The sequence below is a fragment of the Polypterus senegalus genome, chromosome 12 (genome assembly GCF_016835505.1).
Source record: "Polypterus senegalus isolate Bchr_013 chromosome 12, ASM1683550v1, whole genome shotgun sequence".
Taxonomy (NCBI): domain Eukaryota; kingdom Metazoa; phylum Chordata; class Cladistia; order Polypteriformes; family Polypteridae; genus Polypterus; species Polypterus senegalus.
The window spans coordinates 80,227,096-80,371,274 of NC_053165.1; the positions used below are offsets into that span (position 1 = coordinate 80,227,096).

The following is a 144,179-nucleotide window of genomic DNA, read 5'->3' on the forward strand; positions in this document are numbered from 1 at the left end:
CGACTTAACTCATTCTTTTAGAAAACAACTTAAAACTAATTTGTTCAGGAAGGCATTGAACTGACCTGACATTCTGACCTTTTCTTTCAGTTTAACGTCTCAGCCCGGGTGCTCAGGATGATTTGCGTTTGTTTCACAAATTATGTTATTTGTTTAGGGCTTTTTTGTTTGTAACATTTTGTATATTTATTCTGGTTTATTGTCTCTTAATCTTTTCAATGTTCTGGGTTTCCTGAAACTATCTTTTTTTTTCTGTTGTATGTGGATATTGTTTGTTTGCGATATTGTAGATTAGATTAAACAAACTTTATTAATCCCAAGGGAAAATTCAGATGCATACAGCAGCAGAAAGATGAAAACAAGGATAATGGCTCACGGGACAGATAATACAGCCAATTAATCCATTTCATAAACAAATAAACAAATAAAAAGTAGGATTTATACCTTGATGTTCGTTTTAAATTTCTGTGAAATGCTTTGAGCAACAGGAATAGAGCCATATAAATGGACTATTATGATTATTATTATATGTATAAATTGATTATTTGTATCCATTCTTCTATGCTACAAATCCTGAATGGTCCAACTTTAAGATCATGGAGGGCAGTAGCAATCTATGCACAATCAGGCATAACACTGAACTAATTCGGTATGGGCTGCCAGTCTGCTGAGAGGCACACTTAGCCCACTTTGAGATGCCACTTCACCAGCTGAAAACCTCACGTAAACACACGAAGCAGATTGAGAACGCCACACGGACGCTACTGACTGACCCAAAGTTCCATCTCTGTCACCCGGAAAGTGACACCCTTGACAACGCTAACTCAAAATGTAGCATCCCGGATTCACTCGCTCGGGTTAACTTGGAATGTGGACCGAGGTTTCCTCAACTTACCGTACATCTCTTCGCTTGCCATTAACTCCAGGTCGAGGCGGGCGCGGGCCGCCCAACGGGCGTACGGCGTCCTCACGTGCCGCCCAGTTAACCCCGCCCACCTGCCTTGCCCTGACTGGTGTGAAAGCGCACGCGCGCGCGCGGTGGGGTTGGACGGTGTCGCCCCACGTGGCCAGTGCAGTGGTGAGTGCGCGGGATGCGGGTTGTGGGTTGCGGGTTTGAAGGCGGGTGAGCCCAAATGTGGACGACACCGTCGTTTCTTTTTCTCGTGCCACTGCGGTATGAGCGTCGCATTCCTCATGCCCAAATAAAGCCTCCACATTCCTGCCGTTTTGGCTCCTTCGACTGTGTTTATAAGTGCATCTCCCTGCCTGTGTCTCATTTAAACTGGAACCTTTCCCAGGATCACGGCCGGGCCTGCAATAAAACAGAAATGGTACTCATGGCAGGCGAGCAGGACTTATAAGGCGTGGTGACGGCAGCTTCTTGGCCAGTTTCTTAAACCTGTTATTAAATTCGTATTCAGTTTTACTTAGTACACTGCAAGTTGCAACGTCACAAATATTTTAATTTTTTTGCAAAAAAGAAAGAAAAAAGATATGTTACAAAGTATTGTGTAAATGAATTTCTTGTAGAAGCCAAGGCTTCCAGGCTTCAAGGGTGTATGACGTTTAGAGATTTTATTTTGCTTCTGTACCAAATAGTCACGTTAATTTGTTTTAAATGTTATGTTTTTAAGGAAAGTCATGGTCGCTGCACACCTTATTCAGTTTAAGAAATTTGAGTAGTTTATCACACATTCAAGAAGAAAGATAAAGTGAATGTCAAGCTGATCAACATGTGCCCGTGTTTATCTTAGATCCAGTTGGCACAGCATTTCCTTTACTTTTGTTATAAAGTGTAGAATTAATATTTGCTGTAAAACAGGTATAGCATAGCAGCTGCCTTGTAGCTAGATGACTGATATTGATTTTTTTATTCTCCAGTTCCAAATTGGCCTGCGTTCTTGAGTTTGGCCTGTGGTGGACTGGCACCATGTCCAGAGTTGTCTCCTACTTTGTCCCTGATGCTTCCAAAGTAAGCTGTGAGCCATGGCAACAGTTTTATTTTAAAAAAAGCACAGTTAAATAAATGATTGATAAAGCTTTATGTTGTTTGCACAGTGTTCCTGCATCAAGAATTTTTTTTTTTTATTGCTGTATCTTCCACATCCTTAAGGTTAATTGGCCTTCTATGGAGGTGTGCCCTGCAATAGAATGGAAATCCGGGACAGAATCTGTTCATGCCCTGCACCAGGTGCCGCTCCGGAGCTCACTGCAGCCCTTAAATAGGTAAGGCAAGTCAAGGGGTTGGCTAATCTTCTTCTGTCAGCTTCTCCCATTAGGGGTTGCCACAGCGGAGCATCCAAAATTGTTGTCCGTATATTGATTTGGCAAAATTTTACACAGGATGCCCTTCCTGATGTAACCCTCCCCATTTATACGGGCTTGGGACCGGCGCAAAGAAACACACTGGTTTGTGCATCCCCTGTGGCTGGGTTAATGGGTTAGCTAATAAGCCATTCATTTTGTAAATGTGCTTTTCCACTGAAGGTCTTGGGGAGTCAGAAGTTATCCCACCAGCGCTTAGTACAAGGTAGTAACCAACCCAACGCACTGTGGAAGTACTTTAATGTTTAATACTACATATACGTACCATAGGGCCAAAAATACATTATTTGTTAACCCGCCATATTCATCTTTGGGTTGAATTTGTGGATTATGTACTATACATTTATGCAAACACGGGGCAAGCAGGCAGAAACCACACAAACTGTCCCTGGAACAGGTCATTGAACTCCTCCTTCTTCTTCTTCTTCTTCTACTCTCGGTTGCTCCCGTTAGGGGTTGCCACAGTGGATCATCTTCTTCCATATCTTCCTGTCCTCTACATCGTGCTCTGTCACACCCATCACCTGCATGTCCTCTCTCACCACAACCTTCTCTTAGGCCTTCCTCTTCTCATCTTGCCTGGCAGCTCTGTCCTTAGCATCCTTCTCCCAATATACTAAGCATCTCTCCTCTGCACATGTCCAAACCAGCACAATCTCGCCTCTCGGACTTTGTCTCCCAACCGTCCAACTTGAGCTGACCCTCTAATGTCCTCATTTCTTATCCTGTCCATCCTCGTCACACCCAATGCAAATCTTAGCATCTTTAACTCTGTCACCTCCAGCTCTGTCTCCTGTGCCACCGTCTCCAGCCCATATACCATAGCTGGTCTCACTGCCGTCCTGTAGACCTTCCCTTTCACTCTTGCTGATACCCGTCTGTCACAAATCACTGCTGACACTGTACTCCACCCATTCCACCCTGCTTGCACTCTCTTTTTCACCTCTGTTCCACAATCCCCATTACTCTGTACTGTTGAACCCAAGTATTTAAACTCATCCACTTTCGTCAACTCTACTCCCTTCATCCTCACCATTCCAATGACCTTCCTCTCATTCACACGCATGTATTCTGTCTTGTTCCTACTGTCCTTCATTCCTCTCCTCTCTAGAGCATATCTCCACCTCTCCAGGGTATCCTCAACCTGCTCCCTACACTTGCTATAGATCATAATGTCATCAGCAAACATCATAGTCCAAGGGGACTCCTGTCTAATCCCATTTGTCAACCTGTCCATCACCACTGCAAATAAGAAAGGGGCTCAGAGCCACTCCCTAATGTAATCCCACCTCCATGTTGAATGCATCCGTCACTCCTACTGCAGACCTCACCACTGTCACACTTCTCTCGTACATATCCTGTACAACTCTTACATACTTCTCTACCACTTCCGACTTCCTCATGCAATACCACAGCTCCTCTCAGTCACCCTGTCATATGCTTTCTCCTGGCCTTCTGTCTACTTCTCCATCAACATCCTCAGAGCAAACATTGCATCTGTGGTGCTCTTTCTTGGCCTGAAACCACACTGCTGCTCACTAAAAACCATTTCCCTTCTTAACCAAGCTTCCACTACTTTTTCCCATAACTTCATGCTGTGGCTCATCAATTGTATCCCCCTGTAGTTACTACAGCTCTGCACATCCCTCTTATTCTTAAAAATCAGCACCTTTACACTTCTTCTCCACTCCTCAGGCATCCTCTCACTTTCCAAGTTTCCATTAAACAATCCTGTTAAAAACTCCACTGCCATCTCTCCTAAACACCTCCATGCTTCCACAGGTATGTCATCTGGACCAACGGCCTTTCCATTCTTCTTCCTCTTCATAGCAGTCCTTACTTCCTCCTTGCTAATCTGTTGCATTTCCTGATTCACTATCTCCACATCATCCAACTTCTTCTCTCTCTCGTTCTCTTCATTCATCAGCCTCTCAAAGTACTCTTTAAATCTTCATAACACATCCTCCTATTCCTGGAATTATGGGTCAGTAGTTTCACAAACAAATGTGCCACCCTTACAACTGTACCTGGCAACAATTTTTCAGTAAAGCCTTCCATAACAATAAAATAATTTTTCTATTTTTGGCTTATCCTTTTATCTAATGTGACTTAAAAGGTAAGAATGAAGTACCATTTTTAATAGATTTTTTTAAAATGGAACACAAGTGGGTTAAGTGACTTGCTCAAAGAGTAGAAGGAAATAAATTACTTTATCAAAAAGAAAAATCTCCATATCAGTCATAATTACAAAAAGAATTGCAGACTCCCCAAAATGCATGGATGCCAGATTTATTGACACTGTTAGTATTATTTTATTTTATAAACTAGCCAAAGTACCCAGCGTCACTTGGGTATAAATGAAAGGGGAAAGCTGCCTGTTGGAAATTCAGCATGGCTAAACACAACCCACGATGAGACCAAATGACGCAGTCTTAACAGAAGATGTAATCCTGTGAGACAATGCTTATTAAATTTAAACTGTACATCTCTGTAATCGAACCTAAGAATTACAGATATCTCGATGTGCTCAAATTAATGCTATTTAATTAGAAAGTTTAGATATCTAATATATAATTATCAATATGTCTAATTCAGAGCTGTCCAGAAGTGAACAGGAAAAGTCGCTCAGTTTTGGCGTGTCAGAATGGTGTTACATGTAACTTTTGTTAAGTATTTCACTGTAGTCTGTACTTAAGATAATAAGATGACTTCTAATACGACATCGCAACTAAATAAATGTAGATATCTCAAATTCCAACTATGACACATCAACAAATATAATGTCAAAAATATGATTTTAGCTTTTCAGAATGTAATTATGACTAATCAAGAGAAGGCATGAAACGTTGAAGTGATAGGCTTATGTTTGTTATTCTTTGTCTGTTGTCTTTCTGCGCAGTTTCTGAGCAAATATACTGCCGTCCATAGGAAAGCGACTGTAGCATCATAACTCAGTTCTTTTTTTACTGGATGTTACAGTTGAAATATTATGTTCAATGTATAACATGCAAATGTATTTTTCACATATACGTCTTTGGTGATGTGTCAAATCAGAAATGAGTGATTATACATGATGTATATGCTTTTACTTGTCATACCATACCATACCATACCATTTTATTTGTTGAGCGCTTAAAAGCACAGCATTACAACTGACCGAAGCGCTGTACAGTTAAAAAAGAAGCAGGACTAAAAACAAAATATTAAAAACAAACATTAAGAGAGAATTAAAACAAAGATACTAAAAACAGGTCAGAGGACCCATTAAAATTGAGAAATAGGAAGAAGCAAGTGGAAATGAGACAGGTTAAGAATTAAAAGCCAATGTGAAGAAGTGCGTTTTTAGGCATGATTTAAATGTGGCGACTGAGGCGGCTTGCCTAACCACTAAGGGTAGAGAGTTCCAGAGCCTGGGTGCACAGACGGAAAAAGGCCTTTCACCACGAGCTTTAAAATGTGCCTTGGGAACGGCTAGGAGCAGCTGATCTGCAGATCTAAGAACACGAAGAGGATTGTGACGATGGAGCAAGACACTCAAATAGGCAGGGGCTAGACCAGTGTTTCCCAAACTCGGTCCTGGGGACCCCCTGTGGTTGCAGGTTTTTGATCCAACCAGCTTCTTTTTTTAATTGAACTCCTGGGCTAATTAAGTGAACTGAGATTTCCCAAGTTCTGTGTTTAGGGAACTAATATAGAAATTAGAAAACTAAGTTTGAGAAAAAAAAATATTAAAATGTACCAAGCAGTTATATAGGAATGTTTTTTGTTTTCTTTTTAACAGTATTTTCATCTTGATTTTCATTCTACTTTTCTAGGTGTTCTAATTGTTTAATTAATCCATTATTTACTAATTAGTGGGTCTGACTCTAAAGTAGCTGAAGCCTTTGATTATTCAGTGTTGTTTGCCTGGGTGTCTGATCTGCTTGTTTTAAATTGTCATTATTAAGATACAACGAATGGGGAAAAACTGCACAGAGAAAGGGCAAAGTATAATGAAATCAACAAAAGAGAGTTAAGCATTTAAATCTATAGCAAAAGCACAAATATTTATAAATGTCTTATAAATGTAAAAATCATGCTGCTGTGCTTTTCTCAATGTCGAATAAAAGAAAAAAAAAATACCAGCTAATTAAATGAAATCAGTGTTATCAGGTGTTGTCACTGATTAAGAATCCAGTTGGAACAAAAACCTGCAGCCACAGGGGGTCCCCAGGACCGAGTTTGGGAAACACTGGGCTAGACCGTTTAGTGCCTTATAGGTTAAGAGGAGTATCTTAAAATCGATTCTGAATCTAATCGGCAGCCAGTGTAGGGTTTTTAAAATTGGTGTAATGTGTTGGCTTCTGCTACTTCCAGTTAGAAGCCTTGCAGCCGCATTCTGAGCCAGTTGGAGTCTAGAAAGAGTGGCTTTACTGATACCATAAAGGCAGGAATTTGAGTAGTCGAGCCGGGACGTAATGAATGCATGGATTACTGATTCCAGGAGGTGGTTGGACAGAATAGGCTTGAGTTTGGCGATTCGCCTGAGATGGAAAAAGCAGGATTTTACTGTGCTGTTGACTTGAGCATCCATTTTCAGGACCGTATCCATTTTGATTCTAAGATTGGAGACAGACGAAGTTACTGGAGTGGGAAGAGAGTCGAGGCGAAGGGGTGGAGTCCGTTTGCAGTCGGGACTAAAAACAATGACCTCGGTTTTTGAATCGTTCAGGTTAAGAAAGTTTACAGCCAGCCAGTCCTTAATGTCAGATAGGCAGTTGAGGAGAGGTTTGGTGGAGTCAGTTGGCTTGAGGGAGAAATAAATTTGGCAGTCGTCAGCATATACAGTGGTGCGAAAAACTATTTTTTTGCATGTTTGTCACACAAATTGTTTCTGATCATCAAACACATTTAACCATTAGTCAAATATAACACAAGTAAACACAAAATGCAGTTTTTAAATGATGGTTTTTATTATTTAGGGAGAAAAAAAATCCAAACCTACATGGTCCTGTGTGAAAAAGTAATTGCCCCCTTGTTCAAAAATAACCTAACTGTGGTGTATCACACCTGAGTTCAATTTCCGTAGCCACCCCCAGGCCTGATTACTGCCACACCTGTTTCAATCAAGAAATCACTTCAATAGGAGCTGCCTGACACAGAGAAGTAGACCAAAAGCACCTCAAAAGCTAGACATCATGCCAAGATCCAAAGAAATTCAGGAACAAATGAGAACAGAAGTCATTGAGATCTATCAGTCTGGTAAAGGTTATAAAGCCATTTCTAAAGCTTTGGGACTCCAGCGAACCACAGTGAGAGCCATTATCCACAAATGGCAAAAACATGGAACAGTGGTGAACCTTCCCAGGAGTGGCCGGCCGACCAAAATTACCCCAAGAGCGCAGAGATGACTCATCCGAGAGGTCACAAAAGACCCCAGGACAACGTCTAAAGAACTGCAGGCCTCACTTGCCTCAATTAAGGTCAGTGTTCACGACTCCACCATAAGAAAGAGACTGGGCAAAAACGGCCTGCATGGCAGATTTCCAAGACGCAAACCACTGTTAAGCAAAAAGAACATTAGGGCTCGTCTCAATTTTGCTAAGAAACATCTCAATGATTGCCAAGACTTTTGGGAAAATACCTTGTGGACTGATGAGACAAAAGTTGAACTTTTGGAAGGCAAATGTCCCGTTACATCTGGCGTAAAAGGAACACAGCATTTCAGAAAAAGAACATCATACCAACAGTAAAATATGGTGGTGGTAGTGTGATGGTCTGGGGTTGTTTTGCTGCTTCAGGACCCGGAAGGCTTGCTGTGATAGATGGAACCATGAATTCTACTGTCTACCAAAAAATCCTAAAGGAGAATGTCCGGCCATCTGTTCGTCAACTCAAGCTGAAGCGATCTTGGGTGCTGCAACAGGACAATGACCCAAAACACACCAGCAAATCCACCTCTGAATGGCTGAAGAAAAACAAAATGAAGACTTTGGAGTGGCCTAGTCAAAGTCCTGACCTGAATCCAATTGAGATGCTATGGCATGACCTTAAAAAGGCGCTTCATGCTAGAAAACCCTCAAATAAAGCTGAATTACAACAATTCTGCAAAGATGAGTGGGCCAAAATTCCTCCAGAGCTGTAAAAGACTCATTGCAAGTTATCGCAAACGCTTGATTGCAGTTATTGCTGCTAAGGGTGGCCCGACCAGTTATTAGGTTCAGGGGGCAATTACTTTTTCACACAGGGCCATGTAGGTTTGGAATTTTTTTCTCCCTAAATAATAAAAACCATTATTTAAAAACTGCATTTTGTGTTTACTTGTGTTATATTTGACTAATGGTTAAATGTGTTTGATGATCATTTTGTGTGACAAACATGCAAAAGAATAAGAAATCAGGACGGGGGCAAATAGTTTTTCACACCACTGTAGGTGATATGAAATTGCATGTTTTCTAAAAATTGCACCTAATGGCAGGGTATAGATTGAAAAAAGTAGTGGCCCTTAAATGGAACCCTGGGGGACCCCACATGGGAGTGGGATTGATTCAGATGAAAAATCGTCTAGCATGACTCTGAGAGTCCTGTTACAGAAATATGACCTGAACCAGTCGAGGGCTAAGCCAGATACACCAGCCCAGGATTCGAGTCGGGAGATCAGGATATAATGATCGATTGTGTCGAAGGCGGCAGATAAGTCGAGAAGAACCATAATCACGTGGAGTCCCGAGTCCAATGCCAAAAGGGCATCATTTAGGACACGTAAATGCGCAGTTTCTGTGCTGTGTTGGGGCCTAAAGCCTGACTGAAAAAGGTCCATGCTTCAATAGACTCTTCAAAGTGGTAACATCCACAGTTCTTGTAAGCCATTAATTCTTTACATTTATTTGCAGATGGATATTTTCTATTTGTACAAGTTCTGTGATTCTTTGGTAATTATTACTTTGGGACAAGTTTGATTTGTTTGGTTTTGTTGCTTGCTTCCATAGACTATTGACCCATCAAAGTTCATCTTTTGACCACAGTATACAAAGAACTTTAATATCGGTACTCTTGAAACCAAAGAAGCATCCGTCCATCCATCCAATATCCATCCATCCATTTTCCAACCCGCTGAATCCGAACACAGGGTCACGGGGGTCTGCTGGAGCCAATCCCAGCCAACACAGGGCACAAGGCAGGAACCAATCCCGGGCAGGGTGTCAACCCACCGCAGGACACACACAAACACACCCACACACCAAGCACACACCAAGGCCAATTTAGAATCGCCATTGCACCTAACCTGCATGTCTTTGGACTGTGGGAGGACATGGGGAGAACATGCAAACTCCACACAGGGAGGACCCGGGAAGCGAACCCAGACGGGTCTCCTAACTGTGAGGCAGCAGCGCTACCCACTGCGCCACTGTGCCGCCCACCAAAGAAGCATAGAAAGTAAAAAGAGTAAAATGTTAAAAAAAAAATGTAAAAGGGGCTTTTATCAAAAACCTGAATAATGCATTTTTTTTCTTAAGAAATTAAACAAATATTAATCCAGGATGCATCAGTAATATTTAAATGGTTTTATCTTTTTGAAAAATATGCAGAATTATATTTGTACTTAAATGTACATCTAAATGATTTTAGTTTGACAAATACTCAAAGTTGTAATTATAGTACATCTGTGTGTCACTGTTCGTTTCATATGTTAGAATTTTATTACAAGTGGAAGATTCTTCCTAGCAGAAAAATGTATTCAGGGTAAGCATGGGTTTATTGTAGATGAGTAAAACTGAGGTCATTGTGTTTCAACAATTATAATTAATATGGCAGGGAAGGCATTGTAGTGAAATCAAGCTACGTCAGATCAAGAAAGCAGCCAATTTGTTTCCATGCAGCCTCAACTAGTTTTGTGGAAGAAAGTCATAAAAATACAAATAAAAATCTCAAACTTTAACTAGTACAACTGTGTTCAGCTTAGCCTTCTACAGTATTAGTGTAATTTATCATTTATAGCAATAAGGGAACCGTAGATTGCTGTCTATAGCAGATTGTAAAAATTAAAAATACCCTTCCATCACCTAAACCTTTCATGTTCTGGTCAATCTCCTGTATGAGTGTTGTTAATATAGTGTGTTTAATTGTGGAGTTAACAATTTACTGTAGTAGTTTCAACTAAGGCAGATGTTTCTGCTGCCTCGCACCTCCAAGAGAATGACTTCAGATTCCATGGTCATTATCTGTGTTGACTTTGCACTTCATGCTCCATGACAGAGACTCCTTTTTTCCACTTGCTTTAACTGCCTTTCACTTGGCAGGCCTCAGCATCTCTCGCTGACCACTGATGTGCCTTCTCCCAACTGTATTTCACATCTGTAACATCGTATGGAGCTGACTGGCTGGTTAATTCATCGGTGCTTTGTGATCCTGTATTTTGACTGGAATTATCTTCTGTTCTGCAACAGTTTATTAAAGTTAATTATGGCCCTGTTTAGGACTCTACTTATTTCTGGTTGCCAGTCAAAGGGGTAATTCATGATTTTTCTTTTAGTTTATGACTTTGTTCTAACACATTCTCATAGACAAAAGATTATTGGCCTGAAGTGCTATGTCACTGCTCTGAAGGGCACAAGCCCTATTGCGATCTTGATTATGAACTTTTATTTCTAATTTGAGGACAGAACTAAGCAAGATTTCTTGTAATTTTGTAATTTATCACATGCATGCTGGGGACTTTGTGGCCTGAGCTACTGCTTCTTACGCTGCACAAATATGCCAACATTTCATCCATTCAGAGTAAAGTAAGGCACCTCACTAATAACCTAAATTAAATTAATAAGAGCTTTGTGAATTCTATTCCAGATTATTTTCTAAACACCCCAAATCTCTCAAGATGAAATTAATTCAGTTGTATCTAAACTAACCCTCCTCAGACTTTCCAAAGATGAAGTCTCCACTTCAGATGTGACTATTACTGTGACTGAACTTTAGAAGGCTTTTGCATTTTGGAAACCACTGTTTCCATCCGCTTGGCAATCCCCATGTTAAACCGTCTAAGATCAAACAGGCTTTTATTTTGTTCTCCTCAAGGGGCAGATAATGTAAGATATTTCTTGCACAATTATTGCTCCTATTCTTTCTAGGGCTCCTGCTCTGCTTTCTTTAGATTGTGAAAATGCATTTGATAATGAATTGGACATTTCTCTGGCAGGTTTTGCATCAGGTTGGTGTCAATGCATGTACATTAATGAATCAGTCAAATTGATTGAATCAAAATTCATTCCCCTTGTATTCACCATTTTCATCTGTCTCCGCAGTCATCCTTACTTGTTACAAATCACAAATTGAGACAATAAGTATACCGTGCACATTTATGCACCTTCACGTTTATCACGCTAACGATTTTTGCTTTGCTTTTGTCCACTGGTTTCTAGTCCTAAGTATAAATTATAAAAGTTGAAATATATTGGTATGGTGACATGGTGGTGCAGTGGGTAGCGCTTCTGCCTCGCAGTTAGGAGACCCATCTGGGTTCTCTTCCCGGGTCCTCCCTGCGTGGACTTTGCATGTTCTCCCCGTGTCTGCGTGGGTTTCCTCCCACAGTCCAAAGACATGCAGGTTGGGTGCATTGGCGATCCTGAATTGTCCCTTGCGTGTGCTTGGTGGGTGTGTGTGCCCTGCGGTGGGCTGGCGCCCTGCCCGGGGTTTGTTTCCAGCCTTGTGCCCTGTGTTGGCTGGGATTGGCTCCGGCAGACCCCCGTGACCCTGTAGTTAGGATACAGCGGGTTGGATAATGGATGGACGGATGGAAATATATTGGTACATTTTCAGGTACTCCAGTGCCTTACTCACTAGTGGGGCGTGCCATCTATTATTATTGTAATTGTTGTTGTTTATTCATATATTTAGACTTGTGTCTTCTGCAGGGTTGCCACCTCCTTTGTGCCCATTTCCCTTCTCACAACCCTGTACTGTGAAAATCAATTGAGAGATTTTTATGACTGTGAGCTCAGACATTGAATGGTAAGTAAAATTATTTGATGTTATTTACATTAATGAAAGATTTGCTGAAAGTGACTTAAAAATAACATTACAATTACTTCTGTAGTTCTCAGGCAGACGTATTGACTTACTCGAGGTTAGAAATTAGTACTTATTAAGGATTTATAATTGAACATTTTAGCAAGAAAGGGAGTCGCATCACCTGTTATTACCCATCCTTCATGTTCTGAACCAACTGTGCCCGTTACCAATGGAGATTAGTATTATACTCATTTTTGTAACTGACATCCAGTCCTAAGCTGGACCCTGCAATCAGATTTCATCTGCGTTGGTTTAGCTATTAGGCTATGCTAGTTATTATTATCATGTGCTATTCATGGATTGCTCCGTTCTTTGATTATCTATCCATCCATCCATCCATCCATTTTCCAACCCGTTGAATCCGAACACAGGGTCACGGGGGTCTGCTGGAGCCAATCCCAGCCAACACAGGGCGCAAGGCAGGAAACAAACCCCAGGCAGGGTGGCAGCCCACCACAGGGCACACACACACACACCTCAAGCACACACTAGGTACAATTTAGGATCGCCAATGCACCTAACCTGCATGTCTTTGGACTATAGGAGGGAACCCACACAGACACGGGGAGAACATGCAAACTCCACGCAGGGAGGATTTGGGAATCGAAGCTCTTTGATTTTTTTTTGCTAAAATAGTCCCTGGCTCTGTGCATCCTTCTACTTGAGCATGGCGGAGGAGTATGGAGGTATTAATGTTTGAACTGATGTTGCATTTAGGACTGGATCCTGGATTTTCCCCATCAAGCCTGAAAATGCAGTGTATGTGTACATATATTATTACAATTATTTGGTAAGTCTGAAATGCCTTCCAGCAGCTGTCCTGTATTGTTCTTGGGATAGTACAGGCCGACTACAAACCTCTATGGGATCAGGAGTATTGTGGAAATTGATGCATTGTTATTAATATCATGTTTGAAAAGCATGGCAGATATATCACAGACTGAATATGGTGCGTTCAAAAAGTACTAAAAGCAATTAAAGTAAGTTCACATCGTTCTTTTTCGTAATGCTGACTTTAATCAGATGCAACAGACACTAACTAGCCTTATTCCTGTCTCCTCCAAAATAATCGTCAGTTCAAAAAAAGTTAAATGTTTTAGAATGTCCAAAATGCAGATTACAAGCAGATCTTATGCAAGTCAGGAAGTCTAAAAATCACATAAAGATGTTTGTTCTAGCAGATAATTTCTGATGTTGATGTCTTGCCAGCTTAGATAACTAAACACATTTGAGGGGAAAGGCAGGAGAGAAACTGATTTGTAGGTACACTGTAACTTGGCACGATGTTCTTCTTCAGAGTAAAGGTTCTTGTGCTTGGGTTTGTTGCCATCACAAATGGTTGCCTGGTACAGTACATTCCAGATTGTTAGACAGATGCCATATTAATGCTCAGTGGTGCGTATATCACACTTTAAAATGTATTTAACCTGAAATATTCCTTTTGCCTCCCTGAAACAACAATTTCAATTGATTAATTTAAACACACATCTTAGAGTGCAACATCCATCCATTATCCAACCCGCTATATCCTAACTACAGGGTCACGGGGGTCTGCTGGAGCCAATCCCAGCCAACACAGGGCGCAAGGCAGGAAACAAACCCCAGGCAGGGCGCCAGCCACCGCAGTAGAGTGCAACAGTAAATCAGATTTAGACTGTCTTTTCTCTTTTAGCATATCACAGCAATGCCATTCACTCTTTGACAGCAGCTTGCACAACATTCTTTAATAGCAATAGACACACAGTTGTCCTACAAATAACAGGACAATAGAGAACACTTTAACTCCAACGTGATATCACTTACCTTAAATGTTATGTTGACTCTTGCATTAGGCTGGAGAGGAGAAGCACAATCCTAAAAATAACACATGTACTAAAAGGTAAAAAGATGAATGACTCAGTTTGTCCAACAAAAATGCCTGTGTGCCACCCCTTTAATCTCAAAGTCATGCCAGTGTAAATTCAGTAGGCATGCGAAAGTTGCGATGTATAAAGCCCTCAAGTATAATGTATGATGTACCTCTCTTGCTTATTTGCCAATATACATGAGTCACATGATGTACTGAGAGTGAGGAAAGTATTTCTTGAATTCTAAATATAGAAATATAACAGAATAATTGCACCAATTGTTAAGGCTTGTAACTGCAATAAAGCCACTACTTGACCCTTTCCGGTATCTATGCATAATATATCTTATCTGTATGTAAAAAATCATCATTTGATGTCCTAATCAAACTTTTAGGTTGTTGATTGTAGTTTATCAGGCTGCTTGTTTTCTGCTTGTTTGGATTTTCAATCACAAAGAGGCCCAGTGAAAGTCCCAACCCCTCCATGTTCCTAACTTGCTTCATTTAATTACAGAGTCACGGGAGTCAGAACACATCAGACACAAGGCAGAAACCAATCCAGGCATTTAAATACTAATATTAAAATTCAGTGTGATTCAATGTATTTTATTATAATGCCTCCCGGCAGATTCATTATACACAATACAAATAAGACCAACACTTATACAGAAAGGAACCTCATAAGCTAATGTTAAAGGTATAAAAACATTAATCCATGCAGTTCATGCAGTTTATTTTTTACTGAGCCTTTCAATGTAAATTAGTGGTATTATTTAAAGTTCTTTGGATGAATCGGACAGAAAGCAGCTCAATAAACCGATTTCAATAATTCTCTAGAAAGCTAATAGCTTTTTGGAGTGCTAGAAAGCTTGAGGAAACCATCATAATATACTGTACCTATACATGATAAATGTAAGATTGTAAAATAAATTGTATGATAACAGGTAACAAATAATCTTCCATTCTTTGCTTAAACCTTTGCCTTTCTGTGTGTCAGATATACAATAATAAACCTTCTTATGCATTCTAACAAAGAAGACCTCCTGCATAAATCTGTGGATCACCGAAAGTAATTAGTTGTTGAGCAGGGCCTAACGGATTGTACTGTAGAGTAATATTTTCATCATCCTTATACATACACTGCTCACAAAAATTTAAGAAACACATTAGATACATCAGATCTCAATATGAAGTTGGATATCTATACAAATAACGACAGGGCAATGTCTTAGGAACAAAAGGATGCCAAGTCTTTTAATGGAAATAAAAATTTTCTGCCTACAGAGGGCTCAATTGTGTAGACACCCTAAAATCAGAGTGAAATGAAGATGTGGCAGGCTAGTCCATTTTTTCAAAAACTTAATTTCTGCTACTCAAAATGCTTTTCAGTATCTTGTGTGGCCCCCACGAGCTTGTATGCATGCTTGCCAACGTCGGGGCATGCTCCTAATGAGACGACGGATAGTGTCTTGTGGCATTTCCTCCCAGATCTGTATGAGGGCATCCCTGAGCTGTTGTACAGTCTGAGGAGCAACCTGGCGGCGCCTAATGGACCGAAACATAATGTCCCACAGATGTTCTATTGGGTTTAAGTCAGGGGATCGTGAAGGCCATTCAATTGTTTCAATTCCTTCATCCTCCAGGTACTGCCTACATACTCTTGCCACATGAGGCCCGGCATTGTCGTGCATTAGGAGGAAACCAGGACCTACTGCACCAGCGTAGGGTCTGACAATGGGTCCAAGGATTTCATCCTGATACCTAATGGCAGTCAAGTTGCCGTTGTCTAGCCTGTAGAGGTCTGTGAGTCGCTCCATGGACATGCCTCCAAGATCATCACTGACCCACCACCAAACCAGTCATGCTAAACGATGTTACAGGCAGCATAATATTCTCCACAGCTTCTCCTGACCCTTTCACGTCTTTCACATATACTCAGGGTGAACCTGCTCTCATCTGTGAAAAGCACAGGACGCCAGTGGTGGACCTGCCAATTCTGGTATTCTATGGCAAATGCCAATTGAGCTCCCGGTGCTGTGCAGTGAGCACAGGGCGCAGTAGACATTTGGGCCCTCAGGCAACCCTCATGAAGTCTGTTTCTGATTGTTTGGTCAGAGACATTCACACCAGTGGCCTGCTGGAGGTCATTTTGTAGGGCTCTGGCAGTGCTCATCCTGTTCCTCCTTGCCCAAAGGAGCAGATACTGGTCCTGCTGATGGGTTATGGACCTTCTATGGCCCTCTCCAGCTCTCCTAGAGTAACTGCTTGTCTCCTAGAATCTCCTCCATGCCCTTGAGACTGTGCAGGAGACACAGCAAACCTTCTGGCAATGACACGTATTGATGTGCCATCCTGGAGAAGTTGGACTACCTGTGCAACCTCTGTAGGGTCCAGGTATCGCCTCATGCTACCAGTAGTGACACTGACTGTAGCCAAATGCAAAACTAGTGAAGAAACAGTCAGAAAAGATGAGAAGGGAAAAATGTCAGTGGCCTCCACCTGTTAAACCATTCCTGTTTTGGGGGTCATCTCATTGGTGCCCCTCTAGTGCATCTGTTGTTAATTTCATTAACATCACAGCAGCTGAAACTGATTAACAACCCCCTCTGCTACTTAACTGACCAGATTAATATCCCATAAGTTTCATTGACTTTATGCTATACTCCGATTAAAAAGTGTTCCTTTAATTCTTTTGAGCAGTATATTAAGCCACAACTATCAATTATAGTTAAACTTTAGTTGTTAGTCGTGTAGTGCAACTACTGTTAAATTGAAATGTCAGCATCACACTCATTTGAAATACAGTATGTCTTCTTTATGGTTAAATAACAGGCATTTCTGCTTAATACTTTAGCAACTCAGTATACTACTACTACTACTAATAATAATAATAATAATAATGTACTACAATTACTATAAACTGCAGTGGGCTGGCGCCCTGTCCAGGGTTTGTTTCCTGCCTTGCGCTCTGTGTTGGCTGGGATTGGCTCCAGCAGACCCCCGTGACCCTGTAGTTAGGATATAGTGGGTTGGATAATGGATGGATGGAATTACCATATAAAACACTTTTCTAACCTACTAAAGATATTTATGTAGACAGTGGGGAACCACTTCAGCCACCACCAATGTGTAGCATCCCCCTGGATGATGCAATGGCAGCCGTTCTTGCACCAGTGCACTCACCACTCATTAGCTGTTAGATGGTGAAGAAATGTGGGAGATAATTAGCCTGTAAGGGACAGAGAATGATTAATAAGTTGTAGGCATGACTAGGCCATTGTGGGCAATTATCCAGGACATCGGGGACCATCCTATACAGCCCAGGCTTTTCTTCGGTAGTCTCCTATTCGAGTACTGGCCGAGCCCAAACATGTTCAGCTTCAGTTGGATTACCTGTTCTGAAGTGCAGGTGGTACGGCTGCTGGCCATAATGTCCTTCCGATATATGTGAGCCTACTTGTTTCAATTTCCAAACTAAATGAGTTATATTTTCACTTAATTGTTAACTCTAAGGGGTTAATGAAATTTTTAATACCCTAATCAACCAATACAACATCCGTAAAATCTGACCCTTCCTTACTAATTATGCCAGTAAACGTCTTGCTTAGGCTCATCTTTCCTACAGGCTGGACTATTACAAGCAGCTTGAACCAGGCCTTTCCAACTCATCCCACTGTTATAGTCACCCATACTACTCCTCTGCTTCACTTACTAAGCTGGCCTAGAGCTACTACTAGAGTCCAGGTAAAAACTTTCCTCCTGACCTACAAGTTTCTGGATGGAACTTTGAATTCTCTTCAGTGTCTGGTCTGGCCATCTCTTTCTTGTGTTTGCTGTTCTTCCCTCAACCTGAGAGCTAACTGTGTCTGTTCTGGCCAGTCAAGCAAAAATGTGTGGTTCCTCAGTTCTGTCTGCCCAGCTCTATGCAACAGCGTCAAGTCTAATGATGTTGTGGCAATTTTTGAAAGTGCAGCTGTTCACCACACATTTTGGAACTTCTTAGGTTTTCCACATTTCCCCTTTCTTCTCATCCTGGATATTAAAAGTCGTACTGACCGTACCAATTGTGAGCAGTCTGTGATTTTATTTTACTGTTAGTTTAGGTGCGTTGGCAATCCTAAAGTGTCCCTAGTGTGTGTGTGTGTGCGTGTGTGTGTGCACCCTGTGGCTTTGTTTCCTGCCTTGCGCCCTGTGTTGGCTGCGATTGGCTCCAGCAGACCCCCGTGACCCTGTGGTTAGGATATAGCAGGTTGGATAATGGATGGATGTTAGTTTTGGTCTATACTTGAAACTAACATTAACATTAGGATTTTTGTGTGCTACTTTAAAATATTGAACTCTGTCACTTGTTATTTTTTTTTTACTTTTAGCTATTCACCCAAATAGACTGTGTGTATATTAATTATTTATAGAACATTAGGGTAATGGCATGTACTAAATAAATAATAATTTTAAAAAGGCCACACATATAAAACCACTTATCTTGATTTGAATGGTAATGATTTTAAAGAAATGCACATCTCTCACATACTGAGCCTTAGTTCATCTATCTTGAATTCATTCGATAATGTGTAGATTTGTACATGGACTTCTGTTGATGGGCTGTAGAAGTGTAGCCCACGGGGAAATAACACCAGGCCATCAAAGCAGCATTGCAAGCAAATGGTATTGATTATGAGAAAAATACAAACATTATAGACAAGCACTCTTTTTGTTAAGTTTCAACTTTAGTGTGATATTTTGACAGACTTATCATTTAAAGAGAGTGGAAAAATTTAAATTACAGACCAAAATGAAATGCCACCAGCAGTAAGGTAAGTAGGGCCTCCTGAAATATGTTGGGTTAAATGTCCTATTGTCATCTAAAATGTTCTTATGTGTTAGGATAGCAACGGAGACCAACCCATTTAAGTTGTGAGTAGCGTAACTTGACTTTGTATTTATAGACCCTTCACAGTAGTTTGGCTCAAGACACACTCAGTGATGTCAACATAAACTAGCCTGGTAAGCTGATCTCGCTAGCTAAATCATCCCACTAATGTAATGTTTTAATCATGAGTGTTTCTAGATAGGCCCTGGGTGCTGGACATTGAAGTATTTTGTTGTACTTAATTTTCAAATGATTTTGATGATGCTAATGGTATACATTTTGGAACGTTGGCCAGCTAATTGCATTGATACATTTACAAATAAGGGGATCATATGAAACAAATGGTAATCTTCATGACTGAGAGGAAAAAAACGTCAATTTTTTAAAAAGATGTCGTTAGTAATTAGGTTACATTAGACCAGAAAGGGGCGGCAAGTTGGCGCAGTGGGTAGTGCTGCCGCTTCACAGTAAGGAGACCTGAGTTAGCTTCCCGGGTCCTCCCTGTGTGGAGTTTGCATGTTCTCCCCATGTCTACGTGGGTTTCCTCCCACAGTCCAAAGACATGCAGGTTAGGTGCAATGGCGATTCTAAATTGGTCCTGGTGTGTGCTTGGTGTGTGGGTGTGTTTGTGTGTGTCCTGCGGTGGGTTGGCACCCTGCCTGGGATTGGTTCCTGCCTTGTGCCCTGTGTTGGCTGGGATTGGCTCCAGCAGACCCCTGTGACCCTGTGTTCGGATTCAGCGGGTTGGAAAATGGATGGATGGATAATGGATGGATGGACGGATGCTTCTTTGGTTTCAAGAGTACCGATATTAAAGTTCTTTGTATACTGCGGTCAAAAGATGAACTTTGATGGGTCAATAGTCTATGGAAGCAAGCAACAAAACCAAACAAATCAAACTTGTCCCAAAGTAATAATTACCAAAGAATCACAGAACTTGTACAGAACTTGAGGTGCATTGGCGATCCAAAATTGTCCCTGGTGTGTGGGTGTTGGCTGGATTGGCTCCAACAGACCCCCGTGACCCTGTATTTAGGATATAGTGGGTTTGATAATGGATAGATGGATGGCTTTACCAGAAAGCAGGAGACAGAGCTGGAGGTAGCAGAGTTAAAGATATTAAAATTTGCATTGGGTGTGACGAGGATGGACAGGATTAGAAATGAGGACATTAGAGGGTCAGCTCAGGTGGGACGGTTGGGAGACAAAGTCAGAGAGGCGAGATTGTGTTGGTTTGGAGAGATGCTGGGTATACTGAAAGAAGGGTGCTAAGGATAGAGGAAGAGGAAAAGAGGAAGGCCTAAGAGAGAAGGTTTATGTGGTGAGTGTGGACATGCAGGTGATGGGTGTTAAAGAACATGATGAAGAGGAGAGGAAGATATGAAAGAAGATGATCCGATGTGGCAACCTCTAACGGGAGCAGCCGAAAGAAGAAGAAGAAGATACATTTTATTAATCCTAAGGGGAAATTCAGAATAATAAGTTGTATGAAAGAAAAATCTAGAGAAAACCAGTGAAGTTATTTATTTATTTGTAACCTGCAGGAGTATTATGAATACAGTTCATGTGACCTTTTTCATTCAGCAATCAAAAAGATGAAAACTGCTATACTGATAGCCAAATTTTGATAAGAGGGAGCATTACACTAATTTTAGTTTTCTTTTTGGAGGTTTGTCATGAACAAGATGGACATCAGTCTTTTCATAGACTTCTTTCTTGCTAGATGTTTTGTTTGTTCCAACAATACTCCAAAAAAGAAAAATGAAAATAAGATCAGGCTATTGGAATAAATTGTCTTTTTTCTGACAGTTGTGCCTCCAAAGCAATACATGAACATATAATAATTATTTTTTCTCAAAGTGGATTAATGAAAATCTAAATCCATCCACTAACTCCTTAATGAGTAGATTGCTGTTTGCTGTCAGCATCTGGTTGATTTCTTAACCAGTGGTTTATTAAACTGACAGAGCAGTAAAAATATTCAAAGGAAGTCCCTGTCTGGGAGCCTGCGATTGCTTCGGGACGCTCCTCCGCGTGTCATCCCGTTGGGTGGAACCCCACAAGAGTTAGGAAACTCACTCACACGCAGCCATGATTCGTTTCAAAGGTAAAGTGCAGGTTAATTTGTTTTATGTATTTTTACTTTATATTTTGTATCAATCGTTTTTATATGAATAGGTTTGGGTTGTGGAACGAATCATCTGAGTTTCCATTATTTCTTATGGGGAAATTCGCTTTGATATACGAGTGCTTTGGATTGCGAGCACATTTCCGGAACGAATTATGCTCGCAAACCGAGGTTCCACTGGTATTTGGAAAACGTAGTTACAAGAATGTGGTCAGGGAACATATCAATGGAAGGAATGTAAAGGTATGCTAAAGTGAATTCCTGACAACATCAAAATCATTGGCCATTTTTACATACAGAAGATTAAGTATGCATTTGAAGAATAAAAAAATAAAGGCTACAGAAAACTGTGCGTGGTTTGTCTGGAAGTGAACGTTGTGTGGACTGAAGATCATTTTTATATACCATAGATTGTCTGAAACTGCTTGGTCCATTACAGGGTTGCAGGGCAGCAATGACATATTGTGATGGCACAGGTGCAAAGCAGTAAGCAGCCATAAGTGGTAGAATGGTTCATTGCAGGATACAGAAATACACAAATCTATATCAGTGCACGATTAGACTAATAGTTACCAAACAAAATAACGTGCAAACGTATCAAAAGCCAGAGTGCCTGAAGGAAACTTCTTCATATATGAAATGTACCAAATCCATGCAGATAGAACACACATCAAAAACGGAAACAGCTAACGCAGTCAATACTAGTTCATTGGAAAAAATACCCTTTCATTCTTTTTTTATTTTTTTTTAGAAAATACATACCTTTTATGTGTCTAGTGCTTTCAGAGTTAACATAATTACCAGAATAATAGAATTATTCCTACATTTTTACCTGGTTTAATTAGTGTTTGTATATAGCACCTTTCATTGTGAACATCTCCTCAAGATACTCTGCAGGTACAATACGTTTGTTTCCATATTTCTGCATTATGTTCATTGCCATTGTTATGTGACTCAGTCGTGGTTGTGCAGTGAGTCAGCCATGGAGGTTGAGTCTTAAATCATCCAACCCGCTATATTGTAAGTACTGGATCACAGGGGTCTGCTGGAGCCAATCCCAGGGCAAAAGGCAGGGGACGCGCGCACACACAATGCACCTAACCTGCATGTCCTTGGACTGTGGGAGTAAACCCACGCAGACACGTGGAGAACAATAAAACTCCACGCAGGGAGGACCCGGCAAGCGAACCCAGGTCTCCTTACTGCGAGGGAGCAGCGCTACCACTGCGCCACCGTGCCGCACGAGTCTTAAATTATGTCATCCTTAATGGCGCTTTTTACAATGAACAGCGTCTCAAGATTCCAGGACTTATTTCAATCATTTATTTTGTAAATAGAAATTTTTAAGCCATAACTCTATTAAAAATAAGTACTCGAAGTGTCATATAATAATAATTCATTAGAATGTAGTTATAATATTCGTTCTTAATATTGATAGTACTTTGACGCAGAATATAACAAAGCAAAAGCAATACTGCAGAAGACAGTTTTGCCCACATGCTGTGGTTGTTTGATGTATATATTTAAGTGATTTTAATCATTTTCCAGTGTTGTGGATCATCTCCCCATATAATTGAAGTCTTTTGTGTAAATGTTGGCAGTGCTTGATTTCCTTACTCCTTCGCAATATAAAACTGATTCAGAAACTATATTTGTATAAGTCACAACAGCAGTGCTGTACTGTGATGTTATAAAGTGAAGATTGATGAGTCAACCACTTTTTGCTATATAAGAAGTCCGGAGCAGTTTTAAAATATGTAGTCATTAAAAACATTTTTATTATTATTCCCTGAGTAGTAATACTAGTAATGCACCATGTTGTTATTATTTCTTCAATATCATTTGAAAAGGTGGAAAAAATGACACATTGCAATGTAATGCCTTCGGAATGACATCACTGCGCAGCAGTCGCGCCGCGATTGGACGCTGCTTTAACCAATCGGGAGTCTTTCGGAGCACACACAAATAGGACACTTTTAAAAAGAAAAGGAACTTTTAAAGAGTGCCCTACAACGTCTGCAAGAGCGTGAGCGGGGGGGAAAGGCAGCTCGAGTCCCGCATACTTCATCACCTCAGCCTCTGCACTAGAGGATTTTCTATCTCGTCTCATCCTTGCGAGAGACTCCGAGAAAGCAAATCATGTCTGTCCATTTCAACAGAGGGCCCGCCTACGGACTGTCCGCCGAAGTCAAGAGTAAAGTAAGTGGTTGTGGTTGCACTGCTGCTGTGGCACCTTCGATGAGCCGTTACGAGAATGTCCACATTTTCAGCAACTGTGAAGTCAAGAAAAGAAAATATTGCTAGGCAGACATCAAATGGGCAAGTAAATGGAATACAGTTAAGTGTGAAGATGGTTAGCTTTAGCTGATCGTGACGTGCGGGTCCAAAAGTATTTCAGTATTTCTCTTTTGTGTATGACTACAGTACCTCAAGTCAATCCATTTTTAAAAATCTGCAAACAAAATTGGTCATTTTTATTTTCCCTTTTTATCAATTTTCAGAAACTGACAGTTTGCGCGTTACAGGCACACCCATCAATTAGTAACCGTCTCTTTCTCTATGTTATCATTACTGTATCTTTATCTTTCACAGGTGTCATTATTGAAGGGTATGTACAATATTTAAGATACGTGACAAGGCAGTGCAAAGTTAAGATCATCGGATAACGGTTTAAATAAAGTGACAGCTTATTACTCTTGTTAACAGTTGATTGGCAAAACAAGCTTTTCAGTCTGGGATGTAGACAAAAATTAGCATAAAACAATTTGGAAATTGGCCGTAGTGAGTAAACGATACTTTCTATACAAGGTGAAGTAAAACGACTCTCTCAATACATATGTGCAGATTCTGAACATCATTTAAGAATTTCCTTTTCATCTTTGAGTTATAAATATTTAACTGATGAACTTGAATACAGTACTGCCCCAAACCTAAACACCCCATGTGTATACATGCTATGTGCAAGGTTCATTTGTGATAATAAATTAAGATCTAGATTTTAAAAACTGAATAGCCAGATAAATGTCATTGTTAACTTAAAGTTCATCGCTGGTAAACCTCTTCTCGGTACCACATGCAGTATATTGCAAAGAGAGTTGCTGCGTTTGGCATTTTGTAATAATCCGTAACAAACATTTACAGATAGGTGTTTACAGTGAATAAGAAGAGTGGGCTTATGTCAATTAATCATTATAATTATCTGTACATTAGTGTTTTGTTTTTGCTATTACGTTTTGGATGGTATGGCAGAACAGAGATTAGTGATGCTACCTCACAATTCAAGGGAGCTGCTTTGATTTGAACATGGGACGTTGTCATTGTGGAGTTGGCGTATTCTCTTTTATCCTCACGGGTTTTCTCCAGATATTCCCTCCACCAAAGATACAGATTAGGACCACTGCCAGCCATACCTGACACTCTGTGAGGGTGTGTTTGTGAGCCTGGATAAAATGTTTAACATGTGTCTGCTATCAAGATTAAAGATCTAGTTTGATTGTGTGTTTGTTGGTAATTGGTGTCAAGAATGTAATTTAAAATACATTACAAAGCAGCAGGGCCAAATCCCATTTTAAAGCTATTGTGCCACAGAGGCGTTTACTTAACCATTTGTCCTGTCTGTGCTATATATAATGTAGACGTGCATCTAAAATGTAAAACTACTTTTGGGATAGAGTTCATCATGAACAAATATGTATAATATGAATTTTTCTCTTTGTTTGTATATTCAAGTCCAGGTTGACAATTTCTTATATAATAACCTTAGTGGTACATCCTATAATACATTCATTTTATATCCAAGCAATAATGTAAACCGAGATTTTATTAAATGGTTCATGTAAAAAGAAATGAATGCCAATGGAAAACCTCATTGTTCATTCTTTCTCATGTATAACACTTAGCTTTATTGTTACCATTGGGAGACAATCAGCTTATTTCATATGTTTGAGGTGCTCAGCTTAGGCTCCAGATAAGATGGAGTAGACAGGTTGGGAAAATGGAAGGACAGAAAAAATCACAAATAGCTAAAAGCAAAATATTGTGTGCAACAAAAAGAGTATAGGACGGACAGAATCATACTTAATATGCCATTCAGTGATGTTCTGTACAGTGTCACATTACAGTGAATACACCTTTGATTGGCAGCTTATTGAAAGCTCTACAGGAAGATCAAATACAGAACAAGAACCCACTGAGGCCCTCGGTCTGCACCCCCCCTCATGGTCATTTTCTAAACTTTGTGACTTTTCACACTTCACCATTAAATGAGATGCTGTGCCTCTAGGATGTCAGGGCTAGATTAGAACAGAGCAGGGTACTTTTTAAAAATATAATAAAATAATAAGAATGGTAAATTCAGTAGGGCGGCACGGTGGCGCAGTGGGTAGCACTTCTGCCTCGCAGTTAGGAGACCCATCTGGGTTCGCTTCCTGGGTCCTCCCTGCGTGGAGTTTGCATGTTCTCCCCGTGTCTGCGTGGGTTTCCTCCCACAGTCCAAAGACATGCAGATTAGGTGTGTGTGTGTGCCCTGCAGTGGGCTGGCACCCTGCCCGGGATTTGTTCCTGCCTTGTGCCCTATGCTGGCTGGGATTGGCCCCAGCAGACCCCCTGTGACCCTGTAGTTAGGATATAGTGGGTTGGATAATGGATGGATAATGAATACTGTTAATATTTACACACATGGGGGTGACGCAGTGGCAGAGAAGTAGAGTCACATACTCATACATGGAGTTTTCCTGCTGGGTTTCCACAGTGGAGTTTGCATGTTCTCCCCATGTCTGCGTGGGTTTCCTCCCACAGTCCAAAGACCTGCAGATTAGGTTCAATGGCGATCCTAAATTGTACCTAGTGTGTGCGTGTGTGTGTGTGTGCCCTGCGCTGGGCTTGCGGCCTGCCCAGGATTTATTTCCTGCCTTCTGTCCTGTGTTGGCTGGAATTGGCTCCGGCAGACCCTGTGACCCTGTAGTTAGGATATAGCGAGTTGCATAATGGATGGATGGTAAATTCAGTAACTTATGACTGTATTTCAGATATGTTAAATAAATTACAGATATAAGGTGACACCTGAAGTATGCCAGCTATATACGTTTCGAAGTCAAGCATACATCTTAGGGCACCTTTAATTTGAATGAACACCTGAGTATTTATTTATCGCCCGAGTTATGTCACTGGTAAATTGTTTGCCATACTTTTGCCGCAGTGGGTAGTGCTTCTGCCTCACAGTTAGGAGACCCGCGTTCACTTCCGGGGTCCTCCCATGTTCTCCCACAGACATGCAGGTTAGGTGCATTGGTGGTCTTAAATTGTCCCTAGTGTGTGCTTGGTGTGTGTGTGTGTGTGTGCCCTGTGGTGGACTGGCGCCCTGCCCAGGATTTATTTCCTGCCTTCTGTCCTGTTTTGGCTGGAATTGGCTCCAGCAGACCCCCGTGACCCTATAGTTAGGATATAGCAGGATGGATGGATGGACTTTTGACACAGTATAGCCACACTGATTGTTATTTCCGAGGTTTACCAGGACGTCTTAATGCTCAAATTTCTGTACACTGTAATGTATACATTGAGTGCTTCAAGGTGCTCTTCACCATTAAAGGTGCACAGTTTAAACTCTGGGTCTTTAGTGTCATGTCGTTACCTTGTCTGTCTTTGCTGTTTCCTACCTGGCATCATCCGCTGCTGTATAACTAATCGCCCCTTTTCTCGTTTAGCACTCCCAATGTCCATTTAGATTCTCAGTTAAAATGATTTTTTTTTTTTTTTGCATACTATAGAGTTCAAACGTTTTTTTCCAAGTTTGGCAATATAGTGATTTTTTTGGCAGCAAAATCCAACCCTTAGTGAATCGAGTCCCAAGTGAGGAAACCATTTTATGCTTTTCTTGACAGCAGGGAATAAATGTCCATTTTTATGCCACTGTGTTATTTCTCACATTCATACTGGAGATTTGGTGGGAATATTAGTAGACTGGAGTGGAATATGTACTGGGAGCTAGAGATTAGTGTGGCCTGGTAGTTAAGAAGAAGAAGAAGAAGAAGGAGTAGTTTAGTCTGCCACTGCCTCACTGTGTGACACTACACATGTATACATCTCTGTAATTTGGAGGTGCTGTACGTGTAAAACCCTATGAGATGATATTCACTATAAAAGAAGCCTATTGAATGTTTAATCATTTATATATTTTATTTAGTAATGAAGCTTCCTTTTTCTGCAATCCAACATGTTGTTTTAGAAGAGCAAATTCGGTAAGTCTGGTAACTGTCTACACTTTCAAAGCTCACATAATTACTGTACATTGAGATTCTACACTTGATAAATGCCACCAGAACCTGCTGAGCCTGGCAAGGAGCATCTGAGGCATTCCTTACACGTCTTTAGGTTTTCATATCAAATTAGGACATTCTAGGAAAAAACTAACCAATCAGAAATGAGGGGGTCACCTAGCTATGTCCAGATTCAGTTTTAATCATCAAACAAAATTAGGACAACAATAAATCAAGATTCACGATGCTACTACAGGGAGCCAGTAGGGAGTAACAGCGGACATCTTGTCCAGACTGAACATGAACATGTGTTCACTTCCAGGGTGTTCTGCCAAGTTCAAAAATAGATATACCTCAAAGTTACAAAATGCCATTGACAGCCAGCAGTACAGCCCTCAGCTGAATCAGTTTCTAGATATTTATTTGTTTATTTTTTTGCTTCCTTTCATTCCTTTAATTGAGCTGTGCAGGTCTTTGCAGGAGCATTAGCTAGAATTCAACTTCTCAGAGGGACAACATTGACTTTCAAACAGACGTTCTGGGATGCCAAGTCCAGAAAGTGACCTATGGGAGGACATCCATCCATCCATTATCCAACCTGCTATATCCTAACTACAGGGTCACGGGGGTCTGCTGGAGCCAACACAGGGCGCAAGGCAGGAAACAAACCCCGGGCACGGTGCCAGACCACTGCAGGGCATACACACACACACACACACACACACGGGACAATTTAGGATCACCAATGCACCTAACCTGCATGTCTTTGGACTGTGGGAGGAAACCCACGCAGACACGGGGAGAACATGCAGACTCCACGCAGGGAGGACCCAGGAAGCGAACCCAGGTACGCTAACTGCTACTACTGTGCCACCGTGCCGCCCTATGGGAGGACAGAGTGTCCCAAATGAGATGGCTGCGGTGGGAGGAGGAGGTCAGTGAAGGCAAAGCCTTGCGTTTGCTTGTGACATTCTGCAGTGATCGTTTGACGGTCAGGTCATTGTTTTACTGCAGTTGACTAAATTTCACACCCCTCAACTAGAGTGGTCCTCAAAGGCCAAACCACAAAATATCAGCATTGGACGCTATTGACAGAATATATTCCCAGCTGCTAAAATGATGTCTTCATGCCTGCTTCGTGTATACTGGGCTTGGCATTATTATCCATCCATATGTTATCCAACCTGCTATATCCTAACTACAGGGTCACGGGGGGTCTGCTGGAGCCAATCCCAGCCAACACAGGGCACAAGGGAGGAATCAAACCCCCGGGCAGGGTGCCAGCCCACCGCAGGGCACACACACACACACCAAGAACACATTATTATCCATCCATATATTTGTTTTTCAAATCTGTTTTCTCTATTACAGGTTCATGAGGTGTCAGAGCCTACCTAAAGTAATAACCATCCCCAGATGGGACACCAGCTCATTGTAGGGTCAATATAATATTATCCATTTTGTATAGAAGCTTACAGGAGCTGGAGTTTATTATGTTTTCTTCAAAGGCAAGAAGCGACCCTAGATAGGATTATCAGTATACTACCCTCTATACCCACAATGATTCCATTTACACTTGTCAATAAACTTTATATTCAAATGTTTAAGATGTGGGGTGGCACAGTGGCGCAGTGGGTAGCACTGCTGCCTCGCAGTTAGGAGACCCGGGTTCGCTTCCCAGGTCCTCCCTGCATGTGTGGGTTTCTTCCCACAGTCCAAAGACATGCAGGTTAGGTGGACTGGCGATCCTAAAATGTCCCTAATGTGGGCTTGGGGTGTGTGTGTGTGTGTGTGTGTGTGCGCCCTGTGTTGGCTGAGATTGGCTCCAGCAGACCCCCATGACCCTGTAGTTAGGATATAGCGGATTGGATGGATGGATGTTTAAGATGTAAGAAGAAATCAAAGAACTTGGATAAAACTGACAGAGCCATAGGTAGAAGGACCTGAGAGCTGAAATCCGGGCCTAAAGATGTTATTAGAACAGTAATGGACTCCAGTCTCGTAAGGCATTTATTATTAATTTTGATTTATTTCAGGTTTACAGTAACACTCATAATGTGCTTGGGGCTACTGACTATGGACTTACCAGTTACCTAAAGGCAGTGGTGGGTTAGTGCTAAGCTACAAGTCAACGTGGGGTAACTTGATGAAGTCAACAGATGTTTCCCTTATTAATTCTGCCATTATATTCTGGCATATTATATTCTAAAAGATGTAGCTGTAGAGGCCTCACCGAAACAGATGTACTGTATGCACAAATGCCTGTTGTGTGTAGTCTCTTCATTTTCAGCGCTCGACGTCTGGCATAATGAAGCAGAAGGTAAGAGTGCAGTCCATCAACATGGAATGATGTGTGGGAGAATTTTAAACGTGACTGAATAAGACCCCCGTGACCCCGTAGTTAGGATAGAGCGGGTTGGACGATGGATGGATAGATGGATGGATAGGACACTACTGTGCTACTCTTGTGAGTCTGAATCTTTGCTTTATTAAGTTGCTGCTGCTTCAGTCTTCAGCATTTCCCCTTGAGATTAATAAAGTTTATCTCATATAATCTGAAGATGATCTTATAAATTCTAATAGTATGTAAAATCAGTTTAGGGCACGGATATAGTAACCCTGGTAATCGTTGTAAGAAGCAAGTATCCCCAGAAAGCTTGTTTTTTTATTTCATTATTAATGCTTATTAATGAATCGTTTTCACTAAGTCCAGTAACGTACGTCTTAAACCATCTCCGTGTCCCAGTCTTTTGTGCTGGAAAGGTGAGCCACTAGTTTAGGACTATTCATAAATGTTCAGCATTTCTTTAACTGTTCAATTGTGCTGCCCCTTTAAACCAAATCTGCCAAAGTCAATAATATTTAACAATACATTTTCTCAAACGATTTGCCCGCACCTCTGTTTCATCGAGGACTGAGATGATTTTACTGTGTTTTAAAATGATCTAACATTATTCACTTTTCCATTTGATTTGATTCTTTGCTTTATACATCCAAGCTATTGTGACTTCCCCGGCACACGTGTGGAAGTCGTATGTAGCTGGTGAATTACTGAGCGATGTACATTAATCCGTATCTTAGTCTTACCTGCCATCTTCTGAAGTGGCGTTTACTCAGGCAACTACTGATGATTTTTCAACTCCCAAAAGTCAAACTTCACAGTTTAAGATCTACTTTAAACAATGATGCATATATGTATTAAACACATATTAGATTACATAACCTTTATTAATACCAATGGGATTAGCAAAGAATACATGCAGGTACACTCACTTGCTGAAAGGCAATGTCCTGTTCTGCCTGAGAACATTTCACTTTATCGGTCAGTCGTCAGTTGGTGTCCAACCATAAAGACTGGGAAACACAAGAGTAAGGCAAGTGGTGTGGGCTGAATACCTGAGAATTAGCCACCTGGGGCAGCCCTGCCCAAAATAAACGTAAAAGGGGCCTCCAACAGTCAGAAACCATACGAGACCCCGTGAAATAAAAACAAGAATAACAAAGGATTTATTACTACGGCTGGCTTTGCCACTTTCTACAACGTTGGTAGTCTGTTGTTTTTCTATGGCCCACAGCCAGAAGTACAAATCGCCTCCACTTCATTCTCCCCAACCTGCTATATCCTAACAGAGGGTCACGGGGGGTCTGCTGGAGCCAATCCCAGCCAGCACAGGGCGCAAGACAGGAAACAAACCCCGGGCAGGGTGCCAGCCCACCGCAGGGCATACACCAAGCACAATTTAGGATCACCAATGCACCTAACCTGCGTGTCTTTGGACTGTGGGAGGAAACCCATGCAGACACGCAGGGAGAACATGAAAACTCCACACAGGGAGGACCCGGGAAGCGAATCCAGACGGGTCTCCTTACTGCGAGGCAGCAGCGCTACCCACTGTGCCACCCTTTTATTTTATTATGAAAAACAGTTTTACTGCAGGGGCATACAAAAGACTCCGCCGTTCAAATGATGTACCCTGCTGTTCTTTGGTGTTCTTTCCTGGAGATGGACTTTCATACTGTCAAGATACCTAAGCCTGCCTGCCTGCCTGCCTGCTGCCACTTTTAGGAGAACCTCTCTCACTCCCACTTTGATGTGTTTGTTTTTATTCATTAAAACATATTACAGCATTAGACGATCGATCAGCCAATAAGCTTGTTTATCCCACTCACCCCTGCTGTCTAAAATATCACCCGGTCAACTTTTGAAGGTCCCCAGAGTCCTCCTGTCCACCACGCTACTTGGTAATTTACTCCTTGGGTCTCTGGTACTTTACGTGAAGACAACTTTCTAACATTTGTGCGTAATCCACCCTTGACAAGTCTCCAACTGCGTTCTTGCATGAAAACTCATTTTAAAGTAACAGCTGGGACCCACTGGACTAACTCCCTTCATAATTTAAACACTTCCCTCATGTTCCTTCTTTATCTCTGTTTCAGCTCCTTCAATCTCGTCTCATAGCTCACTCCTATAAATGACTAAGAAAGAAACACGTCATTGTATACTAGTAGTTCAAATGTCGATTTACAAGGATTATGTACAACACGCTTACACAGGAGAAAGACAGACTGACTTGGAGGTCAGCAGGAATTTCAGTAGTTGATGCCCACCCTCATTAGCACTTAAAGACATCCTGCTGGAGTTACAGCATCAGATCACCTGGCTATCCACAAAGCAACAACCAACAACAACCACCTGATTTATTTCTGTCGCACATTTTCATACAAATAATGGAGCTCAAAGTGCTTTACATGATGAAGAAAAGAGAAATAAAAGACAGAGTAAGAATTAAAATAAGAGAACACTAATTAACATAGGGTAAGAGTAAGGTGGTCCGATGGCCAGGGGGGGACAGAAAAAACAAAAGAAACTCCAGACGGCTGGAGAAAAAAATAAAATCTGCAGGCTACGAGACCACCCAGCCCCCTCTAGGCATTCTTCCTGACATAAATGATCTCAATCAGTCCTCATGGTATTCAAGGTTCTCATGGAAGGACGTGATGATGATGATGATGATGATGAAGCACAGCAAGATGTCACAAGACGGGAGATACGCTTGAGTTTGTGACATCAGAACCATACCTGATGATCTGACAGCCTTGGTACAAGCAATGCCCCATACCCTGGAAAGGAGCACTGTGGGCAAGAGCAGACAAAGGTAAAAGCTTCAAGAAACTGATGTGTCACCATCTCTAGTCCCCTTTCCACTAAATGGCACCAGGGAGTCTTATTGGAAGGTTACTGATAACACATACAGGGTGGTCCAGATCGAATTACGCAGGTCCAGATCGTCTGGGAGACTTTGATTTATGCGGGGACCATTCCAGTTTGGCGTGAAGAAGATACTTCATGTCGTCAGTTCGCACACTTCTCAATGGTCCGGGATTCTTCGGGTGATTTTCTATGTGATAAACGTAATAAGTTTTATAGCATAATGAAAATTGCATAATTAGATCTGGACCACTCTATACTGCACATTATGGTCACCTAAAGCCAAGACGGGGTGGTGGCGTGAAACCAGGAACAAACTGGGGGCACAGACATACAGCGCTGGCACTTTGTTGGGCAGCTTCTGACCCTGAAAGTTTTTTTTATAATTCTTTATTTGCCACATCCATAGTTATACAGGACAACATGCAGTGAAATGCCTCTTTTCGCATACCCCCTGGGGTCAGAGCGCAGGGTCAGCCATTTTACAGCGAGCGCCCCTAGAGCAGTTGAAGGTTAGGGGTCTCGCTCAAGGGCCCAGCAGAGTAGCATCTCTTTTGGCAGTGACGGAAATTAACAGCGGCGGTTGCTCCCGGCCGGTCCGCTTTGAGGCTGGATTTAGGACTTGGGTCTGGGAATCTAACTGCGTTATCTGGAGAATTCCTGAGGGCACTTTTTATCACTTAATTCCCGGTTGGCGTGAAGTGCCGTAGTATCAGATGGCACTGAAGCCTCTCAGGATAAGTAAACACTCCTGATCAACTGAAGCCACTCGAGTTGGACTGGTTATTTCTTTTTCTTCCTTCATGAAGGGGCTGTGAATCATAAATGTGTTGTTTTAGTTTAAGAGAAGAGTGAACTGTGGAAGGGACAGAGAGCAACTATTACAGTATTGCTTAAATAATCAGACCCTATGAATTAATGGATCTGTTTGATTACTGATTAGTTAATTATTAAATTTGCACTCAAAAGAGGAACTAGCTGATCCATTGAATCCATTCATTTGAATAAGTTACTTGCTATAATAATAATAATACATTTTATTTATATAGCGCCTTTCCCATGCTCAAGGCACTTACAGAATATAAGAAAGAACAGCAGGGTATACCGTATATAGCATAGTACAAACCAAATAAAGAAGATTAAGACAGTAAATTCAGAGAAGAGCCTAACAGACAACATAATTGACGGTCTGCACACACACACACAGGTTACATGAGCATCTTGACATGGAGGTAAACTGAGAGAAGGGGAATGAAGTCAAGTTGAGCTGAAAGACTTCCTGAACAGATGAGTTTGGAGTTGTTTTTTAAAAGAATTCATGGAGTCAACTGATCTGATTAATTTCGGGATGTCATTCCAGAGTCTGGGCGCTCGCCATACAGCTGAAGGCCCTGCTGTCACCCATGGAGTGCAGATTAGTGTGGGGCACAACAAGATTGGCAGAATCAGAGGACCTTAGTGGGCGGGCGGGCACATAGTGATGGAGAAGGTCACTGGTGTAGTTTGGCGTGAGTTATTTAAGGCTTTGTAGGTTATTGGTAGGATTTTATATAAGACACAGGGAGCCAGTGAAGACGGAGCAGGATGGTGTGATGTGCTCGCTGCTGCTGGTTCAAGTCAGGACTCTTACAGCTGAGCTTTGAATAAGCTGGAGCTGTGATATAAGATTAGAAGGGTCACCTGCCAGCAGGGAGTTACAATAATCGATGCGGGATGTGATAAAAGCAGGGACACGTTTCTCAGCATTAGAAAAGGAGAGGAAGGAGCGAACACGGGATATGTTACGGAGGTGGAAGTAAGAAAGTTTCTTAATGTGATTTATGTGGGCTGAATAAGAAAGGGAGGAATCAAAAATGACACCGAGATTCTTAGCAGTAGAGGCAGGTCTGATGAGATCACCGCCAAGATGGACTGGGAAGGAGCTCATTTTATTAAGTAGCACTTTAGTCCCAATTTGCAGGAGTTCAGTTTTGTTGCAATGGTGCATAACCTGAAATCTGCAAACCGTGATTTCCAAATTTAGCAGCGAGGAGTGGATCTGACAGAAGCCCAGACAGCCTCCCCTCGGCAAAGGAGTCTCTTTCTTTTTTGTTTCGCCAGTAATGTGATTACGAGTGGCATGTTGATCAGCGTGCTCTTCCATTTAAGGTGATCCCGCTTGAGGAATAAAAGCGAAGAGCGAGGGGGTTGGGGGCAGCCACTGTTTACTGGAGGTGCATTTCACGCCGCGGCTGAGCGCGATATCCGCGCCAGATACAGCTATTGTGTCCTGATTTGAAATAGTCACTTGATCTTTAGGGATTTGAAAGAGGAAATGCACAGGGCTGGCCTCGCCATAGCATGGAGGTCCACGCTCCCCTTTTTATTCTTTGCTGTGCAGCTCTTTCTAGGTAGGCAAGATGATGAAACCCACCCATGTGGTATCGGGTGTCTGAACTGGAGCTGTGGAAAATTGGGCTTTGTGCTGATTTTTTTTTTTTCCTCCCCAGTGAGCTACTGCCTTCTTTTTCTGCTTTCTTACTTTTCTGCCGTCGGAGACACCGGGACTGCTCTGAGCTTTAGAAAAATAAAAGAGCCTCTAATATAAATTTTTTTTATTTTTGACAGGCATTTCCCATCATTATTTTACACAGAGCGGTAACGTAACATAAATGTCATGGCAGGAACAGTAACGACAATTGTTCAGAGCCCCCCGGGTGGAAGTCTCGTCGTTACGTCCTGAGTGACGCCGTCCCTGGCCGCTCCATTGTATCGCACACAAGTGCTATTTACTTCATCTTTCTGTTCATTTGTCTCTTTTCAAGTATCAAATTGCATACCTGTGTCACTCATATGTCGTAACTTCACCATTCTTGATTTTTATTATTACCCTCATTTACCGCTGACACATCATTAAACTGTCCAAATGTGCCCCTCAGATACTTCAGATGAACTTGTGCTCCTCTTTATTGTTCAAAGATGCTGTTATGTTTAGAGACAAATTCATGACAATTAACTGAAGCCTCCTTGAATTACTGGTTCATTGCCATACTAAGTCATATTTCTCTCTGTTCTTTTAAGTGCTACTCACAAGTATTGCTTAAAAAAATGAGTCAAGGTGAAAGAGTAAATGGTTAATAATTCAAAAAAGGAATCGCATTGCTATATTAATCAAAACTGTGCTGCAATTAAACAATTCAAAATAGTGCCAGCCAGGCCATTACTGTTCTGCCATCTCAAGGCCCGGACTGTCTTATTGGTTGGACGCAAATCAATTCTGTTGTTATTAGCATCCTGAGAAAGAGTAATTGTACGAACTTTATGAAACAATGCCATCTGTCTTACAATGAAAAAGTATAACTTCAAATAATTAGGGTAATGAGTCCCACTTGATTGGCGATTCTAAATTGGCCCTGGTGTGTGCTTGTGTGTGTCCTGCGGTGGGTTGGCACCCTGCCCGGGATTGGATTCCTGCCTTGTGCCCTGTGTTGGCTGGGATTGGCTCCAGCAGACCCCCGTGACCCTGTGTTTGGATTCAGCGTGTTGGAAAATGGATGGATGGATGAGTCACACTTAATATTTTTCAATCTGAACCAATATCATTCTTTTTATCTTACTGAAGCCACAATTTTTTAAGTTGAGGCAAATCATTGAGAGTGATTGGGTGTAATTCACTTGTTTTTTCCATCCATCCAATCCGCTAGATCCTAACTACAGGGTCACAGGGGTCTGCTGGGGCCAATCCCAGCCAACACAGGGCGCGAGGCAGGAAACAAACCCCGGGCAGGGCGCCAGCCCACCGCAGGGCACACACACACAAGGGGCAATTTAGAATCGGCAGAAGTGAATTTATTTTTTAAGTTGTTACAATTTAAAATGGTTTATTGGTCGTAACCTGTTTTGATGCTATTAGAAATACAGGGTGGTCCAGATCTAATTACGCAGACCCAGATCGTCTGAATGACTTTGATTTATGCGGGGACGATTCCAGTTCTTCATGTCGTCCGTTTGCACACTTCTCGATGGTCCAGGATTTTTCGGGTGATTTTCTATGTAATAAGTTATAGCGTAATGAAAACTGCATAATTAGATCTGGACCACCCTACATTATGAACAGAAGACATTCCAATGCTGTACTTTTTACATTTATTTCAAAATCTAGTGCAAATACACACGCATTGTGCAGTGTAACTCTTAAATATACAACAAAAAATGATTAAACGTTTCTACGGCTTTCTTGAAAGTATGTTTTATTACGAGTTCTTAAGAGTAACAGTTGAGAAACAGGGTTACTTACCAGAAATCCTCCGTTATAAAAGTCAGCTGCTGAAAATGACCAGACCTGCACAGCCACGTCCACTCCAGTTGGAAAGCCAGCACACTGGAAAGGTCGACTGGGAGAAAATACAAAGGGCCCCCCCACACACACCCACCGCACGGACAGCCTGAAATATTAGGTTCACTGAAATAGGATTTTTATGTTTATTCCCTCCACCATAACTTACTTTGGTATGAATACATTTTGTTTACTTTGATTGAGATCTGAAACCAAATATTTCAAGCTACAACACTAAATGACTAATCTTAAGTTGCTTGAAAGAGAGAATTTACGTTGAATGGACAACATCAATGTTATACGTTTTTCAGTGAAAGATATGGAGGCAGATGATCTGCTGTGGTGACCCCTAACGGGAGCAGCCGAAAGATTTCTGATATAATGCTCAAGAATAAGTGGCGCAGTGGGCAGCACGGTGCCTGGCAGTTAGGAGACCCGTCTGGGTTCGCTTCCCGGGTCCTCCCTGCGTGGAGTTTGCATGTTGTCCCCGTGTCTGCAGGTTAGGTGCATTGACGATTCTAGATTGTCCCTTGTGTGTGTGTGTGTGTGTGCCCTGTGGTGGGCTGGCACTCTGCCCGGGGTTTGTTTCCTGCCTTGTGCCCTGTGTTGGCTGGGATTGGCTCCAGCAGACCCCCATGACCCTGTAGTTAGCGGGCTGGATAATGTCCCCAATAGCATTCTGTAAAATTCAAAGTCTTTATGATGTTAGTACCTTTGTTACATAATCAATAATCATTACAATAGCCAAATGACTACATCAACATAGCGTTATATTCAAGAACTAGCAGACCTCCATCCTCGTCGTCCTTCCATTCTGTTCCCCGCACTCGATGCCATGATGCAGTCCGTCACAGTATGATTGGTTGTACACACCATTTATTTGTAATTAACTGTTAATAAATAGTGCCCAATTTTTTAATGGCCTCTTGGACAAAACTGTCTCGGCGGTGCCTCCAGTGGCCGCACGCCCCCCATACAGGCGTCTGCTGCAGGTCGTGTCTGTCTGACCAGCCTGGAGGACTTACAACAGGTAACTTTTTGCAAGCCATATTGTCCTTTTTTCATCAGTGTGTACATAAAAATACAAAACTAGTCTCAGAACTTACACACCATTTGTGCGTCTCCATGCTTGTGGAACCTTAGAACACCCTGCGGCCCTGAGCATCTAGTAGTTCATAAACGAAATGAAATCCAGCAGTGAGTGAGTGAGTCACACACGCACATACACTTGAAAGAGGTGCAAATAAACTGACCATTTATTGAAGTAAAGTGCCAAAACAACAATCAAAAATGAGCCATTCAATTTCTGGCAACGACACACAAAAATATATACATTTTTAAATGGGATTTAGCAGATGGTGTTCTTCTTCTTCCTCTTGTATTCTTCTTTGTCGCTTCATCGGCCGCTGCAATTTGCTTGACGCTCAGCAGCTGTGGTTGGTCTTCTTTTTTTCTGTCACTTTGTTTGCCTATCACTTCACAAGCACAAGTTAGTTTACCGAGTTTGCCAGTACCTCGAATTTTTGAATTACCAGAATGTGTCGGGTCGTAAACTTTTGATCAAGAGCAGGCTCAAGGTTGTTGCAACAGTAGCTTGTGAGTAATCACATTACAGGCGCCCAGAATATCGGGTCTGTGTATCTGTCTGTCCATCTGTTTGCTAAGGTTAGGAAGAAAAATTCAAAAATAAGCAAAACATGTTAAAGAAGGTAAAAAAAATGATAGTACAAATACCAAATAAGGGTTTAAAAATAGGAAAATTGGTCTTATTGGCCTATTCTGTTGTCCGACATTATACACCGGCAACAGGAGGCTGGCACTGACTTTCCTGCAATTCTTCCGGCCATAGCTGTGATGCTAATGACTGATAACCTCAGATGGTGGGCGACAAACGATAACTCAAAGTGCAGGTCGGGGCGCCTCAGGCCTGACATGACTAAGCCGGAGCTGCTAAGCCAGGCCAATGGAGTCGCAGGTGAATTCCCAGCAAAACACTTCGACTGTACGAGTGGTCAGTTCAATGAGCATCACCGAGATGAAGCAGTGCCAACGGGCAGCTCTGTTCTAAAAAGAAAAAGCTGCCGTGAGACAATGGGTTTGGGTGCGGATACCACAGAAAATGGACAACCCACGTATCTGATAAAAAAACACGAGCACTACTAGGATTACCTGCATGGCTGTGTCACAGTCGCCTTCTCCTTAGACAGGCAGCACAGGCCAGCTTTATACAAATATGTTATCATTGTGACATCGTATTGAAAACAAGGATGTCATCAGATAGATGGATAGACAGATAGATACTTTATTAATCCCAAAGGGAAATTCACACACTCCAGCAGCAGCATACTGATAAAAAACAATATTAAATTAAAGAGTGATAACAATGCTGGTATAACAGACAATAACTTTGTGTAATGTTAACGTTTACCCCCTCGGGTGGAATTGAAGAGTCTCATAGTGCGGGGTCTCCTCAGTCTGTCACTGAAGCTGCTCCTCTGTCTGGAGATGATCCTGTTCAGTGGATGCAGTGGATTCTCCATGACTGACAGGAGTCTGCTCAGCGCCCGTCGCTCTGCCACGGATGTCAAACTGTCCAGCTCTGTGCCTACAATAGAGCCTGCCTTCCTCACCATTTTGTCCAGGCGTGAGGCGTCCCTCTTCTTTATGTTGTCTCCCTAGCACACCACCGCATAGAAGAGGGCGCTCGCCACAACCATCTGGTAGAACATCTGCAGTATCTTATTACAGATGTTGAAGGACGCCAGCCTTCTAATGAAGTATAGTCGGCTCTGTCCTCTCTTACACAGGGCATCAGTATTGGCAGTCCAGTCCAGTTTATCATTCAGCTGCACTCCCAGGTATTTATAGGTCTGCACAGTCACCTCTGATGATCACGGGGTCCGTGAGGGGCCTGGTCCTCCTAAAATCCACCACCAGCTCCTTGGTCTTGCTGGTGTTCAGGTGTAGGTGGTTTGAGTCGCACCATTTAACAAAGTCCTTGATTAGCTTGCTGTACTCCTCCTCCTGCCCACTCCTGATGCAGCCCACCATAGCAGTGTCGTCAGTGAACTTTTACACGTGGCAGGACTCCGAGTCGTATTGGAAGTCCGATGTATGTATGAAAGTCCAGTCCCCTGCGGCTCTCCTGTGCTGCTGACCACAATGTCAGACCTGCAGTTCCCGAGCCGCACGTACTGAGGTCTGTCTGTCAGACAGTCATATTCAAGATGTAATACTAAAGTTAGTGACGTCGTGAGTACATGAGAGAATTTCATCCCAGATGTGTTGATCTAATACACAAGAGGACCAGGCTCATCGGAACAGGAAATGCCGCCATCCAGTTGTAGTCTTCAAGGGTGATAATGGCATTTTTATATAACAAAGAAATTAAAGTGTGATGTTGTCAGCATTATACCATTTTAAAGAATTATATATTTCTTTAAAAGAAATTCCTAAGAGTGATTTTGGAAATGACTGCAGTGTCTACATTTTTTTTTTTTTTTAAATATCCTTTAAGTGGCCCGTCTGTGAAGGAGCAACAGCCACGCTGTCCACTATTCAGCCAATCCAGTAGCTGTCAATATGCACCAGTGAGGCAGCAGCCAAACACCACACCACCCAAGCAGTGAGAGTGCCAGCCCGCCCGCCCGCCTGCCTGCCCGCCTGCCTGCCAGTCTACTCCAGTAATATGTCACTCAGCCCTTGGCAGGTACAGTAGGCTACTGACATAATTTCTCTTTGGGAACATGCAGGCTAGTTGAACTTGACACTTAATAGCAAGCTGTTATCGGCTCATCCAGCTCGCACTTCAGCGCTAAATTTCTCGAGTCATCACGTCATTCCCTAGACATTCCCACCTGATAGTGAATTTGACTGATTATCTCGCATCGCAGCTCCCACGGGCCAAACGTGACATTGTGGTGTTTTCGATGTGATGTATTTGTTGATCCCCAGCCAGTAGTGGCTGTTCGTGAACCCTGGCCCGACAACGGCTGAATTGTAGCCCCCTAAAGGACGCGGTCCTAATTTAACTGGGGTCTGATAGACCCGGGCCATGTTTTTAAGAGAACTCTGCTTACGTTTTAAGGGTGTTGTGCTCGTGTGTTGGGCGGCGAGGAGGCAGCAGCAGCTACTGGAGATGTTCAACGTGAATGTGCAGTGCGCCCCCTACAGGAGCCTAGTGAGGGCAACGGGTTATATTTTAGAATTGTGTGGGATGGGAGGGGGGCTGGTGGGCTAGTAAACCTCCTCGACATACAGACCGATAGAAGAAGCACTGTATACATTCTGGTGGCACAGTGGGTAGCGCTGCTGCCTTGTAGTAAGGAGACCCGTCTGGGTTCGCTTCCCGGGTCCTCCCTGCGTGGAGTCTGCATGTTCTCCCCGTGTCTGCGTGGGTTTCCTCCCACAGTCCAAAGATATGCAGGTCAGATGCATTGGGGATCCTAAATTGTCCCAAGTGTGTGCTTGGTGTGTGTGTGCCCTGCGGTGTGCTGGCACCCTGGCCAGGGTTTGTTTCCTGCCTTGCGCCCTGTGTTGACTGGGACTGGCTCCAGCAGACCCTGTAGTTAGGATATAGCATAATGGATGGATGGATGGATGGATACATTCTAGATGGCTGAAGTGTGCGTAGTAAACCTCGGCAGGTTGATTGTTTTTGTGAGTTTCCCCTTGGGATTAATAAAGTATCTATCTATCTCTCTATCTATCTCTCTATCTATCTATCTGTTATATAGTGCCTTTCATTTCTATCTATCTATCTATCTATCTATCTATCTATCTGTTATATAGTGCCTTTCATTTCTTTCTATCTATCTATCTATCTATTATATAGTGCCTTTCATTTCTATCTATCTATCTATCTATCTGTTATATAGTGCCTTTCACATGTATCTATCTATCTATCTATCTATCTTTTACTTTAACTAGCCAGCAGCTCCGCGTGTGCTTGTGCTTGAGCCACACAGAGTAAAAAGGAAAGGCTTTATGTTGAGAGCCTCGGCCCCTACAAGAAGCTGTCTGCCTGCGATTCTCTTTCATCCGTCCCGGACGCAGCCCATCTCACATTTACATTTTTGTTCAGTTTTTGGAGCTTGTGGTCTTCTTGTTTGTGTTGGCTCATGTTGCATACTGTCAGAAAGAAGTTCTCTGGGCTGGGATACAGGAATGTGGATCATGAAAGAGGAGCCAGGGAGAAGCAAAGGGGGGGATACGACTGAGAGGTAGAAGGAGTCAGGCAGGCGAGGAAAAGCAACTGTGTGGCTGATCATTCGCGTCATTTGCTCTCCTCTTAAAGTCACATTCACTTCAGCGAGGTTCTCGGACAGTAAGAAGCGAATGTAAAGACCCAGTGCTGAGGTGAGAGTTTCTATAGGAGAGGAGTTTGAGAAAGTGCGTAACCAAACAATATTTACATAGAAATCCTTGTGATTTCAACACCCACCTTTGAAACTGACCAGGGGTGCTCGGCTCCTGTCCAGGACGTCTGCAGTGGCTGCAGGTTTTCAAGTCGGGCCTAGCAGATAGTGAAACTTGCTATTGACCCGTACGGCTTATCTGTAAGTTCATTCTTCCGAGACAAATCCTTTCTCACATAGCAGTGTTTTTGTCTTCTGATTATTAATACGCTTTGTGGTCCACAACAGATTTGTACCTCTTGGTCCCTCCCTGGTCTCTCATTTATATCCAGACATTTTACTAACGGAGTCACTTCATGATGAACATACACAGGTTTAAATGGAGGCAAGTTAGCTGGAGCGCTGCTAGTTCTTTTGTCATTTGCACCTCATTATTACCTGATGACGAGGCAATAAATAAAACCCAAATGTAGTTATTTAAACTAAAATAGGCAATGAAGGGTTCTGAATTGTAACAAAAACCTGCAGTCACTGCAGAACTCCAGGACCGTAAATGGGGACCCCTGTGGGGAAATAACGTCAAGCATTCTGACCCGTCTTAAACAACTATTAGTATACGCTGACCATTTCTCTATTATCTGTATCTATTATTTATTATATTACATATCTAGTCACTATATGTATCTGGGTGGCACGGTGGCGCAGTGGGTAGTGCTACTGCCTCGCAGTTAGGTTCGCTTCCAGGGTCCTCCCTGCGTGGAGTTTGCATGTTCTCCTCGTGTCTGCGTGGGTTTCCTCCCACAGTCCAAAGACATGCAGGTTTGGTGCATTGGTGGTCCTAAATTGTCCCCAGTGTGTGTGTGTGTGTGTGTGTGTGTGTGTTTGTGTGTGTGTGTGTGCCCGCCCTGCCTTGCACCCTCTGTTGGCTGGGATTTGCTCCAGCAGGCCCCCGTGACCCTGTAGTTAGGATATAGCAGGTTGGATAATGGATGGATATTATTTACTTATTATATTACATATCTATTGACTATATTTATGTATCAAGATTGTAAATACCATACATTGCACCAATGTTCATATTGCTAACTACACGTCACTATCGCTGCTACTTCTTTGTCTTGTCTTGTTTGTGTTTTCATTTTAAATTTAAATTCTATTTTTAATTTATTATTTGCACGTCGTGTTGTTACTCTTTGGACCCTGAGCTTCGCAATTTCGTCTCTCTGTATACTTGTATGTGGTTGAGATAACAATAAAGTTCACTTTGACTTTGACTTGACGAGACGGGCCGTGACGATACACAATGAAAGATGGCTAAACTTGCTTTACCTTGTAGGTGCAGCGGCCCGGCCCTGCTTTTTACTTGCTTGTTTAAACACCGATATGATGGGAAGAAAAGCCGAGGACGGGGTGGACGACGACAAATGCCAAGCGGGCCCCTTGATTTTGAAATGCGGCATCTTAACACTTGAGCCTTGAGCGTACGCGTCATTGGAGCGGCCCGGTGTCTCATGTGTGGGTCCTGCTGGCTTTGAGCGTCGATGACGTTTCAGACTCCTGCACAGGATTTGACGTAATGATGGCAAGTTTCGGACAAGTGATGGACATTAGGTAATAATAATAATAATACATTTTATTTATATAGCGCCTTTCCTACGCTCAAGGCACTTGACAGAGTTTAAGAAAGAACGGCAGGGTATGCAGTACATAGCATTGTACAAACCAGATAAATAAAGAAGAGGAAGACAGCAAATTCAGAGCAAAGCCTAACGGACAACATAACTGATGGCCCATCGCACACTCACACACACACACACACACACACACACACACAGGTGACGTGAGCGTCTTGACATGGAGGTAAACTGAGAGAAGGGTAGTAAAGTCCGGATGAGCTGAGAGCTTCCTGAACAGATGAGGTTTGAGTTGTTATTTTAAAGGAGTTCATGGAGTCAGCTGAGGTCTGGGCGCTAAACAGCTGAAGGCCCTGCTGTCACCCATGGAGTGTAGATTAGGGTGGGGCACAGAACCAGAGGACCTTAGTGGGCGGACGGGCACATAGTGATGGAGAAGGGCACTGATGAGGTTTGGCGCAGTTCATTTAAGGCCTTGTAGGTTATTAGTAGGATTTGATATTCGATTCTGTAAGACACGGGGAGCCAGTGAAGGTGGAGCAGGATGGTGGAGCAGGATGGTGTGATGTGCTCGCTGCTGTTGGTTCGAGTCAGGACTCTTACAGCCGAGTTTTAAATAAGCTGGAGCTGTGATGTAAGATTAGAAGGGGCGCCTGCCAGCAGCGAGTTACAATAATCGATGTGGGATGTGATAAAAGAGAGACAAGCGAAAAGGAGAGGAAGGAGCGAACACGGGATACGTGACGGAGGTGAAAGTAAGAAAGTTTCTTAATGTGATTTATGTCGGCGGAATAAGAAAGGGAGGAATCAAAGATGACACCGAGATTCTTTACAGTAGAGGCAGGTCTGATGAGATCACCGCCACGATGGACTGGGAAGGAGCTCATTTTATTAAGTTGCACTTAGTGAGTTCAGTTTTGTTGCAGTTTCATTTTTAAAGAGTTTTGCTCCATCCAGGTTTTAATTTCACTGAGGCAGGTTGTGAGCTGAGAGAGTTCTGATGAAGTTGCACTTTTAACATTGAAGTAGAGTTGAGTGTCATCTGCATAAAAATGATAACCCAGTCCATAGCTACGAAGAATATGGCAGAGGGGACGCATATAAATACAGAAGAGAAGAGAAGAGGGCCGAGGACAGAGCCCTGAGGAGCTCCTTGTGTGACTGGCGCTGAGCTGGACCTGCTGTTGCCTATCAGTCAGATAGGACTTGAACCACAGGAGGGCAGTGCCAGAGATACCCAGCATGTTCTCCATTCTGGACAGTGGAATGTCATGTCTGACCCGAGTGTCAAATGCTGCACTGAGGCCTAACAGAATTAATATGCTGGTCTGTCCAGAGTCTGCTGCCATAAGCAAGTCATTGGTCACCCGCAGCAGAGCAGTTTCACAGGGTGTGCTGCGCCCTGACACCCGACCGAAAGGGTGCCATCAAATTATTAGAGGTTAAGTGGTTAGGTGAGCTGGGAAGCTACAACACGTTCAAGAAGTTTTGACAGAAAAGGTAAGTGGGAATCGGCCAAAAATGGTTAAGATCATCAGCATCAAGAGCATTGGGGTTACAGAAGTGATTTTAAAAGTGAGCGGCACAGAGCGAGTGTCGAGGGATGAGTTCATTATTGTAGTAATGGTCAGGATTATGGCATGAAGGCAGGATTGAAGAGGTGTGCTGGGCATGGAGGTCCAGTATACATGGTCATTAACAAAAGCAGATGTGACTGGTGAGAACTTAGAGAAGGAGCTGGATGGAGTGGGAAGACAGGGAAAGTATCTATTATTTATTTATTATATTACATATCTATTGACTATATTTATGTATCTAGATTGCAAATACGGGCGGCACGGTGGCGCAGTGGTAGCACTGCTGCCTCACAGTTAGGAGACCCGTCTGGGTTCGCTTTCCGGGTCCTCCCTGCGTGGAGTTTGCCTGTTCTCCCCGTGTCTGCGTGGGTTTCCTCCCACAGTTCAAAGACTTGCAGGTCAGGTGGATTGGCGATTTTAAATTGTTTGTGTGTGTCCTGCGGTGGGTTGGCACCCTGCCCAGGATTGGTTCCTGCCTTGTGCCCTGTGTTGGCTGGGATTGGCACCAGCAGACCCCCCGTGACCCTGTATTCGGATTCAGCGGGTTGGGAAATGGATGGATGGATTGCAAATACAGTAGAACCTCTGGTCACAAACGTTTCCGAACACGTACAAATCGGGTTACGTCCAAAAAGTCTGCCAAAAGTTTGCATCTGTTGACGACCACGCGCTCTGGTGGCGAACAAAAACACTGGCGGCCAGTTTCCCTACGCGCCAGTGATCTCCCACTCTCCGTTTCCCATTTTCTTTTGTTTGCATATACAGGGCCTAACAAAGCAGCCGATGTTAACCAAGCAGAGGCCTCAAGTGCTGGAAGAGGTGGAGAAACTGCTGCTAGGCTGGCACAACGAGAAGCAACTTGCAGGGGGGGATAGCGTAAGCGAGAAAGCCAGGAAGAGTCATGGCAATGTGCTGGAGCAAAAAAAAAAAAAAAAATCCTTCTTTGAGTGGCGAAGGTGAGGAATTGAAAGCCAGAGAGGTTGGTTTGAAGTGTTTCGTAAGACAAGCGGCATTTCATTTTATCTTCCCTGTAATTGAAAATGAAAAAAGTGTTCACAGCGAGTGGTTCGTAAAGATCTCACGCAAACTCTTACAATGTTAGTTTTCTCCATCATTCAATGTTTTTACATTTAGTTTACTATTAAATTGTGCATCCTATGGTATAATTAACTATTTTTGTACTTAAAAAATACATATTTACATACAGTTCATATGGTCTGGAATGGATTCATTGTATTTATATACAATCTTATGAGGAAAATTAGTTCAGGTTGTGCCCAGAAAGTTGAAACGAATTAACAGTCGTAACCCGCAGTACTTCTGTACCATACAGGGGTCCTCAATCACGGTGGTCCTGGAGAGCCGCAGTGGCTGCAGGTTTTTGGTCCAACCCAGTTGCTTAATAAAAAGCACTTATTGCTAAAGTAACACTTCTGCTTCACTTTAGTGATTTTGAGCCCTTATTGCTTCATTTGGTCTTAAACAGCTATTTGAATTGCTCCTTATTATCAATAACATGCCAATGACAAGAGAGAGCAGCATTTCTCCATTTAGCTTCTTTACATTTACACCTGTGTGTATTTATCTGTACTATTGGGTTTAATTAAATACTTGGAAGAAAAATGAAGAGAAAAAAGTGAAGGACTGAGAATTACTCGTCCATTTTAGCCTTCAAATCATTTGCATGATAGAAAGGGAAAGAAAATCTCGGATATGAGAATGAGCTGACATAGCAGAGTTAATTTAATTTCATAGCTTGTTAGTGCTTTATTGGCAAGAATTGCTTTCTAATTAAGCAACCAGGTCAGAACACAAACCTGCAGCCACTGCGGCTCTCCAGGACTGGGATTGAGGACCCCTGGTAGGTAGATAGATAGATAGAGAGATGTGAAAGGCACTATATGATAGATAGATCTTGTATTTTATTTAACCTTCATCACAGAAGTGGCTTCATTTATGACGTATTTTATTATTTGCTCTTTCAGTAGCCTGTACCTCCTCCTCCTCCTCCTCCTCCCCACCAGTGCCAAGTGTCACCCTGACCCACAACCCATGGCATTAAATTTCTGCAGTGTGAGCCTTTCTCAAGTAGCTCTGGGGCGTCATGTGGCGAGGTGATAAAACCCACTTTTATTGGGGTTCTTGCTCGGTCTGCAGAGAATAATTTGTACTTTTGTCTTCTCAATGAGCGTATTCATTAAAGTGCATTTTTTCCCCTCAAACTAAAATCCACTTGGAGCTCCCAGGAGGTTCTACTTTACATGGCCGACTAATTCAGGTACTGAGGTAATGTCATGCCAGCCTGCCTTTGTCGTTCTGATTTATTGACCTAGCAACTCATTGCAGGCAACCACCAAATTAAATATGCGAATGGTGAGCCCCCCAGAGTGGTGCTACAGATTGGTCTGTGCATGCAGTGGCCATCTAAAATATACCAGCCTGACTACACAGACTCGAGTCTGATAGGAAATGTACAGCTCAGCTCAGAGGAAGAATCACAAACAAGCAAACAATCCACCCACCCATCATCCAACCCGCTATATCCTAACACAGGGTCACGGGGGTCTGCTGGAGCCAACATGAACCCCGGGCAGGGCGCCAACCCAAACATTATAATACACTTTCTATAAATTCCATCCCATTACACTTAACACACACTGGGTAGAACTGGAATTCCTTCATGCATGTTAGATGGATTGGCATCACTAAATGGGCCCATGTTTGTGTTCACCCACCGATGGACTGCGGCCAGTCCGGGGTTTTTTTTCCTGCCTTATGCCCAATGCTTACTCAGATGAGCAGGTTTCAAAATGGATGGATGGATAAAACAGTTTAGAATTTCAGATTGCACCACAGCCGTACGGCTCTTCATCATCGACAGCACTCGGAGTCTTCCTCTGTTCTCCCCACCTCCCTAAAGAGCTACTCGAAATTGTGGGGGACTGGAACCGCTGGTAGACTGGCACCCTGGGCTGTGGGGTTGACTCCTCTATTCGTAACTGGACTAAAGTATTTACCTGAAAGCACACGTCACGCGAGGTCCACTGCCAGGCTCAGCGTTAGACACTTGAGGACGAGAACGCTAAAGGAGTCTCTTGAACTGCCATGTTCTTCTTGCCAGTGCAGTAAAACTACTGATGTCTGCATCACGAACGCCTTTCACCGCCATCTTCTACGATGAGCTGGCACAGGTAAGATTTGCTGCCTGCTGTGATTGTGACAAATTTGTTAAAGCTCTTTCTGCCATTGGGAATTCGTGAGTGAGGTTTAAACTTCTATAAATGTGTAATGTTGTGAATTAAAATGTGTCCTGAATAAAATCAGTGCAGGAGAAATTGAACATTTACACACATTAGAACATACATTAGAATACATTATGTATCGAGATGGCAAATACCATACATTGCATTAATGTTCATATTGCTAACTACACGTCAATACTGCTGCTACTTCTTTGTGTTGTCTTGTTTGTATTTTAATTTTAAATTTAAATTCTATTTTTAATTTATTATTTGCACTTCATGTTGTTACTCTGTGGACCCTGAGCTTCACAATTCCAGCTCTCTGTATACTTGTATGTGGTTGAGATGACAATAAAGTTCACTTTGACTTTGATTATATTACAACTCGCCATCCCCTGCGGCTTCGCCCGCGTTGTAGTGAATCCGGACAGCGAGGAGGGTCCTGTCCGGCCCCCCAATCGTGACGTCACTCTACAAGCCCGTAGCCTCCCTCTCTCTCGGATTAGCGCAAATAAATCGCTCCTGCAAGTGAACTCTGATTCTTAGCGCACTGAGAGAAGCCGCAAAATCAACAGAATGTTCACGCAAATTCTAGAAAGCAACTCGATGGAAATCCGTGAAGTAGTCCTCACGCTCGCTAGCTAAGTGGAGTGAAGGTTACGCCCTGAGGATGGCGTGTGAGTGAGGAGGACCCCGTAGCCCGATGAGGCTCTCTCGGCTTCGCACTAATAAATCGGTACCGTAAGAGAACTCTGATACTTGGTGCAATGAGAGAAGTCACAAAATCAACAGAATGTTCAAGCAAATTCTAGAAAGCAACCCGATCTAAATCATCCGTGAAGTAGCTCTCTCGTGAAGAGCAGACAGACAGACAGACAGAACATGCTTGGACCACGACATTTTTAAAACCATTTCTTAGCGAGCGCCGACGGGCCGAGGGTCACCTACATGCCAAATTTCAAGTCCCAAGTCCTCGTGGTCCGGGAGTCAGTGGGATTTGACTTTTATAGAGTAGGGGGGCTTCGCTCGCCAACCCCCCCCGTGTTTGGTTTTCTGGATACACACTTTTAACATTTTTTTTCTTTGAATTGTTGCTATTTCATTAGTTTTCACTTTTATTTCAAAACTTCTGTAAAAACAACATTTGGAATCGTTGGAGTCCCAATATGCTGAATCGTTTAAATGAGGTCCGTGAGACGCGTGTTGAATGACTTTGTACCCTAATTCAGGATCGGTTTCTCTGTTTGGACTTTCAGCACAGACCAGCGATCTTCATCATCAGCAGTTCATCATTTTATTTTGCAAAATAACCAATAAGTGCATGTGAGGTAAACTCCGTTGTTGAAATTCTCTGACTTAAACTTCAAAGCATTTCCATACTTCTGACATATCACCTGTGTCCATATATTCGACCTCTGTTCACCTTTTCGTTATTTCTCCGAGTAATAATTTCTCTTTCTTTGCGCTAATGCGACCTTTACTTTCTTTTTTTGTCACTTTTTGTCTGCTTTCATGTATCTTGCTCTTCATGTGTTTCGCGCCTACGTTTCTTTCGAGTCTTTTGAATTCCAGTTTTCATTTTCTCTAACCTGCTCTGCATGCCCCGTTGTTCTTTAATCTCTTGATGACGTTTTACTTTGTTTTCTACTCTTTGTCTTTTATTTCTGACCCCGCTTTGTCCTGCTTTTTTTCTGTGACACCCTGGTCCGTGGCGATTATTTCCCCTTTTTTTCGAGTAATAATTTCCTTTTGTTTGTGCTAATGCGATCTTTACTTTCTTTTTTTTTGATACTGTAGCAACCTCTGCTTCCGTCCCTCGATCAAGAAAAAGAACGGTGACTTCGTAACCCCAAACACCCGTCCCGGGACCCCCCACCCCTTACCAGCTCAATCAATACCCCGCTGCCAATCTTCTGTGCTGAACTGCGCCCTCCAGTCACTCAAAAACAAATAAAGGCCTCAGCCGGGCGCGGACGCTGCAATACTTTCATATTCTTTAACTTTCTCCTCGTGTATCGCAATGTGGTTTTTTTTTGAGCCTTTCGAATTCCACTGCTGTCATAATTTCTTACCTGCTCTGCATGTGTTTACCGCCAACGTTTGTGAACGTCTTTATGAAGTTCTACTTTGTCTTCTCATTCCGAGCCTGACTGGACCTGCTTTGTTTCATTTCCACTTACTCTGGGCTGATTTATTACTTTCCTTATTTTCTGAATTTCCATCCATCCATTTTCCAACCTGCTGAATCCAAACACAGGGTCACGGGGGTCTGCTGGAGCCAATCGCAGCCAACACAGGGCACAAGGCAGGAACCAATCCCGGGCAGGGTGCCAACCCACCACAGATTTTCTGAATTTGCACCTCGATTATTCTTTTTCTTTTTTGCATTTTGTTTCTCTCCAACGCTTTTGAGTCTCTTTTCTCCACGCTGCCTTTCTTCTTCACTTAGTCGTCGACGTTTCATTTGTAACGTATCGTCCTTATACGCTTTATATCTGTGTGTGCTCAAAACCAAAACACGACTGAGTGTGTTGATCGGCTGCCGTGCTCTTATTTGATATTTGGTTGTAAGTCGGGGGTGTCTTGCAAGAATCTCATGTTCTACGTCGTCGCGAGGCGGCCCTCGGTCAGTCTCATGGCACAAAGTCTCATGTTTAAGGTCCCCGCGAGACGCTCCGTGGCCAATCTCTTTAGTCTCGCGGGTCTGAAGATCACATCTCGTCTCCCTAGTCTTCCTCTCCCAGGATTTTTTTTTTTATACTAGAGAGATAAAGATTTACATTAAGTTGGAGTCAACTGTGACAGCCCTGTGTAGGCCCAGTGCTTCAGCCCCCCATGACCCACAATTGGATTATTTAGGTTGATTGCGTTCTCTGCGCCCCTTCAATCCAGACTGTGTAACTATTGGCTGAAATGTGTGCTCTGGCGAAGTCCTGGAGTGGGAAGTCCTCAGTGTTTTGAGTGCAGACTGTAATATTTCCTCAAAAGAACAGACTTTAATTACAGGCACTGCATGAATCCTTCCTTGCACATCCGTCCCGTGTTATACCAGTAATTTATTAATCTGCTCCAGTCGCTTTCTTTTTCAATTAGTTTATGACCTGTAAATGGGAAGTAAGTGCTGACACCGCAGAACCTCTTTGAATGAATTTAAAATCTGGAAACGGAGGGACGCTGTAGGGGTAGGAATTACAGGATTAGATTAGATAGATAGATACTTTATTAATCCCAAAGGGAAATTCACATAATCCAGCAGCAGTATACTGATACAAAGAAACAATATTAAATTAAATAGTAATAAAAATGAAAAAAATTAAAATTAATGTTAGCATTTACTCCCCCGGGTCGAATTGAAGAGTCGCATAGTGTGGTGGAGGAATGATCTCCTCAGTCTGTCAGTGGAGCAGGACGGTGTCACTGAAGCTACTCCTCTGTCTGGAGATGACACTGTTCAGTGGATGCAGTGGATTCTTCATGATTGACAGGAGTTTGCTCAGTGCCCGTCGCTCTGCTACAGATGTTAAACTGTCCAACTTTAATCCTACAATGGAGCCTGCCTTCTTAACAAGTTTGTCCAGGCCTGAGGCGTCTTTCATCTTTATGCTGCCACCCCAGCACACCACCGCGTAGAAGAGGGCACTCGCCACAACCGTCTGGTAGAACATCTGCAGCATCTTACTGCAGATGTTGAAGGATGCCAACCTTCTCAGAAAGTATAGTCAGCTCTGTCCTCTCTTACACAGATCATCAGTATTGGCAGTCCAGTCCAGTTTATCATTCAGCTGCACTCCCAGGTATTTCTAGGTCTGCACCCTCTGCACAGTCACCTCTGATGATCATGGGGTCCGTGAGGGGCCTGGTCCTCCTAAAATCCATCACCAGCTCCTTGGTCTTGCTGATGTTCAGGTGTAGGTGGTTTGAGTCGCACCATTTAACAGAGTCCTAGATTAGCTTCCTGTACTCCTCCTCCTGCCCACTCCTGATGCAGCCCACCATAGCAGTGTCGTCAGTGAACTTTTGCACGTGGCAGGACTCTGAGTTGTATTGGAAGTCTGATGTATGTATGAAAGTCCAGTCCCCTGCGGCGCCCCGTAGTGCTGAACACAATGATTAGATTAGAGCCTGAGAAAGGAAGGCTCATCAGGACAAGACAGCCAATCAGATGTGCCCAACGTCGTGTGTTGCGACACCCCTTATATAGCGCAGAGATGGAGGCACGTGTGGCCATTTGGTCAGGCGGTCAGAGAGCGTAACCTGTGGACAATGCGGCTCGCTAAATCAAAAGCTGCCAGGACAACTTTCACACTCTTGACATTTCATTAAGCTTTTCTAAGACTGTTTATATCCTGACTTTGCTGTCTGTTTTATTTTTATTATCACATCTTCTTGTTATACGTTAATGCGGTGGGCTGGCACCCTGCCCGGGTTTGTTTCCTGCCTTGCGCCCTGTGTTGGCTGGGATTGGCTCCAGCAGACCTCGTGACCCTGTGTTCAGGTTCAGCGAATTGAAAAATGGATGGATGTTACAATTCATATTATTTTAATGGTAAAAACAATTTCTAATTAGAAAAACCCAAGCCGCTTGTAAAATCATAAATTAAAGGGTTCTTCACCACCCCCTCTATGATTACATAAATATATCAATGTCTCTGTAAAAAATAAAAAATAAAAAATAATAATTTTTAACTGAAATTCTGTTTGTTCATTTTATAAATTGTGTAACGTACTTAAATTCTCAAATTGCCCCCCCAGTGGGGCGTGCGCCCCAAGTAATAATAATCCATCCATCCATTATATCCTAACTACAGGGTCACGGGGTCTGCTGGAGCCAATCACAGCCAGCACAGGGCACAAGGCAGGAAACAAACCCCGGGCAGGACGCCAGCCCACCGCAGGGCACACACACACCAGGGTCAATTTAGGACCGCCAATCCACCAAACCTGCATGTCTTTGGACTGTGGGAGGAAACCACGCAGACACGGGGAGAACATGCAGACTCCACACAGGGAGGACCTGGGGAGTGAACCCGGGTCTCCTAACTGCAAGGCAGCAGCGCTACCCACTGCGCCACCGTGCCGCCTGAGTAATAATAATAATTAATGAAATAATAAAAGGGCAAAGGATCTCTCAATTAATATATCAGAAAAGGAGTGGAAAGTAGCAATGCAGAGAATTCACTCGATCTCCATATGCGCAAAGCATACAATTATACAACTCCAAATTATATATCGAGCACATCTGTCTCGACTAAAACTCTCAAATGTTTCCAGGGCCTGATCCAACCTGCGAACGTTGCAACCAAGTCCCAGCCTCACTGGGTCACATGTTCTGGGCCGCGAACACCAAATTAACATTATTCTGGACAAACATTTTTAATTACCTTTCAGACCGCCTTGGTCTCACAATCCCTCCTAACCCACTAACCGCTGTGTTTGGTGGTCCTCCAGATGGGTTTAAAGTGGAGAAAGACAAACAAATTGTGATTGCATTCACTACACTTTTGGCACACAGACTTCTTCTGATAAACTGGAAGAACCCAAGCTCTCCTCTTTCAGGTCAGTGGGAAACCGATGTGTTTTACTATTTGAAATTGGAAAAAATCAAATACTCAGAGGATCATACAGACCTTTTTCAAAACATGGCAGTATCTAATCGGTAATATTTTAAAATAAGCTCATAAAGCACAGGGAATTTATTAATTTAGGTATGTTTACAAGCCTTAAATTTCACACCGTTTGGCTTGCTGTCTCTCTCAGGGGTGGGGATCAATCTGTTCTTAACATAATTCTTTCTTTTGTAAAAACTTGATTGCTATGTATGGATTGTAATAAAATTAATAAAATAAAAAAAAAAAAAAAAAGAAATAATAAAAGGGCACCAAGTGTTGGCAAAAATGCCACTTTCATACCCACAGGGTTTATCACAGCAGTGGAGGTTGCTTCTCAATACTTTGAACAACTTCAGTAACCGTAGGGCATATTTTGGGTAGTAAGTTGGCATATCAGCAGACGAGTTGTGCTTCTTTATGTGTCGTCATGACACCTGCATGTTTATTGGTGCTGCTGGCAGTGGATCGCTATGTGGAGAATTCAATGCATACTTTGGTGGAGCGACTGGCAGTTGGCACCACTCAAGACTTTGTCAGGCTAGGACTGCTGAATGTGTGTGTGTGTGTGTGTGTGTGTGTGTGTGTGTAAGTCTCCCAATGTAACTGTAATACAAAGAGAAATAAGATTTAGGGCTACAAGAGGCGGGCAGCATAGCATGGTGGGTGAGGTCCTCTGGGCAAACTGATGAGAACAGAATGAATGGTGGAGAGAGAAGCGCCAACACTCTGATGACGGCCAGTGGGGCACCCAGGTAATCACTCATCGAATGTACAATTCTGTGGGATGCATAGGAAGCACATATCTGTATGAACATCTCCTTCATGTGGACCATCTTTTACAGCAAAGGTAAACTTGCCTGGAGGTCTCGTGAGACGTGTGAACGTAAGGAGGATTTCTTTCACCTGGTCAGGGTTGTGCAGCGATAACAGAATTCAAACGCTGCACAAATCTCCGAGGTTGGTGCTTCGTACGTGAAGGTCTGTTTCGTTGAGCGTCCACACTAAACTCTGTTCCTCTCTCTGCTCTTTAGCTGGCCCAAAAGTACGACCCACATAAGGAAGAAGAGCTGCGCTTCTGGATAGAGGAGATCACTGGGAAAAAAATGGGAGACAGTTTCATGGAGGCCCTCAAGGACGGGGTCATACTGTGCGAGTGAGTACGACACGTCCTGGTCACACCGCCGATGCTACGGGCAGACGGCTTGGGGGGGACAGAAAACAATTAAAAAAAAAAAAAAAAACTTCTGTTGGGGTTTTCAGGCCAAAAGACCACCCAGTCCCGCTGGGCATTCTGCCTGACCGAAATGTGGCGTACAATGATAGGAGTTCACCATCATGCCACTGTTCGTGCCCAGGCTGTGCCCCATGCAGTACTCGTGCTCGACTCGGCGTTCATTCAGCAAACCGCCTTGTGCTGTGGTGTGTGTGTGTGTGTGGAGTCTCATATTCGGTCCCGGGTCCTCCCTGCGTGCCATGTCCTCCCCGTGTCTGCGTGGTTTCCTCCCACAGTCCAAAGACATGCAGGTTAGGTGGATTGGCGATCCTAAATTGACCCTGGTGTGTGTGTGCCCTGCGGTGGGCTGGCACCCTGCCCGGGGTTTGTTTCCTGCCTTGCGCCCTGTGCTGGCTGTGATTGGCACCAGCAGACCCCCGTGACCCTGTGTTAGGATATAGCGGGTTGGATGATGGGTGGATGAAGTCATATTTGGCCAATAAATGTCATTCTAACTCCAATTCTCTCCGAGGTCAGAGTGGCTTTACTTGTATGAAAATAAAATCAAAGAGCAGAAACAAACACTAAAACCATTGCTTGTCTTTATGTGTTGCAGACTAGTCAATAAGTTGCAGCCTGGCTCCATTAAGAAGATCAACAACTCCTCTCAAAACTGGCACCAGGTACAGTGCACGGCTGAACCCTGTGGGCTTTATGGGCCGTCCTGCTGCAGAATGGGTGGGCTTCACTTTACACTAAACTTTAAATTGGGCCTGCCACACTCAAATCGGGGCCGGTGCTCAAAAGTGAGATGTAAAGTGTGGACGAAAACGGGGCGTTCGCCCAAATGTGCCCCTCTGAATTGCTGAAAGTGTTGAGGGCGCTGCTTTCATATACACCAGCAGGCACAGTATGTCTCCATCTTCATTATAAAGTAAGAGCTGGCATGAGACATCTGTGCCCAGCGTTCAGTCCTACCCGCCACCCTCCTCTGGCTCTCCTTGTAATACACAAAACAGCGCGGCACCCGGCAATGTGGCCGCCTTACTAAGACACAATAAAGGTCCGAGTTCGTAATAACTGAGCGTGATGGACTCAGCGCGGTTTAGTAAATTCCTGTTCATTCATTCCTGATTTACAGATGACGATTCTTTTCTTCGTGGCATGTTTGTTGTGAACAAGCACTGCCTTTGCCAACAGGAATTCCCAAATAGATCTCAAAATACCCGCTAGACTAGGGGTGGGATGCACAGTAAAACCCTGGCCAGTCACAAAAAGGGCAAACATGGACTCTTTATCAATGCAGTCACACACAGAATTTACCGAAGTCAAGATGAGGCGATTCGTACTTCAGGGTCTGTGCCCAAAGAAAAACAACCGGCTACCAACCTTCTAGAAAGTGGCAGAGCCAGCCGTAGCAGTAAACCCTTCGTTATTCTTGTTCTTGTTTCACGGGGTCTCGGATGCTTTCTGACTGTTGGAGGGCCCTTTTAGGTTTGCAGTGGTGCCTCGGTTTGCGAGTGTAATTCGTTCCTTACACGTGCCCACAATCCAAAGCCCTCGTATATCAAAGCGAATTTCCCCATAAAAATAACTCGGGACGATTCGTTCCACAACCCAAAACTATTCATATAAAAATGATTAATACAAAATATAAAGTAAAAATCCATAAAACAAGTTAACCTGCACTTTACCTTTGAAGCGAATCATGGCCGGAGTGAGCGAGTCTCTAAACTCCTGTGGGATTCCGGCCAACGGGACGACACGCGGAGGAGGAGCGTCCCGAAGCAATCGCAGGCGCCCAGCGCTGAAACAGTCCGCCGTAAAAGGGAATCCGAAAAGATCGCGGACTGTAAGGGCTGTAAGCGCCTGCCATTGATGGGCGATACAAGGAACGTTATAAATGCGCAGGGCACAGGATTACTTGGCCACTAACCTGGGCACCAGCCTGCCCGACTGCTGTGTCTGTGTACAGGGGAGCGGCAGATCCGCTACAACAAATAACCGCGCTGGTCCTGTTTCAAGCTGAATCAACGCTGGTGTCGCTAAAGTGCTGAGACGCAGCTTCGTGTTTTGTGGTGCAAGACGGGGACTCGCACGTTACACACACACACACACACACACACACACACACACGCGGCGTACGCCCGTACGGATGTGGACTACACGAGTGACGCACGCCGACTGACGATTACCCACAAGCCCAGTTGTGACGTCACGTGACGCTCGGCAGACAATGCGTGGACGGACTACTCGTATTACAAGACTTCGCTCGTCTGTCAAGTCAAAACGGATTCCAAATTTTAGCTCGTCTTGCAACGCACTCGCCATCCAAGGTCCCACTGTGTTTTGGTCAGGGCTGCCCCAGGTGGCTGATTCTCAGGTCTCCAGCCCACACCAGTTGCCTTAACGCTCGTGTTTCCCAGTCTTTATGGTGCCACAGCCCAGTTTCACTTTGGTAAACTCATTGATGACCCACTAGTAGCCCACTTAGAGATGTGGACAGTGGAAATAAATCCTAAGCTGATCGCTCAGGCGGCCCACTCGTCAACCAGCAACCCGCCGGCTGAGGAACACGGGCTTACGTGAGCCACCGGTGGCGAGTCCTCCGAGATGCTTCTCTGTACCAGCAGCACCCCGGTGACCCACACTTTGTGCCCGGCGTGTGGTCCCAAATGGCGCCATAAGTGGGCACACGTCTGTAAAAGATTTATTATAAAAAATTCTCTGGAACAAGAAGCTCAGATGAGCACGAAACACGCAGAAGGCAATGCCCTTAAAATAGGAAATCCCAAAAGGAGACGATCTAAGGGGCACAAGTCCCAAAAATCCGTAAAATTGATCAAAATAACAAACAGAAAATGAGCAGAGCTCACCGCCCACCTGGCGCCTTCAATGAACCACAAGGGACTGTGGGTGTTCCTCGGTGCCTTGAGGGTGGCGGGCAGCACATGACTCACACGCCATGCTGTAACTGGCTAAGGAGGCCCATTTGGTTTTCTGAAGTGACAAACTCTGAACTGCTGGCCACGAGTCCCCCGCTTTGGAGTTCGATTTTCTGAACCTCGAGCACAACGTGCAGCTGTACTGGGAGGATTTAGAGGACACGTTATGGGATTATCTTGTAATTCTCTTTATTTTTTCTTGTCAGCTTGAAAACATTGGCAACTTCATCAAAGCCATCACGGACTACGGGATGAAGCCGGTGGATATTTTTGAGGCCAACGACCTTTTTGAAAACTTCAATCACACTCAAGTGCAGAGCACGCTGATCGCACTCGCTGGACTGGTGAGCTGCCTTTTCACTTTCTCCGCTGTGCAGGGCGGGCGTCAAGTCGGTCCTGAAGGAAGGCCTCAAACCGATTTCAAAATGTTAACAAAGCGTCTCGGCTCAGTAAGCAGGTTGGTCTTCAGTCCAACTTCTAAAGTAATCAAATGAAAATAACGAGTAACTAAATAGCACACGCCGGGGACCAACGTGATCCGACAGTCACACCTCACGGCACGCGACCCCCAGCATGCCCCCTGTGGACTCTGGTCAACTCCTAACACCACGTGGTCAGTGCCCGCTCCACCCTGCCTCAGATCACATGTACTCTGAAGTGCCCGATGGCCCCCACGGAGGAATAAAGACTTTTAAAGTACAAGCCTGAAATGCAATGGGTGGGCTGCTGTCGAAACAAACCTCCTCGCCCGTCGCTCCAGAGTACTGCACAATAGCCTCCATCATCTAACCCGCTATATCCTAACTACAGGGTCACGGGGGGCTGCAACAGGGCGCAAGGCAGGGTGCCAGCCCACCACAGGGCACACACACACCAAGCACAATTTAGAGTCGCCAGTCCACCTAACCTGCGTGTCTTTGGACTGCGAGAGGAAACCCAGGCAGACACGGGCAGCTGGGAAGTGAACCCAGACGGGTCTCCATACTGCTAGGCAACAGCGCTACCCACTGTGCCACCCACTGTGCCACCGTGCACAATAGTTTATCAACTGAAAACATTAACTTAAATACATCAGAGAGCAGGCGTCTCACAAAGTAGAATAAAACAAAGTATTTCACCCCCATTTAGCGCAGATTTTAAAGCCTTCTGGATCAACGGCTAGAATTCACTCACAGCCTCGGGATACGACGAGGTGGGCACAGAAAGGTTTTAAGAGAGGGTGGCTGGGCATCAAACTAAAAGAAGTGGCAGTTCAGGGTGTAGATGAGTGCAGAATCGGCACAGACACAGGAAGCAGAGGGTGAATTGGCCGAGCAGCAGGGGGGCAGTGCGGGGGGCCGCTGCTACTTTTAATATCTAGAAATGATTTAGATAGGAATATGAGGAGCAGCTGGTGAAGTGAGCAGAGGACACCAAGGGAGGTGGATTAGCAGATCATTTGGAGTCCACCACATCATCACAGTAGGACTTGGAGAGATGAAATTTAAGGGCAGTAAATGTAAAGAATTACAAGTAGGAAGTAAAAATGTGAGGTTTGAATACACAATGGACGGTCAGGAAATCGAGAGTCCACCTCGTGAGAAGATTTAGGAGTCGACTTCCAGACAGTGTTCAGAAGCCATGAAGAGGCTAACAGGTTATATAGCGCCTTGACAAGTGGATTACAAGTCACAGGAGGGTCTGCTCAGCTTCATAACACACTGGTGAGGCCTCATCTGGAGTCCTGGGTGATGTTTTGGGCCCACCAGACATTGCAGCACAAGAGAAGGTCCAGAGAAGAGCGACGAGGCTGATTCAGGGCTACAGGGGATGAGTTCTGAGGGAAGATTAAAAGAGCTGAGTCTTAAGAAGATGAAGAGGAGACCTGAGTGAAGTGTTTAAAATGATGAAGGGCGTCAGTCCAGTGGATCGAGATGGTGACTTTAAAATGAGTTCATCGAGAACACGGGGACACAGTTGGAAACTTGTGAAGGGGAAATTTCACACAAACATTAGGAAGTTTTTCTTTACACAAAGAACAACAGACACTTGGACTAAGAGATCAAGTAGTGTGGTGGACAGTCAGACTTTAGGGACTTTCAAAACTCGACTTGATGTTAATAAGTGGACAGGACTGGTGGGCTTTGTTGGGCTCAATGGCCTGCGCTCATCCAGATTGTTCTAATCTTCTAAAGTCTCCTCTGCTCGGTTTTCCAGGCCTGATTTTTCCATCATTTTTATCCGGAGGTGGGCACGGACCTCAACATACGGACTTGCACTCAGCCCCATCATCTCACACCAGGCCACGCAGTCTCTGGCACCGCAGGTGGAACAACACCTCTGAGAAACAGACCTACGGACCGTGAGGCACAAATGGAAAGGCTCTGCCATCACCGAGTACGAGAGGAGAACGTGCAAAAAGAGCCGTTTAACCAGAAGCTGTCACTGAAGCACAAAGAGGACACAAGTCAGCTGTGAAGTTTAACGGAGAAGCGAAGGAGCTGTGATGAGAGGATTATTCAGGTAGAAGGCACAGCCTTTGAAGCCCCACAAAGTGGCAGAGTACAGAAAACTGTTTAAAACGTAAGAAGAGACCCTCGTAGCACAGAGATGGAGGAGCAGAGGTTCTTCATTTATAAAGCACTTAGTGCTGATGTTATGTAAAGATTCTCAACACAGCGTCTAACTGCTCGGCGTGTACTTTTATGCGATGGACCACCGTAGCACCAACAGAGTCAGTCGGGCGTAGATTTGCCTCAAACATTCCTTTCAGCAGATGATGGGAAAGGATTCAATGGGGTGAAAAATGCAGCAAAATGAACATCAGGGAATATAATCAGGTGCTTACAGCTTCAAGTCTTCCTTTACGCACCCAATTCTCAACAAAAAAAAAAATCTGTGTGTCCCGTGAGGGGGCCTTTTATTCCAAAATCAGGGCAATGTAAGCAGATCCGCCGTTTAGGAGAATAAAACGTGGCAAAAAAAAAAACTAAAAACGGCCGTCAAAAGGCGTCAAAGTGCGCCCTCTGCTGGCCGACACTGCAGTTGTGCCGCAAGCCTGAATTAACTCGAGCGCTTTCGCTGTTTTTCAGTCACAGCTTTGAAGGGACAGACGGCACTGTTTGGTGTCACGACTGGGGACTTCCACGGATATCTGCTCATTTTCTACGCGCACCTTCTCCATTATGTAGGCACAGAGAGTATCCGGACATGAACAGCGTGGCATTCACTTTAATTGACTTCTCTTAAGGTTTCTTTCCTTAAATGGCACCCAAACAGAAGTGAAGTGTGAAGTGAGGGAGCCGACAGAAGCCCAGCTAAGTGAGGGTCTCAAACTCCAAGCAGCTCCCTAATGAGGCGCCGAGTCTCGTCGGTAATGAAAGTCGCTCTTCATCTCCGTGGCGCGTCGCTGCTCTCTCTCGTGTGTCATGGCAGACGCTTACAGAATTGCTGACCTTCTCTTTTCTAAGGGCACTGGGGACCCGAGCAGATCAAACTTCACCTTTCTTCATTTTCAGGTATTGTGTGATGGACTCCAGTTGTTTTTGGCTCATTTTGTATCTCGCTATTGTTTGGCTGCTAATTAAGGGGGTCCGAGTCTTCAAGAGCAGGTCACTGATTAAGAAAAGGGTGAGAATGAAAACCTGCAGCCACTGCGGCCCTCCAGGCCCAGAGCTGGGGACGCCTGTTCTGGAACATTCGTCACTCAGATGTGGTATGAAACTAGGGGGCCACAACATGGCCTGGGGGGCTCATTTTCTGCCAATCCTCTTTATTTTCTCAGGCAAAGACAAAAGGCTTTCACACCAAATCCGACGTGGGAGTGAAATACGCAGAGAAGCAACAGCGGCGCTTCAACCCGGAGAAACTGAAGGAGGGACGAAACATCATCGGCTTACAGGTGGGGGTCAACTGCTCAGAACGTTCTGTTTAGGGGGGCGTATCACCTTAGGAGGGGGTCCCTAAATCGCAGGCCTGAGCTGCCTGGCGCCATTCACACTTGGCGTTTTACAGGTGGGTCTGGTCTACGATTTTCATGCGAGTCACAGCCCGTCTGCACCAACTGAAGAAGAAAGCTTGTGATTTATCGACTCCTTGTCTGAGATATTTCTTATGGGGGTCTTTGTGCCAGCACTGCTGAAGGGGGTCTAACACTCACTCTTAATATTTGATGCAATCGGAAAGTCTTCTCCTTACTAGTTAAAATCTCTCAGGGGCAGAATAGGCAGACGTGTGCCCGTTTTATGCCATGTCGCTGTCTTCAGCTGAGGAGCTGGCATACAGAAGGCCTAAGGCCGTCCCTTCCAGGGTATTTAGTGTCATTGCCACCTTTACTGCCCTGTTCTATGCCCACATCTCAATAACCTGTCTGTGTGTGACATGCTTACCAGTGAAATAAAATACAATTTATATTACAGATGGGTACAAACAAGTATGCCAGCCAGAAGGGTATGACATCTTATGGCACCCGGCGCCACCTTTATGACCCCAAGACTGGCGTAGACAAACCTGTGGACCAGTCCACGATCAGCCTTCAGATGGGCACCAACAAGGGAGCCACACAGGTAAGCAGTGTGTAACTGGCAGCGTCCGCAGTGCCCCCCGCTGGGCACCATTCTTACTCCCTGCCTGCTGCGTGGGCCTTCTGACTGGTTTAGTGGTTGGTGTGTCCGTCGTAAAGGATGCGTCACCCAAAAACACAGATCATCGTTTAGCCCACGTCGAGTGTAGTGATGGGCATGCAGAACAGCGACGTGTGGCACAACAGGCGTCTGCGGTGACCCCTGCTGGACATTAATGAACAATACCAACCCCCCATCACCAGTGTCACATAATCCACATGTCACGTCAACCGGCCGCGTGCCAAACACAACAACTTTTACTAAAATACCGTTAAATAAAATCACTTCTGGAAAACACCCTCGCCATCCGAAACGGGACCCACCGGTCACATGACCAGTCCAGTAGCTGCTTATTCATTGGCTGACGCAGACACACCAGTCACATGACCAGCACAGTAGCTGCTTATTCATTGGCTGACGCACACACCAGTCACATGACCAGTCCAGTAGCTGCTTATTCATTGGCTGACGCAGACACACCGGTTACATGACCAGCCCAGTAGCTGCTTATTCATTGGCTGACGCAGACCCACCGGTCACATGACCAGCACAGTAGCTGCTTATTCATTGGCTGACGCACACACCAGTCACATGACCAGTCCAGTAGCTGCTTATTCATTGGCTGACGCTGCGGGTCACATGATGTCAACATTGCAGTGTCGACGAGTACAACTGAAGATTGCAACTTAAAGAGAAGTGAGGGACACGACCCACCCGAGGAGGTCACCCCTGTGGTGTCACAGAGGGTCACTAAATCATCTGGGGGTACATCAGGTGGCTATGAACAGAAATGTAACGGTGGGAGGGGGTCTTTGATTCAAATGCCACGTCATCATGAATATACTGTCGCCATACAATTAGCCGCCATGACACGAGCAAAGCGACATTTCTTAAGGGACGTTTTGATGTCGTTTGCCGTTGTCCAGCATTGGTCACCACAGACTAAATGTTTCTTTACGGCCGTCACGACAAACTAAATAAGGTGACATTAAAACAAAATAGAAAATCTTTGGCTGGCGTGCCCTTCTAACGACCAAGATGGCACACGTGAGCCGAGCCCCCTGCAGGTCATTTTGTCGTGCCCTGCGCTCTTCCTCATCCGTTTAACGTCTTCCTCTCTCTCTCTCTCACACACAAACAGGCTGGCATGACAGCACCTGGCACCAAAAGACAGATTTATGACCAGAAGCTTGGCACGGAGAAGTGCGACACTACAAACGTGTCCCTGCAAATGGGCACCAACAAGATGGCATCCCAGCAGGGGATGACGGTGTATGGGCTGGCGCGGCAGGTGTACGACCCCAAGTACTGTGTGAGCGAATGCGACAGCTGGGGAGAGCAATACTTCAACGAGCACGGCTTCCAGGACCAGAACTACGACAACTACGCAGAATAACTCGGGCCGCAGCATCCCATCCTCGCCGCCACGGACTGAAACCGCAAGGACGGTCTGAAAAGCATCGAGACGCGCCCTGCCAACCAGACCAGGGGGCCTGCAGCACTGCAAGTGACATGATTACAGAAGATTGTGTCTTCTCCCCCATGAGCTAGTTACACGCGATAACTTTTTCAAATAATATATATGTATGTATGTATTTAAGAGTTATTTTTATGTTTAGAGTTCTTAACAGAATGGTACTGCCAAGTAAAACTTAAGCCATGGCACAGAGCGTGCCTTCCTGATTGCCACCCGCTTCCACACGCCCTGCTGACTTGAGTCGCCTTTTCATCTTGTGCCCACGTGCCACACAACCACGCAAGTGAAGTCCGATAGAAAGCTTCTGTGCAGCAGCCGAGGAGCACACCGGCCCCCCGATTAGACTGTGCAGGTGGCATCACGGGATGAAGAGCCTCGCCGAGCGGCGCGTAAAGACACAATGTTCTGTATGGTTTGAAATCAAGCGAATAAAACTTTTGGAGAAAATAATAAAATAAATATTTGCTACAAGTGCTTTTTGGTTGCAATTCTTGATTTGCTGCTCCAGCGATGGCCGCACCCAAAGCAATTCATTTAGAGGGTGGGATTCATAAAGAATTGAGACCCCCCGCACTTCAGAGTTGCAGGTTTAAATTTAAAATGGAAACACGGGACATTTCTGCCATTCAATCCATTTTAGAAATCTCCCCCTCCTACAAGTAGTCGGACCCTCTGCTGGCTCCTCGGGGGGCTCCCATTTGCTTGGACTCCTCTTGAGAGACCACCTGTGACACACTGAATTGACTGGGCGTGACACAGAAAGGCACACGTGGATCTGTGGAGAGAGGGTCCCACAATTCACAATGCATGTCGGGAGAAAACGCAAGCCCCTCTGTAGACCCCCATGGTGCAACTGTGGTGAGACACACATTGGGGGCAAGAGGACCAAAGCCCACCTAACGGCCCGAGTGTTCCCAGGAGCTCAGGGGCTGCAAGGCTGGAAGCACCAGGACCCTCCCCAGTCTCAGCCATCAGGAAGGTGACAAAGAGGCAGAGAGCCACTCCAGCAGAACTTCAGATGGCATCCGCCGTGATGGGAAAACCAGCTGGAAGGACGACCTCTCCACAGAAGTCCATCAATTAAATGCATCTGACGGCCCACTTGGAGTTCATCAAACGGCAGATGAGGAGGAACAAGACCCTCTAGTCTGGTGACACCAACACAGGACTTGAACACTTCGGGCAGAACCTTAACGCCTGCCTCACGCCATCCCTGCAGTGAAGCCTGGTGGGGACCGCATCGGGGACAGGAGGCCTGGTGGGGACCGCATCGGGGACAGCAGGCCAGTCACAATTGAGGTAAAGATGAAGGCAGCCAGACGCAGAGCAGTCCCTGAAGTAAACCTGCTCGAGCGCACGCACACCACCTCACACTGGGGCGACGGGTCAATGACCTGAAGCACACGGCCGAGACAACACTGGGGTGGCTTTGGGACGAGTCATCGGGTGTCCTTAAGGGGCCCAGACTAACAAGCGAGGGTGTAGACCTGAAGATGGCACCTTCCAGACACTGGCAGAGCTTCCAAGGAGCTTCACAAATCCAGGTGTGGAAAGCCTGTAGAGACCCAACAAGAAAACAAAGCTGGAATTGAGGGGCTCCACCAAAGTACTCAAGCAGGGGTCTGCATACTTTTATGAATGAGAAATTTTAGTTTGTAATTTTAAATAAATTCAGATTTGCACATGCGAGTCCAGGTTTACTGGAGGAGCTCTGGAAGTCCATTTTTCAGTTCATTCTTTCCATCAAACAAGGCCCCTGTCATTTCCGCCATTTTCTTAATTGGGTTACAAGGAGATGGCGGCCAATCTCAGCAGCGTCAGCCTCTGGATGGGACCCTTTAGAATCGCCACTCAGGCTAAATCAGACGCACAGTCTCCAGAGACCACTCCTGCCTTGGTGCCGATGCAGTCAGGACAGGCTCCGGACCCTCACTATCCCAAAATGGAGCAAGTCGAGCTCAAACTCGGTTTTCGAATGAGGGAGGAAACGGGAATACATTGAGACACAAGAAACACACGCAGAACGAATAAAGCCAACTACAAGGCCAAAGTGTCAAACCCAAATGTCACAAAAAACTAATTTTAAAAGAATAAATAGATACGGTAGGGGAAGAAATGAATACGAGTGGCTTATTTTAGCTATCAAACTAAAAAGAAATGGACGGCTGCGTTTCTCTATACGACGACCACCTGGCTACAAGACAGTCAATACGTAAAACTGAGCAGAAAAACGAAAATAAAAACGCCCTGCAGGCCGAAGCACCCAGCGAAGGACCGGCGCCCACTCCGGGGATTGTTCCTGCCTCACACCCAGTGGTTACTGGGATGGCCGCCGTCCTTCTCACGTCTCTACCCAAGTGGGCTTAGTAAATGAACGGACAGACCGCGTCAGACACAGAGAAAGGCAACACGACAGGCAGAATAAAATCAAATGTCAATCATAACCCTTTATTAGAACTATAATAATCAAACAAATACAAAGCTGAAAACACAAAAATTCACATTTCAACAATAAGGAATCGTTCGAGGGGGGCACCGAGACCCCCCATCCTCGGGTGCGACTTCTCCATCCACATAAAGAACACCCACCCACCGAACACGGAGCGGGCTACTGGTTGGCGGCCTCGCAGGCGTCTATCCAATCACTGTACACATCCACCGGCTCCGAGAGATCTGTGGGAGGAGTCAAGGAAGCGTGCAAAAGCAAAACACAAACAAGAAAAAAAAAAAAAGTCTTCAGATGATCCAGCAGAGGGCGCTCAACGGCGTCACCTCACCGCTATGAACTCCAGGGCTGGTCGGAGCCTCACGAGCCGAAACACCTTCGGGGATCCGCAAATACAGTATCAGGAATACTCGGTTAACACATTGAAAAACACGATTTTGAATTTCTTGATTCACACAGTAAAATGGAAACTGCAAATTTTCAAATTACAATGAAAGCGGAGTACTCGTGAGGAGGAATGCCCGCTAATCTAGTACACAAAGTAGCGCACTGTAAGGGGAGATCAATGGGCTGCAGCAGTGCTGGAGACCGCGTACGACCACCCACCCCACCACTCCCCCCATTTTAACCTGAAAAGGATACAAGTTATGGGTGTCTGGAATTCTTCTAAGCACACGCTACAGGAGATAACCCCCGTGTTTCTTGAGCGTTCCCTGTAAAACAAAATGGCGAAGTTCGACCCAAATGGGTTAAAATAATAAAACACCATTGCCACAGAAAATGTATGGAGACCAACTACAGACAAAACATACAGAAATGAGGCCCAGGTGGGACCCCCCGACCCTTACATTTTGACGTCGCAGGACTTCTCGTGGTTACAGAAGGGGCAGGTAAACTGGGTGTCCAGATTGCCGGTCATCTTCTTCTTTGGTGGTGGCTTCCTTTTCGACTTCCTGCGGGCCATTGCAAAGGAGCAGAACTACAGAGAGGAAAGAGCAGGAGGGTCAGAGAGACACGAGACGAGTGTCACACAGCCGAACGCTTGCTGGGACGTCCGCTTTAAAACTTACTTTGAAATACAAAGGCCCGCACCTCACTGGGGAGGATAAAAAGAAAACCCGAGGCACCCCTCGGCCTCCACATTCACAAGGCCACGGGACGGCAACATCACCGAAGTATTGGCTTCCTATTTTAGCGAACGTAGAAGGCAGGTGTGTGGTTTTTGTGCTACAGAAAATATGAAAGGTTTAAACTGACAATGTTTAGCCTCAATCCGCTCAATTTAAGGATTCCGTTCAACTCTCCGATATCGTATTCCTTCCTTTAGAGCCAATTCACGCCAGTGTATCGTAGCACCGCGTGATGTACCGACAAGCCCCCATTTTAAACCGTTTACGTTATCGGCAAGTAGAGAAGCGGGCGTCAGCTCAGCTCTCCTCGGCACACTGCGCCATTTTCGGAGTATGACAGATTTGTGCAGAGGCACAGGACCGCTTTGAACGCCGCACTCCATCTTTGCTAAGCAGGCTCCGTTGATTTAATGCTGGGTAAACTTAATTGAGCCAACAACAACCAATCGATAAGCGAACACGGCGCAAAATGGCGAAACCGAGCCTGCTAAACTGCTACGTGGCGCTTAGACTTGAAAAATGACGCCAATAAAATAAAATGTGCGGTCAACTTGTCGGCTCCTCGCGTGTGTACGAACCGCTAAGGCCTGACACGTACACACAAACCTCCTATTCAGCTTATACACAAATGTATCATTCATTTACAACGGCTTGCTTTTTACACTTCGCCCTACTTAAAGAAGGCACAAAACGCATCCAGAATCGTACAACAAACAATAAAAACAGATGTAAATGTTACAGTACCTTCAAACTCGTACAGCAATTCCCTTTGACGACAGTTGAGTGACAGGAACACGGTACAATCGCAGCGCGCGGTGCAAAAACGGATATCCTGTCGAGGCACCGCCCACTTCCGCAGAGCCGACAGACGCTGTGGTTGTGTAACTACTTTGAATTTATATTCTTGTCGTTTTCATTACGGTGATACGAGGAACTTTTTATTCTCTCACTCTTAGATTGTTGCTTGTATAGATCGTAACTATAGGTATGTGACACTTTTTTAGATGAAAATCATTCTACCGAATCAACTCGATTCACTTTTAATTCTGACGTTTAACGTTTGTGACTGCGGCGTCTTGACTATGTCTCGTCTATCTGTCATAGTTTATTTGTCCCCACGGGGCAATTAAAATTTTACTGACAGAGAGAGAGAAAGAGAGAGGTTGGGAGCCTGCACTGATACACCGCGTTGCCACAGATTAGGACCCGAGCACAGCCGCACCACACTAGTTCATTGGTTTTAAAATTAAATATCGCTGCCACAGGCGTCTGGATAACCTATACTGTTAGCATTTGAGCCCAGTGACGGACTGGTGTCATCACAGGACCCTCTTCTACAAAAGTTGGTTCTGAGAGTGACGGGGTGGGTGCGTCGGCTTTAAAACAATGGGTCTGATTTTGAGCCGCGCAGACTCGTGATTCACAATTGTAATCGATGAGAGAGGGTCGCCTACAGGCTGCGGAGTGTCATTCGATGGTTAGTTTGAGCAAACGACTGTGCTCCGCTGTGACCTGCGTCGGCGATTGTCCTCCCCACCCCAGTGATGACTATCAACTACGATTCTGGGTCTCGAAAACACACGAAATGCAAATTTGGGTCCCGAAAAAAAAAAGTTTAGGAATCACTGGGTGGAGGGCAATTATTATAAACTAACTGTGGTGCCCATCTAAGAGCGGTAGAAATCAAAGTAATCAAAACAGACCACGATGTTAACATTTGCAGTGGACCATCTATCGGAACATACTTTGAAATGCATATAATAGACTATTGTTCTTTGTTGTATTAGTTAACACCTCAGTCAAGCATAGTTTAAGTAATTGTATCACGTCACGGGCTTGCGGGTCCCTTAATGGCTTCCGTATGCAGTTGTGGGTGGAAACCCTTACGCAATATTTGGATTTTTTATTGTCAGTTTCTGCAAAAGTCGTGCAGCGTATAAAATTGTTTTCTCGAAAACGATTGGTCGAATGCTGCCAGTGGGCGGGGTTTCGTCGAAGCCGGAGGAAGTTTGTTTTGGTAGACGCGGTCACGTTTAAGTTCACTGGGGACTGACCGAAGGGACGTGAAGAGGCTGAAGCGCAGCAGTCGAGGTGACACATAACGTGAGGTAATCTAATAGTGGGTGCACAAAGAGCGATATGCAAAAATAGCAAAGAGTAATAACAATTCTTTCGAAATAGGTATAGTTTCATAAATGCCCTACGCTGCGTCAATCAGTGGACGGTTTCATTTCTAAAATAAGAGCACAATGGTTATTTAAGGCTGCCGCTGTGCCGAAGCTCCAGAAACCTGCGTTCTCGGCGCGATCTTCTCACAGCCTTTCTCTTTTCTTATTCACAAAACGTGCGTGTTGGGTGAACTCGTGACGTCAGATTGTGCCGGTTTGATAATGAGATGGTATGAGTGCCGCCCGGCCAAGATAAGCGGCGTAGGCTTCGCGCCCAGTGCTGCATGGGTCACCTCCCATTAGGTAAACCTTAACGGTTTCAAACTCATTAATGCATATTTCGTAATAATTATCGGTGCTGACAGCTAATAAACTGACCTCCAAAAGCAGGACGCACTTGGTAACCCGCTCCATTCTTGGCTGGACTGTTTGCCGCGTTAATACAAAAGAGAAAATAGGTTTTTCTTCTCCGTTATTCAAGCCATGCTGTTTAGTAAGCTGTCGACTTTCAATTGGCATGGCACAAACTTATATTCTCAAAATAGTAAACGATAAAGGTCGTAAAAAAGTCAAGTCGCTAAGTATTCAGACCCCTTCTCTTTATGCAAACTTTATTGTGTACTGCAATTCATTTTAAATGGATACACTTGCCATTTCATCGATAAATCTACCCTCAATACCCCATAATGGCAAAGTGACGTTTTCAGAAAGGTTTGTACGTGTATTTAAAATCACAAAGTGGAATTTCTCTGTTGTAAAAGTTTTTCGACCGTTTGCTGTAGCACTCCTAATGGTGCTCAGGTGCTTTACTTCTCTGCGAGTTCACCTGTGGCAGACTGAACTGACTGGGCAGCATTTAGAAAGTCACACACACTGTGCACAGAAGGCCACACAATTCACACTGTTTGTCAGGGCAAAAACCAAACCATGAACTTCAAGGAATTTTCTGTAGAATTTCACACTCAAAAATTGAGGTGAGACGGAGATCAAGCCGTTTGTACAGCTTTGACAATTCATTCCCATGAGCGCCGTGGCCTCAGTGTTTGCGAAATGGATTACGCTTGCAACCATCAGGACTCCTCCTAGAAGAGTAGGCCATCCGGCCAAACTGCACAACCAGAGAGGAAGTGCCTGGTCAGGAAGGTGACTTGAACAAACAGCAGTCACTCGCACAGAAGACGAGCATCTCAGTACAGAAATTCACTTACTTCAAATTATAAAAAGGAAAGTTCACACATTACAGAATCAAGCAGCTGTAAAATGAGTATACATTAAAAAAAGAGTCACACAAAATATCACTAAAGGCAAAATAAGTCAGATTGTGACTTTATTTAGCGAGATGTTTCATTTAGTTTTATTTGTAATCGATTTATATCCCTACAGGTATAGAGATTTTAAATTTTTAGAAAGCTGGTAAAATCACAGGAACGCAGTTCAAATCCTGTTAAGAGGAGATTCTGCACAAATGTCAAAGTTTTCCTTCCACAGACGCACCAAGTAAAACGGCCAAGTGCTGAGGTGGAGAACACCAGTTTGCGGACGTTCAAATCTCAATGGGATGTTATTTTGGAGAATTTAAGGGAACGGGATGGATGAGCTCAAAGGCTGAATGGCTGTTCTCATTAGTCTTGAATGAGTTCTTTGCAGCAGAAGTGCCATCCCTACCCTGTTACAGATATGCTGTGTGTGTGGGCAGGTGTGCCTTTGATACTCCTAATTTGCATTAACACTTAAATAAATGCCTTGTAGTTGTAATCGTCTTGTCCATTTTCTGACCTGTAAGTGCGTTTCCAGCTGCAGAAATCCATGGCCTATCCTGCCACCAATTGATGTGAGGTGGTGACCAACTCTGGACCGGGTGCCACTACATTAGAAACCAGGCTCACTGATACCGCGCCAGCATCACATCTTCAAGTTGGTATTTCTTGCACAATTATATTCTAGTTCATCCTATAAATTAACCACATAGAAAGTTAGTATAATGTGAAATATTGACCTTAAAACAGAAAAGTCATCTCTCTCTTGGACAGGCAGTCAAATGTCATTAAATATTAATGAATTAATTAAAAGGCAGAAACTAAGCGATTGATATATGCTGACCCCCAAATAACGTCTTTGACAGATGCATCTTTGGCAACTGTTGGGCAACAAATTCTACACCTCCTACCATCTTGCTAATCGAGTCCTTTTATGTGAAGTGGTTAGTAACGGGGTGTTGTACCACGTTAGCCATCATGAATGTAGCGAGAAGTCAAGCAAAATGACCCTTGAAGAAGGGGCCTGGGTTGCCTCAAAAGCTTGCATATTGTAATCTTTTCTGTTAGCCAATAAACGGTGTCATTTTGCTTGACTTTCCCGAGTGTGAGGCACATTTTCAGAGTTGCTCCTCAAGTACCTCCATCATTTCTATTTGCAGATCTTCAGAATGCCAACTGAAGGGCAGCCCACAGACTTGGTGAAAGTTGCACACCTGCTGATCCTGTCGGCCTGCTGGGGAATGCAGCTGTGGGTCACATTTGTAGCAGGTAATGTTAAAACTGAGAAGTGGCGCAAAGGAGCATAACTGTATGACACTAGTGTGTCTAGTAGAGGGCACCCTAACTCCAAGAACCCATCACAGCCCTGCAAGAGCAGCACTTCTCCTATTACAATCTGGCATGTGCCCGGTACAGTTGGCTACACGTAAAATGACTGTTCAGTCAGGTTTAGAGAAGGCAGTGCAGAAAGGCCACGTGAGTGATGTATCAATAGATTTTACAAAATGAGTACCTTTTTTTTTTTACTTTCTTTTTAAGAAACTACATCACCTTTAAAGAAGTATCACTTCCCTGTTCACCATAATCTTTTTTCTAAATGAGCAACAAACTTAAACCCTTAGGGCTGCCGTCACTGACAGAATACTTCAGAAAAGCGTAAAGTGCCATCATACTTTAAGGGTGATGCCTTTTCACATTCTGCTGTTACGCACTTTTAATGAAAGACGTCAAGGTAAACAGCTAGTGCCACGTGTTCTGCTACCACAGCCTTCATTCAATTGGCTCTGAAGCCTCTTTACAAGAAAAATGCTTCTGTGGTGATGGGGCAGATAAACGCAAAACGAAATTGTGGACAAAGACGTTCCTTTTTGAACATGTTGAATGTTTTCTTTAATCCCGATAAGACTTCCAAGTCAGTGCGATCTGAAAGGTGTGGAGTGTTAATTTGCCCCATGCATTCTGTTTAACATTTAGGTTAACAAGTTCAACTTTAACTTGAGTTAACCAACAGCCTCGAGCAGGTGAAGTGTTACAAATCTGTACCCTGGTTCCACAGAAAATGAACGGAAGGATCAAATTGTGTCTACAGACAGAGAGACAGAGAGCGATGCATCTCACTTTGTGTTTGCTTGAGACCCACAGGTTTTGTGATGGCGGCTGGTGTGTCCCGCCATACCTTTGGTCAGGTCCAGAGCAAGCTGTTCCCGTTTTATTTCTATGGCGTGCTGGGCTCGTCCTTCCTTAACTTGGCCATCTATGCTGTGTATCATCCCAGAGAACTTCTGGACACCCATGAGTCAGTGCAGGTAACGTAAACTGCAAAACACACCTTTTTGTTAAAATCCCCACCGGGTTGCTGCTGGACTGTTTTGTGGTTGATGACCAACAAGTCTGGAGCTGTTGATGCAACTTGGAAAGGAAGAATAGCAAAAGAAATGTAAGACTAAATAACAACTGAATGAAATGATTCTGTTATTTGTCTATATAAAAATAGTATCTGTTAATTCTGCAATTACATTCATCAGTGCTACTAAATACGTAAATATGTTTGAGATTATTAGTTTTAATAATTCTTTATAGTTAAAATTGGCATCATAAACTTTGAAGGTGACACCATAGCAACTTCATTTTGTGCTTCTGTCGGAGATCAGCTTTGGGTTATCGTTGTGCTCTGAACTTCCAAGAGTGCCTGAATTGTGTGTTTGATGTCCCTTGTGCAGATTGGCCTGTTTTTTGCGTCTGTGGTCCTTGCAGGCCTCAATGCCCAGTGGTTTGGTCAGACGGTGACAGACACAATGATGCAGATGCAGGAAATTGAGAAGGAGCACCGCCTCGGAGATGAAGTGGGAATGAAGGCCAAGAAAGAAGCCTACAAGACCCTCCAGGAGAAGGACCCCAAATACAAGAGTCTGCGCAGCACCTTCTTCCGCTACCACGGCCTCTCGTCCCTCTGTAACTTGCTGTGTGTGTTGTGTACGGGTGCTAACCTCTGTTACACAGCTCTTAACCTTCAGACCATTTGAGGGGCTTTCCTTAGGTGCGCATATAGTCTTGATCATCTTACCTACTGACTAAAAACTGAGGCAGTGCGGCGATTCAATCCACTCTCTAACACTACAGTTCAGATTCTCAAATTATAAATATAAGTTGTTTCATTTGCTGACTTTGAAGTTGAAATTTCAAAAGCCGGGATACACTACTTAGGAAATGTTTTCTATGACTTCATCTATTCACTAGATTGCAGCAAGTTAATTGGGGGGAAAAGAACATAGTAAATATTAGCCTATTGCAGTATCATATACTATTTTTCATCTACAGGTTGTATGTACTAACATAGAAACATCTTTTTAGAGACACTCATTTGTGGTTCAGGCCCAGTCTACTGAATACAGAATGCTAATCTTGGGATTTGGTAAGACGCCCCCCAACACAAGACGAATGACAGATGCAGTAGGAGTGTGCCATTACCTTAAAACCGCGCCACACGTCACAGAATTGTTGGGATGTAGTTGTCCATTTCTTGACTGAACCAATTTTTTCCATTTCAGAATCAAAAGGCCCCAGAAAGTAACTTGGGGGCCAAAAAAAAAAACCCAAAGTGGCCCAGCATGAAGTGTCCTGGTTAGACTGGTGATTGTCGGCATGGAGTCTGTATGTTCTCCTGTGTCTTCTGGGCTTTCCTTCCACATCTTAACGATGGTTCTGTTCTAGCAGAGACTGCGCCATGTAAAGGACTTGCCTGTCGTTCAGGTTTGGTTCAACAGTGTGGTCAACATTGGATTTCACTCTCTCTGAAGCTATACTGCTTGAGGAACTTGACAAATCTTCAAATGAAACATTAAAATGACCGCTAAACATAAGAGATCAATTTTTGCATTCAGAGATATGAGAGAACAATCTAAATTTTCAAATAATGTCCATATCTTCTTTTATGTCATAAAATTAAAGATCTGTAGACAACCATCACAGACCATAAATGGTGGGGGACATTCAGCTGAAGAACTGCTAGTGTCGTTTTGGCCTGGATAACAGACAAGACCATCAAACCTGCTCCTTTTAGGCCCAAATCGGCCCCTGTGTCCGGGGAGCAGCTGTCATGGTGGTAGTGGTGGTGAGGTTAGAGCATCCACTCACCTGTAACGGTGAAACTTAAAGATCAATGGGTTGTCGTCCCACTGAGCTAACGTCGTTCTGTATTTAAATGCTGTGAGGGAGGCCGCACTGCTGTCGTACAACATGTCAGCCATAGCTGACGATGCCTCTGCTGTGGCGCTGCCAGGCCTCTCTATGTTCACATGGAGTTCCTACAACATTCCAGCCATGTGCTGCCAGGTCAGGTGAAGGACTAAAATGCAAACCCATCAACTTCATTAAAGTATCTGTGGAAGAGGTTTTAATATGTGCAGCACTCCTAATCTGAATTTTTGAAATAAGAGAAAATATTTTTTGATGCAAAACTAAAGCAGTAACATTATGTACGTGGTAAAGATTATCTAGCCAGGGAGTGGCAAGTCCCATTTAATTTAAATGTAGACAAATGAATTTCAAAACCAAGCCATCAATCAATGGGTCACCATTTACTGGACTGTTGTGAATGAGCGTGCGTTTATGGGAGCTCCCACTGACTAACACAACTGCGTTATTTAACGTATTGGGTAATCTAAAGCCAGTTCTTGGTTTGTATGGCTCTAGCAGACTCCTCTAGGCTCCAAACAGGTCTCTGGGATGTAGAAACCCCCATGACCAAGGAGAGGGTGTGCAAACCACAAATACAAGTCAGACAGTTTAATTCATAATACAGAAAGGTGCTTTTTTATAAACACACATTGTTTAATGATTATTTTGAGAGACCATTTCATTAGCGCGTCGGGTTTACTCACAAGGCCCATTAAAAAACTAAAGCCTCTTGACGGCTTGCTGCAAGCTGGTCCATAAATTAGGCCTTTTGGGTCTGCTCTCCTAAGCGAGTGGATATATAAAGGTAGTGCCTGCCTGTAAACTGGGCCATTGACTTAAAGCTGCAGAAATTAAATGCTGTGAAACACATTAGCTTTTTTTTCCTGGTGTGGTATTGTTTATTTTTCAGATATTTCTTTAAAGCAGGCGTGTCAAACTCCAGGAGAGCCGCAGTGGCCGTAGGTTTTCATTTTAACCCTTTTCCTAATCAGTGCCCAGTTTTCACTGCTAATTAACTCCTTTTCCCTTCATTTCACTAGCTCTGTTTTTAAGGACTCAGTCCGCTGAATTGATTGCTTCCTTCTTTAAAGGACAGCCAAACAGAAATAAGACGTGAAACGAGCCAACAGATGAGCGGCTAAACTGGGGCTTCAAACTCCAACCAATCTCTTAATGAGAAGCTGATTCTTTCTGTTAATTAAACCCGTTATTTAATTCCATGACTTGTTGCTGCTCTCATTCTGCCACAGCAGACATTTCCAAAACTGTTGATTTTTCTGAGAACACCGTCAAGATGTTTTGGTGAGCTGAGCTGACCAACCATACTGAAACCCTTACCCTTCTTTATTTTCAGATATTGTGTGATGGGCACAGGTTAGCTGGTCTTGTTTTGTGTCTTATTATTGTTTGGCTGTAAATTAAGGAATAAACAACTAAGGGGTGTGAGTCAAGTTAATTCAAACTAAGGCAAAGGAAGTGAATTAGCAGCAAAAATTGGTCACTAATGAAGAAGATGATTAGAATGGAGTGGCGCAGTGGCAGTGCTGCTGCCTCGCAGTAAGGAGACCTGGGTTCCCTCCCTGCGTGGAGTTTTCATGTTCTCCCCGTGTCTGCATGGGTTTCCTCCCACAGTCCAAAGACATGCAGGTTAGGTGGATTGGCGATCTCAAATTGTGCCTAGTGTGTGCTGTGTGTGCCCTGCAGTGGGCTGGCGCCCTGCCCAGGTTTGTTCCTGCCTTGCACCCTGTGTTGGCTGGGATTGGCTCCAGCAGACCCCTGTGACCCGGTGTTAAGATATAGTGGGTTAGGTAATGGATGGATGGATGATGAGAATGAAAACCTGCAGCAGCCACTGTGGCCTTCCAGGACCAGAGTTCGATACCCGTACTTTAAAGCATTCCTTATTTATTACAAGGTTTGCTTTCTTTCAATTATGAAAATGCCATCCCATTAAGTGTAACTATAATAATGTGCTTAAAATGATTATGCATAAACCAATTGATAACTCTGTTCCTTTTGTCTTTATAAAGCATATTTGTAAAGCAATTATGAATGCTGATTAAATAAACATTGAAAAGAAAAAAAATACATACTTGGTGTACTTCTTCTGTGAAGGAGTTAAAAGCCACGTCTCCTCACTGAAAGTCAACCTGGACAGTGGGCACAGGACTTAAGGAAATAAAAAAAAAATAAAAGTAGACATAGTACTTTAGCAAACTTCAAATTAATATAACTGACAAGTACATAAAATATAAATCACAAAGGAACAAAGGCATATTTATATAGCATTCTTCAAAAGAGTTGGGCAGGCAACCACCAAGAAGACAAAGGGCCTGGCAAAGTCACCCACCAGAATATTAAGAGACAGAAATCTGCACGGGCTGGAGGAAAGATCTGCAAATGCCAAGGTGTGAGCAATGGGACCCCTAGGGAGCAATAGTGCCTGCGTGTGTGCCCAGGAAAGCCATTGGGTAGGGAAGTCATCAGCACAAATGTGAAAAAGAGGGAAAGATGGGTTCTGTAGAAACATGCAGTGTTCACCCAGCAGGTGGCAGGAATGCCAAAGCATCTAACTAAAATGAAAGCAAGAGCTAAGAGGAAATGCCAGCGGTGGCAACCCCACTTAGCTGCTGCAGACTGCATGTTTCCACAATGACATGAATGGCGCTGTGCTGTGTGGTGTGTTGCGATGCTAGGATTTGCCTTTTAATGGCAGACGGCACAGGTGTTGAGGGACCACAGGGAGTTCCAGCTTTGTTCACCAGTGACTCCCAATTTACCAACACCATACAGATGTGGAAAATCCCATAAGTAGGTAGGCACCGCAAAGGAGATGTGCCATGGTTTGGTTTGTCTCCTGCGATACCCGCTGTCTTGCTGGGACAGACTCTGCTCACCCATTAAGCGAATGTGAGAATTTCAAGTTTGTTTGAACTGTAATTTTGTGAAACGTTTGAGGAAATTCACCAGAATTCCAACAAGAAAATTACCCACCTTCATTCCTTCCAAGATGCAACTGTTTTCCTCGAAAATATTAAAAACATCTACATATAAAATTGGTAGAAGGAGTGACAACGCTTCTGATTCAAAGACACATTTAGTGTTTTACCACTAATATTTTTTTGTGAATTCCAGGTGGTTTTCTGAGGCACCCAAGTGAAAGGTAGTGGCAACATCCTTAAGTTTAAATACAAAGAGTCCGACATGAAATTCATGTAAAGTTTTAAAATTCTGACTGGTTATTTACAGGGGAATAAAAACAAACAGATAGATAGGTACTTTATTAATCCCAAGGGGAAATTCCCGTACTCCAGCAGCAGCATACTGATAATAAACAATATTAAATTAAAGAGTGATAACAATGCAGGTATAACAGACAATAACTTTGTATAACGTTAACGTTTACACCACCAGGTGGAATTGAAGAGTTGCAGAGTGTGGGGTCTCCTCAGTCTGTCAGTGGAGCAGGATGGTGACAGCAGTCTGTCACTGAAGCTGCTCCTCTGTCTGGAGATGATCCTGTTCAGTGGATGCAGTGGATTCTCCATGACTGACAGGAGTCTGCTTGGCGCCCGTCGCTCTGCCACGGATGTCAAACTGTCCATCTCCGTGCCTACAATAGAGCCTGCCTTCCTCACCAGTTTGTCCAGGCGTGAGGCGTCCTTCTTCTTTATGCTGCCTCCCCAGCACACCACCGCGTAGAAGAGGGCACTCACCACAACCGCCTGATAAGAACATCTGCAGCATCTTATTGCAGATGTTGAAGGACGCCAGCCTTCTAGTGAAGTATAGTCGGCTCTGTCCTTTCTTACACAGAGCATCAGTATTGGCAGTCCAGTCCAGTTTATCATCAAGCTGCACTCCCAGGTATTTAAAGGTCTGTACCCTCTGCACAGTCACCTCTGAATTGTAATTGTATATTTCTATTAAAATATCCTTAGGATAAATCAATAAAGAGTTTGGTGCTTGTGATTTGAATGAAACTTTAGATTATGTTATTTCTACGCAGCCATAAACATATGCAGGAAGAAAGAGAAGAAAAAAAAAATATTCAATTACTGAAGTTGCAATTTTAAAAAAGCTGAGCAGCCTTCTGGCACTTGTTCCTGTACAGGACAATTTGAGCGTAACATTCAGTACCACCCTGTGAAGTGGTGCTGGTGGCATGAGCCTATGTTGAGATGCAAATTTGGGTGAGCAGAAGGTTTCAGTTTAGTAGTGAAAGGTACAATGAACTGCACTCAAATGGCAGACATGAACATGAGGCAGCCAAAGAAAGGCAGAGAAGTGTCCAGATCACTGGATAAAAGCCACAAATCTGAAAAAGCAAATAAAGACACAAATCACAAGAAACGATAAAATATGAACCATTAGGTGACCTCCAGAATTGTGGCTTTTACGGAGATAGATGTGGCCCTCAGAGCCCTCATTTTTCATTTAACTGCCTGTGTCCCCCACATACTTAAGTGTCACAGAACAATATGCCATGTGACCCTAACTACAGTGTGTGTGTGTGTATATATATATATATATATATATATATATATATATATATATATATATATATATATCTGCGGTGGGTTGGCACCCTGCCCAGGATTGGTTCCTGCCTTGTGCCCTGTGTTGGCTGGGATTGGCTCCAGCAGACCCCTGTGACCCTATTCGATTCAGCGGGTTAGAAAATGGATGGATGGATGGAGATATATATATATATATATATATATATATAGAAAGAGAGAGAGTAGATACATAATCAAAAACAAATTATTAAAACCTTGTTTTATTGCATTAAATATAATAAAACTGTATTACGCCAAATGCCTGCCTTGTAAAGATATTTTCAGTTCCTGTGTGAAGGTTTCCTTGACGGAGCAACGCTCACCAGGAAGTTTTAAAATGACAGTCTCCACTGAGGAATGGGCAGACGATGTTAACGGAGATTACATTCACACTTGTTTATGCTCTCAGTGCAGGGAACAAAGCCTCACCCTGCAGGAGTGCACATACTGACGGTGCTCAAAAAATGGATGAACACGTGTCATGAATGCAGAGGCTAAGGAATGTCTTCAATATCAACCACTGATGACAAAAGGGATGAAACGGGGCTCCCATTCTCACTGACGCAAGAGTAACCATAACATGCCATCTTCATCCAGCTTCTGTTAAATTAACTGCCTTTTGCACACGTATGCAGCATTCAAACTACGCAAAACACAATTTAGTTGCATACACTTAAGTGACTCAACAAGCGCCACAGAAAGCAACCCTTCTGTGTCCACTATGTTGGATTGGGCTTTCTTCAGGGAAGGGTCGACCAATCAGGGAATGAGGCGTCATAATGTGCACGGTCCAATCAGGGAAGGGCTACATAATAAGCACGAACAAATCAGTGCACAATCAGAGTCCACATTATCAAAACTGTTCACACCCATTCACACTCCTACACTGAGTCTGCGTTTTTAGGGGCTCAAATGTCTGCATTTTTAAATGAAAATGTAGCCTAAGACAAAAATGACTGATAAAGGGTTCTGAATCTTAACATCCGAGTTATCTAAAACAGTGTTTCTGGGGAATCCTAGAGTTTGGCGAAACCTTACAGCAGTCGTAATGCTTTATATCAGCTGTAGCTACTGATAAAACTGGTAGAATCTGACAGGGCAGCGAGCTAAGCCCACCCAAACCAGAACGCAGAGGCTCCACTGCCTGTCATGAGAGTTTCTAAACATCTGTGTTGTTTGATGCATGCAGGGTTGGATTTGTCACAGCGCTAAAATGAACATATTACTATTACTGTGGTTATTTTTTTACCCAATTTAAGTAAACAAGTCAAGTCAGAGTTCTTCTTTTCAACTGTCATTACATGTGGATGGACGTTCATTGGTTTTAGCAAGGTCATCTTTTTAAAAAGACTGTGATGATCTGAGAGTAGAAACAGTTATATTCAATAAAAAAAACTGTGACCTTGTGCAGTTCTTTGGACACACAAATCTAAACATAATAGGAAGCACAAAAGAACTTTTTTGGCAATTCTAATAAAATACAAGGCCCAAAGAAGGAAATTAAACTTTGGCTACAAAGAACTGAAACCAATTTCTCTGATAACTTCAACACTTAACTGACCAAATGATTGTGGCAGAAAAGAGAAATGAAGATTCATATTTTAGAACCGATCTAAAATAAAGCACAGAAATGTTTCTTGAGCAATGATTGCTAAAGCAGCAATAACTGGATTCTAATTATAACTTGGGCTGAAACAAAAAACCTGCAGCCACTGTGGCCCCCCAGGACTTGACGACCCCTGTTCTTTGTTGATCTGTCTGCAAGTAATCTTAGGCTCTGTTTAAAAAAAAAAAAAAAAATCAGGTCAAGTGACACTGCCATCAAACATAACATGAAGAGCCCAAATAAGAAAATACAATTTCAGTTTTCTTTACAAAACAAATCATTCTCAAATGGGTGGCAGAGGGCTGGCACAATGCGGCCCATCACCCGGCCCACTCATGCCAGGCGTCAGTGTCCCCCCAACCATGTTTTGTCTGTTTTTCTCTTCCTGTCTATGTTTCTGTTTTCTTCATCACAATCGTGTATTTCATTTAGCAGAATTCTTGAAGTACAGTACATAAATGTGTTGTTTCGGACATCTTAACAAAAACTCATCAACTCTGCCATCTCTAAAATGTAATTCCTAGTCTGTGCAGAGCCAAATTTGCGATTGGTGGCCTGTGCCATGACGTCACATCCTGCATAGCGCACATGCCTTAAAGTCAGTCAGTCGTGCTGATAGCAAAAGAGGTCATTAAATAATCAACTGTTACACTTGGAAAATCTGTCATCAAGGACGTTACCATAAACGATGTCGATAGAAATTGAAAAAGTACAAACAGGAAACTTGAAAGTTGTTGATCAGAGCGAGTCCTGTTTAATGTTCTACTCCCAAGCTTGACTTTTGACATTTCCTACTTGTCAGGAATACGAGTCATGTGCTACTGTTGTATTTAATTAGAAAATTCCTTGTACACTTTATTAAAAGTGGCTATGTTTTTGCTTGAAGTTAAGAGCGGCAACACTGCCGGGCCTGCACGTCTTGGGAGATGTGGACGGGCGGAGTGCCCACGCGATCGCTCGAGACCGGGCTGCTGGGCCCATGAAGGAGTTGCACCGCCTAGTTTAAGAGCGCCCCAAATGTCAACGTGGCTGCTCGGGTCGACTGCGCTCCAGCCTACAAACAGAAAGAAAGAAAGAAGCGAGCGTTTACTCTTGAAACTTTAGCTTGTTTTTCTTTGACCTTATAAAGTACTCCACGTTAAGTCCCGGTGTCGTCTAGCGGGCCTAACCGCTAAACAAACTTTTTAAGACGGCGTTTCTGGGTAAACGTGAAAGCAAACTTGGCAACCTTGCAGCTTGTGAAGACTCACACTTCCAGCTTACCTTTATTCGCTACTGCAGGTGTTGCATATCACAGGTATGTATCATTGTATCACATTTTAGTTCGGCAGGAAAATAAACAATTGCCTTTCAGCGTCTCCGTAATGCGTGGTTTGTCACCAGCAATGGCGAACGTCGCTCCGTGAGTGCGGTGACTTGGCGCTCATAACTGCTTTACTGCACGCAATTCGTATTTTTATTCCCGCTCAAGTCAACGTAAGTGAAGGACTGCGCGCAGTGCGCCTCCCTCCGCCACGGGCCTCTCGCCGTCTGCCCGCCTTTTTTTTTTTCGTGTTTCCGCACAACGTGAATGGCGGGCCGCGAGGTCCCCGATGGCTGTGACGCTCCCGCCGTTTAGTCGGATAGAAAGCCACGAAATGCAACGCGAGTGAAGTCGCCGGTCAGGAGGTACTCCGCTTCATCCTTGAGTCGCTTATTATTCTGCGGGGCCGTCCTGGTTTTCTTTTTAAACGTGTTTGTCGTACTGGTGTGTGCCCATCGCGGATCGACGTTACGTTTGAGTCGCCTTTTTTGGTAGTAAAAGTAGTAAAAATGAGGTTTTCATTGCAGTTCGATGTACATTTTAAATTACTGTTAGTATTGCGCTTCCTACTTTATATGTTTCGTGCAATTTCAAATAAACCGAAAAGCCCGAATTAGCGTAAGCTGCCGCGCCGCAATTCAATTCCGGGTGTTTGTAAGAAGTCCTGATTTTCTTCATGAAGTACCCGATTGACAAGAACAGTTGTGTCAAAAATTTGAAATATTAAAATGTGTGCTTCAATTGAAATGTTTAAAGTCTAAATATTCTCAATTGTAATCTACATTTGTCATTGTCACGCTCCTAGACCCCAAGTAGAGATTCACAGTAACACCCAAAGTGTAACCCCAGACCCTGAAATCGTCCAAAACGATACGCCACATGCTTATGGTTTACATTTGATTTGTTAAACCTTCTGGGAGCGGCTCTTTGAGGTCTCGGACCACCACTGAATAATCACTCCCTAAAACGACCCTCCAAATGCCCATATTTCGGGACCCGCACACTCGCCCTTTTTTAAAACGTTTTTTTATGAATCGGAGTCACTGTTTGACCCCTCATGTCCCATTAGGGCAGGGGGTCTCAACGTCGGTCCTGGGGACCCCCTGTCGCTGCAGGTTTTTGTTCCAACCAGCTTTCTGTTTTTAATTGAACTCCTGGGCTAATTAAGTGAACTGATATTTCCCAAGTTCTGTGTTTAAGGAACAAAATATTAATTAAAAAACTAAGTTTGCTAAAAATATATATATATATATATATATATATATATATATATATATATATATATTAAAATGTACCAAGCAGTTATACAGTATAGGAATGATGTATTTGTTTCTTTTTAACAGTATTTTCATTCTACTTTTCTAGGTGTTCTAATTGTTTAATTAATCCACAGTTTACTAATGAGTGGGTCTGACAGCCTTTGATTATTCAGCGTTGTTTGTCAGCGTGTCTGCTCTGCTCGTTTTAATTGTCATATTAAGGTACAATGAAGGGGGGAAAAAACTGCACACAGAAAGGGCAAAGTATAATGAAATCAACAAAAGAGAGTTAAGCATTTAGATCTATAGCAAAGGCAGAAATATTTACAAATGTCTTAAAATGTAAAAATCACACTGCTCTGCTTTTCTGAATGTCAAATAAAAGAAAAAAAAAATCCCAGCTAATTAAATGAGCTCAGTGCTATCAGGTGTTGTCACTGATTAGGAATCTGGTTGGAACAAAAACCTGCAGCCACAGGGGGTCCCCAGGACTGACGATGAGAACGCCTGCATTAGGGGGTGAACCCTTGAGGTTGACTGATCTGGTAAGCACAGCTTCAACTCCTTCTGATCATTTTTGATGAAGAAACCCCTCTTCAGCATACGGGTGTTAGTTCCTGCACAAAATACGTTCAAAAATGTAGGGTATGTTTGGGTCTAGGGGGTCAAAAACAAAACAAAAATAATTTGACATCAACACAAGTAAAATTGGTGTGTCACCTGTGGGGCTTTTATCATACTGGTGAGTCAGGAAATGCCAGTTAAAATTTTAATAAAGTGATTTCGGAGCTTTCACAATTCCAGTGCTGTGAGGAGCCACATTTGATTCGGCAGCATCTGACATGAGGTGGAAACAAAGAAAAATAGGGGGGAACCATTAAAACCTTGACCACCGTACCGTATGTGGGGCTTTTCTCGTACTGGTCAGTCAGGAGGCGGCAGACAGAAACCTCTGAAGTGATTTCAAAGTGTTTATAAGTAATGCTCATAGACGCAATAAGGCAACGGGCAGGCTGCTGTTTATTGTGCTGACATTTTTTGTTAAATGTAATACTATATGGGAGTGTTGATGGTCGCAGAGTAGAGAGAAACGTATTCAGCGACACCTGCTGTCTCTCCTGCGCCTCATACTGAAGCACCAGGTAGAGGGTAACACAAATCCAATGTGGTAATTAAACAATATGGTCGGTTCCATTAGTCATTCCAGAATCTGTTTATGACCAAACTGGGACTAAATGAAAAAATGACATACATACAGTACTTCCATGTAAATTATACTTTAGTGATACCGCTGATAATCACTAAACAGAATATTTTACAATACAGCACAACCAGTTGTACTGTGCAGTACTTTACAATCAAGAACACGGACATACAGAAATACATGTAGGGTGAAATGAACAGGAAACTAAAGTGAACAACTTCAATGATATTTGACTCAAAGCGAAACCCATTGGGTCAAATGAAGTTAAGCTGCCAAGCTGGCGTGTGGAGGAATATTTAGGACAAAAAAAAATAAATACGCAAATAAAATGACAGTAAATAACATGAAAGATGAGTGTAAATAATTTAATATAATTTTGTTGCGTTTTTTTTTCTTTATGTATGTTTGTTTTATTTTATTTATTTTAGTGGCACCTCAAGAAATATGCTCTGAAATGGTAATTGTCACTTTCACTCATCAAAGTCGAGAGGGTGGGCTCTAGCAAGTACTGCTTTGTGATTGGTGAGTCGTCCGCAGAGTGGATATTTGCACTTTGAGTTCGAGACACAGGATCTCAAGTCAAACAGAGTTGTGACCGTGCATGTCGGATGCAAAGGCAAGAAAAAGGTTCACCAGAAATAGTAAGTAAAGTGAGTAGTTTAATTCAAGGAATTCAAAATTAATCACTAGGAGTCTGCATCTGAAGTGTCTGCTGTAAATGTGGCACTTGATGGCCAGCCAAAGGTTTACATCCACTGTACTGACATATACTGGATATACACAGGCATATGTGCATTTCCTTCTCCGGTAAAGAACAAGTGCATCGAGATGGACACTCCATTTTATTACAATGGGTGCTCTTTGTGATGCTTTAAAACGAATCTTTCATTGCACTCCACATTCATCAAAGTTCTGAGGCTTATAAAGGGGTTTATTTGTATGTGAATCGTCATGCAGCACTGGCGCTGACTAACCACGCTGTGATGCTGAGGTACGCACAATACATTGCACAGTATTTAGGCAACTAAAAGACCTTTTCGTTTCATTGTTCTAAAGCTTTACATTTGAGAGATGTGGACTCCACACCCTGGGTTCAAGTCCTGTGACTAGACGTTACGTTTCGAGTTTGTACAATCTCCTCGTTTCATCATTTCCTCTTACATCCCCAAACTTGAGCAGGTTACATTAATTAGCAGTTGCCCTTTGATGAACTGGCACACTTTTGTGTGAGGTGTCAGGGTAAGATGCTACACCCAAACCAAGCCTGAATTGAACTAAGCATGTTCAAGTATGTTACGGTATGAAATTACATTGTTGACTAATTAAATTCAGGGTGGAGATACTGACAATTTTGACTAGCTAAAATCAGAGTTACAGAAATCTTCAGGTATATGTTGACTAGTTAAAATTGTATCTTTGATTTTTTATCAGTGGGGAAAATGTTCATTTTTTACTAGTCAATTGGAATTTAAAAAATCTGCCACTTGAATTCTAAATGATCAAGATGTAATTGTAGATGTCTAAAATATGAATACATGACTCATAACATTGTAAAATGACTTGCCCTAGTTCAATAAAATTATACTATTTGGTGTTTCTTTAAGCTCTTCATAGTTCTGCCTGTCATTTTCTACAGCCAGGCATATTTTAGAAGAGAAAGTATTTAGGTGAGTCTGCTTGTAACCAGCTTGTCAAAGAGATGGAATGCAGGTTTGTCAGCTAACATCAAGGATTGCAGTTCAAGTTTATTCAGTTGTTGTAACATGAACTACAAGGAAAGAAATTACCATAATTTAGGTAAAAACAGTTAAAACAAACTTTATATCAGTTATCATCACCTTTACTAAGCAGATACTATTACATGGCACATTGTAAGTATTCATTTTTTTCCAAAACCCACCCCAAGTCTACCTTTAGAGTTGCAGGGAGTCCTATTTAGTAAAGGTAAAGGTGTACGTGGCATGAAGAAGACGGTACACACCTTAGGATTTTGTGGATTATCACATTTGTACAATGTGGCTTTACACCCCCCCTCCATCGTTCCAGGGTGCATATTTGGGGGGGAATACAAGAGAACTACTGTATAGATGAGGATTGAAACTTGTTATTGCATATTGTGTGCTTCAAAAGACATGTCAATTGAAAGTGCTTTTCATATACAGTCCGGTTGTTCTTCTGTTTCTGCAAGGTTAGGTGAATTGCTTAGGAATATACATTGAATCAGAACGATGAGTTAAACTGGCAGCGTTGTGGTGTACAGCCAAATATGTTAGCTGTTCATGCCACATAATCTGTGACTAGAAAGTAACCACACCAGCCCCAAACCTCGTACTCCAGGGCTGTAGTCGTTAATTCTTTATATTCCATCTATCTCAGTGTTGAGGCTGAAGTCATTCTTCAGTGGATAATTTTAAGTTTTCTGCAAATTATCACTGCTAAATTTAGATTTGCTCAGATTACACATTAGATGTTTGAAGGGGCTGTGCATTCTGTCCATTCCATAAGTAAGATCCTGTATTTCATAATAATGAATACTCAAAACTTCAAAATGTGAGTCTGTCTGAGCTTGATACAACAGCTGAATAAGTAATTTCTGGAAATGTAAAATTATCAATGCTTCTTATATTGCTGTCAAAATTATATTTGAATCAGTTAGTCCTGTATACCAGGGGTCGCCAACTCTGGTCCTGGAGGACCACAGTGGCTGCAGGTTTTCATTCTAACCCTTTTTTAATGGGTTCCCTGCTTGTGCTACTAATTAATTTCTTGTGAATTAATTTTAACTTAATTGTTATTTAAGATGTGTTCCCATGAGTTTCTTCATCGTTCCTCTGAATTGCTTCATTTCTTTGCTTAAATGGCACCCAAACAGAAATGAAATTGTGAAATGAGGGAGCCAACAGAAGACCAGCAAAGTCAGGCCTCAAATGCCAACCAATTTCACTCCAACCAGCTGCTTAATGAGGCGCCGATTCTCGTTGTTAATTAAACCCATTCTTTAATGCCATGGCTTGTTGCTGCTCTTGTGGTGCATTAGCAGACATTTCTGAAGTTGTCGATTTTTCTCTTTCTAAGAGCACTGGTAAAATGTTTTTGGGATCTTAGAAGACGGACGTTCCCGAGACCTTCATCGTTCTTTATTTTCAGATATTGTATGATGGACACCAGTTGTTTTGGCTCATTTTGTATGTCATTATTGTTTGGCTGCTAATTAAGGAAAAAACAATTAAGGGGTCCAATTCTTCAAGTACAAGTCAATTAAAATTAGTTCAAAAGAAGTTAATTGGCAGCAAAAACAGGTCACTCAATAAGAAGAGTTGGAATGAAAACCTGCAGCCATGGCAGTCCTCCAGGACTGGAGTTGGTGACCCCTGCTTTACAGGATGAAGAAAGAGAAAAAAGACAAAATATTAAAATTTAATAGCATCTCCAAAATGTATTACTTTGGTTATGCAATCTACAAGATAATCTTTCAGAAATGTTAGAAAAAGAACAATTTAATAAAGGAGTGAGATCATTTGGTCCATTTTAGTTTTTCCTTTTCCATTAATCACCTTCGGCTTCTTGCTCCGTTGGCCTACTGGATGTTGTTTCGAGTTCAACAGAATTTTGTCACAAGCTGAAAAAAGTAAAGAGCATCTCTGGCAGACGTCTCCGTCATTAACAGTAGTTTCTTTTAACTGATTTCAGATTTGACTCCTACCACCAACTTCATCTAAGTTAGTTTCACTGTCTTCTCACACTGAGTGATTGTGTTTTATCTGGAAGGTGCTGTATGGGATAATTTACTCAGTTTTTGTAAGTGGATTTGCAACTTGCTATTGTGCTAACTCAGATACAGGAATATGGTAAAATTGTATTTTTGTTTGTTTTATAGAAAGTCAAGCCCTTGCTTGCATTGCCAAATCAGCAGCGTAGTCTAGATGGGTTATAGAAAATATTTTTTGTGTTGCTGAAATGTTTAACGCAAAAGCCAGACTGGTAATCCTGGTGGGTAATTGTCAGTGTCTTTATTCTTGAAGTTAAAATGAGTGAGTTGCTAGTAGAAGTTCTGGAGTTGAACACGGTTCATGGAATCAAATCTGAGAGAATGCTTAAGGCCATAGTTTGAATAATACATCTGTTTCAATAATGCCCTGGACCGGGGGTGTCCACACTTTTTCGGCTTGTAAGCTACTTTAAAAATGACCAGGTCAAAATGATCTACCTACATTAAACAGGAGATATATATATAAGTCTGACAGACAGTTTTCAATCTGCTCCGTGTAGCAGATGCTGTCAAGTTGCACACACGCCTTCCATTGTGTCTCCAACGCTGACGCGAGGTTTTGGATGTTCCCCAAATCAAGGCGCTGCAGCTTTGAGGACAGATGTTGCATTTTTTGTTTGAAAGCATTAACTGAGCTAATCATATTGACCATATTGGTTTTCTCTTTTCCTTGTAGCTGTAAATTAAGCTCGTTCTACATGTTGGTCAGTCTAGCGGCCATTGATCGTTAAGTCCAGCCCGTAACCAACAATTTGTTTTTTTAAATCCCTTTTTTAGTCAATATAAATTAGAAGGCTAACTAGATCACTTGGCTAGCCGGAGTTTTGCAGTAGCTCGTGCGTGTGTGCGGGATGATCAGTGTGTTAGAAGCCACCCTGTATGTCAATCAGGTGGCCAATGCCATAGGGAGGATATGATAGACTAACATTTAAAAAAAAAAAAATTATTTTGAATGCCATGCAATCTACCTGCACTACCTTTCCGATCTACCAGTTGATCGCGATTGATGCATTGGGCATCCCTGCCCTAGACGATTAAAAGAAAGTCTCTTCCATTGTCCCTGTAGTTCTGGAAGGGTCATAAACCGAGGCACATCCTTTAAAAGTATAATGTATGTCAGAGTTAAATATACTAATACATTTGTTTTTAAAGTACTTTGCTGAGAGGTCAGATTAACTCTTCAGAAAGACGTCCTTTAGCCTACCTGTCAACATCGACTCAGTGATAACGTTACAATGGGGAATTTTACAGATAAATGGCATATAACTAAAACAAAAAGAAAGCTTGCATTTAAAATGTCTTTTTTTGCCATCCACATTGAATCATCTTAATTTTATAAGGGAATTGTAAGCATAAACTAAATATTTGCTTTTATATTTTTATTGAATTGTGTGAGACAATACAGTATGCTTACAGTTATTGTCCAATTTTTCAGGGTCTCTATCATTTGAATAACATTGTGAAGATGTTTTCTAAGAACCTTGTAATTGGGAGCAAGTGGAAGCTGATTGGTTTTGTGGTGGCTTTTGCCACCATTAGTCTAGAAGGTCTCTTCTGGCTATTTAGGCATCACCGTCCCCGGAGATCCAAATTAGTGAAGGAAGTCCTGTTCTTTCCAACAGACGTCACCTGCACCAATCACCTTTTCCAGATGACCCACAACAAGAGACCTTGCACCTGTCCACTACTGCACTGTGATGATTCCCCATATAATCGACTGCTAAAACATCTTCTGTCTGCTCGAAATACCTTGGACCTCTGTGTTTTTGCTTTTTCAAACCAGGACTTTGCTCGAGTTGTACTTGAGCTTCATCGGCGAAATGTCTTGGTTCGTATTTTCACAGATAAGGACTTCATGAAGATCACAGGTTCACAGATAGGCAATCTTCGCAAATCAGGTACTGATGGTATTATTCTACTATGTTCCCTGTTAAAAAGAATATATTTGCTAGTATTTTTTTTAGAGGAGTTTGTTTTGCATATTAATCACTGCAGTAGTGAAGCCAGAAATAAAAGTAGATTTTTAAAAATTCCTTCAGCAGAGAAGTAATACGAGCTGTTGAGAGTTTTCAGTTCTCTTTATTGCCATTTACAGCTGTTGCAGAGTGTGTGTTTAGGGAAATGTAGACATACGTTGTCATTAATGATTTGCTTGTTATATGAACTCTGTTTTCTCAATGCTTGATTATGGTCAGCCAGAGACTGCACAGGCAGCAACAAGAGTGGGATGGAAAACGGACCTCCGTGCATGTAAATCGATCAAATAGCCCGTCTCTGAACTGTGAAGTTTAAACCCCATACCAAATGCATAAAAATTACACCAAAAGTCTCCCTAGTTAGGAGTCACGCCAGCATGCTAAGTGTTTTGAGCTCATTGTGCTGCTAAGGCAGAACCTCCGTTAGATCATCTGTAATGGCTTTATGATCGCTGTGGAACAGGAGGAATTCTTACATATTTTTTTCTTTAAATCTTTAGCTGGCTATCAAAAATAATACTTGAAGATTCACATTTCACCTCACCAGAGCATATTGTAAATCGTATTCTGGGGTCCTTATTCAATGTGCTTAAATACACTCAATTCTTAGACAAATCATTTCCAGGGCCACTTCTCTGTTTGTTTGCCTCCTAAATTATTTGCATACAAATTGTCATGAGGGCTCACAAAAAAGAATATAAAATTCACGCAGTTGCATTATAAATACTGGGGAGGCGCCACTTTTCAGTATTTGTTCTTGTTTGCATCTGCCAGGACTCTGCACACTGTCTTACTGCTTTATACTTTCATATGTCTAACAAGTCCTACACTTTGAAACATTTTCACATGACAAGCAACACAACATACTGTACATTTTGGCTCATCATTTCTTAACAAAAACAAGCTGATTTGTTTTATTGATGGTAGACTTGAAGAAAACCTGCAATATCCGTGGTAGTGCATTCAGCAGTATAGATAAAAAAATGGAAGGATCGAGGAAAGAGAGAAAGAAAGATGGAGGTTGCTGGAGAGCCCGAAACAGGAAGCAGTGTGGTGGGAGAGCCGGTGTGAGTGAGTGAGTGCCGCTGTACGGGAAGCCTGGGTGTTGGGCCAACACCCGGGAGTAGTAGTAGTGGTCACTCCCGCTGAGCGATCATGTAGGATGACTGGCCGCGTAAGGTTGGGAAGGCAGCGGGAGTCGGGAGGCTTGGAGTGAACTCCTTGATGTGAGCGTCCTGGTCATCAAGGATACCAAGTCTCGGGCCTGGGAGGAGTGAAGGTCAGCTGCAGAGAGAGCGCCTCGCCTGCTGCTGGGCCCAAATGGGAGAAGCAGGAGAGACGCTAGGGAAGAAGCACTGGGCTCTGAATTGTATTTTAAAGGACTGCTTCCAGCGTTGTTTTTAAGGATTGTTTTTTTAACCTCCACATGTTTCACTTGATTTTTATGGATTTATTTATTGAAGACTGTTTTTTAAGACCCTGCACTTTACTTATTTGAACGCTGTTTGATTATTGTTGTTTTAATAAAAGCGCTTTGCACTTTTTCACCATCCCCTTGCTATGTTGTTGCCTCACTGCTTAGCTCATCTCCGTTATAACTATCGACGGTGACGGGTGTAAGGGCTCCCGAACAGCAGCTGGAAGCATGGACTCGAACCCGCATTGTCACATGCCGGCCTGTGGGAGACACTCGGCTTGTTTTAGTTCATATGCCACTGCAGTGCCGATTATTGGCTACAAGCAGTGGTGCACAAACCGAAGGGGATTACATTACGTGTATTTTGTTATTTCAGGGACTGTTCTTGAGGTCATTTTTAAATATCTTGTATAATACCATTTACTTTGGCTAAATAAAATTTTCATTTTTTGTACAGCAAAAAAAAGCAAGCACTGCACCCAGATGGCACCCTGTCCTGTAGCTTTAATTAGATAGCTGGATGTAATGTAAGCATACATGCTGAAAAATGAGTTTGGATGGGATCCTTACCTCAGAGAAGCTCACTTAATCTTGCGGCCTGATGTACTGACTAAACATTTGATGATTTGGTGGTGCGCGTCTAAGCACGGCGTTTAATACATCTGATGAAGCAGGGCTGTCTGGCAATGACTGGATTAACTCTCTCAGAAACGACAGAATACATATTATTCCAATAAAAAAAAAAATTATAATTAAAAAGCTGCATCGTTCAAAATGACCCTACTTTCTGTTGCAACAGTAGAGATGGACTGTACATCTGCAGATTCTGATATTTAAGACCTGAAACAATATAAAAGCTCTCTTTTGTACTTGCCAGTTGTATTTTAATCTCCATTTCTTGCTCCAGTGAAGCAGTTTTTCATTAGTAGTATTCAGATAGTTCTTATTCCATTTTCATTTACTTGCATTGTACTAAATAACATATAATTTTTTATTATAATGAACCACAGTGGATCGTGCCTGCTGCTTTGCAATATGCCCTGTCCCTTTTTAACGTGTCTTGTATGCTGAAGGATAAAGGGGATGTTTATCTATCTATTGTTTAAGTTCTTCAAGAAGATTATGAATTTCTCTTGTACTCTTAGCCATTTTGTTTTGGAAAAGGTTGATCCAGCAATGAATTCAATAAATTAAAGCTGTTCCTCTGTCAGACACTGAGGTTCACATTTTGTCAGGCTGAAGAAGTCAGTGTAAAATCTCTTGGGGGTTCACGGATGTCGTGTGTGTGTGTGTGTATACAGTGACTTTCTTATTTATTTATTTATTTTATTTTTAATATACAGGTATTGCTGTTCGCCATGAGCAGAGCGATTGTTTCATGCACCACAAGTTTGCGGTGGTAGACAAGAAGCTTTTGATCACCGGGTCGCTGAACTGGACTTGTAAGGCCATACAATGCAACAAAGAAAATATTCTCATTACTGAGGACGCGGAGATTGTCCAGCCTTTCATGGCCGAGTTTGAAAAACTGTGGAATGAAAGTGATCCTATGAAGTTTTTTTCTTTAACTTGTTGATGTAGATCTCTCAAACCACAGCTACACGCGGTGTTTAGTATTTTTATGTCAATTGGAAGTGTGTTAGTGAGTAAAGAGAGAATCATTTAAAGCATTGATCAAATGTTAAACGTTGAATTTCATAGTGTTGTTTCTTCAGTTTAATACTCTGTAATGCTCCAGCCTCGTTTACTCAACATTATTAGCATTGTGCTGCTTACTAAAGGACATCATCGTATGACACTAATGGAATAATTAATATCTTTATGCTGCAAGTCACCCACCTGAGTTTATAGGTTCAGTATAGTTGTGTGTGCAGAGTAAGAAATGGCTTTAATCCAGCTTGTTCATGATATATTTGGGAAGTAGATAACTAAAATGGCAAAAATAAATGAAGAGGAATATGCAGAAAGTCTGTTTATTAGCTAACTGAAAACGACTACTCTAATGGACGACAGGCAGGGGCTGGCGTCCCGATCAGGATGAGTGGCCAATGTAATGAAGGAATAGGGAGACATTGTATTCAGTGCAGAGACGTCCTGATACACTAGATGGCAGCACCCCCAGACCAGGATACCCACCGGGCGTAATGGGAGTTGTAGTCTCATGGGACAGCCCAGTTGGGTTCTGGGGGAGGTGTTGGGATTGGTAATGGTAATCCCTGCATTGCAAGATTTCTGAATGACCCAGAAGTACTTCCATCGGGCTATGCCCTGGCACTGGTAGTACATCCAGGTTCAAGATAGGGAGCCACTCTGCCACATCCAGGCGAGGCAACAATCAGCTGGGAGGAGTATTCTAGTGTATCATGAGAAACGCTTTATTGTGTAAGAGTTTCACACAATAAAACCCTTTGTTCTTTGGAAAACTCGTGTCTGTGTGTGGTTGTGTTGACAGTTTGGAGAGCTGCGGTAGCCACTGTGGAAATGGCAATGGACCTCTAGTGCCACATGAACATCAGTAGGTTACCTGCCCTGCTTCTCTTAGGATTACTGAACTTTAGGATAAGGTTTATAATAAAAACTGCTACCATATGCAAATGGCAAACATGAGTGCTGCACACATCAGTCACAAGACTAACAACAGTAGACCATAGTGTACATATTCTGTCTAATTTACAGTCCAAATGTTACTACAGTGTGTGTCTAGTGGTGCACAGGACAACGCGAGAGGACGTATCCACAGTGTCCACAACTGCAAGGTCATCGTGATGTGCCTCCAAAGGCCTTGTCACACGCAGGAGGACAGCAGCATCTATTTGGGGTTAATTGAGACAGAGGGTCTGTTTTGCATTTCTAATAGTAATAATAAACAAATGTAGGTGCTGTACCAGCGTACCCATCTTCAGATGTAAATCGGGGCCATCAGGTAAAATGACGAGAGAGACTGTATAGAGAAGGCAGCCACATGAATATTAAAGGTGCTTGGTGGTGTTAAAATAAATGTAAGAGCATCTGAATTCAGATCTTACATGTGTTTAACATTTTTAGGAAAATCACATTCCCTCTGCCTTCACTTTGGCCCGCTACAGATCTAGTTCTTTATTATTTTTAATGCCTCTTTAATACGACGTAACATTTGTTAAAGAAACACGGCTGTAGCTTTAGATGACACACTACTACAACAAACTTTTTGACACAGTAGACCCCAAAAAAACTCATTTCTGGACCATATTGTTATCATGAAGTGACGCCCTAATGATAGAGTAACTCATCAAGTGTCTTCAGAAAACCTGATCACACCACATCGATCGACCCCAGGGGTTCACCCCCTAATGACACATGAGGGGTCAAAGTTACTCTTTTCACAAAACTTCAGCTCCGTAACATAAGCACGTGGAGTGTCACTGTATGCTAATTTGAAGTTCATGATTACAAATATGAGATTTTTGATATTTGATTCTTTACTGGTGATCCTAACTCTCCAAGAGTTTTTACACAAAATTTAAAAAATGACAAATTTTAAACATAAGTTGGGAGTATCGTTTTAGCCTATTTCAAAGTCCGTCATTACGAATATTTGGACTTTTTGTTCTTTTACTAGCCCGCCGCCCCGTATAAGAGGGCGAACAAAATACACGTTTCGTTTACAGTCGGGGATATTTAGACTTTAAACGTTTGAATTAAAGCGCACATTTTAATATTTCACTTATTGGACGCAACTATTCCAGTATATTATGTACTTCTACCTCACGACGTAAATGTTACATTTCTTATGAACATCCGAAGTGAGGGCGGCGTGCGCGGATTCAGACGTATGTTTTAAATCGTAAACTAATGGATTTGTGTATTCGTACTACAGTTGTTTCTACCTCAAGGACTGGTCCGAGGACATTAGTCTATTCTACTCAGTCTGTTGGGTGACTGGCTCTTTAAGATCTAAGCAAACACCCACATACGGGCTGCCCCCGAGTGCATTACTTAGTCTGGACAGCCGGGGGCGGGGGGGCTTAGTTTTAAATTGGAACTCCTCGGCACTCCATTGGCACTTAAAGGCGGTTTCTTCCTTGCGGGCTTTTAATACGTGGTCTGCCTGTAAAGGTGTAGCCATTGAAAGAAAAGGTGGCGACATACATTACATGCCTTTTTAAGACGTCGGTCAGGCTGGCAGAACCTGTTTAGAGAGGACTCCGCCAGCATTGCGCACGCGGGTGAATCACCACGCTGCTGACAAACGGCAAGTCCGGCACTAGAAGAGTGTCGACGGGGAGACGAGGGTTCACGGAATGGAAGATGTCACGATCATCCTGTGACAAGTTGTATATGTGCACTACATTTACTTACAGTATTTGGCGGACGCCTTTATTCAGGGTGACTTCTAACATTTGAGGGTTACAACTGCTTATTCAGTTTACTTCTTCTTTTTTTCTAATGGCGAGTGAAGCGACTTGTGGGATTTGGAGGTCAAAGATTTGACCACCACGCCACACTATACAACCCGTTATACTGACAAATATCTGTTCAACTTGGAAATATTCAGCTTTCAAAATAACGTCCCTTTAAATGACCCAAAACACGCAGCTACACCTGTCTACACCTTTCCTTTAAACTGGTGTTCATATTAAGGAAAAATTACTTGGCATCGTTTTTTTTCCGATGTAGAATCAGTTTTTGAAGTCAAGTTAATTCCGTTCGCTTATTTTACCAACGGTGTAAAAAATAAAAAAAAAAGAAGTCGTCAAACAATTAACGTCTCCGTGATGTTTTATTTTTTGTATAGCGCTCTTCAGACAGCGCAGGCGCAGAGCGCTGTGACAAGTTCTCACGTAAAATGGCAAGTGTACATTTTTCAAATTACCGAATGCAGAATTGGTACACATAAAGACACCGATTTGTCCAAAGTATATCGTTTAGATAGAAAGGCGCAAGTGGAGCAGTCATTATAGCTTTGGAGTTCAAAACACCGCTGCTGACACGGTGTGACCCTGAGCAGGCCACTTCATCTGCCTGTGCGCAAAACGGAAAAAAATGAACTAATTGTGTCGCAAAAAAGTTGTTTGTCTCCCTGGATAAGGCGTCAGCCAAATGTGTAAATGTAAAACAAAGATCTTTTAAAGGTGCCTGTCGACCTGACTTTATTATTATTATTACGTAATCGAACACAGTTGGAAGGTCAAATGAGATTACAACTGAGTATCATTTCTGAGCCCAATAAAATGAAACATGTTGGAGACATTTAAAACACGCAGCGCAGACACTTGACTAAAACCTCCCTGAACATCCCAAGCGCTCCCAGTGCGGACACACCCGAGGCTGACTGCTGAGGTCTACGGTAAGCATCAGTGAGACAAAAAAAAAAAAAAGAAAGAAAAGGGGAGGGGAGGCTGACGGGCGGCGAGCGTGTGAGTGAGTGAGTGAGCGGACTCACCTTCCTGATCTACGCCGTGGCGCTCGCCTTCCTTGCATTCTGTCTGCAAATGATCCCATAGTAACTTAGATCCGGGTGGAGGAAGACGGGCAGGAAACGCAACCCTTTGGAAAAAAAAAGCGAGCGAAGGGAGAAGCAGCGCGCACACGTCTGAGCGATCCGAGTCGAGATCCAACTTGCACGAGACGACGCCAACTTTACAAGCCTCGGATACGCCGTTTTCGACTAAAAGGTAAGCTCGTCGCTCCGCCCGAGTCCGCGTCCCGCACGCAATCCGCGGAGGGGCGAATGTCGTCAGCTTGTACGGACAAGCAGCACTCGGCGGCCCTCGTTGTGTTCTCCAGATCTGCGGAGCTGTAGCTCGACTCGCACTGCCATTGTCTCGTCTGGCCCTGGCACTGAGAAACTGTACGGCTGAACAGCTGCTGCCCGCCGGTGCAGATGTTAAAAACCAAAAGCCCCCGTCGCGGGTCTCTCCAGCTGCGCTGTGGGTGCCCGTCTACCTCCAGCAGGTGTGCACGTCCATCCGGTTTCAGGACAGCGGACTTGATACGTAATAAAAACTCGTGAAATAAGACCATCTGGTTTAGTCCTCCTTACTTTTTAGGATACGCTGCTTGAGCAACATGACAGTACGATCTGCGCAGGCAGGCAGGCAGGCAGGTATTCAGTATGAAGCGGCGCCGTGTTTGTGTTACGAGACTGCGTGCCCATCCAGTGTAAAGCCGGCCAGTCCTGCCCTGCCATGCCATGGCTAGCGGTGTAAATATGATGTCAGTTTCTCATAAGTAATAAATACACGCACAGCAGAGTTCCCTTTGTAATAAATGAAGATTCGTGGCAGTTCTATGTTGTACTAAACGTGCACCACTAGTGTACTCCTGCGCTACATTTACTGTATGCGATCAGTGAAACACACCCAGCATGGGCCGCGTGTGCTGACCGAATGGAGAAAGTCGGCTCGGCTCCTGTAATCACGCCGTCGACGTCCCCCCGGCCCCCCGGCTCTTGACTGATGGAAGCGGCGCTCTGAAGCTAACGAGTCGCATTGCAGTGCCGGGCCGGGCCGGGCAGGCAGTCAGACAGACGGACTCGTAATTCTGGTTGAGTGTATTGTGACGACACGAGTGCTGCCATTGGCTAAGCGACTGGAACCTGTTTGGCTTCTCGACTGGGAGTACATCTGTGTGGAATTTGCATGCTCTTCCCGTGCCATTGGGCGCCATTGGGCACCAAAGGGACAGCGTTGTGCTGTCGGGCAGATTGGTAGAGCTTTCTGTACTGTGGCACATTGTGCTTTGGCTTGGGGCCGTGCCATGCTTTTTGTTAGTAGCTGCTGGGATTGGCATCTCTTCACCAATTGTCAGTATTGGTGTAAGAAAGCAGAGATTAAGAAGTGACTTGCATGTTCTCCCCGTGTGCCTGTGTGTGTTTCAAAGACTTGCCGGTCAGGCGGATTGGCCATGCTAAACTGGCCCGTGTGTGTGTGTGTGTGACAGACTGGCACCCCGTCCAGGGACTACACCTGCCTCCAGTTACCCTGCGGCCCTGGCAAGGATAAAGAGGGTTTGGAAAATGAATGAATGAATATTCAAAGCGGTTAAACTATGAAGAGAGCAGGTGGGAGAGGGAGGTTTGGTTTCTTCTGTGATGTAAAACTGTTTCTCTCCTGTCACTTTGTCTTTTATTTAATAAAAAGTTCATCACACAAAAAAAAAAAACAAACTACAGTGAAAACTCGGGTCACAACTGTAATTCGTTCCAAAATTCTGGTCGTAACCCGAAGTAATCTCCCCCATAGGATTGTATGTAAATACAATTAATGCATTCCAGACCTTACAAACTGTATGTAAATATATATTTTTAAAGCACAAAATAGTTAATTATACCATAGAATGCACAGCGTAATACAAAACTAAATGTAAAAACATTGAATAACAGAGAAAACTAACACTGCAGGACCTCGCGCTACGTCTTACGATCTGCTCGCTGTAAACAGTTTTTTTTTTTTTTAACGAGTTTTAAGCACAGGAGAAAAAATGAAAATTTGAAAAATCCGTAATTTATACAAAAACTAACCATAAACAACCAAGAAAACCAACCTTGCATGAGTCGAGTTCTGGCGTGGAGGAAGTGAGTAGGAAGCTTCAGTTTTGAGGGAGAGTCTCCCTGCGCGACGCACGTCTGACCGAGAACGAGGGAGAGACTGAACACGTGCGCAAATCACCGGCGCGTACAAACCGGAAGGGAAACTGGCCTGTCCGTCACCCGAGTGTGCGGTCGTGAACAGATACAAAGTTTGGCGAACGTTTTGGTCGTAACCGATTTGTACGTGGTCCGAGACGTTCGTGACCTGCGATTCCACTGTATAAAGAGAATTCATACAGGAGACCCCACCATAAACCAGCTGCAAGACGGCTTGAAACCCAAGTAACCAACGGCAGGCCTCCTGTTTTCTAAATTGGGTTGGCGTTGGCACCCCAGTCTCTTTCCCTCATGCCACCTGCCCTTTTCTTCTTGATAGAGTTGCCCGTTTGCGCCGCTTTCCCCTCAGCGTTGCCCTTCTAGTCAAAGTGCTCTGCCCAGTCGCTGCTGCATTGGCCTGGTAGTCATGTCGGGGTTTTAGCTTCCCAATGTGAATCGCAGATTTAATGTGATTTTCACTCGTCCGCTGCCCACGACGTGAAGTGATCAGTCGTTAGCATTGGTTAGAAACCTCGGCAAGAAACCTGTTGACATATACAGGCATTGTACAGCAGAATAGGCCGGTGAGACAGATTTTACTTTTAGACCCTTAGTTGGTATTTGTATTATCAGTTTCTCTCTATTTTATCAAAAAATCCTTCAACAGGCCGAGACTTTTTTGGAGTACAAACCCTAAGTAAGGCGGCTGCTTCAATTCCTGTCGGTGACTCGCTGCGTGACCAGGAGTGACTCGCGTAACCTGCCTGTGGAGAAAAAACACACGTCTGTCTGATACAAAAGGAAATCCTGAGGCGAGACTTGGGCCGTGAGATTTGAAAAAGTCCCGCCCCCTCTCAGCCACGCCCACCGTCCTCTCACCTCTCATTGGTGTGTGAATGCTTTTGCCAGACTCAGTTCCAGCGCTCTCACCTCTTATACATTTCTACGTTTTCCTCACTTTAAGTTCCCAATTAAAGAAGACGTTTTGTGTCCAAATCTTATTGAAGAATTTAATCCCGAAGGGTCATCAACAAAAGAAATGAGTACACTGGCAATCCTAGCAGCGAGAAACGATGGAGTGAAATGAAGTCACGAGAAAATTGTCGATCAGTTACACGGCAGATTCGTTAAATGCGTATCAACAGACTCTGCTGACACAGTTAGTGGTGATGGTGAGGAAGATGAAAACATCAACTTACAATGTCACGAAGAATATCGACAACTGTTAACACCTTCTGGTCTTCCATTACTGTTGATAGAAGGACGTATCGTAATGTTATTGTGTAATTTATGTCTGAGTGATGGGCTATGCAATTGGACAAGATGAGTAGGATTCAAAATTGGTCGAAGAATTCTAACATAAAATTTTAACAAGAAAGGTCATGTAGTTCATCTTCGGGGGATAACATGAGACACCAAAGGAGATCTCGATATGCCATTCGATAAAACGTTTACAGTTTCCCGTTAAAATAGCTTTTACAATGGCAATTAACAAATCTCAGGGACAAACATTCGAAAGAGTCCGTTTATTTATTAGAGAGAAAGAAAGAAACCAAATTGCATTCCCAGGCAGTTACACATCGCGTGGATGCAAATGTAGCACTTCACATGAAAATTAAAATCTGTTTAAATCGTACATCCACATCCCCACACGCGAGCGGCAGAACTGCAAAGTCGCAGGTCTGGGGATTGGCACGTGACGCATTAGCTACTTTTATTTATTTATTTATTTATTTACCTTTCTTTCTTTCAAAAATCTCTTTCTAACCCCAACAACCAGACGGACACACAGACAGACATTTGTCTTTCTATTAAGGTGGGCTCTTCATGAAGGACACGGGCGCGCAGTGCTGAGGGTGGATTTCATGCCAATATTAGAAAGTATTTCTTCAGGCAAAGAACCAGAGAGGCTCGGAATAAATGAGCAAGCAGTGTGGTGGAGAGGAGGACTTCAGGGGCCGTGAAATCTCAACTCGGGGACACCTTGGCCAAACTAAGTGAATAGGATGGACGGGCCTGTTGGGGTGAATGGCCTGTGCTTGTCACGACGGTCACGGTGTAAGTATGAACACGAGGACGGTGCCAACAGGCTGTACTGTCACTAGTGAGGGGTCCTGGACGCATTGCTTTTAATATTTAATGTCATTGCGCCACCCAAGGCAACAAGACCCCACTAAGGAGATGTCCTGTTGGGCAAAAGATACGCACATGTGTGTATTAAAGTAAACGTACGGCCTGCAGCTCCAACGTTACAAGGTCTGGCATCCAGGACTCTCAACAAACGGGATAACAGAGGATTGGAAATCCATTTATTATTAAAGGAATTACTCCACACAAACACAGGGTTGCCCACCTCCACCGAGGCGACTGCATTACGCACGGACCGCTTCAGCACGCTGCCACCACAAAAGGGGTTTCCAGGGGTCAGACCGATGGGAAATGAGGTGGGCGACACGACCGCAGCCTCGTAATCCGGCGTCACGACCGCAGCCTCGTAATCCGGCGACACGACCGCAGCCTCCTAGTCCGGCGACACGACCGCAGCCTCGTAATCCGCCGACACGACCGCAGCCTCGTACTCCGGCAACACAACCGCGGCCGGGAGTCGCCTCGGTGGAGGTGGCCCCCGTATTATATTTTATTATAAGCTACTTACTTATGGACGGAGTGGTGGTCCCGAGGCTAGGGATTTGCACTGGCAATCGGAAGGTTGCCAGTTTGAATCCTGTAAGTGAGGCCCTTAACCTGAAGTTGCTGTGTCGTGGGTATGACGTTAATCTGCATCCAGCCCTGCATGTAGGGAAAAACCTGAGGGTTGGTGGCAGAATTGGCACTCCAGCCACCATAAAAACCTCACCCTGTTCCATTCCATCTGAACTGGTGTGGTGCTGCGGTGTCACCCGTCGTATGGCTGCACTCGGGTCCTAATCTGGGATCCTGAGTTGGTTTGTCATGTGGCGCCTGCTCCTAACCTCTACTTACTCCGTGTAGTACACATAACTAGTATCTGCAATTTGCTCTAGGCTCAGCAGATGTGGCTGCTCTTCAATTTCTTTTTGCCATACCTCATTTACAATCCGTCTCCTTATGCCATTTGCTGTAGGAAAGACGCCAAACTGGTTAACTTTGCAGAGGTTGCTGTTAGCCATGTTTTTGTGCCTCACCAGTTTGAATCATATCATAACATTTCAACTAAGACTGTCTATCATGCCACCTTTACAATCGGTCTCCCTATGCCATTTGCTGTAGGCAAGACACCAATACGTGGTTGGGGCTCCTTTTGCATGAATAACTGCATCAATGTGGAGGGCATGGAGGCGACCAGCCTGTGGCACTGCTGAGGTGTTATGGAAGCCCAGGATGCTTTGAATGCAACCTTCAGCTCGCCTACATTGTTGGGTCTGATGTCTCTCATCTTCCTCTTGATAGATTCTCTATGGTGGGCTTTAGCTCAAGCAAGTTTGCTGGCCAATCAAGCCCAGTGGTACACACCATGATCAATAAACTAGGTGTTGGTACTTTTGGCAGTGTGGGCAGGTGCCAAGTCCTGCTGGAAAACGAAATCGGCATCTCCATAAAGCTTGTTGGCAGAGGGAAGCATGAAGTCCTCTGAAATGTCCTGGTAGACCACGGGTGTCGAACTCCAGTCCTGGAGGGCCGCAGTGGCTGCTGCAGGTTTTCATTCTAACCATCTTCTTCATCAGTGACCTTGTCTGGCTGCTAATTCACTTCTTTTGCCTTCGTTTTAATTAACGTGACTCCGCCCCCCCTTAGTTGTTTCCTTTTCCTTAATTAGCAGCCAAACAATGAGACCCAAAACGAGTCGCCACCTGACCAGCTCACCTGTGCCCATCACATAATATGTGAAAATAAAGAAAGGTGAAGGCCTCAGTAAGGCTGATCTGCTCAGGTCACCAACGTGACGGTGTCTTTAGAAAAAAATAGAAAAATCAACAGTTTGGGGAAATGCCTGCTGTGGCAGAATGAGAGCGGGTTGAATTAACAGCAAGAATCGGCTTCTCATTAAGAGATTGGTTGGAGTTTGAAGCCCCAGTTGAGCTGCTCACCTGTCGGCTCGTTTCACGTCTCGTTTCTGTTTGGCTGCCATTTAATGAAGGAAGGAATCCATTCAGAGGGCAGAATCCTTAAAAACTGGGCTATTAAAATGATGGGAAAAGAAGTGAATTAGCAGTGAAAACTGGAAACTGATTAGGAACAGGGTGAGAATGAAAACCTGCAGCCGCTGCGGCCCTCCAGGCCCGGAGTTGGACACCCCAGTGGTAGACGGCTGCGCTGACTTTGGACTCGATAAAACACCGCGGACCAACACACTGAAGTAATAAGATGAGACTCATTTACTGAGACGCACCTGTACACACACCGACGAGGCCATCTTTAGAGATGTGGGAGAGACTTGTCATGAGGAGAACATGCAAACTCGACCCTGAAGAGGAATCTCTGGGTCTTATTCAGAAAGCGGCCGCCATCTCCTTTGTGTCGTTTCAGACTGGCCTACCCCTACTACAGGGCGCAGTGGTGGCTCTGAGGTTAGGCATCTGCACTCCGAAGGTTGCCGGTTCGAATCCCGTGAATGCCAATAGGGACTCTGCTCTGTTGGGCCCTTGAGTAAAGTCCTTAACCTGCAATTGCTCCGTCCTGGGTATGACGTTAATCTGCATCCAGCCCTTCAAGCAACTTACAGGGAAAAAACTTGGAGGTTGGTGGCAGAATTGGCACTCCGGCCACCATAAAATAAAAAAAAAAACCTCCCAGTGTTCCACTCCATCTGAACTGGTGTGGTGCTGAGGTGTCACCCGTCACATGGCTGCACTCGGGTCCTGATCTGGGATCCTGAGTTGGTTTGCCGTGTGGTGGGTGCGCCAATGCACTTTATCAGTGTGTGCTCCTAACCTCTACCCCTACTACAAACCCTGAACTTAAGGTTCGTGGGGGTCCGTAATCTTAAAAACAAGTGGCGAACAAGAGCTGAATCTCTAACCACTGTTACAATGTGCCACCCCATACCGGATACTTAATTCTGATGACGAGGAGCCACAGAGCTGCTGCCCGTCCTAAAAGGTGTTTCTGGGGGTGCCCTCTTCAGCCGAGGCCTTCCTTTCATTTCCACCCACTCACCTTTGAGATGTGCCGCCCTGCCAGTGGACCCCAAACCGTTGAAGGGTGTGTTGTGGGCACATCCCGTTCCTTGTCACTGTTGCAAATGTGAAGGGAGAGGTCACCCCGCCACCAGCCTCGCCCTGAACATCGACACCTATGGGACTTCACATGAACTCTGCTCCACTCCCCAGAGCTCACTACCTGGCTCAGCAGCCAGTCAGCAGGGCCAGGCCCGTTTGAAAGTTTCAAGGAGTTGTCGTCTGTGCCATTGTGCGTTTTGAATCACACCAGGAAGGCGTTGTTTACCCTCCCAGTGAATCGGCCCTCCGGCTTTCCTGTGAGGCCCGAGTTTGAAGAAGCGTTTAGAGAAGTTATGATTAATGAGCCCTTTAAATAAATAAATAAGCTGGACGTTTTCATAAGATGACAAACTCCACACGATTCTGAAGAAATGATCGCTAGCGGCACTGTCCACATTGAACGGTCTTTGCAAAGATGTCCGCTGAGGTTTGTAGGTGGCACTGCAGGGGCTCGCTTTGCCTTCCAATTAGCTGTCTAAGCCTAAAACACATTTGTCTGAGTGTCCGTCTGCACGTTTAGAATAAGCGGACAACTCTCTGTGCACCAAGGAAGTTGAACAAGGCAGCCCAGTGGTGCAGCAGATGTGCCAGTATGGGCTCACCTGCTCGTCGTCTCTGTTGAGTTGGCACCTTCTTTATTCCCAAGTCTCAAGTCTGTGTGTATTTTTTGCTCATGGCCACAACATTTATCTAAAGGTGGTTCAAAATCGGCTCTGCAGTGTACTAGCGTCCCATCCATGCTGATTCATGCCTTGCACCCTGAGCTTTTGGAATGGGCGCTGGCCCACCCTGCTACCCCAAACTGACAAAACGGTAAGTGGATTTGAGAAATGGTGCGTCTTCACCCGCACAAAGGCATCACATGTGATTAGGGGACAGTGAATGATTTGTGCCTTCAATCAGCTTTACACGACTTAAAAAAACTGCCCAGGCATGCAGAAAAGACGCGTCCTGCCATCCAGTAAGTCCTCTGAACTGCCTGGGAAGAAGAGAAGAGAAGAGAAGGGAAGGGAAGGCCTGCATTCTGGAGACACGCCTGGCTTATGAATGGCAGGTGTGGGCAGCTAATCAGGTTATGGTGACGCAACACTTTCAATATTTGTTTTCTCCCTCCGGTCAAACAGGGCGGCGTGTCTCACTGATTCTTCGCTCCTCCTGTGACACTTGGCATTGTGGAACTTTTGGATTTTTAAATAGTATGACAAATCTGATCAAGTATCGCCTTGACAAGTGGTGGTACACCTTGAAGTGACAGGCCCTTCCTGGCATCATTTGAAGGAAAAGCAACACAAAGCCATCAGGGCCTTTAAAAGAGATCTCTACTAGCCCGATGAAACATATCGTGTGTTGTCATTGCTGTTAATACGGCCAACAAAAAACTGTGTTTGTATCTTCATTCATTTCCTGATGTCACTTTAGGCCGAACATAATGTGCATACCAGCAGCATCCCGGGCACATCAGGTGCAGGCCCAGGCACAAGCCTCCCATACGTAGTTTAAAAGAAGGAAGAACGGGGCACCCTAGTAGCTAACGTCACCCACCCTGACCTGCGTGACTGGAACAACTCGATTCACTCACATGTTCACAGCCTAGAAACGTACAAGTCACTGTCCTGTGCTGGCAAGAGGCTTAGCGATAGTGACCTCCGTGAGATGAGCTACGTGTGTACGGTGGAATCGTTACGCGTCAGCTTCAGCTACGTGTGAAATGTTCAGAATCTATCTGTCTGTCTGTCTGTCATATAGTGCCCTTCACTCTATCTATCTATCATATAGCGCCTTTCACATCTATCTGTCTATCTATCTTTTATATAGCGCCTTTCACATCTGTCTATTCTATAGTGCCTTTCTATCTATCTATCTTTTTTTATCTATCTGTCTGTCTGTCTGTCATATAGTGCCTTTCACTCTTTCTATCTATCTATCATATAGAGCCTTTCACATCTATCTATCTATCTATCTATCTATCATATAGTGCCTTTCACTCTATCTATCTTATATATAAACACAGCGTGATTTTATGTCCAAATTCCAACTGATACAGGTGAGCCATACTCCGATAAAGATCATTCCTTAAACAAAAGATGGTCGTGTCATTTGAATGGCAGACGTATTAAAAACGGGTCCATCAACACCTAAGAAATACGAAGACGCTATTAAAAAGACAAGTCCCATGTTATGATATATCGAAAAGAAAGCCGAGTAGAACTCCTGAGATGTTGTGTAACTCACTAGTATGAGCACATCTGGAGTGCTGGTGCAGTTCTGGTCGCCCCCTACAGGACAGACATGGCAGCACTTGAAGCTGTGCAGTGGACAGTGACCAAGTGCGTCCCAAGATTTACAGACCTGCTGTACTGTGAGAGACTCTGAAAATGAACCCTGTTGAGACCGTGTGGGGACCTGCTGCAGGTCTTCAAAGTGATCAGAGGTGTTGATAAAGTAGATCCAGCAGATTACTTTCAACTTGACCGTGAATCATCTACTCAGGGACGCCAGTGTAAATTATGGGCAAGTGTATTTAGGACGCACTTTGTTAATCAAAGGGTTGTGGAAATGTGGAACAAACTACTGAGCCATGGAGTTGAAGCAGAAACCTAGAGAGCCTTTTAGAAGGACCTGTGGGAGATGTTGGGACAGCTTAGCTGAATAAACAAGTCCAGTGGACTGAATGGTCTCCTCTCGTTTGTTAAATTTCTTATGTTCTTATGCATGCACTCCAAGACAGACCAAAGTGTCACCTCAGACAACAAGAAGAGAAGAGGAAGAAAAGGCAAAAGACTTCGTAATGAATGATTCGATTACAAGGCACATTTCGGAGTTAAGTTCCCTCTTAGAGTTTTTGATGATCTTGTTTCATGTTGCTCTTTTTGTGGTCATCATATCTTATCAGGCCACTGCCGTATCGGGGTAAGAGTGGCGTCGTTACCGTCCTTAAGGTCTTCCTCTGTACATGTAGGGAGCATTCATGGAGAATGTGGTCCATTGTTTGGGTGGGCTCACCACAGGGACATTCAGCGCTTGTTGTGAGGCCCCATCTAAATAGGCTGTCCCTGGTTTTGTCCACCTTTGACTTCGCTCGGTTAAGTGCAGCCCAGTCTTTCCTAGAGACGGATGTTCCATTGGGCAGATGCTCTTGAGGTGTAGGAAGAGCTTCACTGGGAGGGCTACGGTCACCTTGAACCTTTCTACTCTTCAACTACTTTCTCGTCGTATATGGGGAGGTGCGATCCCGGCAGGCAGTCCACTGCACTCTTTTTGTGGTAATAATAATAATAATAAATGTGTACAGCACATTGAATACATTAAGTGAAGCTCAATAAAAACAATATGTGATATTCTAATCTAATTCAGGATCACTGGGAATTACATTATAATTATAAATAATTATGATAAAACCAGATATCAGTAAAATATGGTACTGACATTATATGAAGAAGAAGAAGAAGAAAAACGAGAACAAACAAATACCCATAAGTTTATTCGGCCACTGTAATTGCATTATTTTGCAAGGTATTGTATGATTTCACAAAGAGATTGCCTGCTGACAGCTGGTATCGATGCCCATCCTCGTACTTTTGTCTTGTATTAACAGCTAGAGAGAAAGATTTGGCAGATGCATAGCAAACAATAAAGAAACGAATAAGAGATGAACCAATACCACTGGTATACTTTTAGTTTACTAGGGGCTTCGCTCGCCAACCCCTTCCCCTCCCGCCAGCACTATGCGCCGTTGTGAAGAGGGGGGCTGAACGCACCCCAAGGAGACGCGGTCGCTCCTCCGACACCCCCTCTGAAGCGGTGATACAATGGGAAACAAACAACAGTTTTGTTTCCCTCCTCTTTGCTCGATCAGCTGCTGGTTTGCTGCTGCTGTGCTGCATGATCTTCATGTCGTGCGGCACTTTGAACGTTTAAAAGCCTGTACAGCGGCTGTCCTTTTGCCACTTCGTGTCTCTGCCACTCGTGTTGTTTTAAGGGGTTGAGTGCACGCTAAGGAGACGCAGTCGGATCATCTGCTGGTTTGCTGCTGCTGGCGAGCTGCGCGTTGATCATTTCTCAGCCTGTACAGCAGCTGTCCTTTTGTCTCACTGCCTTGTCTCTCTTCTCCTCCCAGACACCCTCAAACACTATTCCATCTCTTTTCGCTGTTCCGTTATTTCACCGAGTAATATTTTCTGTTTGTTTGCACTAATGCCATCTTTACTCTCATTTTTTTTTTTAATTTTCCATTATCTCTATCACGGGACTTGCATTTGAAGCTTGTAAGTGTGACACAACTTGACCGTCTCACGGGACGAGAAAGTGTCTCTCTGTCTCTCTTCAAAAGATCACGTATCGTCACAAGATTTTTTTTTTTTTTTTAATAACTTTTTTATAACCACCCCCTGCTTACTTTGCTTGCCCACCCCCAGGTTTGGTTAACTGGATATACAATTTAAAGAGATTGTTATTTTCATGGGAATTGTTACATATGCATTGTTTTCACTTTTACTTTAAAACTTTTGTAAAAACAATACTTGTCCTTTATTTCCGGCCCCAGGCCTGCTGCTCGCGTTGTGAAGGGGGTGGGGGGTAAGGGGTTGAGCGCACGCTAAGGAGACGCAGTCGGATCATCTGCTGGTTTGCTGCTGCTGGCGAGCTGCGTCTTTTGCTTGTCGTGCTGCGCGTCGATCATTTAAAAGCCTGTACAGCAGCTGTCCTTTGACCACTTTGTGTCTCTGCCTTGGTCGGCGGGGTTTTGGCAGAGCACGTGCTAAGGAGAAGCTGTCCGATCATCTGCTGGCGAGCTGCGTCTTCTGCTTGTCGCTGTTTTAACAGCTGGGAGCACATGAAGCATGTCTGCCGAAAGCATTCCAACAGCTGCGAGGTTAGACGTCCGTGAACTTGTTTTAAATGTTGTCTCACTGCCTTGTCTCTCGCGGGACGTCAAATTGTCTCCCTCGTCTCCCTCTCAGGACAGAGAGATTTCTTGCTGTTCAGTTTATTTAGTTGTGTGGAGTGATGGTGGTGGCGCAGAGCTACCGTTCCAGTCTCACTACGTTTTATTGCTAACCCGGTGAAGGTCAGTATGGTGTCTGCACCTTTTTTTCCCGTGTGCACGGATTGATCGATGTAACTGTGTGTGCCCGACTGCACAAGATCACGAGGTTTATGACTGAGTGCTGGAAATGCATCGTGAATCGCTCTGAATTAACAGAATGTGTTTATTCTTATAGGCTGTGGAGTAAATGACATCTGCTCAGTTTAGAGTCACGCAGAACCAGTGAGTGCCAGGCAGGGTGTCGCTCACTTCTAGGCCACAATCGCACTCACCCAAGTAGAAAAGAGATTCTGCAATGGTGCTGCAGGCAATCGAGTAACAAGCCTCCGAAATAAAGGATCAGTTTAGTTTCAGTCCACTTATTTACTGCAGGTAATGTTTTGAAATGGGGTGGCCTGGTGGGGCAGTGGCTAGCTTTGACATCTCAATCATTCGTGGCCTTGTTCAGTCTGCTTGTGAGGGTTCAAAATGCTCACTGAATATGTATGAATATGAGTGATGTCCGACACCGCCGCAGTCACAGAGACCTACTGTCCGTGTAGAATACGATGCAGATAGGCCCACGGTAATGCACTTTACGTGTGTGTGTAGGTCAGTGACGAGCACGGCTCATGATATCAACGCTAATCGAAAGCAATGAGCAAAATAAGAATTTCCTGAAAAAAAATACACTTTAAGGTTTGGAAAACGAATTGATGTGCGACAAGCGTATCTCCATCCATTACTAGACTCGCTTCATCCTGCGCAGGTTTGCGGGGAAGCTGGAGACTAATCCCAGCACGTATAGGGCACAAGGCTGGGAAAGATGGCAGTTCATTACAGGGTGGGCACACAAATACACCCCCGGGCCAGTTTAACATCGGCAATCCACCTGAGGAAACCCACACAGACGCAGGGAGGACCCTGGATGGGAGCCCCAGCCGTACCCCCGCACTAACGGACTGTAGTTTATGTTACAAGGGCGTTAAATACACATTTAGAACATACTGAGTGATCGGGCGCAAGTCAAAAAAAATGATTGTCACACTAGGAGGCTTCGCCCGCCAAACCTGGGGGCAGGCGCTGGGCCCGCTGCTGAGCCGCTCCGCTAGAGAGAGCAATTGAATTTAAAGATATGGTACACGCCTTCCGCCCCACGACTTTCTCGATATTTTAGTTTATCATTTAAAAAACGGAATAAGAATCTGAGCATCTAACAACATCACATTAAAGTTTGATAAATTCTTTAAAACCTATATGTAGGTTTTAAAATAAACCTGATATAGAGCGTGACATAAAACCGTTGCACTTTTAGGGTTATATATATATATATATATATATATATATATATATATATATATATATATATATATATATATATATATATATATATATATATATATATATATAATAGAGAGAGAGAGAGAGTCCATCCATTATCCAACCCGCTATATCCTAACTACAGGGTCACAGGGGTCTGCCAGAGCCAATCCCAGCCAACACAGGGCACAGGGCAGGAAACAAACCCCGGGCAGGGTGCCAGCCCACTGCAGGACACACACACACACCAAGCACACACGGGACAATTTAGGATCACCAATGCACCTAACCTGCATGTCTTCAGACTGCGGGAGGAAACCCACACAGACACGGGGAGAACATGCAAAGTCCACGCAGGGAGGACTCGGGAAGCGAACCCACGTCTCCGTACTGCGAGCCAGCAGCACTACCCACTGTGCCACAAGGCTTGTGGGGTCCATTATAAAATAAAAGATCATTCATTCATTCATTTACCAACCCACTATATTCTAACACAGGGTCACAGGGGTCTGCTGGAGCCAATCCCAGCCAGCACAGGGCACAAGGCAGGAACAAATCCCAGGCAGGGTGCCAGCCCACCGCAGTTCATTCATTCATTCATTCGTGCCCAATTGTTTCTTGCTGGATTGTAGGATGACATGCTAAAATTATCCATCCATCCATTATCCAACCCGCTATATCCTAACTACAGGGTCATGGGGGTCTGCTGGAGCCAATTCCAGCCAACACAGGGAACAAGGCAAGAAAAAAACGCTGGGCAGAGTGCCAGCCCACCACAGGGCGCACACACCAAGCACACATGGGACAATTTAGGATCGCCAATGCACCTAACCTACATGTCTCTGGACTGTGAGAGGAAACCCACGCAGACACGGGGAGAACATGCAAACTCCACACAGGGAGGACCCGGGAAGTGAACCCACGTCTCCGTACTGCGAGCCAGCAACGCTACCCACTGCGCCACCATGCCGCCCTATATAGAGAGTCAATATCTGTAAACATTACTACAAGAATAAAAACACTTCTGCAAAATAATGGATTTAATTTTTGTGTAGAGTGGAGGGAGTCCTACTGTGAATAACGCAAGTTGCTACAACATAAACCTATTAATTCTGTAAATGTTAATGTAATGGAAAAGGAAACCAAGATCCCGGAGGACATCATTTTGTGAATGGTTTGCAGATTATTTCTTTATAGTCCCACAAGCGTAATTACACATGCGGAGTTACTGTTTTGAAGTTGATTCTCTTTATTACATTTAAATCAATTAATTTGCCACCAGAGAAGACATGGAAAGCCACGCACTCTCAGTGTCTCGGGTCGGCGTTCACCTTACATGGCGCTACATAAAGTCATAAAGATTAATGGTCACTGAAGCACTGCGTCCAGAACTATTCAGGCTAAGGAGAGACGAGCTTGACACGTGTTCACTCGATGTGAGACACACACAGAGCTGAAGGGGGCCAGACTAGCGTGGCGGGGGGCTGCAGAGCTTCCTCTGATGATGACGGGGTGATGAGTTCACTTGGCTCTGAAACAGGAAAGACCCCCTGGCTGAGCTGGGAGGACGCCTGACCCCTCTGGATCTGAAGCTGTAAGCCCTGTTTGTAGTTTAAGGACATCACTGGAGCAAAGCCCGCCGAGCCAAAGTGTACAAACTGTGCAGGCTTCAGTCTTGACTTGTTTAAAAATGAATCATATCTGTTGGGCAATGCAGCCTTCCCTGATGACGTGTGGGGAGGTCTGACTTGATAACTGCGTAGACAAACTTCATCGAAACATGAACGCGCAGCATCTTGGCTTGCTTGGCCAGGGTCATCTGTTTTCTGTGACAAAGTCATGTGTGCAGTTTTGACATTTTTGTTTTAAAGCAGCTGTGTTTACAAAAAGAATTCCCACACAAGCAACTGGGAAAGGGGAGACAAATGGCTTTTTTGTACGTGGTGTGTTATGTATACTAGCTGTGCTACCTCTCTACGATGGGTTGAAATCGAAATAATCCCCGTAGGTCTCCGCATTAACAGTTCCACGGCACCATGCAGTGTGTTTGTCTCTGCCGCATGCCATTTGGTATGGGATTCGTAAAAGCAGTGGTGGTGTTTGTATTGGGATGACAACTGCAATGTACACTCACCTAAAGGATTATTAAGACCACCATACTAATCCGGTGTTTGACCCCCTTTCGCCTTCAGAACTGCCTTAATTCTACGTGGCATTGATTCAACAAGGAGCTGAAAGCATTCTTTACAAATGTTGGCCCATATTGATAGGATGGCATCTTGCAGTTGATGGAGATTTGTGGGATGCACATCCAGGGCACGAAGCTCCCGTTCCACCACATCCCAAAGATGCTCTATTGGGTTGAGATCTGGTGACTGTGGGGGCCATTTTAGTACAGTGAACTCATTGTCATGTTCAAGAAACCAATTTGAAATGATTCGAGCTTTGTGACATGGTGCATTATCCTGCTGGAAGTAGCCATCAGAGGAGGGTACATGGTGGTCATGAAGGGATGGACATGGTCAGAAACAATGCTCAGGTAGCCGATGCCCAATTGGCACTAAGGGGCCTAAAGTGTGCCAAGAAAATATCCCCCACACCATTACACCACCACCACCAGCAGCCTGCACAGTGGTAACAAGGCATGATGGATCCATGTTCTCATTCTGTTTACTCTACCATTTGAATGTCTCAACAGAAATCGAGACTCATCAGACCAGGCAACATTTTTCCAGTCTTCAACTGTCCAATTTTGGTGAGCTCGTGCAAATTGTAGCCTCTTTTTCCTATTTGTAGTGGAGATGAGTGGTACCCGGCGGGGTCTTCTGCTGTTGTAGCCCATCCATCTAAAGGTTGTGCGTGTTGTGGCTTCACAAATGCTTTGCTGCATACCTCGGTTGTAACGAGTGGTTATTTCAGTCAAAGTTGCTCTTCTATCAGCTTGAATCAGTCGGCCCATTCATTCTCCTCTGACCTCTAGCATCAACAAGGCATTTTCCCACAGGACTGCCGCATACTGGATGTTTTTCCCTTTTCACACCATTCTTTGTAAACCCTAGAAATGGTTGTGCGTGAAAATCCCAGTAACTGAGCAGATTGTGAAATACTCAGACCGGCCCGTCTGGCACCAACAACCATGCCACGCTCAGAATTGCTTAAATCCCCTTTCTTTCCCATTCTGACATTCAGTTGGGAGTTCAGGAGATTGTCTTGACCAGGACCACACCCCTAAATGAAGCAACTGCCATGTGATTGGTTGATTAGATAATTGCATTAATGAGAAATTGAACAAGTGTTCCTAATAATCCTTTAGGTGAGTGTATTTTATTACTAAAAATATTGGCGATGCGCCACCTGTTGGAAGACAACACACATAGCAACCGGACTGACACACAGACACTTATCCTTTTATGCAGGTGGGCTCAGTGCCCTCTAAGTGTTAGAAAATCGTGATTTTTTTTTTTGGCATTGTATGCACAAGCCGTTTAGATTTCGATAAGAGGCTTGAAGAACTGAGTAGGCCGTTCCATCCATCCTGCTCGTGTAGCTAACAGCACATCTCAGTACTTTGTAAAGGTTTCCACTGCACCTCCAGGACTTGCTTGTTTTCTTTCAGATTCCCACATCACTTGGTGGTTCCTGGTTTCAGTTTTAATTTACCCCCAGTATATAATTTACTGTTTAACTGACGGTGTTCTGCCAGATCAGCTTTATTTAGAAGACTTTAGATAGCCACGCTACCTTCTGGTTCAGATGATTAAAATGTTTTTGAGATTAAATAAATTGTGAATGTTTTTTGTTATAATTGCTTTGTATATCTGTTCGCACTCACTGTATTATTTTCTCTCGTGAGTATAGAAGACAATTACCTATCAGCCATTTCCTTAATGGCACTGTGTACACATAAAGGAGCAGTGAAAGTGCAGCGTTGGATTTTGCCTTTTGAAGTCGGCAGATCTAAATCAACTTAAAACAAGAAAGTCAGAACTATAAAGGAGAAATGAGCAATCTGGGTGATGAAAGAAAAGCGTTCAGTCAGATTCATGGTACAGAAACCGGACATGGCCAACTCAACAATGTGGAATGTCTTGGAAAATAAACAGACCTTCAGTGTACTTAACACTTGGCAACGACCAGGCTGGTGACAGAAAGATGACCAGAGCGGTGAAAGAAAAAGAAAAAAAAACGATAAAACAAGTGCTGCTGAATCACCGACGGGCCGCCAGCACAGTCCATAGCTGGAGGGTCCACATTGAACACTTGCCTTGGAGAACTTAATTAGCAATTCTGGTGTGGTGGCTACGGCCATGGAGTACAAACCCTAACTAAGGCGGCTGCTTCAGTTCCTGTCGGTGACTCGCTGCGTGACCAGGCTGCCTGTGGAGAAAAAATACACGTCTGACAGTTATAGAAGGAAATCCGGAGACGAGACTTGGGCCGTGAGATTTGAAAAAGTCCCGCCCCCTGTCGGCCACGCCCACTGCCCTCTCACCTCTCATTGGTGTGAATGCGCTTCCTGCGCTCTCAGCTGTTATACATTTTAACATTTTCCTCACTTTAAGTTCCCAATTAAAGAAGACGTATTGTGTCCAAATTTTATTGAAGAATTTCATCACGAAGGGTCATCAACAAAAGAAATGAGTACACTGGCAATCCTAGCAGCGAGAAACGAGGAAGTCAAACGAATTAACATGATGATCGTCCATCGGTTACACAGCAGATTGTTTAAATGCGTATCAATAGACTCTGCTGACACAGTTAGTGGTGATGGTGCAGAAGAAAAAACATTAACTTACAATATCACGAAGAATATCGACAACTGTTAAACCGTCAGGTCTTCCGCTGGCCGAATTTACTGTTGAAAGGACGACGTATCGTAATGTTATTACGTCATTTATGTCTGAGTGATGGGCTATGCAATAAGACGAGATTAGTTGGATTCAAAATTAGTCGAACAATTCTGACTTGTAAAATTTTAACAGGCGGCAAGAAAGATAATGTAGTTCATCTTAACATGAGATACCAAAGGAGATCTTGATATGCCATTCGTATTTAAACTTTTACATGTATATCGCAACGAATAACTAACGCAACGTGAAACATCATTTTCTTTCAATTTATTAGGTTGGTTAATTACTTGCTGTAATGTAAAATAGTTAGCTCTATTATGAATATGTAACAATTGAAGTCAAGTCAAGTCAAGTTAGGGAGCCTGCACTGGTACAGCACGTGGCCACACCCACTACACGACGAAACAACTCGGGATCTCGGTTGGCAACCCCCAGACTGCTGACACAGTTGGTGGTGATGGTGCGGAAGATGAAAACATCAACTTACAATATCACAAAGAATATCGACAAACGTTAACACCGTCGGGTCTTCCACTGGCCGAATTTAATGTAGAAAGAAGGACGGATCGTAATGTTATTACGTAATTTATGTTGGTGGAACAATTCTGACATGTAAAATTTTAACAAGAAAGGTCATGTAGTTCATCTTCAGGGGATAACATGAGAAACCAAAGGAGATCTCGATATGCCATTCGTATTAAAACGTTTACAGCTTCTCGTTAGAATAGCTTTTACAATGGCAATTAACAAATCTCGGGGACAAACATTCGAAAGAGTCAGTTTATTTATTAGAGGGAAAGAAACGAAATCCACTCGCGGGCAGTCATGTATTGCGTTATCACGATGAAAGCCCAAACATGGAATCACAATTCAATGCAGTAGATGAAAAGTTAATTCAAAAAATTGTTTTGCAGTAAAAGTTTAAGTTTAAAAAGTAACAAATCCAAACATAACGAAGTCATATAACACAACGAATAACTCTAACGCAATGTGAAACATAATTTACTTTCAAATTATTACGTTTTACTATTTTTATCTCTGGTTAATTACTCGCTGTAATGTAAAATAGTTAGTTCTATTATGCATATGTAATAATTCCCATGAAAATAACAATCTGTGTAAATCGTTCATCCGCAACCCCATACGTGAGCGGCAGACCAGCAAGTGGCTAGCGTGTAGCGCCCGCCCGGGGGTTGGCGAGCAGCCCCCTAGTAGAAGTATGAAATCTCTACTATTTCTAATGTATCCTGAGCTTGTAAATCCTATTTGATAAACACGTCAGCTAAATCTGCTCTCTATATATAAAATCCTAAGCCTACAAGTGCAACGATTTTATGTCACAATTTTACGTCACGTTTTTTCTCACGCTTTAAATTGGGATTATTTTAAAACCTACATATATATGTTTGGTATCATTCTTTTCAGAATTTATCAAACTTTAATGTGATGTTGTTAGATTTTCAGATTCTTATTCCATTTTTAAATGATAAACTAACATATCAAGCCGAGACAAGACTTTGTGCCAAGAGATTTAACCAGGCCCGGGGCCGGAAATAAAAGACAAAGAGCAGGTGACAAAGGCCGCTGCTGTACAGGCTTTGAAATGTTCGATGTGCTGTTCAATGTGCTGTGCGAGGTGCTGTGCGAGGTGCAGATCACAGCAAGCCAGCAGCAGCAGATTACTATTTGTTTCCCATTGTATCACCGTTTAAGAGGGGGTGTCGGAGGAGCGACCGGGTCTCCTTGGTGTGCGTTCAGCCCCCCTGTTCACAACACAAGTGGCAGAGACGTGAAGTCAGGCCCGGTGGGTTGGCGGGTGAACCTCCTAGTATATAATAACAGTGAAGCAAATGACTCATTAGCAACAGAATGACCTCTTTTATTGGCTAACTAAAAAGAGGCAACTCCGCCCCCTCTTCAGAACACATAGCATAGCAATGTATCAATTTGACATTTTTTTTATATAAATGTAAAAGCTTACGGTGATGTCATGGAGCATGAACTAAGTGACATGTTGGCAGGTGGCATCAAATGGCTACGAAACTGGACTGAAAGTTCACTCTCACCAATCATTCCCAGAGTATCTTTGATCAAATCACTTAACCTGTCAATGGTAACATTATAGACGCTAGGGGGCTTCGCTCGCCCACCCCCTGTGTTTCGTTTACCAGATTTACAATTTAAAGAGATTGTTACATATTCATTGTTTTCAATTTTACTTTAAAAACTTTTGTAAAAACAATACTTGTCCTTTATTTCTGGCCCCAGGTGTGGTCACATCTCTTTCTCGCAGGACGTGTAACGCTGCTCGCGTTGTGAAGGGGAGCGGCTGAACACACGCTAAGGAGATGCTGTCCGATCATCTGCTGTCTTTCTGCTGCTGGTGAGCTGCGTGCCCTGCTTGTCGTTGTTTTAAGAGCTGGGAGCACACGAAGCGTGTCTGCCAACAGCTGCTAGGTCAGATGCCTGTGGTCTTGTTTAAATGATGGCTCACTGCCTTGTCTTGCGTGACGTTGTAAGAACAATACTTGTCCTTTTATTTCCAGCCCCGGACGTAGTTACATCTCTTTCTCGCAGTACGTATAACGCTGCTCGCGTTGTGAAGGGGCGGTCGATCGTTTTAAAGCCTGTCCAGCCGCTGCCCTTTTTGCCACTTCGTGTCTCTGCTGCTCGTGTTGTGAAGAGGGGGGGTGAGGGTGGCTGAACGCACGTAAGGAGAAGAGGTCGGATCATCTGCTGCTGGCGAGCTGCGCGTTTTGTTTGACGTTGTTTTAAGAGCTGGGAGCAAGTTAAAGGGTCTCTCATGGGACTTCAAATTGTCTCCTGAGAAGATCACGTCTCATCTCCCTAGTCTGCCTCCCCAAGACTTTTTTTATAATAGAGAGATATAAATACAACTGTGCCGTACCCATACATGTGGATGGTGGTCACTAAATAAGTGAGAAGGCATTTGACTCTCTGGGCTTCTTTGAACAAGGTACTTAAAACTGCCAGTGTGGCACATCAGACATGCTGTAGAGATACTTCTGTACAAGGCAGCTCGGATTTAAGTTGGCATAGAAAAGATCAGTAACTCCCTCTATGATCAAACGTGCTTAAGCGAGTGCCAGGGTCCTATACTCGGGGGTTTCTTCAGAGGGATGTCATTGAGAACCACTTTTGGTTCCCAAGAGTATCCTCCACATGAAGAGCCTGCTATTTCCATCCATCACAGTCTCCATACATAACCACGAATAGAGGAGAACAGATGTGTGAAATACCAAGACGTTCCTCTTCTTTCTCTGTCTGTGCTCTGTAGCCTTCTGTCCAGTATATATTTTTGTTTTGCCCACATATTAGGAACCTTCTAAAAGCCAAAAGAACCCAATTCATATGCAAATGACCCTTCTTTTTTACTTTGTCAAGCAATAGCTCAATTAAGAACCACACAGCCCAGTAAAGTGCAGGTGAAGAGGGAGCTGGAGCCTCGTCTGGCAGAATCAAGCACAAGGCAGGAGTGAGTCCATAACGGGCCGCACTCCTATCCATCTCTATATATAATCTTCATTTGGGTCTTGATCTTTGTTTGTCCACGAATGAATTAGAAGAAGCAGCACTAGATGGCAGTAGAGAGACAGCTAAAACACAGGCATTGCATTAAGAATCTCCTCCAGGCTTATACTACTGAAGACTGCAGTACGCCAGTCACACCTCAAAACACAGACATTCAAACTAAACAAATTGTTGTGCTTTAAATGAACTAAAGAGATCTTCATTTAGATCTTGATCTTTGTTTGTCCTGAATTCCACACATCGCGTAGACCACCTTCCAGTTTAGTACGTCGTTGTTACTCATGGATGTCAACAATGTGCCGGAATAACAAAAGCGGTGGTGGACAGTGTTACGCTGGTTAGCTCCTGAGGCCTGGTTAGAGAATGAGATTGCCAAAGATAAAAGGTACGTGCCTATGTAACATATGAATGAAAGAAAGACAGTGGGTAAAATGAATGACAATGTAACGGCACGTTCCTGAAATTCTTATTGTTACGTTGTAGCCGGCGAGTGCTGCGCGTCTCACAGTTGTACCGTGGCTTGCTCACATGTCAGTGAAGTGATCCCTATTCATGCTTTAAAGAGCCTGGATACCTATGTGTCCCCCTTTTATAACCATTGCTCCGTGTATATTGCCTTACTCTTTGGATTGCCACAAAGCAACCTGCGAGATTGGAGAAAGGTTGAGAAGACATCGTGAGAGGAAACGATAGCGTCATGAAAACGAGACGGACTGTGAACGGACAGAAGCGGAAATGCACCTACACCACCACATAATTACGATTCGGACAGTGATTCCGAGCAGGCCGTTCCTATCGAATCGATACCCAAGGGCTTTCTTTTGTAATTTTGTTTCCTTTATAAAAAATCATAATGCTGGGCGACGAAGGGCCCAGTTCACGACTGGCAGCCGCGTTTAAACAGGGAGCCCGTCACAGACAACTTTAACACACGCAATGTAGTTGGGCGCACATGGCTAGTTTATAATACCAAGTTAACCAAGTAGGAAGATCTTGGGCTTAAGAGGAAAACCGGAGCGCACATACTGTATACTTCATACTGGGCCGGGATTCAGGCACCTTAACCCTAACCTACCGTAATTTACTGTAACGTTCAAAGTCTGAATGGGTCACCAGTCGACCACGGGGCGCACAGACTGACACACGGCCCGTTTAGAATTGCCTACTTAACATGACCCACATGTGAGAATGTACAGACCCCACATCGACGATGAATGGGCAGGGATTCAAACCCGTGATGCCATATCCATGAAATGATGCTGCCGTGCTGCTCCAAAGTAATAAATGTAAAGCGTCCTCCGCTGCAGATCGGCAGGCGCACAGCTGAATTGGATTTCAAGTGTTTATTTACCTAAGAGCCAAGCAGAGAGGAAGTGTGTCTCGAGTCCAAAGATGTGTAGTGTGACAAGTGTAGACGGCGTGCCAGCCACCCAACTCCACGCAGGCAGGCGCAGGAGGCCCTTTATAAAAACACAAATGCTTGTTATTTTCTTTCTTCCCCGTTCCCACTCAGCACAATACTCTTTTCTTTTTCCTCCGCTCATCCTTGGCAAGCTTCGTCCACCTTCCACCCGACTCTGGCTCACCGAGTACTGTCTGCTGGCCCCTTTTATACGTTACCCAGAAGTGTGCCAGGGGCTTGATGACCTACTTCTGGGTGGGGTGAGAGGATCGCCCATACGGGCTCAGGCGCAGCTGCAGTACCCCCGGATACCAACAGGGCTGTAAACAACTCCATCTCCCATGAAGCCTCTGTGGGAGCCCATGGGGGGGCTGCCATCTAGTGTCTCGGGGGAGGTACTGTTCTGACCACGCGGGCTCCCCCGGCTCTTTCGATGAAGAGGAATCCCGGCCGTCTATGACAGTAGATATTGACTTGGATTAGAGGAGAGTAGATCAAAATTCAACAATTCAGATTAGAATTTAAACTCGAACTTGAAAAGAGAATTGGGTTGAGATGGCTTAAGGGAGCAAATGTGGCAGAGGCGTGTAGGCAGACAAACTGGGCAGACTTTACATTTTTTAAGCAATAGAAACCATCACAAGACAATGAAGAATCTCTAGAGCCAAAATGGAGTACCTTGTAATAAGAGCAGGGCCATGGGGGTCTCCAGTGGCTTCAGGTTTTCATTGCGACTGTCAATCAAAGGCCGATTTCTGGCTTTAAGTAAACGCCATTGCTAGTCGGGCTTCTTGTTTTCTGGTTTCTGCACTTAATCTGTGAACATCAATAGCGTTAGGACACTTGCAGTTTATTAATGCTGAGGCTTGCTGGACCACAAGAACGTGTTTCTTCTTTTGAACAGCCGTTATCATGTTTTAGCTGTCGTCCTAAACGAAAATGAAAAGAAACTGAAGAGGCTTAGGATGTGAGTGACGATGAGTATGACTGCTCTGTGTGGCTTGTTGTCTGGCGCTATATGAGTTTCCTGAAATTGAAACCCTAATGTTTAGCAAGACGAGGCATAATGGACACATTCAGTGGGCAGAAAATAACTGAACTATAATGTCTGGGGGGCGGCGCGGTGGTAGCACTGCTGCCTCACAGTTAGGAGACCAGGATTCACTTTCTGGGTCCTAGTTAATAAAAAAAAAAAAAATAAAGTTAATGATCTCTGTTTATAGATGAATTCTATTATATGACCAAAGCACTGACACATTAGGTGGCATAAGTGATGAAGGGGCGGCACGGTGGCGCAGTGGGTTCGCTTCCCGGGTCCTCCCTGCGTGGAGTTTGCATGTTCTCCCCGTGTCTGCCTGGGTTTCCTCTCGCAGTCCAGAGACATGCAGGTTAGGGGCACTGGCCATCCTGAATTGTGCTTGGTGTGTGTGTGCCCTGCGGTGGGCTGGCACCCTGCCTGGGGTTTGTTTCCTGCCTTGCGCCCTATTTTGGCTGGGATTGGCTCCAGCAGACCCCCGTGACTCTGTAGTTAGGATATAGGGAGTTGGATACTGGATGGACGGATAATGTCTGGGTTAATAAATGTGATAGAAACGCAAAGGAAACGTCTTGTGCTCATTAAGAAACCTCTGTGTCTGCGTTGAGTGAGACGTGTGTGTGTCGTGATGAAGAGGCTGGCTGATCACATGGGAGATAAGCATACCAAGGGGGTCTTCAGTACAGATATTAGTAGGGGGGTCTGTTTATCATCTGCCTGTTGTCCTCTGCTTCGTCATCGGTCTTGTTGACTCAGACTCTTTGTTTTCGAGGGCAGGCTGACTCAGATTTGGAAGCAAACAGGTGATGCCGCAGATTGTAAAGGGGTTGGGGGGGCGTGGGTGGAAATGGATAGTAGTTTTGATTAAGACTGCAGGCCAAGTCCATTTGTGGGGCCTCGCACTCATAAATCCACTTTAAAGTCTCATTCCATCTGCTGTTCTTCTGAGCCGTGCGTGGGTTTTGGGGAAGCTTTAAAAAGCCCACAGCAAAGAGCAAATGACTGCAGTAATGGATACTGAGAGCTATGGACTCCGGCTTAACAGAGTCGGAGGTTTGTGCTTTCATTTGCTCCACAGCACAACGCTGCAGTTTGCTCTCTCTCCTTCTGCTTGGTGCATGGGCGATAAATCAATAGTAATAAAATTGAATTAAAAGGGTTTTTTGTTCAACATCCAGCCACAAGGTCGATACGACTACCATTACCTTATGTGATCTGGCAGCAGAGCCCCAGAACAGACGTCTGTTTTAATGAACAAAAGCCAAAAAACAAAAAAATAGCCCTTTTAAGACAGGCTTCAGTATGCTGACTTGGTGTGCGCCTTGGATACCAAAACACACACGAAATGCGTATTTGATGAAGTGATTGAGGGAGGAAGGTGTGTGTCGGGGGACATCGTTCATCTTGGTGTGATTGAGACTTGCGAAAAGTGGGAGTGGAGCCAGGACCCCGTAGATGAACTGTATATGATATTGAGATAAGTGTTTACACACACACATACAGACATACATATATATATACAGACACACAGACACACATATATATATATATATATATATATATACAGACACACACATACAGACATACATATATATATATATACAGACACACACACATACACACATACAGACATATATATATATATACACACACAGACACACATACACACACATATATATATATATATATATACACAGACACATTATTATAATTAATAATAATAATTCTTTGCATTTATATAGTGCTTTTCTCTCTACTCAAAGCGCTCGGCAATTGCAGGTTAAGGGCCTCACTCAAGGGCCCGACAGAGCAGAGTTTCTATTTGCATTTATGAAATTCAAACCAGCAACTTTCCGATTACCAGTGCAGATCCCTAACCTCAGAGCCACCACACACACACACACACATATATAAAATGCAATGTCTGTCTGTCCGCTTTTCACAAGAGAACTATTTAACAGATTTTCATTTGGTTTCTTTCTAGAACTTGCTTGAACATTCTGGGTGATTTTCCGACTTCTGTCATCGCACTAAGTATCGTAGTTTGCTTGTGGTATCGATTTATTTGTGCGAATCAGAGAGAGACGCTGCGGGCTGACGGGAGGGCAGCGGGTGCCCTCCTCACTCACGTGCCAGCCTTGGATCGTGTCTTACATCCACTTGGCTAGCGAATGAGAGAACTGCTTAACAGATTTTGATTGGGTTTCTCTCTAGGATTTTCTTGAACATTCCGGTTGATTTTGCGACTTCTGTCATCGCACTAAGAGTCATAGCTCGCTTGTAGTACCGATTTATTTGTGAGAATCGGAGACAGAGGCTGTGGGCCAAGGGGAGAGCGTGACGTCAGGAGTGGGAAGTCGGTTTACCTCCGTGTTTTGGGCCATACCGCGCCTCCGCTTAGCTAGCGATACCATTTTGTTAACTGATTTATAAAGTTTGTCCTCTTTCACTGATATGTGGGCAGAGCCATGGCGCACGGCTAGAATTATATATACACGAGAGACGTTCAAAATGTTTCTGCGCTTTTATATTTTCGTTGGAAAAGGTGAAGGCAGGAGGAGTAGTAATTGGACATTAAAAAGTTGGTACAACGCTGGAAAAATTACATCGCAAATGAAGGTGACATTGTTAAAAACGGATGTCATTTGTTTTTGAAATTCTTAATAAATAGAGTTAAAAGAAAATTAAAAAGTTACTTCAAATGTACAAGATGATTTACAGGAATGTCTCAATCTGTTCGCCATCAAAAACCAACGAGCAACACCATTTAAAGCTCAGACACACATTTCGCAGGGAAAAGATGATACCACAGTCCATATTCTGTCCGTCAGGTCATTGATGATATGAACTTTCCTGCTATCCACGCGCTCCTTCACCATACCACATACCCCATAACCAGAAATCACAGGGTGTCAAATCAGGCCTTAGCAATGATCCATCGACCTGGAAAGGTGCAGTCGAGATAGAAATAATCCATCAGTGTTAACATATAGAGGTAGACAGACAGATAGATCCCAGTTTCGCTTGCTGGAGCGAGTTGTTTGCGCTAATCCGAGACAGAGACTGCAGGCCAAGGGGAGGGGGAAGCGTGACGTCAGGAATGGGGAGCTGGGCGGGGCCTGTTCCACTAATACGCGGGCGAAACACGGGGGTGACTAGTGTGTGTGTGTGTGTGTGTGCGTCTGTGGAAACTGGCCTGGACACAGACAGGCAGACATCGGTAGTTCACCCAACACGCGTTTATTCACGAACTCCATATTTACAAAGTGCCACACAACCTCAAAACTCCCCCAAAGTCCAGGCCTCTTTCTTCTTCTGACCGCCTCCACTCCTCTCCTCCAAGACTGTCCAACTTCCCTCCCGACTCCAGCCAACGAATGGAGGGAGGTGGCCCCTTTTGTCCCCACCCGGACGTGCTCCAGGTGCTTCCCGATTAGCTTCCGCCGGCACTCCCAAGTATGGCGGAAGTACCAGCTGTGCACCCAGAAGCACTCTGGGTGTCCCTGGTCTTCTTCCCTGCAGCACTTCCGGGTGTGGCGGAAATGCTTAGGGCCTGGGCTCCTCTGGCATTGGGGCGCCCCCTGGTGGTGACCACGGGCCGCTATAGGATTGAGCTTCTAAGCTCTGTTCCCGTTGTTCCCAAAGACACCAGGGCGGTCGCCCCCTCGTCTGGAGGAGATGTAATTCTTCCTCTGGTCCTTCTGGGCGTCCCGGCTGGGTACCACCCCCAGCCACGATAGATAGATACATCTAAATATATGCAGCATCTTTAGCAGCATACGACACACACATCAATGATTAAGCCTTTGCTTAGACTGTTCTGTGCCAATAAAAACCATTCACCCCTTAGACTTTTTTACTTTTACGCTTTATTTTGATGCCATGTCCAGGTTCAAGTCCCATCCTGGTCGGTGTCTGCGTGGAGGTTGCATGGTCTCCCTGTCTGTGTGAGTTTCCTCCCATATTCAAATTGTGACCAGCCTGAATTGGACTTAGTAGGTCCAGATACGCACGTACATACAATATTGGATTATCATCTATCTATTAAATTGATCTTCATGTAAAAAGTAACAAAACACATTTACGTACAAACAAACGACAAGAAATGGCTGAACCCCGATGTGTCCTCCCGCCTGTTGGTGTGGATCCCTGGCTCTGAAATTCGAGTCATTCAGGATGCTGTGCTGGTCGTACTGATCCGTCTGAGGTTCTGTGCATCTGGACACCACACCTGCCATCCCTGTTGTTCATTATAAAATTGTTCTTGTTCCCTGACCATGTTGTTGAATCACAATCACGTATTTTGATTGAGCACAAGTTTGGGGCTTTGGGTGGACTTTTTGAAGTCGCCTCGGTTCACTTGGTCTCCCAGGCAGTGGCAGCTTTTCCTTATGAGGTGCTACTGCACTCGAGGCAAACATGAAAATAATGTGCAAATTCATGTAAAAATTCACATAATATCTGTGTTGAAACATATACTGTAGCGTTGTGATATTTGGATATTGTAGCGATGCACACATTAAAAAATAAGGTGAATATTTTGGGATGATGTTCATTGTGAAAAGCACTCGCCGAATGACTTCAGTGCACATGCTGAGGCTGCACCCTGCGATTTGGATAATCATCTCTAAAAATGAGTTGTTATATCACTCTGGATACAAAATCAATTATTCTTTTATATTTATCTGTCTTTCTTTTGCTGTATAATGAAATGCTGCTCTGTGTGTGTGTGTGTGTCCATCGGAGTAACCTGATTAGTTAGTTTGACTTTGACAGCTCAGTGCTATGGATGATCATCTTCTTCTTGTTCTTTCGGCTCCTCCTGTTAGGGGTTGCCACAGCAGATCATCTTCTTCCATATCTTCCTTACTCCTGATGCCATAACGTGTATTCTGCAATACCTCCAGTTCTGAACTACAAAAAGCGCCTCCTGGCTCCTATGTTGTCTGGACTTCTGAATTTCCACTAGTGTCCATGAGAACTTGACTGACTATGCATATCCTTCTTCTTCTTCTTCTACTCTCGGTTGCTCCTGTTAGGGGTCACCACAGAGGATCATCTTCTTCTATATCTTTCTGTCCTCTCCATCTCGCTCTGTCACCCCCATCACCTGCATGTCCTCTCTCAACACATCCATAAACCTTCTTAGGCCTTCCTCTTCTCCTCTTCCCTGGCAGCTCTATCCTTGGCACCCTACTCCCAATATACCCAGCATGTCTCCTCTGCACAGGTCTAAACCAACGCAATCTCGCCTCTCTGACTTTGTCTCCTAACTGTCCCACCTGAGCTGACCCTCTAATGTCCTCATTTCTTATCCTGTCCATCCTCGTCACACACAATGCATATCTTAACATCTCTAACTCTGCCACCTCCATCTCAGTCTCCTGTGCCACCGTCACCAGCCCATATCACATAGCTGGTCTCACTACCGTCCTGTAGACCTTCCCTGTCACTCTTGCTGATACCCGTCTGTCACCAATCACTCCTGACACTCTTCTCCACCCACTCCACCCTGCCTGCACTCTCTTCTTCACTTCTCTTCCACAATCCCCATTACTCTGTACTGTTGATCCCAAGTATTCACGCTAATCCAAACCTGCGTGCCGAGCGGTGGGGGAAGCGTGACGTCAGGAGTGGGGAGCCGAGCGTGGCCTTCCTCCTCACTCACGCGCCAGCCTCCATACGAGTCGGTCTACCTCTCACGACATATTGGAGTGTACCTGGCCTCCGCTTAGCTAATGAATGAGAGAACTACTTAACAGAGTTAGATGGGGTTTTTTTCTAGAATTTGCTTGAACATTCCGGTTGATTTTGCGACTTCTATCGTTGCGCTAAGAGTCACAGTTGGCTTGCAAGAGCGATATGCTCACGCTAATCCGAGTCTGCGGGCCGAGCGTTGGGGGAAGCATGACGTCGGGAGTGGGGAGCTGGTCTACCTCTGTGTTTTGGAGCGTAACTCGCCTCCACTTAGCTAGCGATACCTTTTTGTTAATTGATTTTTAAAGTTTCTCCTGTTTTACTGCGAGGCGGGCGGAGTCGCTGGGAACGGCTAGTATATAAATAAATTGGGAGTCTTCACCAGTATTCACTGGTGTAGCATCACAGATGTTTGTGGATCCATTTGTCCAGGAGGGGGTCACAGAGAAATGGGGTCTGTCTTAGTTGGGTAAAAGGCAGGAAGGTCAACCCGGGACGTCGAGGGCACACCCTCACTCAGTCGGCATATAAATATTATAATATGGCTTACAAAGGTAGGAGGCGTGTGCCCAGCCCACGCTCCCTTCTTGCTGGCCCACTTGTTGCTCTTGTATCTTGGTGTTTCAGAGCCGTGCAGGCCTGCCGTGAGTTCCTGCCAATTCCTGTTAGTGAAGCTCTCGGCTCTTCTGGTGTGCAAAGCCTGAGCAGTTGTACAGGATACTCACTTTGTTGACTCATGCAGCTATGCTGCTGATAAGCGCCTGTAGCTCTGCCATGCAAATTGGCTGAGGTGTGAAATGCCACCTAAGCGGGCACTGGCCCTGGGTGGATGACATCCTGCAAGACAATTAGATTGACAATGAACATTAACAAGTCGCAGTAAGACGCTTTTACTTGCTTTCTAAAGTAATAATGTCTGAGAGTGGCTGTGGGCCGAGAGCAGGGCGGCGGGGCCGTCTTCATTCACGTGCCAGCCTCTGTTCGAGTTGGTCTCCACTTCGCCACGTGTTGGAGCGCACCTCGCCTCCTCTTAGCTAGCATAGACACCTGTTTGTCCAGCAGACTTGATCGTCTACAGATTGTTGAGGAGTAACGTTTGACGTTTTTGAGAGAGAGATCAGAGCTCCGTGTGTTTTAGAGGGTAGCTGCTGATTGCCAGAGATATCACGGCCATGTGCTCTTCTCCTAACTCTCCTGTTAGAGCTGAACGCGATCAGATATGGTGCCATGTTGGTCATGTTTCATTACTATGTGGTCACAGCCTCGGGGTACAGCTAGTCTTCTTATTATAATACACTGTTGTGGCTGTCCGTTTGTCTGTCCAGGATTTTCAATCACCCGTAAGGTCGCAAACCGTTTGGCCCATTGACCGGAAATTTGGTACACATATACTATGTGACGACTACTATCCACTTTTAGGGTTATGATTGACCTCCAAGGTTACTTTCATTTATTTTATTGTAGAATCGACTCTTGGCAGCGGGCAGCAGGGTGGCTGTGTGCCACCTGTGTGCGGACACCATTCTCATTCCCTGCCACCTTTGCCGTCACTTTCCCTACCCCTTCATATCTTAAGTCATTCTTGAGGCAGATTGAGGACTTAAGTGTCAGCGTAAGTGAAAAATGAAGGGAAACGTACTAAGTGATTGCAACACAGACACGGACTTAATCAGTTTTAACACGAAAAGATGGCGAGGAAAGAAGAAAGAAGAAAAGCAATGGGCCGCTAGGGTGGAGAAAAGGAGAGCTGCTCAGGAAGTGGCAAGCGCAACGAATGATAAACGCACAGAGAAAGAGAATGAAACGCTCCGGTCAAGTGTTACTGGTGTGTATCATATTTAACGTTATTATCACAGTCACGCACATGTTTGTGAGACTTGACTTGCTTGACTCAGCAGACGGAGCAGAAATCTCCGAACAGATAGAATTGTAAATGAAACGTTAGGGACGTTCAAAACTCGACTTGATGTTTACTTGGAGAAAACAAGTGGATAGGACTGGCGAGCTTTGTTGGGCTGAATGGCCCGTCCTCGTCTCGAGTGTTCTAATGTTCGAACTTGCTAGGACTGTGTTGATCCTTTTTTACTTTATTTTCTGTTTCATTCTAAATCAAGAACCTCTTCAGATGGGCCTTTCTTGTCGTACGGCTCCACCAATGTTATGGCTATCGTTTGTGTTGTCTAATTGCATACAAACAAAAAAAAAAAACTCAAACAAGAGGAAGAGTAGCTGAAGTAAAGCGAGTCCCCCCGGGCCGTTTTACTCCATGCTGTAAAAGCTCTGAAGCTCGTATGGGATGGGCGCGAGGTTGCACCCTAGTATGAGATCATTCACAATTCCTGCACATTGAATATTCAGATTCCTTCCCTGCTTATGCCGGACTAGCGAGTGGCTGGCCTGTGGCCTGTGACCTGTGGCCTGGGCCTGTGGCCTGTGGCCTGTGGCCTGTGTGCAGTGCAGAAGATCATTTGTGGAGACGACGCCTGCAAGTCTGTTCTTGAATGATCCGCTCAAATGGCCTTCTGCTTTTATTGTTTTGTAGAAAGTGAGTTTTTTTTTTTTTTCCGGTGAGGTCACAGAACATGAGCGCTTTAACACTTGGCAGCCCTTTACTATACTTATGGTATTGTACCCTGAAGGAAAATGTTGTGAAGAAAAGCCCAGAACTCGTTCCCAACCCCAGCTTCTTTATTCAAAGCTGACTTGGAGCCACAGGCACCTTCATGGTGTTCAGGGCTGTCCAGGTTTCCAGAGGGTTTCTCACTTCATTCGGTGGAGAGGAGATGAGAAGAGAATGTGGGAATGCATATCTAAACGAACGTGAAATAATGAGATCAAGTGTAGGCAACCAGTTCTGCAGAGGAGAGCAGGTCAGCAATGGAACCCATGGAAGATGAGGGAGTGTGGAGTGCAGGGCAATGTCAGCATCCTCATGGAGTGAAGAGAAGGTTCAAATGAGCCACAAGGCGGTGAAATGTCTGCATTACTTCAAAAGTGCATAATGAGTGAGGGCTCATTTATACTTCATGCTCAGAACGCGTCAATACCCAGAATAGTGGCTCCCTGCTTTGTAGCAAATTTTAGAAAGAGATCTCGTTCCATAACGAACATATAACAGCAAAGTCACCAGAACGTCATTCAGAACGCATACGTGCCGGCATCATGGCTTCCACGCGTTCATTTGACGCGTCCTCTAAGCAGGTCCTCAGAAATTAAGGCGACGCGTGCACGAGTTGCAGTACCAGCTAAAAGTTGGAATGTGACGTCCGAGTCTCTGTCTACTATCGACGTGTGTCAGAAAGCCTCTTTGCGGATCCTAGATCAATATCCTCGCTTCGACGTTTGATGAATGGTTCGATGTGGTGAAGCAAAATGCCGGCATACAGACGCATTCGTGGAGCTTTTATATTCAAGCGTCGCATATTCCCGATCGTAATGACACGATACATTTTAAAAGTCTCACATACCATCTCACATGACCTGACAGCAGCGGCAAGCAGCAGTAGCTCACCACACAGAACACATTAAATGTCTGATATCCCAACTCTCTGCACGTTTAGAATCCTAAGATTTATACTTGATGTCACTTTCATGATGAATTGGATTAAACTATGTATGTTACATTTTACAGATAAATCGTTAATTTTGTTTAAATAATGAATACTGGGGTGGCACGGTGGCGCAGTGGGTAGTGCTGCTGCCTCACAGTAAGGAGTCCTGGGTTCTCTTCCCGGGTCCTTCCTGTGTGGAGTTTGCATGTTCTCCCCGTGTCTGCGTGGGTTTCATCTCTCAGTCCAAAGACATGCAGGTTTGGTGCACTGGCGGTCCTAACTTGTCCCTAGTGCGCGTTTGGTGTGTGTGTGTGCCCTGCGGTGGGCTGGCACCCTGCCCGGGGTTTGTTTCCTGCCTTGGGCCCTGTGTTGGCTGGGATTGGCTCGAGCAGACCCCCGTGACCCTGTAGTTAGGATCATGGATGGATAATGAATACTGTTAATAATTACACACATGGGGGTGACACGGTGGCAGAACGGTAACACCAGATGGTGCCCCGCCTCATTTGCACTTGTAGGTCTGGCGTTACCTGAACGACACTATTGCACGATGATGGATAGGAAGAGGTGGACAACAAGATCTTGCTCATCGTCTATGGCCTCCCAGGTCTCCTGCGATTTTAATCTTTGGGGTTACATTAAAGAAAGAGTGTTTTGTTCCACCTATGCCCACTAATCTTCAAGATTTGTGACATCGAATTGAGGAATTCGGTAACTAGGGACCACTTGACTCGTGTGACGTTTGTCGCCCTACACGTGGTGCTCATGTTGAGTGCATGCAACTTCAAGGGCCGCAGGACCAAACTTTGAACTTTCCTCCATCTTGTGATGTGCGTAATAAATGAGTTTCTGTCTTCTACAGTTTGTTTGAAGTACTCTTTTATTTCGAATGGCCCTGTACTTTATTTGAAATGTAATCCTAATCTTATCGTTTGTTTGTCTTCTGAGTGACCTGAGGCTGTGAAGTGACATCTTTTCTCACATTCCTGACTTGCGTCCATCTGCACCACAGCACCACATTCTACTTCCTGCTCCTCACAGCGGACTCACTTGACTTTATTGCTTTTTAAACGTGTGCGGTTATGCAGTCCCAGGCCATTTGAATGGAGACGAGTTGTATGCAAAGTGCATGCTGATCCCATAGCTGCTCGCTACAGACCAGGGCGCAGTAAGCAGCTACCAGGCTGCTCCACTTACAGCAATTGTAGCGACTTGGCATTAAACTTCACGTTAAATCAGATGACTCTACGTTTATTTTGTCCTCTCAAAAAAATCAGGAACGTGCACATGTTGTTTTAGAAAAAAAAATGTGTGCTTTGACACATCCGCACAGCTGGGAGACTACAGAGCAAAGCCCCCCAAAGTGTAGCAAATGCACACACAGCTGTCCAGTTTGAACTGGTCTTCATGGAGGCACCCTCACGCACCGCGTCAGTACTGCAGTAAGAATCAGGGACTGGTGTTGTGAAGGTTTGATGATTTTATCACAGGTCAGGTCAGGTTGGGGAGCGTGCACTGGTACAGCACGTCTCGCACCCACCACACAGCTCGGGATCCCAGTTGGCAGCCCCCCAGGCAGACATGCAGTCCAGTGCCACACTCTGGAAATGAGCCTCTATCTGCCACAGTCGGGTGTTATGTGGGCGCCTCCTTGGCCTGGTCCAGCCACTCGGGTTCTCAACAATGAGCCGGATCACCCTCGGGTAATCGCCCTTCATGGCCATAGTGCCGTAACTGACGCTCCCTCACAATGCAGGTTGTGTGCCTCATTTGGGACTCCGTCAGCAACACAAAGTCAAACCAGCGGCGGCACCCAAGGACTCTCTGAAGAGACATTCATGTCGGCTCACCTGATCACATCCATGTCTCGCAAACAGGAAGCACTTTGACTTTCGTCCTTTTGCTGAGACATCAGGAGCGCCACACACCCCTTTCCAGTGACCTCATGACCCCATGACCCCTCATGCTCTCCCAATCCGTCTACTGACTTCACAGAGAGTCACATGAATGTCACCACCGAGGTAAGTAAACCTCTCAGTAACGAGGTCCACACTCTCTCGACAGACAGACACACTGCTGCGTGGTTTCATGGTGGGCTGCTAAAGCACAAGCTATCAGATGTACAGCACACCTTCGAGAAGACGTTCACTTCAAGATGATGCACATTACATGCCCACTGTAGCAGACAGCAAGGGTGAAATCAAGTCAGGCTTATTGTCACGCGTACCTCGTTCAGTAAATCCCTACCTGCATGTCTCCTTGGAATAATTGCTAAAATACAATAAGAAAACACAGAATCAAATTAAATAAATAAATAAATAAATAAATAAATAAATACGCCTACATATCATGCAGTACAGTATACAGTCGAAGGTGCTGGACCTGATCGATTTCAAGTGCTGTCTGTCACTCTGTGAAAATTTTGCCACCGTGTATCCTCACATATAAGTTGGGTCTTGAAACCCGAAAAATCGATCATAAAAATCAGACCCCGACTTATACGCCCGTTCAAAAATACAACACTTAAATGTTTCGGTTTTTTTTTTAACATCTTCTTGCCCCCCCGTTCTCGCACCGGTTTCTCGGACGCATCGAGTTTGTGGCAGCAGCGCGGTTACCAATTTCTTTCGCCACTTCAAAGACTTTTGATTTAACACCAGCTTCATATTTTCTTCTGATCGAACGGTCCATCGTAGATAAGGGATCCTCTCATGATAAAGGTGTATAAGATATGAAAAAACACAAATCAGTGCAAACGTCGCTTCGGAATAGTTGGGGCATTAAATACCGTGTGGTCAGGTAGGCACAATACACAGAAGAAAAGGCCACGTGCCCCGTGGTTACACTCTCTGGCAGGTGGGCGTTAGCATATCAGAATCTCTTGGACCAATCGCTGCATTCAACTTATATGAGCAACATTATAAAATACCGGAAATTCATACGGTAAAATCAAGTTCTGACTTATATGTGGGAGAACTGAAACGCGAGTACATACGGTATATAAAGTCAGTTATTTTTTATGATGCTAGACGTAGTCATTTTGGTGGGAACTCCCATTAATTTGTTTAAGCAATAAAGTTAATGATCTCTGTTTATAGATGAATTCTATTATATGACCAAAGCACTGACACATATTAGGTGACATAAGTGGTGGCACGGTGGCGCAGTGGGTTCGCTTCCCGGGTCCTCCCTGTGTGGGTTTCCTCTCACAGTCCAAAGATATGCAGGTCAGGTGCATTGGCGAACATACACTCACCTAAAGGATTATTAGGAACACCTGTTCAATTTCTCATGAATGCAATTATCTAATCAACCAATCACATGGCAGTTGCTTCATTTAGGGGTGTGGTCCTGGTCAAGACAATCTCCTGAACTCCAAACTGAATGTCAGAATGGCAAAGAAAGGTGATTTAAGCAATTTGGAGCGTGGCATGGTTGTTGGTGCCAGACGGGCCGGTCTGAGTATTTCACAATCTGCTCAGTTACTGGGATTTTCACGCACAACCATTTCTAGGGTTTACAAAGAATGGTGTGAAAAGGGAAAAACATCCAGTATGCGGCAGTCCTGTGGGCTAAAATGCCTTGTTGATGCTAGAGGTCAGAGGAGAATGAATGGGCCGACTGATTCAAGCTGATAGAAGAGCAACTTTGACTGAAATAACCACTCGTTACAACCGAGGTATGCAGCAAAGCATTTGTGAAGCCACAACACGCACAACCTTGAGGCGGATGGGCTACAACAGCAGAAGACCCCACCGGGTACCACTCATCTCCACTACAAATAGGAAAAAGAGGCTACAGTTTGCACGAGCTCACCAAAATTGGACAGTTGAAGACTGGAAAAATGTTGCCTGGTCTGATGAGTCTCGATTTCTGTTGAGACATTCAAATGGTAGAGTAAACAGAATGAGAACATGGATCCATCATGCCTTGTTACCACTGTGCAGGCTGCTGGTGGTGGTGGTGTAATGGTGTGGGGGATGTTTTCTTGGCACACTTTAGGCCCCTTAGTGCCAATTGGGCATCGGCTACCTGAGCATTGTTTCTGACCATGTCCATCCCTTCATGACCACCATGTACCCATCCTCTGATGGCTACTTCCAGCAGGATAATGCACCATGTCACAAAGCTCGAATCATTTCAAATTGGTTTCTTGAACATGACAATGAGTTCACTGTACTAAAATGGCCCCCACAGTCACCAGATCTCAACCCAATAGAGCATCTTTGGGATGTGGTGGAACGGGAGCTTCGTGCCCTGGATGTGCATCCCACAAATCTCCATCAACTGCAAGATGCTATCCTATCAATATGGGCCAACATTTCTAAAGAATGCTTTCAGCACCTTGTTGAATCAATGCCACGTAGAATTAAGGCAGTTCTGAAGGTCAAACACCGGATTAGTATGGTGGTCCTAATTATCCTTTAGGTGAGTGTAGATTGTCCCTAATGTGTGTGGGTGTGTGTGTGCCCTACGGTGGGCTGGCGCCCTGCCCAGGGTTTGTTTCCTGCCTTGTGCCCTGTGCTGGCTGGGATTGGCTCCAGCAGACCCCCATGACCCTATAGTTGGGATATAGCGGGTTGGATGATGGATGGATGGATGGATAAGTGATGATTGAAACAAGAATAGCATAAAGCAGGGCCTCCCTGCCCAAAGAGACCCCTCTAATAAATATGTCAACATACATATGCCATAAATACTACACATTTGTTGCTTTAATCAGTTTTTCATTTCAAAGCTAACAGAAGGACATAATGACTATTGGGCCATCATTTTAGTTTTTCGATTTTTTGTCACCTGTAACATTTGACATAACATATAAAACATTACCCGGGAAGGCGACTTGATCAGACAATCGATCAGACCTTTTTTTGTGAATGCTGCTCTATAAGTAAACCAATCAAGACTACATTAATAAAAGGAATGCAAACGATGCCATGCAGCGGTGACGGGAATGGGGGTCTGGGCGGCTGTGCGTTTCCTTATTTTTTCTTTTTTTCTTTTCAGATGGCCTCTGCAAACGACTCCCGGCAAGCAGCAAAGGACGCAGCGGATCAGAACTTCGACTACATGTTCAAACTCCTCATCATTGGTAACAGCAGCGTAGGCAAAACCAGCTTCCTGTTCCGCTATGCCGACGACACGTTCACTTCCGCCTTTGTCAGCACCGTTGGCATTGACTTTAAGGTGAAAACGGTCTACCGCAATGAGAAGAGAGTCAAGCTACAGATCTGGGTGAGCATGGCGCCTTACTACTCTCTGCCGTATTCACTTAATCTTTATTCTATCAGAGTAAAAAATAATTAAAGTACAATTCATTTTCAGAAGTAAAGGTTTTTTTTAGTTTAGCACGATTTATTTGTAGCCTTTTCAGACCTTAACTGCCCCCCACTCCTCATTCTTTTGTTAGTTTTTGGAAGAATTAAGTGGACAGAACTGGCGAGCTTTGAAGTGTGGAGTGGCCTGTTCTTGTCTAGATGGTTCTAATGTTCACAACAAGAATGCTAATAAATTTATTTGAATAAAACATTACAGTAGGACTAGGAGAAGTAGCCGTAGTAGTGTTGTCAGGTGTACAGAGTGTGGTGACATGTCCCATCATCTTACAACACGTTGTCACTCGCTCTGCAGTACCTTGAGAAACAGGCGTGTATTACAACACATCATGTCATTCAATGAACGGCTCACCTGACGTACTCCTTACTCCTGATGCCATAACGTGTATTCTGCAATACCTCCAGTTCTGAACTACAAGAAGCGCCTCCTGGCTCCCATGTTATGTGGTCTTCTCCTGAATTTCCACTAGTGTCCATGAGAACTTGGCTGACTATGCATATCCTTCTTCTTCTTCTTCTTTTGGTTGCTCCTATTAGGGGTCACCACAGCGGATCATCTTCTTCCCTATCTTCCTGTCCTCTCCATCTCACTCTGTCACCCCCATCACCTGCATGTCCTCTCTCACCACATCCATAAACCTCCTCTTAGGCCTTCCTCTTCTCCTCTTTCCTGGCAGCTCTATCCTTAGCACCCTTCTCCCAATATACTCAGCATCTCTCCTCTGCACATGTCCAAACCAACGCCATCTCATCTCTCTTGAGTCTCCTGAGTTGACCCACTAATGTCCTCATTTCTAATCCTGTCCATCCTTGTCACATCCAATGCCAATCTTAATAACTCTGCCACCTCCAGCTCCGTCTCCTGTGCCACCGTCTTCAGCCTATATACTATAGCTGGTCTCACTACCGTCCTGTAGACCTTCCCTGTCACTCTTGCGGATACCCGTCTGTCACCATCACTCCTGACACTCTTCTTCACCATCTCCACCCTGCCTGCACTCTCTTCTTCAATCCCCAATGCTCTGTACTGTTGATCCCAAGTATTTAAACTCGCCCACCTTCACCAACTCTACTCCTCGTCCTCACCTCTCCTCTGACCTCCCCTCATTCACACACATGTATTCTGTCTTGGTGGTCCTACTGACCTTCACTCCTCTCCTCTCTAGAGCAGATCTCCACCTACTCCCTACTATGCATATCCAAATCCTATTAATTGTCATCATTCAGGTTTTTTTTCCCCTCCGTTATCTTACTTATTTGTGATCATCACTGCTGTTTTCAAGTGGGTTCACATTCTACAATACAATCAATAATAATTGTGACAAATACGCATGTGCGGTCACAGCTGACACTTCACGTCTGCATAGTGCCTCACTGTGACTGTGACGGCCAAGTCAGAACTTTGCTTTCTTTTTAATTTTCTTTCTTTATAGTCATCCAGTGTGTGTTCAGACCAAACTATGTGTGTTCATTTATCTACCCATTTATGTATTTATTTAAAGAACTTCTGTAAAAAGCCAGATTTCCCACTGGAGACAAATAAAGTTCTATCATGCCATCATGTGACATCAGAGAAGAGCCATCTGTCTGCTCGGAAAGTGCTTTGTTTACATAAGAAGTAGAAATTCTACCATAAATAAGTTAGTTTCTTAAGAAGTTTCTCTTCAGGATTTTAATTTTGATTTTGTTTTGCGCTGTACATTGGAGTCTCGTGACCAGCGTCAGAGCTTATGATCAGGGCTGTGGAGTCGGAGTCAATTTTGGGTGCCTGGAATCTGCAAAAATGTACCGACTCTGACTCCTAATAAATTTGGACATTCAGCGTGAACTCTCTGGTTTAATAAAATAGCTGGAAGGGAAAAAAAGTGAAGGACTAGGAATTATTAATCAGCTCCGAGGATGACCTCCTTGAAAGGGACCAAAGACCTCCAATATAAGGATGACCAGACATGGCAGAATGAAAACACAGACAAGCCTTAAACTGAAATAAGATCTGCCACTGGCGAGGCAAGGAGCGATTTCTAATGAAGTAATCGGTTTAGAACCAAAGCCTGCAGCCATTACAGCCCTCCAGGATGGAGTTTACAGACCCCTGCCCTTGAGTGGTGCCAGGGGAGTGGCGGCTAAACCGTTTATGACGTGACTTGTGAGACGAGGGGTTTTAGAATTGGCTCAATGTTTAATGAGAAGCTGGTAGAAAGAAAAAAAAAACAAGTTCTGGTTCTTGGAAGGACCTGAAATGCAAGTTTCTGAGTGACCAGTTCACCTTGAATTCATTCATTTGTAACAGACCTGATTCAGATGCAGATTCACCAGCTATGATATACAAATTGTCACAGATGGCACGAGTTACACGGCATTCTGGCTGGGGTGGATGGCTCTTTACCAGCCGGGTTGGTTAGGTGTACCCGTCCTGGTCCTAAGGGAAGGATGGAGGAAAACTGCCTTTCAGGGCCATGTGTCCCCCCAGTACAATGGAATGGCTCCCAGTTGGACACCCACAGGGCTGTATAAGAGTTTGTAGTTTTACCTGTTGGGATACTCGGGTGCCACTGGTGGCAGGCCCTCCCGTCACAGGAAGTGCTGGCAGGGTGGGATGTGGTGGCACCAGAAGTATTCCTGGGTCCGCAGGGTCAGAGTCAGGAGGTGGTGGAGGAGGAGGAGGAGGATGAGATAAAGAATAAGAAAGGGAATTGTGGCTGGGATTGTGAAGTGAAGAGGAACTCTCTGTAATATAATTACTCTTCATTTGAACCCATGACTGTTTGGTTTAGTTATATCTGGGGTGCTGTTACACCCCAACAGGTCACCGTATATACATATCCATCCATCCATCCATCCATCATCCAACCTGCTATATCCTAACTACAGGGTCACAGGGGTCTGCTGGAGCCAATCCCAGCCAACACAGGGCGCAGGGCAGTAAACAAACCCCAGACAGGGTGCCAGCCCACCGCAGTATACATATGAAAAATAAAATATCTGCTTTTATATCATAGGATCAGAGGGGGCCAGAGTGTCTCCTGGTCACAAGAGAAAAGCTAACAGTGGAGGGGAGGAAAACCGAGTGCTGGGAGAAACCCCATGACGGCTAAGAGAACCCGTGTGCCGGCCATGCCATCTAACAGATCCTTTGGCGGAGCGGTGGCTCTGTGGCTAGGGATCTGCACTGGTAATCGGAAGGTTTCCAGTTTGAATCCCGTAAATGCCAAAGGGGACTCTTGAGCGAGGCCCTTAACCTGCAAGTGCTGAGCGCTTCGAGTTGTGAGAAAAGCGCTATAGAAATGCACAGAATTATTATTACTTAAAAATGAAGCATTTCCATAAATGACACAACTACATACCGTGTTTACGGCTCTTCTAACCTTTACGCCGTGCTGGTGAATCACAAGTGGCATCAATCACGGGTGCACTCGTGTTAAATAAAGGGGAATATGCTGTAGGGAGAAAGAAAGGGAGGCTTCACGGTCCTGAGGCACACACTGAGGCGCCTAATGGGTGGCAAAAGGTGTACACAGAGGGCGGTGACGGGGATTACCTGCGCAAACCAGCTGAGTTTACATTTTGGTTAATCATTGAGAAAGGTAAAGAAATTCCCAGCTGTCGCATTATAACATTTGCTGATTCCATCCTGCGAGGAGCTTGGTGTGACCTTCTGGCAACAATGAGCTTGAAAAGAGAAAAGTGCTGCCGTGTTTAAAGTTTAATGTCTTTCAGTTCTTTTTCTTCCTCGGTAATTAGACTTGCTGAACAGCCTGGAATTCTGAAATCACCAGCGTTTTATGTTAGATATCATCCTTGAATGCGAGTGCTCTGCTAGAATGGCTGCAGCTACACACCTGTAGTCAGGATGGCATCAGCGAACAGTAAAGGCAAAAATAAACGACAACTTCTGAAATGAAGTCAAAGGGAGGAAAATTTCACAGTTTGAAAAACGAGAAGCTGGCAGGTTAGGTGGGGCAGAGTGGTGGCTCTGAGGCTAAGGATCTGCGCTGCTATCCCGAAGGAAAGAGATCCTACTCTGCTGGGCCCTTGATCTGTAATTGCTCCTGGGGCGCTGTACAATGGCTGACTCTGCGCTCTGACTCCAAGGGGTATGCGAAAACTAACAAATTCCTCACGCAATAAATTGTATAAGGCGAAATAAAGAAGAAAAAAAAAAAATATATATATATATATCTCTAATATAAAAGGAAATCCTGGGACGAGACTTTCTGAGAGATAATTTCAGGTCCCTTTCGTCAAGTCCCGCCCTCCTCTCAAACATTTACAGCCACGCTCACAGTCCAATCACTTGTCATTCGTGTGAATGCTATTGTCAGACACAGATGCTGTGCTCTCCGCTCCAAGCGGGGTCGGAAATAAAAGACAAAGAGTAGAAGACAAAGTAGAACGTCGTAAAGAGGTTCAGAAACGTGATACACGTGCAGAGCAGGTTAGAGATTATGAAGGTATGAAAATTCAAAAGTCTCAAAAAACTGATAGTAAAGATTGCATTAGCGCTAACAAATGGAAATTATTACTCTGAAATAACGGAACAGCGAAAAGACATTGAATATGTGGACATCGGTGATATGACAGAAGTACGTGGATATCGTTTGGCTTTAAAGTTTAAGTCGGAGACTTGTAGTCGTCTAATTCGTGTTGCCATCAGAGAAAAGCAGCATTTCTTCCCAATGAAGAGGCGTATCTGTGAGAAATAAGATTTGTTGTTTTGTGAAAGCGGCAGAGACGTGAAGTGGCTGGTGTGCATAGCGCAGGCCAGGGGGTTGTCGAGTGAAGTGAGCAGGGGGCAAAGTCCCCTAGTAAGAGAAAAAATATATTAGCAGCTACTTGATTTAGCAGATTACCGTAGTACGAGGGTGTTGTACCGTGTTAGCCATTATGAACGTAGTGAGAAGTCAAGCAAAACGACCCCTTTTACTGGCCAACTAAAAAGATTACAATATCTGGACTTACAAAAGAGGGCAACATAACCGAGACAGGCCGCGAGAACCGTAATGGTTATGTGCAGCGGATGGGCACAAATAAAGAATTAGAGGAGTGAAAACATAACGGGATATTCTCAAAACAGACATGATGGAGAGCCACACCCTGTCCCAGCAAGACTGGGTACGAGACAGGAAACAGCCCTGGACTTTGTGGGGGGGCAGACCAGACCCTCACAGGATTTTAGTTTTTATTCACAGGGTGCACAACCATAAGGCGCTTTACAAAGTAGAAGACAACCGAGAGCCTCAGAGCCATAGAGAGCCTCTGTATCCAGTAGGAGTGAGCTTCACAGCACAGGGCTGTACGGGCATTGCTACGATATTTACCGTACATACTTGCGGATAAGTCGGGACTTGATTTTATCGTATAATTTCTGCTATTTTATAATGTTGGACATATAAGTCGCATGCGGTAAGCTCACGCTATTGGTCCAAGAGATTACGATATGCTAACGCCCACCGGAGAGAGGAACCGCGGAGCACACGGCCTTTTATTATCTATGAGGGTGCGGCAATGCGCTGTGTCAGCGTGAGCTCCTAACCTCTCTCCGTCTCTCTCTCTCTATTGTGCCTACGTGACCACACGGTATTTAATACCCCAACTATTCTGAAGCGACGTTTGCACTGATTTGTGTTTTTTCATATCTCACACCCCCACACACCTTTATCGTAAGAGCATCCCTTATCTACGATGGAGCGTTCGATCAGAAGGAAATATGAGGCTGGTTTTAAATTAAAAGTCGTTGAAGTGGCAAACGTAATTGGTGACTGCGCTGCTGCCACAAAACTCGATGTGTCTGAGAAACCGATGAGAGATTGGAGGAGGCAATTAAAGAAATTTTAAGTGTATTTTTGAATGGGTGTATAAGTCAGGGTCTGATTTTATGTTCGATTTTTCGGGTTTCAAGACCTGACTTCTATGTACTTTTAATTTAATATACGGTCCTTTTATATTGTTAGTCTTGTGAGTGCCGTATGTTTTAACACATTTAAGAGAATGAAAGCAGGGTAAGGATGACACGTTTATAAATGCAGGAAAAGAGGTTGTAATGAGATAATTCTCTTATTTATGTAATATGGCTGGGGGTCTTTTTTTTTTTTTTTGCATGGAATTTGTAACATGGACTAATTCTATTATTTAAGTTTGCCTGTCCTGTAAATAACAGCTAAGTGATATCTTTAAAATGTCTGAGAACTCCCGGCTGTCCTGGCTTTGTAAACGGGGGGTGCTGCTGAGTCTGGCCCAAGGCTGGATGGCCGGTGTCATCTCGACCCGGAAGAAGAAGCTCAGATGTACCAGATCTTGTCTTCAGATTTCTCACTGGCTTGCGATTTGACTCTTCATCATTCTGAAATGATTCATGAAAACCCTGGCAATGAGAAGTGCGCACACCTACAGTAAGGACAGCAACATTTAAATCTCATCTTAAAACCGGTTCAGGGATGAAGGGGCCGAAGCCTACAGCAGCAGCTTTGGGAGCAGGACAGGAAGCAGCCCTGAGCAGCGTGCCAGTCCATCTTGGGGCCCATCTGAGTTTTAACTGGCATGTCCTTCGGGGTGTGGGATGAATGGGTTGTAGAGTGCACAGTGACAGTGACCGGGTGCCGGATTTAAACTCAGGGACGTGGATCCGCGATGCAGTGGTGGTAACCAAACCCAAACATAAGCACTTAAAGCCTAAAGAATTATTCCTTTAGTTTC

At 44.1% G+C, this 144,179-nt stretch overlaps 5 protein-coding genes and 2 long non-coding RNA genes across 17 annotated transcripts in view; 5 read left to right on the plus strand and 2 right to left on the minus strand.

Annotated features, from left to right (window-relative positions):
* The first annotated feature begins 997 nt into the window (after positions 1-997).
* Positions 998-12,303, plus strand: LOC120541607. Its single transcript, XR_005636052.1, has 4 exons — positions 998-1,078; positions 1,882-1,972; positions 2,114-2,226; positions 12,213-12,303. It is a non-coding gene; the product is annotated as an uncharacterized LOC120541607 (long non-coding RNA).
* Positions 12,304-23,196: 10,893 nt separating this feature from the next.
* On the plus strand, positions 23,197-65,120 carry cnn1b (calponin 1, basic, smooth muscle, b). Its single transcript, XM_039772570.1, has 7 exons — positions 23,197-23,412; positions 55,442-55,563; positions 56,240-56,306; positions 58,775-58,912; positions 62,332-62,448; positions 62,966-63,112; positions 64,311-65,120. The coding sequence occupies exons 1-7, from the start codon at positions 23,353-23,355 to the stop codon at positions 64,563-64,565; spliced, it is 906 nt and encodes a 301-aa protein (XP_039628504.1). The 5' UTR covers positions 23,197-23,352; the 3' UTR covers positions 64,566-65,120.
* A 1,948-nt stretch (positions 65,121-67,068) lies between these two features.
* On the minus strand, positions 67,069-69,074 carry elof1 (ELF1 homolog, elongation factor 1). Of its 2 annotated transcripts, none has more exons than XM_039772599.1 (4): positions 68,967-69,074; positions 67,941-68,071; positions 67,735-67,805; positions 67,069-67,319 (listed from the first exon to the last, which is right to left on the minus strand). In XM_039772599.1, the coding sequence occupies exons 2-4, from the start codon at positions 68,054-68,056 to the stop codon at positions 67,255-67,257; spliced, it is 252 nt and encodes an 83-aa protein (XP_039628533.1). In that variant the 5' UTR covers positions 68,057-68,071; positions 68,967-69,074; the 3' UTR covers positions 67,069-67,254. The 2 variants fall into 2 exon arrangements, with proteins under 2 accessions (XP_039628533.1, XP_039628534.1); XM_039772600.1 differs by lacking the exon at positions 68,967-69,074 and adding an exon at positions 68,163-68,258.
* A 10-nt stretch (positions 69,075-69,084) lies between these two features.
* On the plus strand, positions 69,085-76,740 carry tmem205 (transmembrane protein 205). Of its 3 annotated transcripts, none has more exons than XM_039772597.1 (4): positions 69,085-69,207; positions 72,807-72,915; positions 73,789-73,952; positions 74,367-76,740. In XM_039772597.1, exons 2-4 carry the CDS (start codon positions 72,816-72,818, stop codon positions 74,667-74,669), a joined length of 567 nt encoding a protein of 188 aa, XP_039628531.1. In that variant the 5' UTR covers positions 69,085-69,207; positions 72,807-72,815; the 3' UTR covers positions 74,670-76,740. The 3 variants fall into 3 exon arrangements, with proteins under 3 accessions (XP_039628531.1, XP_039628529.1, XP_039628532.1); XM_039772595.1 differs by lacking the exon at positions 69,085-69,207 and adding an exon at positions 70,106-70,330; XM_039772598.1 differs by lacking the exon at positions 69,085-69,207 and having other exon boundaries at positions 72,837-72,915; positions 73,781-73,952.
* On the minus strand, positions 72,256-83,338 carry LOC120541187. Of its 2 annotated transcripts, XR_005635959.1 has the most exons (4): positions 83,251-83,338; positions 77,916-77,991; positions 73,976-74,055; positions 72,256-72,340 (listed from the first exon to the last, which is right to left on the minus strand). It is a non-coding gene; the product is annotated as an uncharacterized LOC120541187 (long non-coding RNA). The 2 variants fall into 2 exon arrangements; XR_005635958.1 differs by lacking the exon at positions 73,976-74,055 and having other exon boundaries at positions 72,261-72,340.
* On the plus strand, positions 82,552-95,307 carry pld6 (phospholipase D family, member 6). 6 transcript variants are annotated; one of them, XM_039772590.1, is made up of 4 exons: positions 82,552-83,284; positions 86,182-86,394; positions 91,145-91,420; positions 94,259-95,307. In XM_039772590.1, exons 2-4 carry the CDS (start codon positions 86,355-86,357, stop codon positions 94,489-94,491), a joined length of 549 nt encoding a protein of 182 aa, XP_039628524.1. In that variant the 5' UTR covers positions 82,552-83,284; positions 86,182-86,354; the 3' UTR covers positions 94,492-95,307. The 6 variants fall into 6 exon arrangements, with proteins under 6 accessions (XP_039628524.1, XP_039628518.1, XP_039628523.1 ...); XM_039772584.1 differs by having other exon boundaries at positions 82,554-83,284; positions 86,182-86,403; positions 90,958-91,420; XM_039772589.1 differs by having other exon boundaries at positions 82,556-83,284; positions 90,958-91,420.
* Positions 95,308-98,151: 2,844 nt separating this feature from the next.
* LOC120541184 (ras-related protein Rab-3D-like) overlaps positions 98,152-144,179 on the plus strand; it is a 67,926-nt gene continuing 21,898 nt past the window's right edge. Inside the window, exons 1-2 of one of the 2 annotated variants that reach the window (XM_039772594.1) lie at positions 98,152-98,241; positions 137,158-137,385. In XM_039772594.1, coding sequence (XP_039628528.1) covers positions 137,158-137,385 — 228 coding nt within the window. In that variant the 5' untranslated portion in view covers positions 98,152-98,241. Of the gene's footprint in view, positions 98,242-98,292; positions 98,570-137,157; positions 137,386-144,179 lie in introns of those variants that run through there. The other variant, XM_039772593.1, reaches the window with a different exon arrangement.

Coding starts and splice junctions, on each gene's coding strand:
- cnn1b (XM_039772570.1), top strand. CDS start 23,353: ATGTCTGTCCATTTCAACAGAGGGCCCGCCTACGGACTGTCCGCCGAA. Junction 56,307..58,774: donor CCTCTCAAAACTGGCACCAG/GTACAGTGCACG, acceptor TTTTCTTGTCAG/CTTGAAAACATTGGCAACTT. Junction 63,113..64,310: donor CCAACAAGGGAGCCACACAG/GTAAGCAGTGTG, acceptor ACACACAAACAG/GCTGGCATGACAGCACCTGG.
- elof1 (XM_039772599.1), bottom strand. CDS start 68,056: ATGGCCCGCAGGAAGTCGAAAAGGAAGCCACCACCAAAGAAGAAGATG. Junction 67,806..67,940: donor AAGTCCTGCGACGTCAAAAT/GTAAGGGTCGGG, acceptor TTTGTTTTACAG/GGAACGCTCAAGAAACACGG. Junction 67,320..67,734: donor ATTCCAGACACCCATAACTT/GTATCCTTTTCA, acceptor CTCCTCCCACAG/ATCTCTCGGAGCCGGTGGAT.
- tmem205 (XM_039772597.1), top strand. CDS start 72,816: ATGCCAACTGAAGGGCAGCCCACAGACTTGGTGAAAGTTGCACACCTG. Junction 72,916..73,788: donor GTGGGTCACATTTGTAGCAG/GTAATGTTAAAA, acceptor TGAGACCCACAG/GTTTTGTGATGGCGGCTGGT. Junction 73,953..74,366: donor ACACCCATGAGTCAGTGCAG/GTAACGTAAACT, acceptor TCCCTTGTGCAG/ATTGGCCTGTTTTTTGCGTC.
- pld6 (XM_039772584.1), top strand. CDS start 86,362: ATGCAAAGGCAAGAAAAAGGTTCACCAGAAATAGTAAGTAAA. Junction 86,404..90,957: donor CACCAGAAATAGTAAGTAAA/GTGAGTAGTTTA, acceptor CCAATTTTTCAG/GGTCTCTATCATTTGAATAA. Junction 91,421..94,258: donor AGGCAATCTTCGCAAATCAG/GTACTGATGGTA, acceptor TTTAATATACAG/GTATTGCTGTTCGCCATGAG.